Source organism: Daucus carota, chromosome 3 (genome assembly GCF_001625215.2).
Source record: "Daucus carota subsp. sativus chromosome 3, DH1 v3.0, whole genome shotgun sequence".
In the NCBI taxonomy this organism is placed as follows: Eukaryota; Viridiplantae; Streptophyta; class Magnoliopsida; order Apiales; family Apiaceae; genus Daucus; species Daucus carota.
The window spans coordinates 51,940,098-52,081,096 of NC_030383.2; the positions used below are offsets into that span (position 1 = coordinate 51,940,098).

At 34.1% G+C, this 140,999-nt stretch overlaps 16 protein-coding genes across 28 annotated transcripts; 11 read left to right on the top strand and 5 right to left on the bottom strand.

Annotated features, from left to right (window-relative positions):
- The first annotated feature begins 9,907 nt into the window (after positions 1-9,907).
- Positions 9,908-20,349, top strand: LOC108214971 (histone deacetylase 5). Its single transcript, XM_017387253.2, has 14 exons — positions 9,908-10,288; positions 13,426-13,627; positions 13,901-14,047; positions 14,142-14,254; positions 15,292-15,503; positions 16,452-16,516; positions 16,849-17,019; positions 17,213-17,299; positions 17,536-17,665; positions 17,743-17,864; positions 18,474-18,667; positions 18,890-19,019; positions 19,802-19,866; positions 19,950-20,349. Exons 1-14 carry the CDS (start codon positions 10,143-10,145, stop codon positions 20,113-20,115), a joined length of 1,950 nt encoding a protein of 649 aa, XP_017242742.1. The 5' UTR covers positions 9,908-10,142; the 3' UTR covers positions 20,116-20,349.
- A 124-nt stretch (positions 20,350-20,473) lies between these two features.
- LOC135151307 (uncharacterized) lies at positions 20,474-23,156 on the top strand. Of its 2 annotated transcripts, none has more exons than XM_064089332.1 (4): positions 20,474-21,072; positions 21,249-21,436; positions 21,523-22,000; positions 22,449-23,156. In XM_064089332.1, coding segments are annotated over exons 1-4 (1,026 nt in total). In that variant the 5' UTR covers positions 20,474-21,071; the 3' UTR covers positions 22,808-23,156. The 2 variants fall into 2 exon arrangements, with proteins under 2 accessions (XP_063945402.1, XP_063945403.1); XM_064089333.1 differs by having other exon boundaries at positions 21,021-21,118.
- LOC108214972 (uncharacterized) lies at positions 22,844-26,915 on the top strand. The gene is made up of 5 exons (XM_017387254.2): positions 22,844-22,913; positions 23,671-23,735; positions 24,911-25,663; positions 25,753-26,073; positions 26,268-26,915. Exons 3-5 carry the CDS (start codon positions 24,936-24,938, stop codon positions 26,461-26,463), a joined length of 1,245 nt encoding a protein of 414 aa, XP_017242743.1. The 5' UTR covers positions 22,844-22,913; positions 23,671-23,735; positions 24,911-24,935; the 3' UTR covers positions 26,464-26,915.
- On the bottom strand, positions 26,884-28,932 carry LOC108214973 (UDP-arabinopyranose mutase 3). Of its 2 annotated transcripts, none has more exons than XM_064089331.1 (4): positions 28,807-28,932; positions 27,701-27,951; positions 27,449-27,617; positions 26,884-27,373 (listed from the first exon to the last, which is right to left on the bottom strand). In XM_064089331.1, the coding sequence occupies exons 1-4, from the start codon at positions 28,843-28,845 to the stop codon at positions 27,047-27,049; spliced, it is 786 nt and encodes a 261-aa protein (XP_063945401.1). In that variant the 5' UTR covers positions 28,846-28,932; the 3' UTR covers positions 26,884-27,046. The 2 variants fall into 2 exon arrangements, with proteins under 2 accessions (XP_063945401.1, XP_017242744.1); XM_017387255.2 differs by lacking the exon at positions 28,807-28,932 and adding an exon at positions 28,236-28,674.
- Positions 28,933-31,905: 2,973 nt separating this feature from the next.
- On the top strand, positions 31,906-39,281 carry LOC108214619 (ABC transporter B family member 25). The gene is made up of 17 exons (XM_017386717.2): positions 31,906-32,100; positions 32,468-32,539; positions 32,619-32,654; positions 32,749-32,823; positions 32,945-33,069; positions 33,838-33,937; positions 34,076-34,247; positions 34,345-34,463; positions 35,046-35,156; positions 35,249-35,393; positions 36,413-36,545; positions 37,635-37,710; positions 37,831-37,896; positions 38,020-38,127; positions 38,244-38,351; positions 38,430-38,627; positions 38,722-39,281. Exons 1-17 carry the CDS (start codon positions 32,032-32,034, stop codon positions 38,923-38,925), a joined length of 1,917 nt encoding a protein of 638 aa, XP_017242206.1. The 5' UTR covers positions 31,906-32,031; the 3' UTR covers positions 38,926-39,281.
- A 3,713-nt stretch (positions 39,282-42,994) lies between these two features.
- Positions 42,995-50,201, top strand: LOC108211532 (RHOMBOID-like protein 12, mitochondrial). Its single transcript, XM_017383161.2, has 8 exons — positions 42,995-43,459; positions 44,457-44,574; positions 44,684-44,803; positions 46,299-46,406; positions 46,964-47,008; positions 47,127-47,231; positions 47,329-47,370; positions 49,835-50,201. Exons 1-8 carry the CDS (start codon positions 43,155-43,157, stop codon positions 49,925-49,927), a joined length of 936 nt encoding a protein of 311 aa, XP_017238650.1. The 5' UTR covers positions 42,995-43,154; the 3' UTR covers positions 49,928-50,201.
- A 12,974-nt stretch (positions 50,202-63,175) lies between these two features.
- On the top strand, positions 63,176-69,156 carry LOC108211598 (uncharacterized). The gene is made up of 9 exons (XM_017383235.2): positions 63,176-63,577; positions 64,315-64,464; positions 64,636-64,803; positions 65,321-65,473; positions 65,614-65,766; positions 66,224-66,388; positions 66,504-66,638; positions 68,262-68,409; positions 68,888-69,156. The coding sequence occupies exons 1-9, from the start codon at positions 63,394-63,396 to the stop codon at positions 68,892-68,894; spliced, it is 1,263 nt and encodes a 420-aa protein (XP_017238724.1). The 5' UTR covers positions 63,176-63,393; the 3' UTR covers positions 68,895-69,156.
- A 7,979-nt stretch (positions 69,157-77,135) lies between these two features.
- Positions 77,136-81,376, top strand: LOC108211293 (nuclear transport factor 2). 5 transcript variants are annotated; one of them, XM_064089335.1, is made up of 9 exons: positions 77,136-77,364; positions 78,382-78,570; positions 78,657-78,993; positions 79,075-79,322; positions 79,437-79,593; positions 79,828-79,949; positions 80,048-80,113; positions 81,009-81,072; positions 81,159-81,376. In XM_064089335.1, the coding sequence occupies exons 1-9, from the start codon at positions 77,224-77,226 to the stop codon at positions 81,362-81,364; spliced, it is 1,530 nt and encodes a 509-aa protein (XP_063945405.1). In that variant the 5' UTR covers positions 77,136-77,223; the 3' UTR covers positions 81,365-81,376. The 5 variants fall into 5 exon arrangements, with proteins under 5 accessions (XP_063945405.1, XP_063945406.1, XP_017238339.2 ...); XM_064089336.1 differs by having other exon boundaries at positions 77,137-77,364; positions 79,437-79,572; XM_017382850.2 differs by having other exon boundaries at positions 77,143-77,364; positions 78,657-78,960.
- Positions 81,377-81,510: 134 nt separating this feature from the next.
- Positions 81,511-82,209, bottom strand: LOC108211294 (uncharacterized). Its single transcript, XM_017382852.2, has 2 exons — positions 82,068-82,209; positions 81,511-81,960 (listed from the first exon to the last, which is right to left on the bottom strand). The coding sequence occupies exons 1-2, from the start codon at positions 82,140-82,142 to the stop codon at positions 81,580-81,582; spliced, it is 456 nt and encodes a 151-aa protein (XP_017238341.1). The 5' UTR covers positions 82,143-82,209; the 3' UTR covers positions 81,511-81,579.
- Positions 82,210-83,698: 1,489 nt separating this feature from the next.
- On the top strand, positions 83,699-89,649 carry LOC108215101 (glycerophosphodiester phosphodiesterase GDPD6). The gene is made up of 7 exons (XM_017387445.2): positions 83,699-83,840; positions 86,136-86,314; positions 86,612-86,870; positions 87,920-88,029; positions 88,164-88,382; positions 88,844-88,999; positions 89,310-89,649. Exons 1-7 carry the CDS (start codon positions 83,828-83,830, stop codon positions 89,544-89,546), a joined length of 1,173 nt encoding a protein of 390 aa, XP_017242934.1. The 5' UTR covers positions 83,699-83,827; the 3' UTR covers positions 89,547-89,649.
- Positions 83,705-102,625, top strand: LOC108210516 (glycerophosphodiester phosphodiesterase GDPD6). 3 transcript variants are annotated; one of them, XM_064089339.1, is made up of 7 exons: positions 83,705-83,840; positions 98,566-98,744; positions 99,020-99,278; positions 100,750-100,859; positions 100,960-101,178; positions 101,685-101,840; positions 102,157-102,625. In XM_064089339.1, exons 1-7 carry the CDS (start codon positions 83,828-83,830, stop codon positions 102,391-102,393), a joined length of 1,173 nt encoding a protein of 390 aa, XP_063945409.1. In that variant the 5' UTR covers positions 83,705-83,827; the 3' UTR covers positions 102,394-102,625. The 3 variants fall into 3 exon arrangements, with proteins under 3 accessions (XP_063945409.1, XP_017237329.1, XP_017237330.1); XM_017381840.2 differs by lacking the exon at positions 83,705-83,840 and adding an exon at positions 97,410-97,638; XM_017381841.2 differs by lacking the exon at positions 83,705-83,840 and adding an exon at positions 97,660-98,457.
- Positions 89,794-93,251, top strand: LOC108215100 (protein FAR1-RELATED SEQUENCE 5-like). Of its 3 annotated transcripts, XM_017387443.2 has the most exons (6): positions 89,794-90,102; positions 90,218-92,405; positions 92,495-92,579; positions 92,698-92,748; positions 92,833-92,874; positions 92,949-93,251. In XM_017387443.2, exons 2-6 carry the CDS (start codon positions 90,222-90,224, stop codon positions 92,993-92,995), a joined length of 2,409 nt encoding a protein of 802 aa, XP_017242932.1. In that variant the 5' UTR covers positions 89,794-90,102; positions 90,218-90,221; the 3' UTR covers positions 92,996-93,251. The 3 variants fall into 3 exon arrangements, with proteins under 3 accessions (XP_017242932.1, XP_017242931.1, XP_063945404.1); XM_017387442.2 differs by having other exon boundaries at positions 92,698-92,874; XM_064089334.1 differs by having other exon boundaries at positions 89,794-92,405; positions 92,698-92,874.
- A 296-nt stretch (positions 102,626-102,921) lies between the features above and the next one.
- LOC108211604 (replication protein A 70 kDa DNA-binding subunit B) lies at positions 102,922-106,786 on the bottom strand. Its single transcript, XM_017383242.2, has 12 exons — positions 106,456-106,786; positions 105,656-105,802; positions 105,349-105,558; positions 105,040-105,217; positions 104,665-104,935; positions 104,469-104,571; positions 104,269-104,393; positions 104,113-104,191; positions 103,878-104,022; positions 103,583-103,743; positions 103,368-103,488; positions 102,922-103,255 (listed from the first exon to the last, which is right to left on the bottom strand). Exons 1-12 carry the CDS (start codon positions 106,587-106,589, stop codon positions 103,055-103,057), a joined length of 1,875 nt encoding a protein of 624 aa, XP_017238731.1. The 5' UTR covers positions 106,590-106,786; the 3' UTR covers positions 102,922-103,054.
- A 4,436-nt stretch (positions 106,787-111,222) lies between these two features.
- LOC108215211 (uncharacterized) lies at positions 111,223-115,840 on the top strand. Of its 2 annotated transcripts, XM_017387602.2 has the most exons (7): positions 111,226-111,520; positions 112,362-112,419; positions 112,656-112,736; positions 112,851-112,886; positions 113,356-113,595; positions 113,676-113,817; positions 114,995-115,840. In XM_017387602.2, the coding sequence occupies exons 1-7, from the start codon at positions 111,342-111,344 to the stop codon at positions 115,444-115,446; spliced, it is 1,188 nt and encodes a 395-aa protein (XP_017243091.1). In that variant the 5' UTR covers positions 111,226-111,341; the 3' UTR covers positions 115,447-115,840. The 2 variants fall into 2 exon arrangements, with proteins under 2 accessions (XP_017243092.1, XP_017243091.1); XM_017387603.2 differs by lacking the exon at positions 113,356-113,595 and having other exon boundaries at positions 111,223-111,520; positions 113,655-113,817.
- A 901-nt stretch (positions 115,841-116,741) lies between these two features.
- LOC108210910 (acetylajmalan esterase-like) lies at positions 116,742-119,609 on the bottom strand. Of its 2 annotated transcripts, none has more exons than XM_017382367.2 (6): positions 119,480-119,609; positions 118,734-119,049; positions 117,997-118,209; positions 117,761-117,912; positions 117,400-117,673; positions 116,742-117,220 (listed from the first exon to the last, which is right to left on the bottom strand). In XM_017382367.2, exons 2-6 carry the CDS (start codon positions 118,990-118,992, stop codon positions 116,991-116,993), a joined length of 1,128 nt encoding a protein of 375 aa, XP_017237856.1. In that variant the 5' UTR covers positions 118,993-119,049; positions 119,480-119,609; the 3' UTR covers positions 116,742-116,990. The 2 variants fall into 2 exon arrangements, with proteins under 2 accessions (XP_017237856.1, XP_017237858.1); XM_017382369.2 differs by lacking the exon at positions 119,480-119,609 and having other exon boundaries at positions 116,742-116,874; positions 116,977-117,220; positions 118,734-119,067.
- A 790-nt stretch (positions 119,610-120,399) lies between these two features.
- LOC108212663 (acetylajmalan esterase) lies at positions 120,400-124,307 on the bottom strand. Its single transcript, XM_017384385.2, has 5 exons — positions 124,028-124,307; positions 121,757-121,973; positions 121,517-121,667; positions 121,126-121,399; positions 120,400-120,858 (listed from the first exon to the last, which is right to left on the bottom strand). Exons 1-5 carry the CDS (start codon positions 124,293-124,295, stop codon positions 120,620-120,622), a joined length of 1,149 nt encoding a protein of 382 aa, XP_017239874.2. The 5' UTR covers positions 124,296-124,307; the 3' UTR covers positions 120,400-120,619.
- Between the last annotated feature and the right edge of the window lie 16,692 nt (positions 124,308-140,999).

Here is a 140,999-nt window from a genome sequence, read left to right on the forward strand (position 1 = left end):
TACGCACATTACAGTTACAGAGCATTACTCTTCCGCACTTTTCATCTTCACTAAGGTAAAAATCACTGAACATTTGTTCTAAATCACAGCGTCATCTCCGTTGTTTAGTGATTGTTCTGTTTTTCTGAAGCTCAAACTTTCTACAGGCACAAATTTGAGACGAGGCGAGAGCGAATCAAGCAACGAAAGCACAAACAAGCAGAAATTTGTGTCAAATTGTTTATACGGTGTGTTTTCTATGATTTTTCAGTGATTTAACTATATAAATTGTATAGAAAATGTTTCGTAGTGATTGCATGTCAAAATTTCGATGATCCTAGGGTTTCAAATTCAATTAGTTGTTATTGTTAATACTTGTACATAATAACAACTAAACATCATATCTCAACTTCAAACTTTATGCAGGTACAAATTTGAGGCGATGAGAGTGTCAAATCAAGCTATGAAATCAAAAGCCTGCAAAATCTGTGTCAAGTTGTTCATACGGTATATTTCTACACTTTTTTAGTGATTTAACTACATAAACATGTATATAAATGTTTTACAGTGATTTGCTGTTAATGTATCAATGATTCTAGGGTTTTTGATTCAACTAACTGTCATTATTTATGTTTCTCCATAACAACAGTTAGCTCTATTTAAATCATTCTCAAAGCATAAATTAATGGCTAGAACTAGCAGGAGGTATGTTGATTAATGTTTTTAGGATAATTTTTGCTATTTTAGAAATAATTTTGTTATTGCATGTTTATCCTTATAATTTGATTGTTTATAAATTGTGATTTGTAGTTTGTATGCTTCTGATTTGCAGTAGTTATGCTTGTCATTTGTAGTTTATATGCTTTTGATTTGTAGTTGTTATGCTTGTGATTTGTACTAGTTCTGTTCTCTAGTGATTGTAGCCTTGTATTAGACAGATTATTAGTGATTTGTAGTTTTATAGTAATTGTAATCTTCTATTAGAGATAGAGTATATGTGGTAATCTTGTTTTTGTGATTGTACCTAAATCACGAAGTACATTAGTTGTTTCCTCTGTCTAAATAACCAATTGACGTAGATTCTTAATTATCGTTTTAGGCATAGTTGTTTAATTAAAAAATAATATTTTCATATTCTAAAATATTTTAGTTGCTGATGTATGGACTACTTAATAGAGTGATTAAAGTGATTCTTATATAGTGAGTGTTGAAGATGACTTCTAGGGGGTGGCTGATGGCTTGGGGGGGGGGGGGGGGTGATGGTTTCTAGGGGGGGTGATGGCTTTTAGGGGGAGGGGGGTGATGGCTTCTAACTGTTATGTTTTGTTTTCTCTAGATTTTTAATTATCATTTTAGGCATATTAGTTGTTTAATTAAAGAATACTATATGTGCCCATTTATGCTTTATAGTTACGCTTATTGACATAAAGAATGGATAAATATAGTGATTAATGTACTTGATATTGTGGGAAACTTAGTGATTCAACTGATAAAATTAGTGATTAATGCACTAAATATGCTGAAAACTAAAAATATTTTAGTTGCTGATGTATGAACTACTAAATATAATGATTGAACTACTAAATATAGTGATTAAAGTGAGTTATAGTGACTGTAAGATTATTTTAGAGCAGAACATTACATATAAATTACTCAAGGGGTGGCTGATAGCTTCTATGGAGGGGGTGATAACTTCTAAGGGGCGTGATGGCTTCTAGGGGGTGATGAATTCTGAGGGGGGGATGACTTCTTTGGGGGGGGGGGGGGGGGGGTGTTGTTTTGGTAGAATCAAATACTTGCATACTTCAACATGTCAAATTTGACATGTTTGTTTAATTCGTTTTCCGAGAATCTTATCGTAAGATGACTTACGATATATCTTTGTGGAACTGCTTCTTTTGCAATACCAATTTGTTTAAAAACAACATGATATTGTGCCGTGTCTGTTTTGGTTGATTGTAGAGTTATATATTTTAGTGATTCTGATAAGTGTCCTCTGATCCTTTTTTTAACTTGGGCATGAATAATAGTGATTGTAGGCTTATTTTATAGTGATTAATCCACTAAATAAGGTGAAAAAACTTAGTGATTGTAGTCTTGTTTTACACTAATTATAGGCTTTTATTATGGACAGACCATTATTGTCATATAAACTATTAAAATACAGAGTGATTGTATGCCTATGGTGAATTGATTGTAGCCCCTAGGTGCATCATGACATATAGGAATTTAATTTTTATTTTGTGGTTTTTATTGGAGTTGTTTATAGTGCTTCATTATAATTTTGCTAGTGGCAAATCATGTAATAAATAGTTCTACATGTCAAAAATACAGAACATTATTGTCATATATATTACTAAAATACAGACTCGGTGGGATGATGACTTTTAGAGGACGGATGATGACTTCTAGTGGGGGGGGGGGGGGGGGATGTAGTACTTGTTGTTATTTTGTCATTTGTATTCAAATAGTTTTTACTGGAGTTGTTTATAGTTATTGTTTTATTTTTGTTAGTGTCAAATATTGTAATCACATATCTACATATGTCAAATAATGGCATGTATGTTTAATCCCTTTCCGAAATTCATGTTTGCAGGACATAGACCACAGCTTTGAAGAAGCTCCAGAATAAGACAACAAAGTTTTCCCAAAAGTACAAGCACATAACCAATATATCTTGTACAATCAAGTAGTGCTTCAGAGCCTGATGGTCAATTTTGCCATCTAATCTTCACAAACGTCTCAAGAAGAAGATATTGCAGTGACTACTCAACGAAAGGCTGATAACAAGACGACAGTCACATTTGCAAAAAACCTCACCACCACTCTCGATGAAGCCGCCCACAACAACTAATGATTGTTTCACCAACTACTTTTGATGAAATCCACAACGACAATTTGACAAACAATGATTGTTTAAGAACTAGTTAGCTTATTTTTGTGAATGCTTGACAAGCAATGATTGTATGACAAATTATCTTGACAACATTGAATGAAGCAATTATTGGATATGAACTAGTTATTCTATTAGCTTGACGGTTAATGAATTGCTTTTGTCTAAAATTCTCTTTTGTAGAAAATGATAAGTGACACTATTGATTCTGCATCAACATTATAAAAAAAATGATTCTATCTTGACTATATTCAGTTTTTTGTGTTTGTTAATGATATTTTGTGGCTAAAATTTATGTATTCAAACATCATACGTAAACAAATATAAAAAAACAACCACATCATTAATTATTTATATTTCAACCATAACATTCATAACAGAACTTGCTAATACAATGATAATAAAAAAATAAAAATTCAATGTAAAAATAGACAAAATTATTGCTAAAAACAATAACAACTATAACCAGAAATTTAGTGATCACAACTAATTAGTTTAGTGATTAGACATTAACATTTTACTAGTTGGCCTGTATAATTTTAGTGATTACCCAATTTATTTTTTACTATAAACCATCACCATTTCTTATATTGAAATCAATCCCAAACACAAATTAAAAACATACCAATAAACTAAAATAATACCTCCACATTATATATATTTCAAAAGCATAACAAAGTATGACCAATTTTGTCAATTAAAATCAATTTAAAGATATCAACAAGTACTGTGTTCAAACTCTTAAGTACTGTGTACAAACAAACAAAATTAATACAAAAAATAAAAATTAAGCACCACTCTCTTCAATCCGTGCTTTCTTCTTCTTCTTATCACAAGTTCTGGAATCATGAGTTGTTGCACCACATTCTTTGCATTTTCGAAATCTTTTTTCACTTTAGTCACTGTCTTTTCCCTTTCACTTATCAACCTCTTAAAGTAATTACCTTTGTTCATGCAAATATTTGGTGCAAGAATTGTAATATCTCCTGAAGGCTGCTCACCAATCATTGCTGCCATGTGATCCTTATTCGTCAAATTACTACAATTATCATCAAACTCAGAACTGAGCTGAATTACAGTACTATGCACCTGATCAAGCTTGTCCAAATCCATTCCAGCCTTATTAACTACCTGCCGAAAGTCTAACCATATATTTGTCTCTCCTTATTCACTAGCTAGAGGATGGTTATGTACATGAACGAAAGACAATAAAAAATACTTGTTTGAGAACATGTATTTCATAACCAATCTCGCTTTACAACCACACCTTTTCGACACAGTACGCCTTTCTCTATACTCACTGCCATTCATCCTACCAATATTTGGCTCAACGAAACCTTCACAACTACAAACAAAATGCTTGAGTATTATAGTACCATCATCAACTCTCTTTTTAGTTCCCTTCCGAACATCAAACCCTCCTAAACGACCACAAGTCTTGTAAAATAAGAAGGCTTTATCCAAGCTGTCATGAACTTGATTGAGGAATGGTATACACTGTTTTTCACCAACAAACGGTGAATAATATCTCCTGCCACCAGGAGACAGTACATAGCTTGATATTGAATCATCATAATCACTACAAGAAGGATCACAGCTAGCAGTCGAACTACTAACACCAGACGAATCACCACATATAGAACCTGTGATATTGAACATTTAAAAATTTAATCAAATTATCAACTTAAAAACTACAATTATAGAATCATATATTCATTCACAATGAAAGACTACAAATATAATAAAAAAAACTGCTAAACAGCATCATTTGGCAAAGGAAAAAACAGTACAATCACTAAACAACATATACACTACCATCATATCACAAACATTACACACAAGAATAAAAAACTGAATCTACAGGGAAAATACATACTTAACCTCAAAAAAACAAAAATTCACACAAGAGCAGCTAATTTCAACATCAAAACAACATATTTTAACACTAAAAATACTAAACTGAATTGCAATAACAACATTATTAAAAGTGACAATTGCAAATATCAAATTAAACACAAATTTCATATAATCGAGGAACATGAATGCAAAACAGTCACTCTTGCCTTGATAATCACTTATTTTGATAAGATCTCTTGTAATCATCGTGTACAACTTCAATCACCGACTCCGATAAAAACTTCAACACGATAATGAACGCCTCCGGTACGATACTACCTCAAGTGAGCAAAAGAGCAAGCATACGAAAATCTCTCCAGAAGCTCAAAGAGAACGAGATGAAAATCTCAAGACGACAGCAATGATAAAACATGAGAGAGAAAGAGAGATAGTAGAGAGAGAAGCGATTATGCATTAATGACGCGTAATCCATATCTTTTTCTCTTTTTTTTAAAGCAAATAAACGGATGGCTATGATTAAAACTAGCTACACAAATATCAAGGACCCAGATTAGTTCCTAGTTTTTATTTAAAAATTGGTTTGTATTTGAACAAAAGCCTATATATATATATATATATATATATATATATATATATATATATATATATATATACATTTATAAATATTATTTAATACAAGTTGGCGTCACATATATAGAAACCTGCTACACAAATACATATCAACAAAAAAATTAAGAGAAAGATGCGAAATTATCGTAATAGAGTTGATATTACATACAAAATTCTCTTATACAAATATGAATTAACCAAAAGTATTATACATAGCAGAATCTTCAACATCCGACAAACACCAAAATCTTTCAAATGAAAAAAATTCGCTAAGATCTTGAACATAAAACACTACATATAAGACTCGCTAATTTCTCATCTCATCTTTGTCAAAATCATCTTGTAAACTTTTGTTAATATCAAAATATGAATATACTAGAGAGATAAAAAACGAACATACGATTTTATGAAATATGTTTCAAAGATACAAAAAAGATTAACAAAGAGTTGATCGTAATAGATGATGTCACGAACAATATAATAATGCTACTAAATAAGCACGAAGACAAAGCTCAAAATTAAGATCTGACCAAAAGGACCTGAGAAGAGGTTAGTACTGCACGAATAGTTTGTCTTAGAAAATAATATAATTTTATATTTTATTTTTATTTAATTTAAAATTATGATTTATCATTGGTAAATTTTTTTTCATCATTTTAAATATATTAAAAATAAAGTTTTATAAAATAATTAAAAAGATCACGTGCATTGTGTGAGTTATAAACTAGTAATAATAATAATAAGAACACAAATAAAGATTATTATCGAAGTTGTCAATCAATATGAAATCCCTGATTCCTAGAGATTCAATTTGTTCATCATATAATTAAGGAACCTTCTTATGACACTATCAGAGATGTTCTAACTTCGAAAAGCCCAAACCAGACGAGTCGCGTTGACCAGACCAGTTATGAGTTCTAATTTGAATTTTTATTATCATAATACTCATGTATCATCAATTATGTATTTGTTTTTGCAAGATGCATATTTTAATTTTCTTATAAAAATATGGATTCGTAATTTATTTTTAAATTTTTTTTTCTAAACAAATTAAATGTTAAATTTTTATTTTAAAAGAAAATCTCAAAAATAAGTTATAAAATTATAATTTACATAAATATTAAAATATGCATAAAATCTCCGTCCCCAATTATATATTATTATTCATGGCGTTGAGGGAGTAACGAATACATTCACACAAAAGTTATGTCACTGATATTTTGAGGTTTATACTCTTGTACTCATGCTTATGTCGTGGTATATTCAAATAGAATTTCAAAAGATTTTTTCAATCAAATTCAAAGATATTAAACTCTGATTTGGAAAAATTATCACAGTCTTGGATATTTAATTAGAATTTTAAATTATACTCCATCCGTCTCACTGAATTCTTTACATGACGTCCCACTCATATATTTACATTACAAAACTTTCCGAAAATAATAAAATTTTAAAATATAAAAGGGTTTGTCTAATGTGTGCCTATGAACACATGCCAAGCACTGAAATTCATGAATTCGGATGGTTTTGATTGGTGTGGTTGTCGTAAATGTAAGAGAATCCACTATTATTAAAGAGTGTAAGCCAATCAAAATCATCCAAATTTATAAATTTTAGTGCTTAACATGGGCTCATGGGCTCACTACTTTCATCTACTTTTTCAAATATATCCATTTAATATAGATGGGTTCTACTACTTTCTCCGCTTTTCTTTCTATTTCCTATTACTTTATACTACTTTCCACATTTTTCTTAGTCTCCGAGCCCACTCCCAATGTAAAGAATTTATTGGCACGATAAAAAATCTGATGGTATTCATCATGATTTTAAAGTATGTTTTGAAATCCGATAATATGCAATTAGAATCATTTAAAATCTATTAAAATCTGATGGTGCCTCAAATGTTGATGGATTTTTCTGGACTTTATAAAATGATGGATTTTGTAAGATTGTTCTGTGTATTTTAAGATATTTGAAATCCCACCGAAATCCATGAAATTTTAAGCCATTGTGCTTAGAGCATCTCCAACGGCGTTGGCTATAATCGTCGGCTAAATTAAACATGTAAGACATTATGTAAAATTTTCTGAAACTGTAAGACATTGTACTTTAATTGTATTGGTTATATTGGTTGACTATAATTTAAAAATAGAATTTTATTAATATTTTAGTATGTTAAAATAGAATATATCAATTCAATATGCAGGGGCGGAGCCACAGCCAAGGCTGTGGTGGGCTCCAGCCCAGGGAAAAAAAATAATCCCCAAATTTTTATATTACCCAGCCCAAATATTTTAAGGTCAGCCCAGGATAATTTGGCCCAGCCTATATAATTTTTTCTGTAAAACGCTCCGTTAGGATGAAAACTGAAAATGAAAGGTAAAATCGAGCCTTCAACTAGGTTTTCAAGGATAGGAAAAGAAGCAGCAACAAGGTCAATTCAAATTTCTTCTTACAATTTAGGTTTTATAGTTTATAATATATTCAAACTTTTTTCCTCTGTTTTCGTTAGGATATGCTCACTATGTTTTTTATTATTTGACGCTTTAACTTTTGACACGTACTTTTAAATTTTTTGACCAGGTAGTTATGAATATTTTTTTTTTCGAAAACTAGCCTAGGTGAAAAATAATTTCTGGCTCCGCCCTTGTCAATATGATAATAAAATGATGTGCAATCATCCTACAGATTTCTTACAGACTTGTAGAGGTTCGACAAATATAGTCATCCATAGGAGGTTGGCTAAAATTATAGACAACAGATTCACATGGTTGGAGTGTGATTTTTTCAAAATGTTGGCTAAATTTTTTATATTTGGAATGCCAACTCATTTTTTAGCTAAGGGTTTTGCATGGTTGGAGATAAAATTTTCACCAACTCTTGATTTTTTGTGAAGAATCCGATTAAAATCAAATACAATCTATTAAAATCCATTGACTATGTACCACTGGATTTTGTAACAGAATTTAAAATCCTGATTGAATATCACCGGATTTTGTAACATAATTTAAAATTCTACCGAATACCTCAAGATTCTGATATACTTTTTAAAATCTGAATTAAATACCCTCCAATTTCATGAACGAAAAATATCTTTTAAAATCCTTATTAAGTACACTGCTTAAATCATAAATATCAGCTCTCTACGTTTTATCAAAAATCCTCACCAAATCAAAATCAGATAACTATAATCTAGACTATTTAAAATACATTAGAGCATCTCCAACGGCGTTGGCTATAATCGTTGGCTAAATGGGACCTGTAAAACATTATGTAAAATTTGCTGAACCTGTGAGACATTTTGCTTCAATGGTATTGGCTATATTGGTTGGTTATAATTTAAAAATAGTATATTACTAATATTTTAGATTGTTAAAATATAATATATCAGTTCAATATAATAATAAATGATGTGCAATCTTCCTACAGATTTCTTACAGACCTGTAGAGGTTCGTCAAATTTAGCCATCCACAGGAGGTTGGCTAAAATTATAGACAACAGTTGGGTTTGGTTGGAGTTGAGTTTTTCAAGCTGTTGGCTAGAATTTTGTATTTTTACGGGGGTGTATTCGATTGTGATTTTAATGAATTGTTTTTAGTCTATGGATTTTAATGGATTGTATGGAAATTGATTTTGTGCGGATTCTTGATAAAATGTCGCAGAGTTGATGGGATTTAGGTACAATGCTTCAAAATCTCATTGATTTTGATGGGATTTCAAAAAACTTAAAATACACTGAAGAATGCCACAAAATCCATCATTTTATGAAATGAAAAAAGAATCCACCAGCAGTTGAATACCATCAGATTTTAATGGATTTTAAACAATACCAATTGAATACCATCAGATTTTAAAGCATAATTTAAAATCCCAATTGAATACCACCAGATTTTGTAGCATAATTTAAAATCCCAATTGAATACCTCAAAATTTTAATGGATTTCAAACAATTCCAATCGAATACCCTCGAATTTCATGAATGCAAAAAAATACTTTAAAATCCCAATCCAATACATCCCTCTTAGTATGCCAACTCATCTTTTAGCTAAGAGGTTTCAATGGTTGGAGATGCTCTTAGGGGGTGTATTCGATTGAGATTTTAAAGCATTTTTTTTTTCATTTATCAAATCTGTGGGTATTCGATTAAGATTGTTTGAAATCTATTAAAATCATGGGGTATTTAATTAAGATTTTAAATTATGTTACAAAATCTGCTGGTATTCAATTAGGATTTTAAATTATATTTTAAAATCCGAAGGTATTCAATTGAGAATGTTTAAAATCCATTAAAACTTTATGGTATTTAAATGCTGATGGATTTTTTTAGGTTTTATAAAATGATGGATTTTGTGGCAATTTTCTCTGTATCGTAAGTTTTTTGAAATACCACAAAAATCAATGAGATTTTGAAACATTATTCTTAAATACAAAAAAATCTATATCAACTCTGCGACATTTTATCAAGATTCCGCACAAAATCAAAATCACATACAATTTATCAAAATCCATAAACTAAATATCCATTAAAACCTCATGGAATACGCCGTAAAATCCTTCACAAGTACTGACAAAAAAAATCCCGAAGATTTTCTCACAAAAAAGTACTATTCCATAAAAAAGTTACTCCATTACTTTAATTCCCGTCCATAAAAGTAGAAGTAGCTAGTACGGTATAAAAGCAGTGGTTGTGTGTTGGTGAATTCCCCCCACAGTCTTGAAAGTAAACAAGAAGAAGCGGGAGTGGCAGTAGCAGAGCTGCCTTTTCTCTTGTATTTTGAAATTTGAAACTCACCCAATTCTCCCATGGAAAGCGGGTCGGGTCGGCGTCGGGTGGGCTTAGTTTATGATGAGAGGATGTGCAAGCATTTTAACCCCTACTACCATCCTGAGAACCCCTCCAGGATCCGCTCCATTTGGGACAAGCTTCAGTCTGCTGGGATTCATAACAGGTTTCTTTTGTTTTTTGTACTGTGATTTCATAAAGTTTTTATCTTTTTTTTTTTTTTAATTCAAGTTAATATATGTTGGGGATTAAATGAAATGAAGTATTTTAGTGTGCCACGCTTATTTGTAGGACTGTAATGGATGATTTATTTTTTGTATGGGTTATTAGTTGGTATAATTTTCAGTGGAACATGCCAATTATATGTATTTAGAGATCAGATCATTTCTGGTTCTGAACAGTTTATTGTGTGTAAACCACCACAAAGGTTTCCTTATTTGCTGCGTTATATTTCAACCCTATAAACTCCCTCCGTTTTTTATTGGACACATTGTCTTTTGGAACACATTCTTAGAATTTTAGAGTGTCCCGGTAAGTGCCTAGTATCCTAGTGATTTTAGACATTATTTTGGTGTATAAACTCTATCAACATGTCTTATGATCGTGCCTTATTATTAAATAATAATATATTTGAATTACTATTGGAAGAAATGGAAAAGATGGGAGGAGAGAGATATGTTTAATGTGGGAGGTGATTTTTTATTTTTTTGATAAAAATCATTTTGAAAATGTTTAGTGCCTTACTTGTTGGATGTCCTAGTATTTTAAGGCATGGACCTTGTTGGAGCACTTATCTTTTCAAATGCCTTAATTTGAGTTTAGAACATTATTTTAGGACATTGTTAGACTTGCTAGTCTTTTGATCGTATAACAAAAGTTATTGTTTTTAAATAGTTTTCGTGAATAAAATATAGTCAAATTTTTCGTTAGCAAAATAAAAATTTATAAATAACAATTTTGCGAAAAAGATGTAGTCAAACTTTTAGTTAACAAAAATAACAATTTTTACTATATGATCAAAGTACCTAAACATGTGCGTCAAAATTCAAAGCAACCTATAAAACAAAACTGAGGGATTATGTCTTTCAGATGGAGAAAAACAACATAAGTAATGACTTGAGGTTTGTTATATAAGGAATTAGAGGAGGATCCTAACTTGTTTTCTTTTTTAAAATCGAGGACACCATTGGGATTGAGGACTCGATTTTGGTTAGGAGCTCATGCATGTTGGATTGGTCTTATATCCATACATGTGGGTTTTCTTGACATTTTAAAATCTAAAAAATGTAAATAGGGAATACAATAAATATTTTTTATGAAGGGGCGATGTTTGAATAATGAACATAAAGGTCAAGGGTTTAATTCTCAACTACATATATTAATAATTACTAGTATTAGTTCCAATGTTCCAGCAAGTATTAAGTGACAACTACAAAACTAACATAATGGTTACACATTTTTGCTTATTTGGCTCTAATTTTGCATTTGTGTACACCATAAATCTTCATATGATCATTAAAAATAATTTAAAGTACCCAACTCATTTCTTTTAGTGTTAAATTTTTTGCCTTGAGGTTCTTTTAATATATTAGTAATGTGTTTCAAAATTTAAAGATGATAACAAAAGAAGTGTTGTTAAACAAAAGTGAAAGAAGTTCAATCTTTGTCGTTTAGGTAAAACATGTAACACATATAATACAAAATAAATTTCAAGTAATTTTGTTACAAAATAAAAATCTGCGAATCCCATTGGATGTAAACTGCTTTTCTAAATAGAAGGATTAAATATACTTATATTAGTGAATTTTTCTATTATTCTAAGTATGTAGTTTGCCTCAAGCAATATCAATATCATTAATTTCACCACATGCGACTTTTAGTAAAATTTCTATATTGCTTTTTAAACTTTAGCTATATATTATCAATTGAACTTTTCAAACAGATCAAACGCGTTTAGAAAAAAAACAATTACTTTAGTAATTTTGAACGAACGATTCCTTTTTTATTAAGCCAAATGGACCTCAATTCACAAACTATAGAAGCCTTATGTATATTTTGCCTTGAGGTTCTTTTAATTTCTTAGTAATGTGTTTCTAAATTTAAAGACAATAACAGAAGAACTAAAAGAAGTTTTGTTAAACAGAAGTGACAGAAGTTATATCAATGTGTGTTTTTTTTAGGTAAAACATGTAACACATATAATACAAGATGAATTTCAAGTAATATTGTTATAAAATGAAAATCTGTGAATTTCATTGGATGTAAACTGCTTTCCTAAATAGAAGGATGAATATACTTATTTTAGTGAATTGTTCTATTATTCCAAGTATGAAGTTTGCCTCGAGCAATATTAAAATTAACCTCACCACATGTGACTTTTAGTAAATATTCTATATTGTTTTTATAACTTTAGCTATATATTATTAATTGAAACTTTTAAACAGATCAAAAGCTGTTGGAAAAAGAACCAATTGCTTTAGTAACTTTGAACGAACGATTCCTTTTTTATTAAGCCATATGGGCCTAAAGTCACAAACAATAATAGCCTTTTGTATACTTGAGCCTTAATCTAGGATCTACCAAAGTTCATTTGAAATATTCCTATTTACACTATTTCAATTCGTAGATAACTATATGAGAGTTTACTCTAATATTACATCTTAGAAGTAGCTTGTTGTTAGAATAAGTTTAATATTTAGTTTATTTTATTTTCACTTGATAAGTATCAACTTAAGTGAATCATTCAATTGTAAGAAATAGGGTGACTTATCCTGAATTTGTTAAGCTTGTGATTTGTCTCAGACACACAATTTTACATGTAACTTCCTCTATTTCTTTTTCTTTCTCATAAATTTGGCAATAGTGTAATACATATTATCATTTGAAGTATCCAGAAGGATTAAAACTGTTAAAAAAATATATTTTACTATGATAACTCTGAGGCTACAAGATCCTTTGTTTAAGATAAGTCAAATGAGCCCATATCACAAACTGATGAAGCCCAAGGTATACTTAAATTATGATTTTGAAGCTATCAAAGTTTTCCCAAGATATTTCTGTTATAAGTGGTAGATTACTGTTAAAGAGTTTATTCTAGTACTGTAAATTTGAGAATTGTTATATGACCATTTATGTTTTAAGTTCTTAATTTTGTATGGACTGTTCTGACTACCTATCCTATGTGTGTCTTTAATGAATTGAGCCAAGCCTAATGTTTATTTAGAAATTAGATGGTACATTCTCCGCTGTCATTTTAATTTAGCATGGACATTATATGTGATGTTGTTACATATTATTATCCAGATGCGTGATTGTAGATGCAAAAGAAGCAGATGATAAGTACTTGGCTTTGGTTCACTCCGAGAAGCACATTGATTTGATCAAGAATATTAGCTCCAAAAAACTGGCTTCCCAAAGAAACAGGATTGCTACAAGATTTAATTCAATCTATTTTAATGAAGGTTCATCAGAAGCTGCATATCTAGCTGCAGGCTCTGTCATTGAGGTAAACTGGAACAGCTGTGCATACAGTCTCTACATTATTCTTGGTTTCTATTACATTTGCACTATGACATTTTAGCACTTTGGCCACTACACTTTACAATCAAATTAGACGAGCAACAATCATTTCTAATAGTGTTGATCAAGATTTTTTAAATTTGGTTTGCTCCGTTACGTACTTACAAAATTATAATAGGCCCAAACTTCTGCTTAAATACATAGTAGTTTGTTTTGGTTATAATTCTAAATGTGTAATGACAAATCTTTGCTACCTTAGGTTGCTGAAAAAGTTGTCAAGGGTGAATTGAACTCTGCCTTTGCCATAGTTAGACCTCCTGGACATCACGCAGAAGAACATCAGCCTATGGGATTTTGCTTATACAATAATGTGGGAATCACAACAAGGTTCTTGTTGGATACAAAGGTGAGTGATCCTCGTAAGTCATTTTTATGATCAATGTTTATGAATGCAGTAATTTTGTATTTACTCTTTAAGCATGCATGACTATGTGTTGCAGCCGGAGTTGGGAATTAAGAAAATATTGATTGTCGATTGGGATGTTCATCATGGAAACGGGACTCAAAAAATGTTTTGGAAGGATCCTCGAGTGCTATTTTTCTCCGTGCACCGGTACCTTGTTATACATATGTTCTTAATAGTGATTAGTGCTTTATTTATTCCCCACCACTATCTGTTTTTGGTTGAATATCTCTAGCATCAATTTGCATAATTGATGTAGTATTTCTTCTTTATAGTGTGTTACTGTTAAGAACTTAAGAGGTCCTTTGTTGGCCTGCAAGTGTCTAGAGAGAGTATATATTCTGTACTTTGAAATTGGATAATTCAAATGTATCTTGCATGCTCTTGTGATGCAAAGATAACTTATACGATTCTGAATATTTCTTTTATTCTCTCTCAAGTCTCAGCAATAAAAATATGAAATATTCTGATTCCATGTGGTTTAGGCTGTACGGAGAACTATGTTCATCAATTCATCTGTTTTTTATTCTTTCAGATAGAGATCATTCTAATTTTGCAAATTCAGAAACAGTGCTAGAATATCAAGATCATAATCTAATATCATCATATGATAACTATCAAATCATTTGAGCTGTAACTATAATTAGGGATTTTAGTGACACAAAGTGGACTATTTTGTTCGGGTAGGTGTAGTACTTAACTACTTATCTATTGGGGTTAAATTTTTGACCAATTAAATCAAGCTAGATGGAAGAACTACAGAACTTAAACTTTTGTATCTCTAAACAAAATGCTAAGTTCCGTAAAAAACTATATCTGATATATATATATATATATGTATATATATATATATATGTATATATATATATATGTATATATATATATATATATATATATATATATATATATATATATATATATGGAAAGCTCACATTGCAGAATGCAGTTGAAGATGAACGTGACTATAAAAATGCGTTGGAACTGAATATATTTGAAGATTTAACTTAGTTATTGCTTATATTGACCATGTGACAGAATATGTAAGCACGCTCTGATATAGTCATTTATATAAACCTTCCATTCCAAACGTTTTCATTATATATCTATAGATAATCTTAATGAATTATGTTCATTTTTTACATCTAATCCATTTCTCAATTTTTGTTCCATTATATTGTCTATTACAGGCACGAGTTTGGGAACTTCTATCCAGCTGGAGATGATGGCTCTTATATAATGACAGGAGAAGGTCCAGGTGCTGGATTCAATATTAACGTTCCCTGGGAGAATGCTCGGTGTGGGGATGCTGACTATTTGGCAGTTTGGGATCATATACTGATTCCAGTAGCCAAGGAATTTAATCCTGACCTGGTTATAGTCTCTGCAGGATTTGATGCTGGTTAGTTTAGTAAAACTACACTCCGTGTCCAATAAATTATTATTTAATCATTTGTCTTTACATTTGTTAAACAATCTTTATAGTCACTTGTTGGAGATATACTGCCTAAAATTTTACATTACAATACAGTAATGGCTTTTGTAGTTCTATGCTTGTTCGTTAATTGTCAATCATTGTAAATATTAAAAGCTGGATCTTCAGAAGATAATATCAGTTATGTATGTAGTTGGTTATCATGAGTTTGCCAGTTAGATAAGATAATATTAGTTATGTATGTATTTGGTTATCATGTGTTTGCCAGTTAGATATTGCCATATTAGTGTCACTACTCGAGCACCTAAGTTATACCTTCTCTCACAGACCCTGGCACATGACCAACACAACAATAAATTAATGTGTCACGAAAAATAAAACCAAAGCCACACCCAATCTTCTTCATTTGCTGATAGAGGAGATCACCTGGTAAAACAACAAAATTGAATAAGTATTTTAAAGAAATGTTGTCTTTCTCTATGCCTTGATGGTGTAGCTTGACAAGAGGGAGAATAATGCATTGGGAGGGGGAGAGAGAGGGGAGGGAGGGAGAGGCTCCACTAATTATTGTTTGCAACCATTAATTATAAAGAAACATTGTTGTAATGTAAAAAGCATTGTTCTTTAGTCTTATGTTACTGATAATTTTAATTTTTTATATAAGGAACTTGTAACAAAACTATAATTGTTTAGCACAAGTAGTAAGTTCATGCTTTCATTGACAACTTTTTGACCTAGATTTTTAATATGAGTTGGCATGTATCAACATCTTAGACCAATACTTAATTACACTTTAATAAATAGGCCACTAGTTCTGTGCTAGATAGATCTTAAAATTACATTTTCCCTCTTCAACTAGTAATTTTGTCAAGCTTTGCTCCATGTTCTAATTAGTGTATACTATGATTGGTACAGCCATCGATGATCCTCTTGGTGGATGTTGTGTTACACCATCCGGCTTTTCTGTCATGTTGGAAAAGGTCAGCAATAAAGTGGCTTTATGTCTTCTATCTAGTTACATCACTTGTTACACTTAGATACAGTTTAAAATTTTGGGTTCTCTCCTTCCTACTTTCTGAAGTTGTTGGCTTCTTTTTTTCTAAAAAAAATTCCACAATTATGTTAAAGTATTTTAACAAGATCTCTGATAAATGTGCTCAACTTGATATTTCATTCGGTGAGGACATTGTGGATCCATTAACTTTTACTTTTGCTGTATCATCTGTTTTTCTGCCTTTTGGATTTGTCAATCTTTTGATGATATGTATTAATTTACTAATAAGAACAATGTGTGTGAGGATGCTTTATTCAGTTAATGGGATTTGCTGGGGGAAGGATTGTCATGGCACTAGAAGGAGGATACAACCTTAATTCAATAGCAAATTCTGTACTTGCTTGTGTAGAGGTGCTGCTAGAGGAGAAAAATATCACTAGAACTCTCAAGGATTATCCATTCGACTCGACATGGGGAGTGATAAACTTGGTACACTACTATCTCTGTAGTTTTCAGATCTCTGTGATTACATATTGATCATCGTGACTGCTCATAACTATTCTGATAATTCTGACCAAACTAAATCTGGATTGACAAACTAACTTCAAATAAGGGTTTATAATATTGTTCCAATGCATCTGATATGTCTAAATTTTTATATTGAGATCGCAATTGTCTTCAGGTTCGTAAGGAATTATCTCCATACTGGCCAATACTTGCTGAGAAATTGCCTGAAAAATTGAACAGCAGGAAAGCACCTCAAGTTCAGGTATTGTTCTCCATTGTTTCCTACATATTAAGCTATTTACTGGATTAAAATACCCTTAGACACTAATTTGCAGATGCTATTATTAATGTCGTGTTTCTAGACTTTTATTTTGTTATCATTGCCTGATGGAAAAGCCTTATTTCTTTTTGGCATATTTTGCCTTCCATTAAACTGCTACATGCGCTGTCTTGCTCTGAAGTTCACCAGTATGTTTGATAATTTAATTTTTCTGCTAGTTTCAAAGCTCTGACTCCGAAGATGAGTATGATGATGATTTGCGTAGAGTATTGTCGGTGGAAAATGAAAAAGTTGTTGAGGATGTCATTGAACCCCTGCTGAAGCTCAAAGTTAATGAGCAAGTTCTAGGTAACTAAAACAAATTATAATTCATTTACATAGACAATTAATATTTGGTTTCCTTCTGAGTTTTTTATAATTTTCAGATAATTTGAGCTCTGCTCCTCCTCCTTGGAGATCAAAGCTTTCACAGGTTGATGTCTGGTATGCTACATTTGGATCCAACATGAGCATATCAAGGTTCCTCTGCTATATTGAAGGTGGACAGGTAAAGTATTTAAGCTGCACGCTTAAAACTGGTCCTTGACTGGCTTCGGTACTATTCTTTTATGACTTTTGAAAGTAGGTGACACACCTCCTTGAAGCCTCTTTCCTATGCTGTTACTGGTCAAAAGAATCAGCAAACAACTACTGTCATTGCTTTACCAATATAATAGTCTACTGCATCCAATAAAAATTAAGCATGCTCTTAGAAAGCATGCTATAAATTCCCATTTAAAAACTTGTAAAGGTAAGTTAACGTACTCACTTATCCTGCTCGGAGAGCAGGGTGTGAGGGTAGGAGGCACACAACTTGACCCCTATTCAATGCACAAATGGTATCCAGAGACCCACAAGAATACTTCAATTGTATGTGTATCTAGTTCAGTTTATTTTCTATAATTCTGTCAGTAATCTATTAGCAATAATATTGGTTTTGGATTCAGAAGCAGTTATGGCAAATAATTGAATATCAGTTTTGGATTCAGAAGCGGTTATGGCAAATAATTAAGCTTAATAATATTCATTACTTGATTAAATCTAGGGTTCTACAGTCCAACATTTTTTGATTTTATTTTCCGTTTCCATGATCCTCTTGCACATTGCTGAAACATAGACTGAAGGCATGCGAAAGAAATGTTCAGGATCGATGGACACAAGGCACCCAAAAGAAACTGTGTGGAAGACTGTCCCACACCGTTTATTCTTTGGTCATGATTGTACTAGTACTTGGGGCCCTGGAGGAGTTGCTTTTCTACACCCTAGAAGCACTGAAGGCGATGAAACTCATATGTGTTTGTATAAAATTACGTAAGTGATTCATACGACTTTTAGTGTTACTTCCACAATATTATCACACATCTTGGCAAGTATCTACTATCAAAATGTGTAATACATATTTGCTTAAAACTGTATGCTTGAACTATTATCGAAAATGAAATTTTTAGGAATCACGCAGAGTTGTTAGTCTCATTCTATTTTAAGTTGATGTGAACGGTTGGGTTGACTCCAGTGCGTGCAACTTCTTTACAGGCTTGAGCAGTTCAATGATGTTTTGCTTCAAGAGAACACTTCAAGCATTGACACAACTTCCCCTCTATTTGATATAAGTGATTTGCATACAATTACAGACAACCAGTTCTTTCCTGTGGAAGCACTAAAGGTATGCATTAAAAATTTGATGTGTGATGACTGATGAACATCTTGTGTGGTAATTGGTATATTCTATACATACTTCCATAGCAATGAACTAAAGATAGTACTCTACAAACAAAAAATCTTAAATACATAAAAAAGAACTGCATAAGCACAAAAATTTTAATCACTCAACAGAATGACATCTAATCTGAGGTATCAAACTTCCATGTAGTCACCTGAAATCCACAATACCGTGTTTTAACAAAATGCTATGCTAGTTATGTAGCCCAATCATAACCGACATCTCTAATAACAAGGCATTTTTTTATTCTCTCTTTCTCATTTTTACCGTGGGATCATACCCTCATCTGTGCCGCTGCTACCGTGTAGGAAACATATATTGCAATTTCATCTTGTTTGCCAATATTATGGGAAAATCTTAAATGTCCAATTTGCCTGAAGTGGAGAGCATAATTTGTAAAATTTTTATATATTGCTTTGTTGGATCAGTCCATGACACTTGCTGTGAGAGATGGTATTAAGAACAAGTTTACAAAGCAGGGTTGACAAAATTTTGCTTTTTGTGTTTTCCCTTAAAGACGGAGCACCCGCCGTATCACTGTAGATCCCCATCCCTTAGTAACAGTTGCAATGAATTAGATAAGAAAATACATCTTTAAATTATTCCAGTTTAATAAACTGTTAGTGAATGACTTAGTTTGCTACCCAGCGTCTTGTTGCAGTCATACAGTCTATTATTGCAGTCATATTGTCTACTGTGCATAACCATAGATGCTTCATGTGCAGACGGGCTGGTACCATAATGTAGTTTACTTGGGGAAGGAAAAAGATATTCCAATACTTACAATGACGTAAGCACATTACTATTCAACATCATATCATCCACAAGTTATCTATAACTTTAACAGTTGGTAACTCCTTGGTATTTATTTAGGTGCCCTGTTTCTGACATAGAGCTCTTTAAAACTGGGAAGCTTCCACTTTGTGAACCTTGCGAAGAATATGCAAATACATTGGTTAAAGGGCTGACAGAAAGTAAGCGGCTCTCTAAGGAGGAAGCCATTTCTTATATTAAGGAAGCTTCTTCCAAAGCATTGTAAATGCCAGCTTAATTTGATCTGCATGTATTGATGTGCTTACATAGTACCTTGGACCCTGCTTGATTCTGAGGGGGACATGACGGGCATTGTTTACGTCGGACCCTGCTTGATATTAAGCGTATTTCTAGGTTTTCTTGTTTGATTTGTGTGTACAATATGTGTAGTTACTAGTTTAAAGTTGTATGAATGTTTGTTTATGTGATATTAATCGTATTTTTAGATTTTCTTGTTTGATTCGTGTGTACGATATGTATAGTTGCTAGTTTGAAGATGTATGGATGTTTGGTTAACTCGGGACTTGCATGTATTGTTTTAGTGATTATTTGTCAAATGTAATCCAGATTCCTCGTATCTTGCGTTAAGTGCATATATATATAGAGAGACGGGGGCGCTAACGATGAAAGACAAACCACTAAATGGGAATACGAATGAAAGAAATTAGGACTGGACTATATGATATTACCCATTCTCTAAATGTATCACTCACCCGGGACTCACTCCCGACCCCATTCAATCCGCTTCAGGTCTATTCAAATTTTACTAATGTTCCGGATAGGATCCAGAAAGTTCTAGATAAGTTGAATAGTCAATACTTTACCCTCACCCGTCCACTAGGGCTCACTTAGGCTTTGTCGGGCTCACTTAGGCCTTGTCGAGATGGGGTCAAAGTCCGCCTTGGATCCATTTTCGGCACCTATAAACCTATTTATATTTTTAAAAATAATAATTGACATTTAAATATGTATTTAATAGTTTGTAACATACTCTGTATATATTTTCCGGATAAAGATAAATTATGAATTTAAAATACAGAGTATACCACCCATTTTACATTGAACAGGGGGCCCACTTGAAGGCTTAAATGACAAAAGTACTTCTGAATTCAAAAAAGAAAAATTTGTTTAGCAGCAAAAACATTTGGTTGTTACTTTTTCGGCCGACTTGAGCATCTGACAAGTAAGTTGCAGTTTTTGTTTGGGGGGTTTTGAACGGGTTAACCAGGGTACTTATTCTTGATCATTCATCTAATTTACCAATTCATTCATAACTTCTTTTTGATTTAGAATTCACATTGTATGTCAAATTTGTTTGTTTACCAGAATCAGTTTGCTGATTTGTTCTTTCTTGTGCAGTGTCCCCAACTACTAATGTTTCCAAAAGGAGAAGAATTGATAAACAGAATGCTGGTTTTGAGGATCCTCACACAGTCGAGGCCCGGAAAGCTTCTGCTGAGCTTAACAAGGCGTCCACTTCATATGTAGATGTCACTTCTTTTCATACAGATGAAGCTTCTGAAATGCTGCTTAGTTCAGCAGCTAAGGTCTTTTTCGCAATTAATTGTGGCAGTAAGTGAGTAAGGTGTGTTTCTTTCGCTTGTGTAATACCCGCTTTTAACTTGTTTTGCAGCTTGTAGCTCGTACCAAAGGTCTCCAGGAAAAGAATTCACAAGATGCAGCCGAATCTAGTGCCAAAATAACAAAGTTGACTCGAGACCTGGAAGAAGCCCAAAAAAAGTTGAAGTTGGAAATGATAAATTGTGAGAGAGCCGAGAGATTAGTTGAACAAGCAAGACAAGAGAAGTACATGCAGCGGTTAAAATCCAGTCGTGAAAAAGCATGCTTGAAAAGGAAAATTTTGGAATTAGAGACGGAACTTCAACACCAGGAAGATAGGTTTAACAATGCTCTTTTAGATGCAGAGGTTAATGGTTACAATAAGTGTGTCAACAAGGCAAAAGAGAAGGGCTTAAGATATAAGAAACTTTTGCTGGATCCCATGCATGACCCTACGGACAATCAGCAAGAAAATATGCTACTACCCCCTCCAGCTAAAAATTGTAGGGACTTGGATAATGTCCCCGACTCCACTAACACCATCCCAACTGGTAATGACGCCTCTCCTGCTATGTTTTGCAATAGCCTTTGACCCTCGAGGCATCTTGCACCTGCCATTCTTGTCTTGAATACTTTCTTGGGCTATTTTTTGAGGTGGCGTGCCATATATTTTATTACTAATATAATTAATACGTGAAAGCTTGCTATTGTTGATGCTCTTTGTTATGTGCACTTCTGACTTGATAACCAGATTAGTAGTTCTAAGATGTGCAATTGTGCATTAACAGTTTCCAAGTTAGTATTTAGCAGAAAAACTGTTTTGCAAGCAGAAATATTATTGTATCTGATCCGTTTCTTCACCTTAAACTCCCTTTGGTCCTCTTGTTTCTCCCACTTGATACTCTGGTCTAGTCCGAGTCTTCTTGATATTTTTTGCTGTCTTTTGACATGTACTCTGCTGACTGCTCCACACGTAACACTTATTTTCTTTGTTTGCAGTTCTATCTAAAGAAAAAGCTCTGTTCGACCCAGCAGGCCCAATGTTCTACAGTTCAATTATTGAAGTGTTGGCAAAAAAGAATTTGGAGGGTCAGGTTGGCAGCATGGTCAGCAAGAAGGGTGACACTGGTACCCAAAAGCCTCCTTCAAGTTCCTTGAACATCAGCGAAAATCATAAGCAGTTGAAAAATGGCAACACTGAGCTTGAGAGGATAAAGGATGCTGCTTTTATTTTAGGCTACAACAAATGTGCTGAATCCATACGCAAAAGCAAAGTTTATGACCCCTCTAAGCACAGCATAAAAGACTTTGTTGCATCTGAAGTTGTTCGGCTTGAGATTTCTACATCCTCAAGTTAAAACAATGGGCACAAACAGGTCAAATAAGATATCAAATTAGCAGCCACTGATATACTGCTCTGAATTTACTTGCTAAGGGCAATTTTTGGGGCAGCATAATGCTCAGGTGCACATCATAAAACCCAATCTTATTTACCGCTCTCAACCGAGTTGCCATGGCCCATGGGCAATTTTTGTTGATGGCACATGAATGATTAGTTTGTACATTATCAAACTCCAGATGATTTAGTCCTCTCATTGAAGGGCAATGTTGTTGATGTATGTACATTAATAGTCAGCGAATACATTGTCAAATTTAGAGCTTTGTTGTGATTAACTATGGTGGCCCCCTATGTCCCCTTTTACATGACCATTTTTGACTTTTGACATATTTTCGCCAATTTTGATGTATCACTATGTTAACTCTGTTAAATTAAAAAGGTAAAAGAGACTTAAGATAATACATTTTAATTAATTTTTATGTCCATTTGTCCCTTTTAATTTAAATAATAATATATTAAAAATGATCAGAAAGGTTCATAATACAGAGTTGAAACATGTTAGGAGATGTATTGTGCAATCATCAAAAATATAACTAATAAAATGCAATTGGTCCTTACTAAAGAGATCTTAGATTTTTTTTTTTTTGAAAAGAGGTGAAATTAAGGTGAAGAAGACGACACAGAATCATAGTTTAAATCATGAAATCATTAGTTTGTATTTAGTTACAGGTGTTTATTTTAAGAAATATTAAGCTCCTAAATCCTAGCCAAACCTCCCACCCTCTTTCCACTCTCTCTTCTCTCAATCCTGTCTCACATTTTTTTCCCTCTGTAATCTTTTTCTCTCTCTGAAAATTGAATTTCTTCTCTGCCGCTTCTCAGATATTTATCAGCAGATTCAGGGGAGGGCGGGGATGAGACTGCTGGTTGGCTTTCCAACCAATCAGGTAACCTTTTTTCCTTATGTATACATTTATTTCTTCATCTCATCAGCATATATAATTTACCATTTCTTTATGGACTTGCCTTGTTTGTATATTTTGAGGATATTTTGATGATTGAGACCCTCTTTAGCGTGTTTGCATGTTAAGGTTTAAGTACCAGGATGTTTGATATGCCCTTAAACCCCCTTGCTGTAAGGAATGTCTGTACCAGAAACCGCAGTTTGGGACGTACACAATTTTAAGTAGATCAACTTTAGATGCCTACAGTTGAATAGGAAAGGATATGACATTATTAAATTTCCATGCCTAAAACAAAATTGGTTAGAGTATCATGCCTTCTCGACGTGGGACTTTGGTTGACACTATGCAATGCCATTGCCCCGTTATTGAGACTAAAAGCTTAGACAAAAGTCCATTTGAAAATTGAAAATTTTGTATTTTTGTCCACAGAACAGTTAGAGTCTGATTACAATAAGGCCTAACTTAATATACCTAAACTCAACCAAACGGCGCATGGAAGCTTAAATTGGGAATGGAAGTTTCACTTGTTATCATGCTTATTAAGTCAACAAGTCGAGCCTCGGCGCCCGGATGCCTTGGAATCGACTGGTCGACAAGTCGCCCGACTAGTCGAAATAAGTCGTCAAGTCGTGATATATATATAGTAAAGATTATATAATATAGATAAAAACACATCATTTAATATTTCAAATAGGAAAGAGACAATAAGTTCAAATACCAAAAGTTAAGCATCCCTAAGCAAATAAAAACATAATAGATGAGTAAAATAAACTAATCAAGCATGAAATCTTCATCTCCCTCTTGAGTATTCTTCAAGGATTGATCGGGAGGTACACCATAGTCATCTTCCACATCTTCATCATCATTAGGAGTATGGTCTTCATCTTCCCCCCATCCATCATCATCATCATCATCATCATGTAGTGTTGAACTAGTGCTATGTCGAGTGTAGGTACGCACATCACACGTCGTTATGCATAAAACATGTGCATAAGCTTTGGACTCTAATCACAAAGTTATGTTAAGATGTCGGAATGTAGTACAGTTCCACTAGGATTTTGAATTTCTTTTAGAAGAATGGCTTGTTATTTGCGCAACTATTTCAGCATTTGAGCATATGATTGAACTGTAAGCTGCTGTTGCACAAACTTGTGTAGCAACAGATTTTCCAGGTGATTTGACATGGGAACTTCGAGTAATGAATCAGACCATGCATCTTCCCCTAAGGTATCGGAGCATGAGACAAGAACAAATGGTGATTTGGAAGAGAGTTCTCCAATAGCTGCTGCTAATGAACTCAATTCAGTCACCTCAAGCAAAAACTTAGATACCTCATCATCTTCCTTATCTCATTCTCCTTTACCTGACTCTCCAGTTGAACATCCTCACAACACCACTACACCATCTCAAACTGAAGTGGAAGGCAATGATAATTTAGACTCTAACTTGGACACTGGATATGAACATGAAATACCAACTGCTGAGTCGCCAGCATCAACTCCTGATGATGAAATGCTACTCTTTACTTTAGACTCTGGAGATGACAAAGAGAACCATGAAATATATAACGCTTATGTGGCATTATCTACCCTGTCCCCGGAATTAACTGATTCTACACTTGAGTTGGGTTCAAATGCCCCGACAACATCACCACCCACACAAGTGATGGAGAGGCCATCAGGATCCAAATACAGAATACCATCTTCTGTATTTGCTAGAAGCATGTCTAACACTCCAGACTGGAGTTGTGCTTCTAATGAATCACTGTTTAGCATTCGGATGGGTAATATGAGTTTCAGAACAGATGATTTCTGGAAATCTGGAGAGATAGGCCTTAAATCTGCAGAGCTGGAAATGATCAAAAACGGTGATTCATTTATGCTAAGATCTGAGGAGCTTGGATTTAGCAGGTTTTATTAATAGCTTTATGCAGCTTTCTCATTCTCTTCCTTTTAGTTTCATGCACATATTCTTTCATTAAAACTATCTTTATCAACAGAGAACTTGAAATGCAATCCGGAGATCTTGGAATTGCAAATGGGGGGTTGGGAACGGGAACCAGCCATCTAGAATTAATACCTGGAGAGCCGGTCACAACTACAGAACCTTTTATGTCTAGTCAGATGTTTAGTTACTCTCAGACCCCTAATATGGCAACAAGTAACTCCGGAAAAACTGCTGAGTTAGGTGTTGCTATTGAGACCATGAAGGAAGTCATCAGGGAGGCTGCAGATCACAGAAGTAAAAATTCTATATCTGATGGATCAGTTGCGGGTACAACTAATAATAGATCAAGTACAGAATCTTTCGCCTTTTCATCGTAAGTTTCAGCATACTTTGCCATTTCACCATTATGTATCTGTAAATGTGTCTTTCCGCCTATATCTGTATCATTCAGCTTATCATATGCTTCACTTGATACATTGAGTAACTATCGTCTTTCTCATTTTTTCTTCTAATTATGAGTGTGATAAAAAACTGATAATAATTTTTTCTTATTTTCTCTGAATGAAGTGGAGCAGATAATTCATTAAGAGGAGGCATTACAGTAAAGTCAGACAGAGGATCATCACCGGCTCCAACACAATCTACATCTCAACCAAAAAAAGAGCAGGAGCCAAAGAGCCCGGCAGCAGCTCTACAAACAGCTAAAACTGGTTGGTTTTCATGGATGTCATGCTATTGGTGTCGCCCATATTGTTGCTTGTAACTGTCCCCCACTTCCAACTGGTTGCATCCTTCATGATCGAAATGATGATTCCAACTACTGCAATCTGCTCATCGCGAAGTTTTAAGCACCAGAAATGGTACAAATCGAGTTGTTCGATTAAAAGAAACAAGAGAACTTCATCATCTGTTATACACTGCCCTGGGAATGGGACGTTCACATATGCATATGCAGTATGTTTACCCCCAAGAGTCGATGGAAGGACTGATGAGAACCCCTCAACAGAAATGCTTTGTTCAGCAAACAATGAACCTAGAGATTGATTAATCTTCATAGTTTAGTATCTAGTGCATAGGTTATGCAGCATGACTTGTTGCCAATGGAAAGCCAGCTTTATGTAGAGACTTGGCACATTGTTGCCTTTCATTTTTGACAATACAATTATAAGTTAGGATACAAAAATTAGTCAATCAAAATGATTTCTTTTTTAAATTATGATAATAGTAACATTGCATAACAAAAGAAAATATACAAGGATGTTAAATTGTTGCATAACAGGAGTGGTTGGATCAAGAAATATGATTCATGTCATATAATTATTGAAATAAAATGCTAACACCCTCTCTTAATTCAAATGACCTGCTTCTCCTTTAGATGGGTTAAGCTCATCCCAAGCTTGGATCCATGTTATCATAGCATCTGCTAGCTTGTTGAAGTATTCATCTACTTTCCCCAGCTTTGCTCTGACTTGCTTGGATAGTTCAAGATAGCATTTTTTAACTGTGGTGCATTCCTTTGGTAGTGTAACAGCCTGGAAAAAGGGGATCAGCTCTTCTTGCCAGTATATGCCTTTGTACTCCTTTTTTAAGTTGGCGAAAGGGCTGCTCGCTTTGGTGTGCCAGACGTAGGGAAGACCTGTTTTCACCCCATAACCTAAATGGTCGCATATCACCTGCAGAAGAATCAATTTAGTCTAGTTAAACAAGACAGAAGCCAAGCATAGGGAAGTCCACCAGACAATGTATACCTTGGTGCACCAGCCAGCCCACATGTCATCGTAGCGGCCAATTGGTTGGCCATCACCCATGAGTCCCAGGTACATTGCAGGTCCAATCAACTCACGGTTAAATCCAAGATTCATCCCACACATCGGAAACAGAGTTCCCTTTGGAACAGTCATCACTGCATCAACAAACCTGAAGAATGGAGATGTGGACTGCATGAATTGAAGAAAAATATGTCAAGTGTAAACTAATACTAATACAAGTGTGATATGTACCTATTGTTCCTCTCCAGAGGCTTGACTAGCTGAGTGGGGGCATCATAATCGGGGATGTTGAGCCAGAGACCATGAGAAACTGCAGTAGGGACACCCTCCCGGAGACTGAAGGGGTATCCACGGACGAAATCAGTACCATCTCTGTAAGGATCATACAGAGTATTGAACAAAAACGGAGTTGATGGCGATAGCAGGTTCTGTATATGCTGCTCAACTGCATTCATCTCCTTGCCAGATGGATCTTTGGCAACCTATAAATATAAAACACTTCAGCCAACACCAGAGTCTCCTGTTCAACTTAAGAGCAGACCAAAATCTTCCAATTTACTAGATGCATTTGCATTAACATTACTAATCGAAACACACAAGTTAGAATGATGAATTAGTTACTGCAATGTATCAATGTTCCACAAGAATTAGTACAACTCAAATCAAATCAAACTCACATCTTCTTAACTAAAACTCAAAAATCAACACTTCCAACTATAAATCATACACAAATTAACAAACAGTAGTAGTCAATGAAACAACTCACAAAACAATCATCATCAATGGTGTACACATATTTCTTCTTGGAAACCATAAATCCAAAGCACCTACAAGCAGAATCTTTAAAAGAGATACAAGAAGCTTTAGGACCCAAAATTCTATTGATGTCATCGCGATTATACAACTCATAATCAAACCCTTCTGGCACTTTAATGGTTTTTGAAGGATCACCATCTTGAACAATGATCAAATGGTAGTGCTGGAAAAAAGGCCTCCACTTTTCCAAGAAATCAAGATTTCTAACTGTGGCTATCACTATATCCAACTCATCTTTCAAGATTGGAGTAACAGAAGAAGACCCTGCCATTGAATTCAAACTTGTTCAAGTTTTACAAATGATTCAATTGGGGAGTTTATAAACACTACTCCCTCTAGTTCTTTTTACTTTCTCATTTGAGATGTTGGAACTGTTCACGACATGAGACATATTACTAATTTACGCATAATTTATAAGACCAAATATAGTTATGAGTGATCTTGTTAGATTACTAAGTGCGTGTTGGCAAACGTGATAAAGGCAAACGGGAAAAGTATTAAAGAGACGGAGGGAGTAGTACTGAATACACAGGCAGCTGACAGCTGGCAGCTTGGCACATCTATCTCACTACCAATCTTGCATAGTGTAGTTCATCATCTCACCATAGACAACTGTACTCTTTAGTTATTGTCTCATTCCCCACAAGTATCTATGCACAACTATTGCCAGAGTATGAGGCTTCAAGCCAATCACATCTATGCATGCAGTATTTTCAATTATATTGCTGTCACACTTTTTTGTTTCTTATTTCAGATATGTCCATTTTCATGTAAGGAATAAAATCTTGCAACATTATTGTTTTCACCGAATGAATTTTTTATATTTTAATTATTTTTAAACTACTTTGTTTATAAAACTTCCGGCTGCCTTGCATTCCTAGCAGGGGCTCCCTTCCTTTTCCAGGTACTTTGGACAAAATGCTGTTTTGACCCTGTCTGGATGGAACACATATAAACTTCCCATGCAAAGTCCTCAGAACGGTTGAAAGTGTTTGACCTATTCATTTGGATAAAGACGAACAGAATTGTTTTTTTGCATGTTTCACAAATTTATTTATAATTTGGCGGACTTAAATGAAGGTCGAAGATGGTTTAAATTGTTTAAAAAATGAATTTTAATTTCTCTTTTGAATTTTATGTTGAAGTTCTATAATTATTTATTGGAAAGAAATAGGTTTGTTTATTTGAATTTTTTAATAAAATAATAATTAATATATATAATCAATATTAAAAAAAAATTGTGAACTTTTTGTACGTCATATGCCTACTTCTAAACCTTCCCGGTGGTGTTTTGAAACCTTCCCAGTGGTGTTGGTAGATGGTAAGTTAATACAATTAGGGGTGTTTGGTTCACGGGTATGTCCATTCTAAACTCATATTTGGTGTTTGGTTGAAAAAAATAAAATCTCAAACTCATACCTTAAACCTCCAAGTATGAGTTTTTGATACCCAAGAAGCTAGGGAGGTGGGTATGAGTTGGAGGTATAAGATGCATTCATTTTTGATTTTCTTTTGTCTTTATTTAGGTAATGAAATACTAATGTTTGATACAAAATTAATTCAATAATGCAAAAATATATAACAATATTAATTTTATTAATATTTTTAATTAATAAAAATTAAAAACTTATTTTTTATAAAAATTGTATATATTGATTTCAGCACTCAACCAAACACGTGATATCAGATATATACCTTAAACTCATACCAGCTTAACCCGATTCCTCATTCCAACCCCATATCTAGAAAGTTCCATTTAAGGTTTCAATTTTCAGGGCAAACGGATATCCAACCTAGAAAGTTAAGACAACTATTTTTTTGGAGGCTACAGATCCAGAATATCTGAAAGAATAATATCAATACGGTACTTTGTGATGTGCCTTCTCAACAAGAGGACCAACGTCCCAAGTGTAAAGTCAGAATATTGGTTTAAATAATTTGATTGGCAGTGATAAATACAAGAGAATTACGATATTATTATTTGTTCAATTTAGGTGTTTGAAGTTATTAGATTAGGTGCTTGAAATAGTCAAATTAGGTGTTTTTATTTATCCAATCAGTCATATCTTTTACAAATAAAATTCTTGTAGGCAAAATGATTATAAATAACATTAGTATTGTTTTTTCTTAAATTTCCCCGAAGAATAGCATTCTCACACTCGCAAACCGGTGATTTCATTGAGTTAGGCAGACTTAACACTTCGCTTAAAATATTTTAAAGACTATTATTTCTAACTTACATTAACAATTATTGTAATGATTAAACAATCAAAGACATGTTTTCACCGCAGTACAACAAGGACCCAAATCTAATACCACAATAAACCATCTATCATTTGCATTGTCGGACAACAACTAAATCAGCAACATCCATTCACGTGTAAGAACATGTCCGCATCTTGCATGGGCTACGGTGGTGCTAGTTTAGAAGAATACTATATTAATGGACAAAATGGTGGAAAAAAAAAACATATTTTTAAATCCTATCAATTGATGATCAATTTTATTAAGTTCAAGATTCCGTATCTCAAAAAGATCTTCTGATGAGTTCAAGATTCATTATCTTAAGAAACTCTTTGAAAGAATATTGATAGTGAAATAAGTCCATATCGATCAACCCACCGAAAATTTATCATATCTATAATCTTTTTGAATATAAGGCATACCACTAACACACGTACAGAAATAAAAGAATGGTGTGCAATATATGAACAAAGCAAATAACAAAACATACGACATACAAACAAAATGAAAAAGCGTATCGTTCTAATAATATTTTTAAGTAATAGTATGTAATATAAGAGTGAGAGAAAATAGCGAGGGGAATATTGGTCATTTTATCATTCATATATTCATTTGATTTACGCGTATGATTTTTATATAAAATTTAAGTGTCAGTTATAATTAAAACCAAAAACTTAGAATGGGAAAAGTCATAGTCCTAACCAATATCAAAGGACATCTATATAAATATATTGAGTTAAATTCTATGGAGTACATAAAAACATTGGAGTATTGGGGTACAAATCATAATTTTTAATTTAATCATAAATAATATCTCTGATTATCCAAATTTATATATAATTTATCATTTATAAGTAGTATTAAACATAATTATCAATTAATCATTAATATCTTTCAACTTTAACAAACATTAAGATTATTGTTCTGTTTATAAGTTATATTGCAGAACATAATGTCCTAAGATTTATAAAAGTAATTGTTCTTTCTTTTGATTAAATGTTTATGTTGTAGAACATAATCTGCAGGTTATCGGATGTTTATAAATATTGTAGGAAAAAAAAATTAGGATCTAAATGACTAGATTATATTATATGAATATTGTACTCCAATACTCCAATATTTTTTGTACTTCATAGAACTTGACTTTAAATATATTACTTATAACAAAGATTATCTTTTAAAATCATTATAATTTGTGTCGGTAATTTTTGATATTTCAGATTCACGTAGCGAGGTCCTGAGTTCAAAATTAAAATGCAGTAGGAAATAAAATAATTTGAGAGCGATGGTTTCCAATAACAAATAGGGCTGCCTGCCACCATAGTCCACGGAGACCCCATAATATAATACTACCAAATATACGTGTTATATGTAGCTGATGACACAAGCTCTTTTGGACTTGCCCATAAAAAAATCTTGAAAAAAATCACAACTTTTCTCAGGTCAATATATCCCAATAAAGACTCAACCATCTTTCCCATTTTCAGGAAAAAAATCAAGAAATGGATGGCCATCATCATGGTGGTGGTGGTGGCTATGGAAGTAGCAGAGTTCCTCTTTTACATGGAGGGGTAATTTTCTTTATGTTTTTCTCATTATTTGCATTTGGGTTCTCTCAGATTATGCCTCCTATTCTTGTTTAGACTTTATGGTAGTTTAGGATGTCTCATGTTTAGTTCATGGGTAATCACTTAGTTGAAATATTCTTGTCCTACTTTTCTCTGTAATTACAAACTGTTTATGTGATTATCTATAAAGCATAGGGAATTGTTGATTATAAAGATGCAGATGCACAGTTGCTTATCCGAAAATACTAATATTATTGTACCCATTTTGGGTGTTTGTATTTAGTAATCATGTAGTGTATTCATGCATATCTTAATTGCTATAGTTATGTAGTCATGGCCTGTGATTTACATGATTTTCGGCTTTACTTAGGGGGGTGGAAAGAGAAACTATGAAGCTCAAAATGGGCAGGCTACTGACCTTGAACATGGAGATGCTGTTCCGGTAATTGTGTAATCTTGTAGTTTTGTGTATGGGTTGGGATTTATGTTTTTGGTGCTCACTTCATTACTAAATATTGCAGGCTGCCAATGTGAGCTTTTTGAGAATACTGTCACTGGTTAGTTAAAATGTTGGACTATGTTTTCAATTTTTATTTTATTACTGGCACAATCGTATAATTGTCAAGTTGTGACCATCTACTTTCTTTGCAGGCAAAGCCGGAGGCAAAAAACCTAGTTATTGGTACCGTCGCACTGCTGATTGCATCCACAACTGGCTTATTAATAGTTTGTTTTCTCACTCACACTTGATCATCTATTTATCTGCACCTGCTCTTCTGCTTGACTGGCAGAAAACTGTAAGTTCGAGATACTGAGTTTTAATGACCTTATATTGTTCTCAATGCAGCCAAAGTTTGGTGGGAAGATAATTGACATCGTGTCTGGTGATATCCAAACACCTGAGCAGCAAACTGAAGCATGGAATGAAGTCAAGAGCACTATATTTGAAATATTTTTGGTTGTCATTGTTGGGTATGACTCTTAGTTAAGTTGAATTTTAGGAAACCACATATCGTATATCATAGGAATTTATATACTTAAACACCATACCTTCACTCCGGTTCGATACCAATACTTTAAAAGCGTGGCTTACTTTAGCTTCTAGAACCATCTATTTATAAATAGATTTCAAGTATTTTCAACATTCTGTATCTTTATCAAGGCTGTGTTCAGTCCATTCTAAGCCTGAAAACTATGTTCTGACATGTGTCTATGTCATATTATTGTGATTCAGTATTTGGATACTAGGAAGCAGGAATGCTTGGGTTACCCGTAACCCAGCGTATCCTCGTGGCAGATTCTTGTACACTCGAATCCCCTTATGTGACACAGGTGACACAGGTTTACTTGTAAAATCCCGTGTTTCACAAATTACTCTAAAACGGAGTTGCATTTATAGGAACCCAAAAGCCAAGTACTAACATTACTTAGCAAAGTAACTAACCCTAATTCTTGGTGTTTTAGATGACTAATTTGTGCATATCATTCAATTTGCATAGGAACTTGGTTCTTTTTACTAGATTTTTGTCATACATAACATCGGATGACATTCATATTGTTTATGAAGATGACTTATTCCACTGCACCCCATATTATCATATTTTTGGAATCAGTGTGTTCCTGTACTGTGCACCCACACCTCGCACCGTATGCTTGCTTCTTAGTGATTATTGTACAAGTAAAATATTACATGATTAACCTTCCTGTTATCTTGAGACCTCCAACTTTTGGTCCTTGTAGTTCAATTTGCGCAGCACTTCGAGCATGGTTGTTTTCTTCTTCCAGCGAAAGGGTTGTTGCCAGGTTGCGGAAGAATCTGTTTGGTCACCTCGTGAGCCAGGTAAATATTAGCTGTCTCTGTTAATATTCCAGATCCTATATACCATTTGTTTTAAAGGTAGACATATCTTGTTAGTAAATAAAAATTCTTTCGTACATTAAGATTTGAAAACTCATTCCACAATTTATAACGTTGCAGGAGATAGCATTTTATGATGTTACAAGAACAGGAGAACTTCTAAGTAGGCTATCTGAAGATACTCAGATCATAAAAAATGCTGCCACGACCAATCTTTCTGAGGCCCTCAGAAACCTCTCTACTGCAGCAATCGGGCTCGCCTTTATGTTTTCAACGTCTTGGAAATTAACATGTAATTTTATCTTTTTGATAGTTGTGCAGCCTTAAGCAATTAGTTTTATCCACAAATTTGCAGCCTAACCCCAAGGTTTTACCATTCTTTTGTTTAGTGCTTGCTCTACTTGTTGTCCCGGTCATCTCTGTCGGAGTACGTCAATTTGGCCGATATCTTCGTGAGCTTTCCCACAAGACTCAAGCTGCAGCTGCAGTAGCTGCTTCAATTGCTGAGGTTTGTCAGTGCCTGATTCTCATCGGGCCCAAATCTTTAAACTAGAATTACTGGTCATGCGTTGAAAAATTGTGTTCTTGCTCGATGTTTCCCTGGAAGTTAGTTTAAAGAAATAGCAAAAGTACTTTCTAACATTATTTACAATGCATGTGTGTGCGTGTACGTTTATAGTTTCTATGTGCTACTTTATTTCATGTTAGGAGATTATAAAGCCAACTGCTTATTTTTTTGTTTATATAAATCTCATTTAATTGCCAATGGAAGATGCATGTTTGATTGGCAAATCTTTTAACATTCCAAGTTGTAATGAATTTGTTTATGGGAAATATATAAATGACTGTCAATTTTTGGAAATATAGGTATATGAAACTAATTATCAAATAAAAACTCAGTCCAATGATGTACTTGACATATGTCTTGGAGATGCCAGGTCAACTGTTGTAGGGACTAAAATTACAGAATTTATTTACATAATATTACCCTTCACAGTATTAATTATGGACTTGAGTTTCTTAGAAGGCCTCTTTAGTGAATAGATAGTTCTCACCATTACTGATACTTGTCCAAAAAATATTTAATTAGGAAACTTTCGGCGCCATACGCACAGTGAGATCTTTTGCCCAGGAAAGTTACGAGACGTCACGTTATTCAGAGAAAGTCAATGAGACCTTGAAGCTTGGACTTCAACAAGCTGTAAGTCCCCTAATTTTTTTTCTAGTAACATATGCACATTAAAGGCCCGCAGCTGCAATAAAGAACCAATTGTGCTATTTGTTGTGCTGCAGAAAGTAGTCGGTTGTTTTTCTGGCGGTATGAACGCAGCTTCAACATTATCAGTTATTGTAGTAGTGATATATGGAGCTAAATTGACGATTTCTGGTTCTATGACCTCGGGTTCTCTTACATCCTTCATTCTCTACAGCCTCACTGGTAATTTAACCCTATATTTCTTTTAAATGTTTTTCTAAACTAAATTATTGAAGTGAATAATATAATCTTGTATGGAAATAATATTTGGCTTAAAAACTTGAGTCACCGCGATCAATTAATTTATAGTTTGTTTTTGAACAAGTTAGCAGGGAAGTAAATATGATGTAAAGAGTGTCGGGAAATAATAATTATACTCCAGTAATCCATTAAGAAACACAAACTAGTCTTGACTGGGTTCACAACTATGAAAATAGCTTCATACAAGACTGTTGAATAATATATGATCCTAGTAATGCCTCCCTCTAACACCTTAAGGTTGTAGATGAGTTGATTACTTAACACACAAAACCTGCTGGTTGCATCTTTTTATGTCATCATAATATCAAGAAGAGAAACTCCTAAGATATCTGGTGACAGTACCAGTCCATTTTGGTGGGAGCTCTATACTGATGCAGGTAACAGCGCAATGATATTTATGGTGCATAGCAGTTCATTGTTGTTGCAAACTATTTATGCTAATGTACATTTTATAAGCTTCTCATAAGTCAAATATGGAATTTTTTTGCTGTTTATATCAATTCTCCCAGTATAACGTTAACGTCCAAGCCCCTTATTCACCAGTATTGAAATGATTGTATAAACATAACAACTAGAAGTTGTAATACTATTACTCTCCTACCAACCACATGCTGCAATATCTCTCCAGCGAAATACAGATCAGCCATGGATCTCATATGCAGGCATCCGATACAATAAAGAATCCTGCCAAAAGCTGACCCTTACCCCATTTGGATCCTAGTAACTAATCATAAGGTTTGTTGAGTGATGATATTCTGCTTCATCAAGAGAATTAAATCTCAACAGGACTTACACCGCTACTGTCAATAATCAAACCATGCAACATAGGATATAATATATTTTTTCTTATTGCCATTATGTCATAGTACTTGCCAGAAAAGGAATCAAATTTGTTAGTTTGTCATGCAGTACTCACATTTTATCAACCATTGAATTTGCAGTTGGATCAGCTGTGTCAGGGCTGTCAGGGTTATATACCGTTGTGATGAAAGCTGCTGGAGCAAGCAGGAGAGTTTTTCAGCTTCTGGATCGTGTTTCATCCATGCCAAAATCAGGAAACAAGTGTCCACTTGGGTTAGTTTTGCAAAGTGTCAGCTCTTATTTGGTTTGAACTATCTTGGGTACAATGCAAGAAAGTTGAAATATATTAGAGGCTGCCCTTTTATGTACACTAATATTCTTAATATTTTAGGGATTATTTTACAAGTTTGGAAGTGGCGGTGATAATGATATTGCTGCCCTCTTTTGTCAGAAGGATCTGTTTTACAGATTGTTTTTTAGCAAAAGTAAGGGTATCATGATTTTCATGAGTCTACCCTGAAATTTAAAACACAAGCATGATTGCCTAAACCATTTTAGGAATGGTCTCTACTCTCACTCACTCAATGCTAGGGCTGAACAAAAATTCGAATTGAACCGAAACTGAAAACGGTAAAAACCAATGAATACTGAACCGACCCGAAACCGAAAATCAAAGTTTCGAAATGATCCAAATGGTTGCTTTTCCGGTAATAGGTTAAAAATGAACCAAAAAAACCCGAACCGAACTGATCATTAAAATACATAAATTTATTTAAAATTTAGAATTAATCTACATTTCTATATGTTTATATTTTCAAGTTATTTAGTCAATAAATTCAGATGTCTAGTATAGGTTATTATGTTTTCTGCTTACTATAAGCCTGTTGGCTTGTTTTAGCATGTAAATAGTCTTCCTCTGTCTGAGCTATCTATCTACTGTACTTGTTACATAGCCCTAAACCAAAACAATGCAAACATAGATGCAAACACAGACCATAACAAGGAGAACTCTTGTTAGGCAGAATCAGGATTCAATCTTCACACAAGGATCTAACTACTGCACTAAACCACTAAAACAAGACTCAGACTTTAAACCAGGACCCCACTGCTGAGTGTTTCCACGTGTAGACTTTAGTAAATGCCACTCAGCCACTGAAGATTTGAAATTTATTCTGTCTGGTGCAAAAATTAAGTGTTTCCACATGTTTTCTAAGTCTATTGGCTGTTGTGTAAAATATACAAGCTTTATTGTTGCAGATTCTCTAACAGTGCCTTAAGTATTGTTTATCTTACAAAACGAGATAGAGTTGAATAAAATACAAAAGAGTATCTAAAGGCGTTCATGTAATTATTTCAATATAGTGATGAAGATGCGGAGGTCGATCTGGATGATGTCTGGTTTGCTTATCCTTCCCGTCCTAATGACATGGTGCTCAAGGTAGAAAATTTCTTTCATTAGTTCTTTTCGTAGTTTTCTTTGAGTAATGCTGATTTAAATGAAAATTGTACTACCCCTTTATTTAGATAGACTGTATAAATGTATTGTTGTAAATTTCAGGGCATAACACTTAAACTGCAACCTGGGTCAAAGGTTGCGCTGGTTGGCCCAAGTGGTGGTGGAAAGGTAATGCATCCTTGACCCCCAATATTTACTGAAAGTTAACGTGTCCTCGTGCCTTGTATAATATGCTATATTAGTGTATGTTTATAAGTACACCGTACTCTCTGCCTATCCTTTTTCTGGCAGACAACAATAGCAAACTTGATTGAGAGGTTTTATGACCCTCTCAAAGGAAAGATTTTGCTTAATGGAGTCCCTCTTGTAGATATATCACATGAACATCTACACAGAAAGGTACCTTGTGTTATAGTTCTCTTATGACCAGCTAAACTTCATTTATGTTCTTAAAACTAAGCAGCCTCTCGGGGCTTAAACTTTTAGTAGCTGACCAAGTATTGTTCAAATTTTAGATCAGTATAGTTAGCCAAGAACCGGTGCTTTTCAACTGCTCCATTCATGATAATATTGCTTATGGGTTCGATGGCAAAGCAAGCAGTGTTGACGTGGAAAATGCAGCTGTAAGCTTTACAAAAATCAGATCTTCACTCAGCACTGTTCCAAGGAAATAACTAATTATTGTTTTCTTTGAATTGCAGAAAATGGCAAATGCCCATGAATTTGTATCAAAATTCCCAGAAGGATACCAGACTTTTGTTGGAGAACGTGGTGTAAGGCTTTCAGGAGGTCAGAAACAAAGAGTAGCCATCGCAAGAGCTCTATTGATGAACCCCAGAATTCTCCTGTTAGATGAGGCCACCAGTGCTCTCGATGCTGAAAGTGAATACCTAGTTCAGGTACACTTTCTCTATTGCAACATATTATCTCAAACACGACTTATTCCCTCCCCCACAAACTTCTGAGGTTTCTTTCTCCGATTTTGTATTGTAGGATGCCATGGACTCTCTGATGAATGGGAGGACTGTTCTAGTCATTGCGCATAGGCTTTCAACAGTCAAAACTGCAAATACTGTGGCAGTTATATCTGATGGCCAGATAGTTGAGAGGGGAACACATGACGAGCTTCTTGACAAGAATGGTATTTACACTTCGCTAGTCAAGAGACAACTACAAGGGCCAAAAACAGAAGTTTAGTTATTGATTAGAGGTGGTGACACGCAGACTGAGGTATTCGAGTCTTATCAGGGAAAAATTAGTTTTCTCCTGCTTTATCAACGGTCCTTAAAAATTCTGTTTCAGTTCATGTTTCACACGCTTTCTGCACATACCATATGCTAGCTTGGAGAATAACAATAGTTTCGACATTTGCAATTAAATTTAGTCCTATGCTGATGTAACTTGTAAATGAATACCATGTTGAAGCTCCCTTTTTTTTAAGCGTACTTGTAATTTCTGCAGCCAGGTGAGTGTAAACCAGTAATCACTGTGTTACATGTCATCTAACGTCGGATAAACCATTTTATAAACTATTTTAGCTCCGGTTCAAATTAGTTGGTACAAGAGCGGGATCTTCTCTCATTCTCAAACCGTATTACAAGTGTCTACTCTCAAAATTTTCCAATCTATTTCCTGATGTGTACCTTTCTATTTACGCAATTTATGGGGATGTTTGGCCGGACTTAAAAGCTCGGCTTCTGGATTTATAAGTAAAAAGTACTTGTTCGTTGTTCGTACTGTTTGTATAAAAAGTTAAGTAAGTATTTATATGATGTTGTGACTGCCAACTTTTGTTTCATGATTTCTAATTTTTTCTCAAACACTTTATTAATTTGCTTCTCGCTTTTTGCTTCTACTTCACTTCTTTATTTTGCTAACTTCTTTATTTTAAACAAGAACCATTCATAGTCCCTCGTCTTTACCTCCACTCGGCCTCATAGTCTCTCGTCTTGAGCTTTCTGTACCTTCACTCTTCTCCTGGCCTTATCTTTCACACCTTCTACCTTAGTCCACTGGACCATAACTCCATAATCCCTCGTCTTGGGTTTCTGTACCTCCATTCTTCTCTTGGCCTTATCCTTCGCGCTTCCCCTCTTCTCCTGGGCTTATCCTTCACAGCTTCTACCTTAGTCCACTGGACCATAGCTCCATAATCCCTTGTCTTGGGCTTCTGTACCTCCACTCTTCTCTTAGCCTTGTCCTTGGCGCTTCCCCTTGTCTCTTGGGCTTATCTTTCACAGCTTCTACATTGGTCAACTAGACCATAGTCTAGCATTTGTTCCCTCAGAATGTTGTGTATCTTGGTCAACTAGACATTTGTTCCGTCGTCGGAATGTTGTGTATCTAAGTATCTTTAGATATACATGACTCTGACTTCACTGCTTACTTCGTCCTTTGCCTTTATATTACTACTTTGTTCTGTGATTTGTTTGTGTTTTTATTTAAAAAAAATGTAAAATAATACTATAAAATAAACAACATAAAAATCTTGGGAAACTGAGTAATGGTTGACAAGAATGCCAAAAGGGCGTGATTTTTGTGAAAATCTTTGCCAGGTAATTTTTGAATATCTAGTTAAAAATTGGTGAAAAACTGTTTGATAAATTTAAAAGCAGATTTTCTGAACAGCAGCGTTTAGTTGAAAAGCTCTTTTAGAAAAAGCAGGTCCTCCCATGCTTTTGGAAAAAGTTGTTTTCAGTTTTTGCAAGAAACTGTTACAAATTTCACTATCATATCTCACCGAAAAAATTATTTTGTTTATATTATAACTCAAAATAAGCAAATATCAAAAATATTACCAAATAGTTATCTGATTTTCACAACAACACTTTTTTCACTAGTACTTTTTCTGACCACATAGCAATTTAATAGTACTTCCAAACATACCCTTAGTCTCTAGATTTTTTCAGTTTTTCCTCGGAAATTAACGCGACCACTTACCATACTTGATTGTTTAGTTTTAATAAATAATATAAATATTCTATATCACATCAAAATTTACATAAAGTATAAATAAAATTTACATAATACTATATTTATATGGGCTTTTTTTTATACATAACCAAGTTTAAAAGAATTTTTTCGAAAATACTACCACCTTTTAAAACAAATTGCAAAAATACTATATCCCTAAAAATATTTCCAAAAATACGGTGGTTGCATATGAAACCACAATTCCTGATTTCAAGTTTCAGTTTTCAAATGTCATTTTCGACCAGTCTTTTGGAATATTCCAAAAATCTGGTCGAAAATGACATTTGAAAACTGGAACTTGAAATCAGGAATTGCAGTTGCATTTATGTTTGCATATGCAACTACCGTATTTTTGGAAATATTTTCAAAAAGATAAGATTTTAGAGAAGGTAGTATTTTTGCAAATAAGATTGAAAAAATAGTATACAAGGTAAATTCTCTATTTATATTTATGTAATTATTATTATGATATATTGCCTTGAAAATGCTTATGAAATATCCAATAAAATAAAAAAACACTAAATTATTAATTTGTAATTGTTTGAATATCTTGGATGTCGCAGACTAAAACATACTCGTATAGGGGTTTGTTAAGAATTCTGTTAAAATTGTCGTGATTTCTGGAAAAATGTTTATAGAAAAACTGTTTTTTAGAAATGATATAATTGTTTGATAATTATTTTTGTATTTGTATATCTTAGATTATAATATAAGAAAATAATATTTTTGATGAAGTTTTATTATGAAATCTACCACAATTTATTACAACTCATGGTACTTTGACTGAAAACAACTTTTGAATTAAAAACGAAATATTAAAAAATTATTTTTAAATTTATTAAATAATTTTTCACTTTACTATGTCAGTATGCAACAAGCATGAGAAACAATATTTGATTTGAAATAATAATAGAGTAAGGTGTATTTTGTGTACTCGTACTTTACTCAAGATACTACTTGCAGTACTGTAATTCTAAATCGAGCACTTGCAATATCAATTTTTGTATTTCATTATATTTTGTTGGATTCCGTTAATTTGGATTAACTCCGTTAATAATTTAGAGAGTAAAGTACATTTTGTGTGCTCGCACTTTACTGTAAATTTTGAACTAGAGTAAAGTGCTCGCACTTTACTCTTTAAATTATTAACGGAGTTAACCAAAATTAACGGAATAAAACAAAGTGTAATGAAATACAAAAATTGATATTGCAAGTAGGGGTGAGCAAAAAACCGATTTGAAACCGAAACCGAACCGAAACCGGGAAAAACCGGAGAAAACCGATCCGAATATAACCGATCCGAAACCGAAACCGAAAAATTAAAAACCGAACCGATCTAAATGGTTTGGTTCCGGTTATACCTCCCAACCGAACCGATAAAAACCGAACCGAACCGGTTATTAAAATTTTTAATAATAAATAATAGATAATATATGTAATATATAATAAATATATAATCTATATCATGTTTAAAATCAATGAATTTATTATAATATTTAAAGGAAACAGTCTGTGTTAATATTTCATGCTCAGTGAATATTTGATGCTCACTGCTAGTGTGCCACTTCCATACTGTATTTTCTGTTTTCTGCTATTACCACATTTTCTCAATCTTCCTAAACTTTCTGCCAAAAAACCACCTCAACATGGAGATGTCTAGGCAATGGAGTTCTTCTTCTTTTTAATCAGTAGAAGCAATTTCATTAACCACATGAAAAGTAACAAAAGATCACAGAACCCTGCAAAGACTAGAGATTACAATAAAACAACTGCTTGCCCAAACACAACACTGCTAACAACAGACCCACTTGGACGCCTAATAATATGCCAGACCAACTACGTAGCTAGACATGGTATTCTAATCTTTATAATATATGGTATTATGCTTGAAATGAAATAATGTTATTTTTGTTGAACTCCATATTAATTATTATGTCTAGATTAAGCGCATCAATTTGTCTCGTTCATGTATTATTATTTTTTTATATTTGTCGGTTTTATAACCGAAACCGAACCGATTGTAACCGAACCGAGGTTTTTAAACCGAAACCGAACCCGAACCGGCGGTTCCGGTTTTCGATTTTAAAAACCGAAGATATATGGTTGCGGTTCCGGTTTTATCCCGAAACCGAGCCGAACCGGCCATGCTCTCCCCTAATTGCAAGTGCTCGATTTTGAACTATAATATTACAAATGATGTCTTGAGCAAAGCAGGAGTACACAAAATACACTTTATTCTTGATAATAATGAAACATCCTCAGTATATATTGGTCTCCATTTCACCCAACCAGTACAATCATTTTATAACAAATTTTGTACCAAATTTGTCATCACGCTGGTTCTGTGTTGTACCTCGCTTAACATAAACCCTCAAAACTCACAATTCTTGAATCTTGATCATACATACATACACCCAGCTTTTTAAAACCCTAAAATCCCAGACTGAATCGAAATGCAGAGATTGTTGTGTATGAGATTGCTGGCAAAGAAGAAACCCAGCACTAATCTCCCATGCTACACATCAAAAGCAAACCCAATTCACCCACAAAATGCTATGGTGTCTCATTTCTCCACTACAAATTCAGGCTTCAACTTTTATGGGCTTCTTGCAAACCAGTTTTCGCGAAAATCAAGTGCCCTTTTCAAAGCTCCAGCTGAAGGGCTTGTTCATTTCAAGAGGGTTTTTTCAAGAAGTTACTTTTTGCAGAAAAAATCTGGCCTCAATGTATCATCTTTCAAGTTCTTTAGCCAGGGCAGGTAATGTTGTACTAAGTTGTGAAATTTCAATTTTTTGTTTAATGGCTTAACTTACTTATTTCTCTTTATAAGGAAGATCGTAAATGTTTGTGAAATTCTCATTGTTGTAATTATTAGTCCCGCATTGACAAATTAAATGATAAATAGAAAAAGATTGATATATTCTTACATAGAACAGGGTACAGGTAGATTTTGTCAGAGTAAAATTTCTATTAAAAAGTTGCCTTTTGTCCTTGAAAGTTTGCAATAAATCTTAATGATCTATACATTAATTCCTGGTTCCTTCACAAATGCGTTATGCAAGATGAGGTTTTGTTTGACGCACATATCCAATTGTTTGTGGTGATTCTACTCTAATAATTTGAGTATTTTTGTATAGCATTGCTGCTTATTAACTATACAAAAGGGGAAGGTATCATAAATGTAGGCGAGGTTAGTCCAGCGGTTAGGTCTTTGCTTCATTAGGCGGGTTATATGTTTAACTTTATACATTGCTTATCTTTTTTATGTACATACATTTATATATTTTTAATAAATAAAATTACAATGATTATATCATATATGTATTTATAATCGTGTATAACTCTGAGAAGAAAACTGTTGAAATACTAATATGAAAGCTGCAGAGCACAATAGCATATGCTTCTATGCTCTTTAGACTGTAATTGATAAGGTTTTTAGAGCTGTTTTCCTAGCAAAAGTATGGGATGGACAGGGCCAGGAACGTGTTAGGCCGGGTTTTTCCCAGAATTAGGTGTCACCTAGTTGTCTAATAGCTACCTAAGGACACCCTAGGCGTCGCTCCCCATAAAAATCTAGGTGTGTCGGACGCCCACCTGTTTTCTGTCATGTTTCCGCGTAGACAATGACTAGACGACAGCTTATAACTATGCAAGGGATTGTCGTTTGCTGTATAAGATTTTTACGAATGTCAACTCATACTTAAATGAATGTTCTTATATGTCTAATACCAGACGACCCACATTTGCATTCTCAGGAGATGGATTCAAAGGCTTGATTCTGATCATGTGGTTGTTGGCTTGATAGCAGCTAATGTAGTTGTATTTCTTCTGTGGCGGTCTGCTGATCCTCGATTCATGGCGAATAACTTCATGGTGAGTTCGGGGTATATTGCTGTTTTTTCTCTATATTCTATATTTGAGAGTTTTATTTTTGATCTGAACTTCTTTCATCTTTTGTACTTATTGGATGTCTGCTAAGCAGATTTCTTTGGACAATTTTAAAAGTGGACGGGTCCACACGATGATAACTTCTGCATTCAGTCATATGGATGCTGGACATATAATTTCAAACATGATTGGTTTGTACTTCTTTGGGAATAGTGTAAGCTCATATCTAAGATTTTATTCAGTTTCAAGGCTCTGTTATTTACTGTGGTTCGATTCTTACTGCATTTTCTCTTTACTTATTACAGTAGGCTATCATAGGATAATAGGATACCCAATCTACAGGAGCCACTCACTGAGCTGAGAAGGGTGTGGCATGGTTGTCACGTCATTAAGTCGAGTCGATGGTCCTCCGGCTAGGCGACGAGTCGATAAATTTTATTATAATATAAAATAATATGATTAATAATTTTATACACACTAATATGTTAAATAAAACCAAGTTTCGACTCCCTCGGGAGACGCTTGACACGCTTGGCCTTAGTAGTTGAGTCTGGGTTTACCCGGTTATGGGCGGGGGCAGTCCATAACCTGAGGTTTGAAATCCCGCATTAATGTGGGTTACTTCCCCGTAAAAGAAAATATGTGTTAAATAATTTTAAATTATAAGATTATGACATATCTAAAGCTTGTAGATTACATTTTCAGGATTTGAAAAATGAACTGCGAACTATGAAGATAAAACAGATGTACAACTAATTCAAGTGAATACCGAACTAGTCAGCTAGAGGTGAACAATCAAGAATATGATTATTTTATTTTTAAACATAACTGGAGATGAGCATTAATGCAAATGGAGTCACTAATATCGTTGTCATTCACTGATTCAAGTTCTTGATGCAGCAGTACTATCATGTTGAAAAACTGGTAAATATAAAAGCACACAACTGGACAGTCTAGACAGATGCTAGTCCACATAACTAGAAAACGGAGCAGAAAATCGGATAGAAACAGATGCTAGAAGAAATAAAATCAAAAATTAAAACATGTGCAAGAAAAATCTTGTAGAATGCGGGAAAAAGAGTGTAGTATTTCATAAAAAATAGTGCAGTTGATTAGTCAGGTCAACTTGTCGACCGAGCGACTCGACTAGTCCCGCTCAGTCGCCTAGTTGCCCACTTATCTCACATTCAGCAAGTCGATGTAATTACTTGATGCCCAACCACTGCTAGTCGACCTACTCAACACCAATGGGGAGTGGGCCTTTGTGATATCCGGAGTCTACATAAAAGGGCAGTCTCTAAATGTACAAACATGGCACTGGGGATGTCAGGCTGTTCCTTTATCAGTTATTAACATCTTTTCCAATAACACAACATCCTCAATCTGGAAAGACATATGTTTCGGGAATCCGAATTCTGTTGTGGTCATTTTCTCTTTGAGCAGTTTTATGGCCTACAACAATTAAACAAAAAACACATATAGGTTGCCAGTGTGATGTTGTTTTATTGCTAAAAAACAGGAGCGGTAAATAACAGCACTGCGAGCATCACAATTGTCAGTGAAACAAGGATAAGCAACAACTCTGGACTGATATCATCACCTTATTTAAAAGAAAGGCGAATTCAAGATACCATGCATTCAGTGAATAATAAAATGGTATTAGAGTTACCTTCATTGGTTTAATGTGGATATGAATTTAAACTGGCCAGATTGGAAGCGCTTTTGGACCAGAATTTCTTCTGAAGCTGTATCTTGCGGGGGCACTTGCTGGCTCAGTTTTCTACTTGGTTTACCATGCCTTTTTAATCCCATCAAAGGTACTATATCTCCATGTATCTGTATTCTGTAAACTTGCTTAACTAGAAAAAGCTGGAGCTTGAAAATTTGTATGCTACTGTATCACATAAAATTAACAGGGAAGATGGCTGAGCTTTTTTTTTTTTTTTTTGGTTGACGTTTTACTGATTTACGGTTATTTAATTAATAGTGAAACAATGGAAAGTCATTAATAGTTATAATCATATAATCATGAGAACATCATCTCTGCATATATGACATCAAGGTAGAGTTACTAATGGTGATTTTGTAATAGTTGTAATTATACTCTTTATATATACTGTACTACCAATAATTGTGTAGTTCTTATATCTGGTAGGGTTTGTAATGATGCTTTGATGCAAGTGCACTAGTGCAGTAATATTATTAAGTGAATATGGGTTTCTAAATTACTCAATTCAAGGTTTCTATGTATCGTATATGATATAAAGGGAAAGGTTGAACTGCCAATCACAAGAAGTTTTTCTGAGTGCTCCTTCTGTAAGTACTTTTTAATTTGTCTTGTATTGATATTCCAAGTCTGTTTTCACTCTTACAGAGTAATCAGGTGTCGGGCAGGAGTCCTTCAAGTATTCCAGGATTGGTAAGTACACATTACTGTTTAATTGACTTGATCAATCATTGATAGACATATATAAAAGATTGTTGTATCTGTTCTATATTTTTTTGCCTCTTAGATTAATTTCGATTGCATCTTGTAGGGGGCAAGTGGAGCTGTGAATGCTATCATGCTACTCGATATATTCTTAAACCCAAAAAAGACTATATTTTTTGAAATGATCATACCAGTTCCTGCAATCCTAGTAGTAAGCGGGCTTTCATTTTGCCATGTTTGGAGAAATTTAATAGGTCTTTAAGGCTAGGTACTTATATAGATCTAATTGGTGTTTGTTGATGATTCAGGGAATATTTCTAATCGGAAAGGACATGTTGAGGATCATAGAGGTATAGTTTCTTTTGAATCTATTGTCATATATGCTAAATATTGTAATGTGTACCTATAATGCACTACTTACACAATTTATGTGTTGATTAATTTTAGGGCTTTTTTCAAAGATACCCAAGTTGCAAATTTTTGCAAATTGCCCTCAGTTTTATGTATGGGTGCTTTTTAAAATTTCTGGCTTCTGTTCTAGAAAATACAGGCCAAACGTTTTATGTTACCCAGACTTGATGGACGTGTTATGTAAGGGTAACTATTTCGGGTAATAGATTGGGTTGTCTTACCCGGTCCAATTTTTGGGTCAACGCGAATCCGACCCGAACGGGAATGGGTTGAAAATTTCAAACTGAACCCAACCTATTCAGTACCCGATTAACCCGAACATGACACGTTTTGACCTGAAATTTATTAAAAATAATTAATTTGATTATAAAAATTATATTTTATTATAATATATTATATATAAATAATAATTTAATGAGATTATATGTGAATAAATATATTTTTAATAATATATATCATAAATATATTTAATGTTGTAATATAGATATATATATAATTAACATAATATATTATATATATATATATATATATATATATATATATATATATATATATATATAGGCCAACATTCAAAAGAGGGACTCCTTATATGGAGTTACATAGTGCGCCACTATAACTCATCAATTTTTTTATAAATTCTGTTATAGAATACATATAAAACGTGATTCTAATATAAAATACTATAAAATAAATCTATTTTAAGTAATTTAACACTTAAAATTTGATTAAAAAAAGTATATTTTCGAAACTGATTCTACAACAGAATAATTCTGGATGATTATTATTCTGTTATAGAATCATTTTGAGATATTGCATAATTTTAGATGATCTTTGGAATAAAAAAATTGTATAACTTCGTTTTCGGTTTAATAATCAAAATTTGCAATTATATTTCATAAAAAATATAATAGAATATATATTATGTATATATTTATAATGGTGTGCTACGTAACTCCATATAAGAGGGTATGCTATGGAGTGCTACCCATATATATATATAAATATTTCGGGTCGGGTTCGGGTATATTGGATCAACCCGAACCGGAACCGAGTTTTTGGAGTAAAAAATTACTCGACCTGAACCCGACCCGAAATATTAAATCCCCGACCAAAATTCTTATTTTTTAGAGTCGGGTTTGTGTCGGGAGTCGGGTCGTGTCGGATTTTGCCACCCCTAGTGTTATTCAAAAAGTTCATGCATGTTTTTGGCCTGAAATATAATCCAGTGTCCATATAATGTTTCATTAAAGTGTGCAATAGGGGTACCTAAGTTGCAACAAAGTGTTCGGAGAACATAATTCAAAACTTATAAAGGGTGTATATACAACAGAGCTGCCTTCTAGCTCTAGTCAGTTGAGGGAATATTAAAGTGGGCACGTGAAACAATTTTTAATATCACCCTTTACGTTTGCAAACTGCGAATTCATAGAGTAGATGGTTAATAAATAGCAACGCTCTTATACATGTATTGTGTACCACTTGTAATCTTTCACTTACATTATACCATCCACTGATATTCTCCAATATCTAATGTACCTGTTCTTTCTCTATCTAAATCAATTAAACCATTTAATTAGATTACCCTTTTTATAAATTAATTAAACCATTTAGATTAATTCGCTTAGAGTGCTTGATAAATGTTATATACTTGCTTACATCCTTAAAGGGTTTAAATTGTCTTGTCACAAGTTATTAGCTACAGAACAATATCTTTTGTTCGGAGTTGGCTGGAGGTCATGGACAGATTTGTTTGATTGATTCCATTGTGCCAAAGCTTAACCCCCCCCCCCCCCCCCCCTCTCTATCCTCCTATATTTAATGCAGTTCTTTCCTTTTTTTTTTTTTTAATATTAATTCAACCATTTTATTAGATTAACTCGCTAAGAGTGCTTGATAAGAGTTTCATATCTGCTTAATCCTTTGGCATTAAATCGCTTTCTCACACATAATTGGCTAGCACAACAATATATGTTCGGAGTTGGCTGGAGGTCATCAGCGGATTTGTTTGATTGATTCTGGTGTCCCGAAGTTTAATATTGTCTTCTGGTCAACCTGAACGAGTTGGCCGGAGGTCATTAACAGATTTGTTTGATTGAGTCTGTTGTCCTGAAGTTTAATATCGTCTTCTGGTCAACCTCAATGCCCATATAAGCCCCCCCCCCCCCCCCCCCCCTCCCCCCCCCCCCCCCTCCTTCCAATTTTTGTGTAGGCCTAATGCCCATACTAAGTTACTATATCATGAATGTTCACTTGTGTGATCTATTAATTTTATTTTTTATTCTAAAATTTACAAGACGAAGCATAAAATATTTAAATTCACATCATGTATCCACTTGACCACAATGTCAACCGGTGTTTCCTTTATGACAAGATGTGTGATGGAAGCCTCTTTTTTTTGTGCAGGGTGATTCACGAGTTTCTGGATCAGCACATTTGGGCGGGGCTGCAGTTGCTGCCTTGGCATGGGCACGCTATAGGAGAGGTCGTTTTTACTGAGTATCATGGAGGTTATAGTTCTGACAAATGTAGGTGTTACCGTAAGAATTCCTTCTCTGGTTTCATGGATGGGGATTCATATCCTAAAGCTTAGCCATAGGGGCACTAGTTGGTATACAATGATTCGCAAATGGTTCCATTAAGAACCCGTTATAAATATTAGTTATGAGTAGCTTATGACTCGTTGCTTTAAATTATCTTTTATAAACTTATTATTTATTGTAATTATAATTATGTCTTTTAATCCGATTACATCATCATCATCTTACTTATATACACTATCTTTGTGTAGATATAAAATTTTCTATTTATTGACATTTGATTCTATTTTAAAATTTGTTTTTTTGTAAGAATTCTCAAATTATATTTTATGATAATTATATTAGAAGTCTAATAGGTAAATGTTATGTATATCGCTAGTTGGGGCTAATAGTGGTAGTTGTCTAATTAATTGTTTACAAATTAATATAGAAGTTTAATAAAGAGCTTTTAATTTAAAACTAATTTGTTATCAAATTATGTTGATAATATCTTGAGTTTAGGTCATTTTACAGTATTATGCTATATGAAATAATGAATATTTGTTAACAGATGTTCTAATATGTGTTTATGAGCACACACTAACAATTTTTTGGATAGGTGGCAGATTTTATTGGCTCTTATTTAAATGATAATGGTGGTCCTTGTATGTACAAAAATTCTCATCAATCAAAATATCTCAACTAACTAAAAAGTATTTGTTAGTAAGTGTCCTAGAAGGACTAAAAAAGTATTCGTTAGAGTGTGCCCTCGAAAAACACTTGTTATGATGGTAGTAGTGTGTGAATTTTTTATCAAGAGATTTTGCATTTGTCATGATAGTATTGTCACCACTTTCTTCTTCATCTTTATCACAAACTTGTGAAGGTACATGGCTTTAATTGGATTTTGTATTAACAGGGATGTGGCTAATAATATTAATATGAACTCAATATATTTGAATTCTAAAATATGATAGGAATTTTATAGAGTTGATTCATGAATTAAATTGTTTAAGTTTTAAAAATTGAAATGAATAGTTCTCTATCGATAGTATAGTCGTTACATTACAAAATCCTAACCTTAATCAATACGAAAGTCGTTTCATATTATTAATTAAAAAAACGTTATGTGATAATGATCAAAGTCTGGTATTTTAACAATCAAAGACTTCTGATGTTTAACAAAAAGACGGTTTTACTTTTTAATTAAGGTATAAATGTGCAGTCTTCTCTTCACAGCGAAGCACCCAGGACCCAAAAAGGTGATTGTGAATTGTGAAGACAACTCACATACTTATATGTTTTCAAAACTAACCATAGTTCTAGAGCAAGCAGTAGTGTGTTTGTATGAGTATAAGTATCATGGCACTTGCCAATTTTAAATCTGAGCAATGCAAATCACTTGGCGCCAATCAACATTTCTGTTAGCCTGTACGATCACACTTAACACCTAGCGTCACACGACGCCTAAAGAGTATCTTGTGCATGCACCTGACGCCTACACTCATTATATGCATAGAGAGTGAGGCGTCATGTGCTTTAACTTAAACAATTTTACACTTGATATACACCCGACGCTTCTATTACCATGCTTAACCAGTTGGTATTTTAGAGTTTATCTATGATGTAGCTGTAGTTGAGGTCATTTGCAAACCTCTTTATGTCACCTGACGTCACAAGGGAGTAAAGTGTATGCATTGTACATAAACGCCACTTCATGCCTTAAAAATTAACAACTATCTTCATCTGATGTCACTAATACATAGTCGATAGGTATATATGGCGCCACCTTCATTCATTTAACCATAGTAGTATCACTTGACGCCTCTCTATAGTATAATACAAATTATAGATGTGTCACCTCCACTTAGTCATTCTTTTCATATTTATCACTTGGCGCCTAATACATAGTATACATAAGTGAGGCGTCACTTGAGTTTTCTTAGTCATATTTATTCACTTGGCGCCCACAACTACATATAAAATGAATTTCCTTGGCATCACTTTCTGATTTGACTTTATTTGAAAGTTGTTGAGCCCTAGAAATAAACGGAAGGCTTGGCTTCACTCTGAAACAGTTTACTTCAGTTGACTTGATCAATTGTTCGTTTAATAAGTACAACGAACAACTTTTTACTTGTTGATGTTTAGTGCACTGGTTTGGTTCACAAACGACTAATATTGAACTCGAACTTCTACCCTCTTTGTCAGCTTAATTTGATATGTCTATTCCAAGTTTGTAATGCTTCAAATGTTAATTATAAATAATTAACTAAGAGAAACTAAACCTTCTGTAACTTCAAATAAATCAAAAATACTTCTGCAACCCTGAGAGTCTTCTAACATTATTTTTCACTAAGACCGAGGTCCGCCATTCTGTGATCTCTAGTAGACTTTAGAATTCCTTGATATTCAGATCCTTCATTTATGTCTGATTATTAAAACTTTACGATTCCATTCAGTGTTGACTTCATAAATGAATAGGCATTTATATATCTTGCTTTCATCAATAATTACAAAGAATCATTGCAAGTGCACCGAAAACTTTTCGAATACTTAGACAATATCTTCATTGCTTCCACAATCTTGAACACTTCAATATTTATTCTTCACGGAGACCTGAACATATTAATGAACTTCTTATAGTGAACTTATTCTTTTAAGTTTGTAGATGGCTTCTTTATCCTTTGTCTTCATATCTTCTGATTTCAGTACGATTGTGGTATCATTTACCTGTCTTGTTCTAATGTTGAGTTATCATCCATATGTAACAGATATGATTGTCTTTGCATTTAAATTTACATATGGATAGAAACGAATGTTTTTAAATTAATAAGTATAATTCAAAAATAAGACCTTAACATATAAGATAAAAAAACGGATAAAACATTAAAAGTTAACTCTTGTAGATATGCATAATATAAAAGTAGTCAAATTTTTGAAAAAGTATTCTACTACTTCCTAATAAATAGGAAAATGTTTTGAATTAAAATATGAGCTTGATGATATTCAAAAACGTGATTTTTAAATGAATTAATATAAAAAGAATCATAATCCTAGTCTACAACTGACGGAAGAAATTTGTGTAAAGGTCGTATTCTAGAATTGCTCTATTTTAGTACTCCCTCCATTTCAAAATAACTGTCCCGTTTCTAAAAAAAATTTGTTTCAAAATATCTGTCCTATTTACATTTTCAAAGCAGTTTTATAGATAAATTTCCAAATACACCACTGAACATTATTCCCAATATTGACTCTATTTTCAAGATTGACTTGGAGTAATTACTCTACCTAGAAAAATGAAGAGCTGCACCAGTAATACACCCGCCACTACGCAATATATATGAGTATATATATATTCTATGCAAGTAATCCTACAGACTACATTAGCTTGATATTACTTATACGAGTACTATTCTGTTTTTGATTAAAAATGAATAAGTTTGACTTGAACGAGCCACCACCTGAAGAAGACGAGTTAGGTGTTCAAGAAAATCAACCTCCAGAAGCACATGGTGTAGGTCTCCGGGAAGGGTCAAATGTTGAAATTGATCTTAATGAGTTGCCTAAGCCTGATGGCATCTGGGAAGTTCTCATTTTTTTTTGCTGGATTATACTTTCCAAGTGTTTTGAAATATCTATACTAAGAAAAAGTTCAAGTTGTTTTGGTAGAAGAAAGGAGTTTTTTGTATTCATGTAGTCATAAAGATTAATTTGGAATTTGAATTATGCAATGGATATATAATTTTGATTTAATGATAGAACTATTATCTTTGCAGATTGAATATAGATTTAAGCCTTTTAATTTGCTTTCTTTTACTTATTTTGTTTTTTTTAGATAGTCCGTAACAAATGTTAAACATCACTAGTTAAGTTTACATGAGCCACGTTCTCAGGGAGCTTCGACTACTCAGGCAATATTGATATGAAATCAGATACTTTCTCAATGTTTTCTCTTTTATTGTCCTTTTATAGAGGTTGCTTCAAGAGACATGTTCCACAATGGTTGAGACAACCATAGCCATGAATGAACAAAATAATTCTTTCTTCTACACCAATTTGTACTTGTTTTCCTCTAATTTTTGATGCCAGAGGTAACAATACACGATCATGTAGTAGAACTCAAATAACCATCACTAGTTACTAGGTCTTGTGTTCTTTAGTCTGTATGCATCCTGCTCACTTGCACTAAGTATAAAATCAGACCCGAAGCATAAAACTCTTTCCTACTACATGAAGTGACTTTGTAATTACCTTCTAAACACATGTATTATAAAAAGGAGCAATCTGGATATAAGTAATTCTACACAAGCAAACTGTTCATTCATAAGAGAATGATAAGTCAGCACCTCTGTTGTCGAACACAAGGACAAACAGAAGCAAATGGTTCCACTATAAAGAAAATCCATGCAACTAAATAATCCATTTTCATTCAAAATTAACGTAAACACAAGTACAAATCCATAGCTTCTTTTACAAGATTTGTATTACTATTCCCTAAATATGGTACCACTCTAATTATCTCAAACATCATCACATGTGTCGAGCCATTTCATCACATCTTTGACCAAATTTGCATCGCATTCTACTTGACGAGGCAACCTACCATTTATTTCCAAAGAATTCTTGTTCATGTGCTGTATCTTGTAGTCATTTGCGCCTCTAACTTTCATAATTTCGACCATACATTGCTGCAAAGTTATAAAAATTCTGTTGGAGAGATTGGATGGAAACATGTCATATGATTTTTCAACAGCTGCAATTAACTGATCAATTGTTCTTGGAGCCTCTTTGTGCTGCAAGGATTGAATTGCTCTGAAAAATCCCAGATCCAAAACGTTTAAGTCAGGAGAATAGGGGGCTAACAAAACAAATGGACATTTAAACCATGTTGCAACACGGCTAAGCGAAATTCCTCCAGGATCTATATGTGTTCGTGCATTGTCTTGCTGAATGTATACTGCAATGTTTCGATCAGCATCTGGCCACTTCTATAAAATAGCACGAAGAACTTTGGTAATTAAAAATGATCTAGATGCGTCCTTTCCAACTAAAGTCATCGCCTTTGTTTCCAGAGTTCCCGCGGCTCTATTCACGCTGCTCCTCTTAGCAGGTTCCTTCGTGATAAATGGAAAAATGCCAAGTTTCCCATAAAATGTCTCGTTACCCTCCGAGTCAAACCTTGGCCGCGCTATAGCTGCTAAAAACATAACCTTCATTAAAATTTTTTTGCTTTTACAGCTCCTTACTGGATCGGACTCATCCGGTAGTAAATAATATCTCTCACATTTCTTAGAGATATAGAACCATTTTTCATCGATGTGTACTATATTGTACATGTCCATAAATAAAAGCGAAATCGTTCTTTCATATTGGACTCCTTTAAAAATGGTTTCACGGTGTTGGAGTTTTTTCGTATCTCACCAGAATGAACGTTGTGACACAAGTTTGATGTATAGATTTTTAAAGCACGTGATAGAGTTCGAAGACAGGTTCTTTGAGTGAGGGGAACTTTTTGAAATTCCTCTTGATTGACTACAAATTTTTTACGCCGGCATTTGTTTTTTTGATGACGAACATCAACAACACCATCGACCATATTTTTTGACGTCTTCCATAAGCGTGAAATGGTACGTCTTGATACAGAAAATCTCTTTGAAATGTCATTTAGTGTCCCCCTTTGAGGCCTTCCAATGATTTTTCTACACTGCAAAGCTAAGTATATTGCTTGGCGTTCCTCATTTGACAGTGTCTTGAATTTTTTGGTCATACGAACATGTTCAGATTCACTTTCTTCACCTATCACAAATGGAACATATACAAAGAGTAAGATATAGATTTTACTCCTTAGTAGTATCATGGAAAAAGTAATGCATTTCAATATAAATTACTGTCAGTTAGTGGATTTTGGTTCAAATCGATATTTCGAACAATATTCTCTTGATCATGTGATACAAAACTTCTTTGTCCAGGTCATTTTCCAAATCTGTGAAGGCATAATATCAAAATAAAATTAGTAAAAAGCCTAAGAATACAGTACTCCTGTATGTTTAAAACAAGACGTAGTAACCTGTATCAAGATGAAGTAGTCTACCATCTATCGATCCTTCTTCATTTGCTGGACTCCCTTGTGATCTTGGTGAAGCATTCAAATCAAAATAATCTGATCTTGGTGTAGAATTCAAATCAAAATGTTCTGATCTTAGTGAAGCAATCAAATCTATATAATTTGCACGACTCATGGTATATGTTTCCTGGAATTTTCTGGAATTTTTTTGTATCCATAGTTCAATATATAGGCAAAAATAAATTGGCGAGATATGAAAATTTTAAACTTACTGCTGTTCATTCTAGATAAACAGTTTAAATTACTTTTTAAAATTTTTAGAGGGAGACTTTGTTTCAAGAAAGTGTAAAATGAATTTTAATGATCACGGTAGAAGTATGGAGAAAGAAAAAAGAAGACGAGATATATGATAGGAGTATTGAATTTTGGAGTACTAGTTAATGAAAGTAAAATCATCCCACCAAATCGTCGAGTGATATTAGCTGTAACATACTTTTACTTAAACTCAATGACTATAATTAATAAAGGTATGTATGGAAATTTCTTATTAGTGTTTAAACATCTTAATATGCGTAATTTTGGTCAAACGGGACAGTTATTTTGAAACGGAGGGAGTAGATTGTTATATCATATCAACTTATTGGTTACTCCCTCCGTGCCGCTGGTTTCTTTACATACGAGCTGGGCACGGAGGACAAGGCAGACATATAATAAACTTTAATAATTACTTAAAGATAGAAAGGGCATGTGCTTAACTTTTGCAGGGAACAATAACATTTGGCTCCAGTAAGTTTTTCTCAAAAAATTCGCATACTATGAAAGGCCAAAGCGGAAACCTTTACAAGTACAGAACAACTTTATACAAAACCCTCTTTTCAAAAAGTACTTTTATCAAAAGGTTAAAAAATGGCATCTTTCATGTTTTCAGATTCCAGAGAAGATCCTTCCATAGAAGAAGAGACTACTTCAGTTGATACTTTAGTTCCATCTTCTATTATAGGCACAGCAACAGGAAAAAGATTGGCAAACTTTGAAAAAAAATCAGATTGTGTAGGATCTATCAATAAACTACAGCAAATAGCAGCTAAAGAAGGGAATGATCAACATAATTGCCTCCAAATATGCAGTGACCAGAGTGAAAATATCCAGCAAACGGAAAGTAGTTCTACAATGATCAATACAAAATGACAAATGCATTTCTAGTTTCAAATTATCCAGCAAACGGAAAGTAGTTCTAAAATTATAAAAATTTAGGTATTACAATAAGGCAAATGCATTTCTAGTTTCAAATATAAAACAAAAAATCTATTTATACATATTTACAAAACTGAATTTTTTATCAATATTATTTATATAAAGGATGGAGATCCCTGACAAGTGATTGTTGGCAACAAATTATCTATGCTCTTTTATAGCGGAAGGAAAAAAAATTCGGGATGTCTAAATCATGGATATGCAACGTTGTCCACTACATTCACATCAAAAGCAGATATTATTTATTTCAGCGATGACTGCAAAAAGATTATTGTATAGAATGATTGTTAGGAATCTAGACCTGTATATAAACATAGAACGTATAACATTACATTAGATTTTTAAGGGGTTAAATGACGTTTTGGTTACTCAACTGACCAGAAACTTGCAATTGGATCATCCAATTCAAAAAGTTTTCAGTCACATCATTGTACTCTTAAAAGTTTTTATTCAGCACCAACGGCCTTTCTCTTCTCATTGATGTTTCAAGAAAAATAATCTCTTAAGAAACGAAGCCAGCCGATCCGTCCCAAAAATTTTCATAGATATGGTTACTTCCCCTTTCTCACAAACCAACAGCCCCCTCTTTTCCTTCTCCTTTGTATTCAAGCAAACCACACTTTTTTTGTTATTGTAAGCCAGATCTCTCTTCTCGCTCTTAAACAATCTTCTCGCTCTCCAACAAAACGAGAAATTTAGTTTTGGTTCGAGATTCAATTTGTCGGAATTTGGGGAGTACGGTGATTAGATGATGTTTCTATATGATTATTGATGTTATAACATGTTTTTCTTTAACCTTTTATTATTTGATGAATGTTTGTTGTGTGTATTTACGCCACAATTGAGGTATGCTATGTTAAACGTTTGAAGATTTACCATTTATATTGATTTTGCTGGGTTATGTGTTTACAAGTGTTAGATGTAGACGTGAATATTGATAGTATTAAACTCATGTATCTTCTGCTACTTGTTATTTTTTCAATCATTCTGTTATGAGATGTTCAAGACGAGCATTGTAGTTGTTTTGATTAGTGTTATAGTCAAATTTGGAGTCTATATTGTATTGTTTCTTGTGCAATGTTTACACCTTAAGAACATTGTTTGATTTGGTTAATTTATGATTGATTTTGTAATCACTTGTTTGTTTCTTTTTTTATCAAATTTGTCCAATAAAATGAATGAATATTTTTTAGTCAAATGTTGATTCATTGGGATAGCTCGTGCGTGTTTCTTAATTCTAACTTGAATTATTTTTATTCATTTGTAGTTAATCAAAAGTTTCAAATTCTTAAGTTCTGTTTTGGAGATTAAATCGTCTTTATAATATATGAACAATTTATTTATTCAATTTTAATTCACTAATTTAGTTTTACCGTCTTTGTAATATATGAATATTTTATTTATGCATTTTTAATTGCTACATTTAAATTCATTAATTTTGTTTGACCGTAATAAATTGATATTATGGTGAGATATTACATGAAGTAGTGATTGAATCCTTTAAATTGAATTGATTGATGTCATAAATATTTTTTTAAATGATTTAAATGTTAATTGTGCCTTAATTGAGGCGAATTGTACCATTCATGGGTGGCCATAAATGATGGCGTATATTTTGGCTTGTAAGAAGCAATCAAATATTTTTTAATTATTTTAGTGTCTAACCAAAGATCCTTCTTTGGTTAGACTTTATTTTATTTTTCAACTACAGAAATATGGACACGTACTTCTAAAAATACTTTATTTATTGGATATATTATCCTTTATAATTTTTTATTTTTTATTTATATAATTTTGTATATGAACTTATGTTCTCCTTTTTTCGTGTATTTTTTACAGGATCCTTGGAAGGTGTTAAAAGGGTATTTTCCTATCAAACATTAAAATATTATTATCTAAGCGTCCGGAGATATCTTTGCATGTCTTTCAGTTAGATGATAATCTTTTTTGAATGAATGAAATCCCTTGTAGCGGCTTATTGTATCTCGAGATACAACTCATCTACGAGTATGTAGACCCTGACAAAAAAAAAAGTTTTCATTCAGCTCACTGACCGTTACATTCCGTTAAAAATTTGACGGAAAGTTGACTAAGCTTTGGTGACTTGGCTTGAATAAATCCACCATGGCATGTATAGTCAACTGAAGTGCTATTTTAGTCACTCAACTATCTGAGAACTTTCATTTTGGTCATTAAACTGAAGAAACTTTCATTCAGGTCACTAGCGATTACATTTGTTAAAAAATAAATAGGAACCGGCCAAAGACCTATCCTACAATAATATCAAGGGCACCCCTACAACACCTCTTTACAACAAATAGACACATTATCATCAATGGTTTAACTCACAAAAATTTCATTGTTATTAATTTATTGTCATTTTATATATCTTTAAGTAATTGTTGAAAAGTCCATCAATAATTTGAAAATAGCCTAAAGATATATAAAATGACAAGAGATTAAAGAGGATTAAGTTTATTGTGTGTGGAACCATTAATGTTATATGCATATATTTCTTGCATTTGTTTATAAGTTTCAGAATTTTTAATAGAGAAATTGGTGTGTAAGAAAGCTTTTCGTTCGTTTTTTTTTCTTCAAATTTTGACAGATATAATGATCAGTGACCTGAATGAAAGTTTCTTGAGTTTGATACCAGATTGCAAGTTTGTAGTCAGTTGACTGACCAAAACGTTGTTTCAGCTGACTGTATATGCCATGGTGGATTTATTAAAGTCAACTCAGCAAACTTAGTCAGATTTCTGTCCAATTTTTAACGGAATGTAACGAACTGTGACCTGAATGAAAATTTTTAGGAGTGGAATGATGTTACTGAAAGTTTTTTTGAGTTGGATGATGCAATTGCAAGTTTTCAGTCAGTTGAGTGACCAAAATTCCATTTAACCCGATTTTTAGGTATATCTATCACGTGTTCGAAAATAAAGTAAAATAAAACATGTAGATGTAGGAGTCATCCTAGATGTAATTGCTATGTTATTATTGTTAAAAATATTTGTTACTTTTCAAATAAAATAATAAAAAATATGGGAAAAAATGAAAAAGATATATATTTGTGCTTGAACATACAATAAAAGATGCATATTTAACATGTAGATGCTGGAGGTATCGGTTATTCTATTTGTAACTGCTATATATAATAATAATAATAATAATAATAATAATAATAATAATAATAATAATAATAATAATAATAATAATAATTATAATTATAATTATAATAATAATAATAATAATAATTGTTATTATTATTATTATTATTATCAAAAAGAGAATATTATATTTTAAAAAATTTAATGAAAAATGCTGAGAAAAATGATAAAGTAAGGCATTTATGATTATTTCCACATCCAATTCACATATAACATGAAACAATAAACTCCCGATTGGATATGATTCAATAAATTTGATTAATTATTACATTATTTTTTTCAAATAGTTATAATCATATAAGTATATACACTGAACAAAGCACATAAACAAAAAAAAAGTGAGACAAGGAAAAAAGATGCAGAAGTACAAAGGCATAGAAGATTCTTTAGGATAGAAGATCAAGCTTTTAAAGCCAACAATTGACACTCTTAGATGTCTCCAATCCAAGCTGGAGATAAAAAACAAGGAAGAAGTTATGTTGAGCCCTCCTAAAATAGATCAACATCAATCATGATAAGGAAGGAAAAATGAAGAAAAGACACAAAGAGGAAGAACAATGAAACAAAAAGAAAGACATTAAACTAGCTCAGTAAAGAGGAGCCCTTCACTCTATAGTATTTTTTGAACTTATCCTCATTTCAAGTTGTTTAAGCTTCATGTATTTCAATATTATAGCTTAATACAATCTGATTTGTGTTGTCTCATGTTGTAAATTCTTAGAATACAAACATGATCAATAAAATCAGGAGGGATATCAACCCATTCCCTTAGACATGCGTATAATGCGTAGCTAATACATGTGCCATACTATTCGCGGACCTACGAACGATCACAATTTTCAAATAATCAAAGTGCTTACATAATTCAACACAATCTGACACAATGGTATGAAAATAACTAGCTCCTTGTTCTCCTTTGCATGCATCAACAAGGGACTTTGAATCTGATATGAATATAAAATGGTCAAGAGTTACCTCCTTGGCCCTGGACAAAGTTGCTTTCAAACTTAAAGCCTCAACCTCCCTGACCTACCATGCTCCCACAACTTGCCCACATCTAGCTCGAACAAACTGACCTGTTAAATTTTGAATAACAGCACCGATACAAAACATCCATCACACCGAAGCGCAGCATCCACATTGATCTTAGTCCAACCTTCGGGTGCCTTTTTCAATTTCAACGCTCTAGTATCCGCCTGCTGCATCATTCCGAACACTAGCTTCATGAGCCCTACTTCAATCTGCCAACAAATTTAAAGCCGCGGCCTTTACTCCAAATGAAGAACCATTTGCCCGATCCCAGACCCATTTATTTCGATGATTCCATAAACTCCAACAGACCATACCAATTAAAGCACGCTGGTCTCGATTAACAACATGAAAGACCCGAACGAACACGTCCATATATGATTCATTCTACATTCTCAACACACAATTTTGCAGCCCAATCATTCCACATAGTCTTAGCAAACCCACACTCAAACAGATTGTGCAGGTCAGCTTCCCCCTCATTATGACACCAGGGACATTTGTTTCGATGCCAAAGTAGTCAGAGTTTTAAAAAATTAGATACTTTATAAATTAGCAGTTGATTAGACAAGTTGATCAACAGATATAGTTTTGATCAATAAATAGCTGTGTAGTTAGGATGATAAATTGTAAATATTCTAAGTCATGTAAATCACAAAAGTGAATTGAAGATCAATTGTTTTGCCAAAATTATCAAAGAATGAAAACAAGGCTCATCAACTGTTATCCAAACACATCAAGTGAAAAAAAAAGAAGCTATCAATGGCTACTCAAATGACTTATCAATGGCTAACTTATATTTTATGTGTTTTAAAGGAAAATATTATTAATAAAAAATTATAGATGAAAAATACGGAGAAAAATGAAAAAACAATGCATTGTGATTATTCCTCCATCCAGCTTACATATAACTTTATATGAATCGATAAACTCCTGATTGGATATTACATTTTTTTTTTCAAATACTTACAATCAGATAAATATATGCACTAAGGGCTCATTTGTTTGTTGCTTGTTGAAGCTGAATGGCAGTAGAATCTGACCGCCTCATCAGTTAAGTTCATTTGGATTAATACTAGTTCCAACTTAACGATTCAAATACTGCTGACTGAATCCTGCCAAAAACTTGGCTGAAACGCTAAGAAGTGGATTCATGTGCTCACTGGTGAAATATGATTTCATGGCTCTATATATTATGATCCACTGCTTATAATAATTAGTGCTGTTTTAAAATTAAAATGACATGCGATAAATTTGTATTATATTTGTTTATTACATAATCGTGTAATTGATATATTTAATCTATATTATATTAATATTTTTTAGTACATAATAATTAATTTTAGTTTTATTCATAAAAGTAAAATTAAAAGAATCGCATAATATTTTGATAATGACCAAGATTGATAAATTACAATCAATAATAATGATATATAATAGTAATATATTAGATTTTAGCAAAGATGAAATATAAAATAATATTATTCAGACATTACATAATTTCTTTAACAAATAATATTAATCATTCAGATTATTCAGATATTTTTTATTCAGATATATGCCAAATGACTCCTAAACAAAACACATAAGCAAAAGAAAGTGAAATAAGGAAAACAGATACAAAAGTACCAAGGCAGCACCATGATGGAGCCCACAAAAATTGGGCCCAGAAACGGTAAACATATTTTCCAAAATACCCTCATAAAATTTTCTCCCCATTAGAAGTCCCGGAGGAGCTGCAACACTTGAGTCTCAGTCACTTGCATGAACTCTCATCCTCGAATAGATTATAATCATCATACATATACCTATAAATACATATCGCTGAAAACCCAAATCTCAGATATATCTCTTTTTCGGTTTTTTATTTTATCCATCTATTCGCTCTTTGTGTTCTCTTTGCAGAAAGTTTGAATCTTTTTGTGAAAAATGAGGTGGGAAAAGCTTGAAGCTCAGAGTACTAATGGGGGTTTGGTGGGTCCCACGAGTTCTGGGCCAGGGAAGAGGTGGGGTCATTCGTGTAACTCCATTAGAGGTGGGAGATTTTTGTATGTGTTTGGAGGTTATGGGAAGGATAATTGCAGGACTAATCAAATTCACATCTTTGATACTGGTGGGTTTTGCTAACCAATTTCTTCAATTCTTGTGTTGTACATTGTATTTATTATGTTGATTGTGTGTATAGTTTTCCAACTTTTGTGTTTTCACTTCTCTAGCCTTTGTTGCTTTGATTTTTTGTGTTTAGGGCTGGCTAATTCAGTGCAGTATTTATTTAGAGGGTTTAATTTTTTGGATTTTATATTGTTTTTTTCAATTGTATAGGGTTAAATGCATATGCTTTATGTGGGTTAGGGCAAAAAATGATTGTAATCCAACTATTCTTTGATTTTATTTATTTTGAGCTGGTCTCGTTTCTGATTTAGCAAGAGTAATGCTAGTTGTGGATGTGTTCTAGATTCTAATTGTTAGATAATGGAACACAAATAGGCATCTCAAAGTTGCATTAATTGTTCAATTTTGCCCAAAAGATTGGTTATGGACTGGAGCTATGCCCTTATATACATGTAGGTTTAGAATTAATTTTCTGCGTTTCCCAATATGGTGTGATTTTATTTGGCAGTATTATTTACGTGTTCAAGTGAAAAATTCACACCAGTTGTGGATTTGTACTAAATTATGGAACACATAAAGGCATCTCAAAGTTGCAACTAAACAAGATTTGTTTGTGTTTTTTGATCTTAAATATACAAGCAAAATTGAGGTTATTTGTCATGGTCTTATGCTATTTATGTAGCGCTTTTAGGTAGTATTGAAATTTAATATACTTTCCTTTTCCATTAATTTAATCAGCTACCAGAATGTGGAGTGAGCCTGCTGTATATGGTGAACAACCTGTGCCAAGGGATAGTCACAGTTGTACAACGGTAGAAGATAATTTGTTCATTTTTGGGGGCACAGATGGAGCAAACCCTCTTAAGGATTTGCATATATTTTACACCTGTGAGTTTCCTATTATATTGCTGGTACAGATTTGCATTTGTTGATATTTCTTAATAATACATTATTTTATGTTCTTTAGGTTAGAAATGAACATTTGTTTGACAAGTTATACATATCACTATTGTCTTATAGTAATTGTTTTTTCTTCTTGTTTCGGAATAAATATTACAGCATCGAACAGATGGAGTTCTCCACGTATAAGAGGTGAGGGACCAATGGCAAGGGAAGGACACACGGCTGTGCTTGTTGGTAAACGAATTTTCATTTATGGTGGATGCAGCAAGTCCTCAAACAGTTCCCATGAGGAATATTTTAATGATTTATACATACTGAACACAGGTGAGCTACATGCATTCCAGTGAAAAGTAGTTGCCTCAGTTTCTCATAAATCAGTTTATTGTTGTTACATTGATGATGATCATTACTTGTGTAACATTAATCAGCACATATAATCCACCTTCATAAGTCGCAATCTACACCTACATTACAGTGCAATCTGAAAACTTATATCTGTGTAAGCTGACCTATACTTTGTTCTTGTGCACATATACTCTACCGTCATAAGTCGCAATCTTCAGCTACATTAAAGTGCAATCTCACAACTTATATCTGTGTAAGCTGAGCTACAATTTGTTCTTGTGTTTGGCTTGCGTAACCAGTCTGCTTCACATATGAATTCATTTCAGTCCCTTCCTATAGTTCTGGTGCACTGAAATTCAAGTTTTAGTAGATCTATATTAACAAGCTTGTCATTGATGTAATATATAATTTTAATCTAAAACTGAATCTTTTTTCAGCTTAGTTTTTGGTTCAGACAATTGACTACAAGAATAACTTGATGTTTAAATTATCTCAGAAACATTTGTTTGGAAGCATGCTGAAACATCTGGCGCCCCACCATCTAAACGTGACAGCCATACTTGTTCAGTTTGGAGAAACAAATTAATTGTGCTTGGTGGCCTTGATTTAGATGGATTCTATCAGTCTGATGTCCATATTCTTGACACAGGTATGTGGTCCTATATATTTTCAGTGGGCATGTATGATGGGACAGACATTTTGAATAAAATTTTGTTATCTTCTTAAAACATATAATCTGGTTTATTCTTTAGGATGATTATGATAAGTTGTCTTCTTCAATTTTTATAGATTCCCTTACATGGGAGAAATTGAACACTTCAGGCCAGCTGCTGCCACCTCGAGCTGGACATACTGCTGTTGTTTTGGGAAAAAACTTGTTTGTTTTTGGAGGTTTCTGGGATGAGCAGAACGTATTTGATGACATACATATGCTCGATGTTGGTATGGAGAAAAATATTAATATGCTTTCGGATTTTTGTCCATGTTTATAGCCATTTATGCCTTTCTCCCTTTAGTCTTGTAATTCAAAACTTTTTTCTCTCAGATTCATAATATGCATAATTGAACAGAAAGCATGCCATTAATGTTCACACTACAAATGTTACATAATTATTACTTTTTCAGTTTTCCCGATGATTTCAGAATAAAGTGGTTTTTCGTGGCATATATGGCCGCATTATTTTTTGTGATATAAATTACATTTAGGAGGGATTTTCATTGAAGGCTTGGAGTTGAGCCGACATGCCTTTATGTTAGTTGATAATCACATAAATGTAGCATCTGCGATTCCTAATTACTTTACAAATGTGTATCTTGTTCCTGAACTTATTAGTCTGTTTTTTAATTTAGTGACATCCCTCTGAAGTAAATTCGAACCTACTTCCCACTCATATTGCAGAAACAGGATGTTGGACTAAAGTGACGGCTACAGGTGAGGGGCCATCAGCGAGATTTTCTATGGCTGGTGATAGCTTGGACCCACGGAATAGAGGTGTTCTTGTCTTTATAGGTGGCTGCAGTAAGAATTTAGAAGCACTGGATGACATGTACTATCTAAACACAGGTTTAAGTCATCCTTTTAGTCTTACAAAACTTTCTTGTTTATTGCATGTTATTATATAAAAGCTCTCTAAGTATGTCGATTTTTGTATCTGATAGTATAAATTGTTCAATACTAGGAATCTTGACAGAGCCTGATCGGGACGAGCGAAGGATAGAGAAGTTATCTTTGAGGAAAAAACTAAAACAGAAGTGCCAAGAACAACATACTGCTTCCCCAGTGTATGGCAGAGCTGAGACCGATTACCAACTAGGTAAGGACTGTCATTGCTCGTAGCATGAACTCATGTTGTGAAGTTCTTTTTAATTACTATGACTGCTTTATTGGAATTCTGAATTTCTGTAGATATGTATGCTTAACTCCTTAAAATTCTTTTAAAATGTCATTCTCTATTTTAGGTTTAATTGTTGGTAACTAATATCGTATAGAAGTTGTAAAGAAAAACATAGACTAGAGCTATTCTTTAGTTGACGAAGAGTTATTATGATTGTTGACACTGTCAGTGGAAAATATGTTTATTGCTCATGTTCTAAATAAGAACTACAAACTAAACAAGCTTATCAACTTTTAGGTGACTAAAAAGGTTCTTATACCCGGGAAGACTTAATTCTAAACTAACACTACTATCTTTACCTTTTTTTTTTATCCTTTGGTTGTATACTAGCTGAAACTAACCCTGATTGATCCTGATCCAAAAGTTAATATGAAGGGAAGCAAGGGTGTTACATTGAAAGAGGGACAAGAAAGGTGTTTTCTTGTGGGTTATCAATTAAATCCTAGGAGCTAGTCGGCAGGTTCCTAGGAAAATCCTAGGCAGGCCAGGGTGTCGTGTAATACGCCTTTTTTGAAGAATTAAATAATTTATATATATACCCCATATTTTTTTTTGAGCTGGATGGGGGTTGTTATGTATCTACCAAGGAGAGAATCTTTTAGAGTTGCTTATCCAACCTTTAATCTCTCCAGAATCGTTATTTAAAATCATAAAATGTAAAGAAATTTAGAGGGTTTTTTTAGTGAAAATAAAGATTCAGAAATCAGAAGAGTCTACTGATATAGTAATTTATTCTAATACAGTAATATATATTACGCTTGTAATATTACCCAGATCTAGGTTGTGCTCACAGCTTCATCAATAATAATTAGTTTTCCGTTTTCTTGATAGACTGGTGTCTCTTTATATATGACATAATGAGTTACATTAGTTAGCATTAGCTTTGAATCTAATGACCAAAAATACCATTGCTGGCCAACAGAATCTGGGGAGTGAAGAACTTCAGTTATATAGGAGGTGAAAATAATTCTTCTGACTTCTGAGAAATAGGAGTGGAAGAAACTCATTAAGAAAAGCTTCTTTCCATTGGACAATATATTAATACTATTGACTCTATTTTCTTAATACAAGCCCCCATGCCCCACTGGAGGCTAGAGCCCTTCCTTGAACTCTTGCTACCAAGAGGAGGTGGGTATCTTTTAGGGTAAACCTTGCAGATTATTGACTCTGTTGGTAAGTATTAAAAGCCAAATATGTTCTGAGTAATTGGCGACTGAGTGTATTTCCGTTAACCCGAACAACTCATCGCCACGCAACCGCTACGCACCAGCAAACTGACCATTCTTATATGAAGATGCTTATGTAAATAGAAGCAAAAACTTGTATTGCCTGATCTAGGTCATGCTTGCTACTCCATTTTTGAGTTTCCTTCTTCCTTGGGACGAGTAAATTTCCCTTCAAAAATTGAGCAGTCTCTCTTTCCATGTGTCATGTATTAGTTTCTAAATACCAGCTATTGCGGTAGATATTACTATGTGTTTGGTTAAATTAGACTTGTTAGCATACTACTTTTGAATTTGAAACCCAAGGAAACATTTGCAGGCCGGCAAAATTCTTCAGGAAGAATTATGTTTCAAGCTAGGGTTGCTTCGAGCTCACCTTGTAGCTGTACAATTGAGACCGTAATTGATGGTAAACGTCTTTCTGGAGTGATATTCCCCACAAAGACAGGTGGTGATGATCATGCCAGGTCAGTATATTTCGCTTTTTCTTATCCCGTAGTTGAGAACAGAACATATAAATGGCTTGTTGATGGGCAATACAGAGCTACCTTTGTGATAGATATATAATTTGAATATTGGGAAAATGTCATTTATCCTGAAAATCTGCAATGTTTATATGTATTCAAAATTGACAATATTTAGTCATTATAGAATTAGAAAAAGATTTTGATTAAAGTGTGGAACCGGCACAGAGCAGTTGATATGAAAACATATTTGTTTTTAATAGTTGTGTAGATGTTATTTTCTTGCTTTCACTTTCATAATATCACAATTATGACCACCTTGCAATATGCATATATAAATGGATGCCCCGGAATTTAATGACTAAAGTTTGTTTCCATAAATAGCTAGTTTATTTTGAGACTAACCTAAAAATGGTATTGTATTTTAATTTTATAAAATAAAAGTTGTTTAACTCTTGCTTTGTTCTTGTTTTGTTTATAGACGATAGAGCCTCTGCTGCACACAAACATAGTGGTTTGATACAAAGATCACCTGGTGCAATCAATTTGTTCTCGAAAGGCGAGATATTTTATTGGGGATGTAGGCTCTATCTTAAGTCAGTCGTGACAAGTTTGTATAGTTTTGCAGAGTTTTTTTTTGTTCTATTGGATTCCCTTTCAGTTTTAGTTGACAGTAGAACAGTGATTAGTATTGTTCATTTAACACACCTCTTTCATTGCTAATTCAGCAGAGTTGCTGCTTTTTTCTTATTACTGTATTTATACAAGCTCGTCAGAATATCTGTTGAAGTGATGGAGGCTAGTGTTTGACTCTATTTAAATTTAAACAGTTTTCGAAATACAAATGCGATTATTAAAATTTAAACAGTTTTCCAGAAAATAAAAGTGAGTTTCAGAAAATAAATATTGCTTGAGACTGTGATGCAAGGAGCCAACACCTCTGTAGATAATATTCGAAAATATTTTTTTAAATACAATTTCGAAGTACGGAAGTTATTGGGTTTTTGGAAAATAAGTTGATGTAAGTAATGACTTTGTAAGTAGATTGCCAGGTTATTATGTGAACGGATTCATTGTACTTGTACATCAATGTTATCATTTTATTGCAATTTATGGGTGTAAAAGAATTTTGGCAATTTATGGGTGTAAAAGAATTTTGGCAATAAGTGTTTTGTTCGATCTCCTCTGATATATTCTTCCTTTAAGTTGTTTAATACATGCCGAGTTATCTTTGAATAAAACTGTAGGACTGTCTGAAATACTTGATAATCCACATGATTTTCGAATATGTTGAATGATAGACCTCAGCCAAATATACTCCCTGCTTGTTTCATGAATTGCTAGTAGCTCTGCGTGGTTTGATGAAGTTGCAGTCATAGTCATATCTCACAATTTCGTTTCTCTCATTTCGTTTTTGTACAAATACCCATCTATTCCCGACTGCGGGTCCAAATACAGTTCTTTTGCGCAAGGATTGCAATTCTCCATGGATTGCAATTTTCCATTTTTGCCAATCATCTCTTTTTGTCGACATTCTTCCACACTTTGTGGTTCAGGATCAAAGTTCATAATAATATCAAATGCCACGGAAAAAGCATAAACATCATTAATTTCAATACTCTCACAATCCAAAAATTTCTCATTATGTACATAATTCATTAAGATCTCATAATTATCAAGTACCTTTTGGTTTTATAAAGCATTTTCCACTTCTGCATGTGCCACTTTTGGGGCAATTTCTTCTTCAGGAGGTTTTTTTACAACCACTTCAGGAGCTTGAACCTCCTCAGGGGGCAATATCAATTCTGAGGCATTTTTAGAAACTTTTGCCACTTCTGGGGCAATTCTAATCAATTTCTCTTTTCGTGGTATAATATCTTTTGCACCAATAGGTCTACCACGCTTTTGGTGTGGCTTTGAATCCCCAATCAGTTCTTCTGAAATTACCAGAGATCTCAATCATGGCCGGAGTATTAACAGCAAGAAAATATGATTTCACAATATTTTTAGGATCATTAAAAGCAATAATTTATGCAAAATTTTATCTCCCCCTAATGTAGATAACATAAATTCATAAAAATGACAATTAGCATACTAAGCAGTAAAAACATCACCAGTTAATGGTTCCAGATGCCTTATAACAGACGGAGAATCAAAACCAACATATATACCAATTCTTTTTTGAGGTCTCATTTTAGTTCTTTCTGGTGGTGATAAAAGAACATACACAACACAACCAAAAACTTCTAAATAAGAGATATTAGGTACTTGGCCAAGAACCAATTCTTGAGGGGATTGCTTATGGTAAGCAGGTCTTATCCTAATTATATTTGCAGCATGAAGTATTGCATGACCCAAAACAGATATAGGTAACTTTCCTCTTAAGAGGAAGGGGCAGGCAATAAGTTGAAGTCTTTTAATTAAGGGTTCTCCTAAACCATTTTGTGTATATACGTGCGCTACCGGGTATTCGACTGAAATTACTACTTACATGCAATAATCATTAAAAGTTGAAGATGTAAATTCAGCAGCATTATCTAGTCGGATTGACTTAATGGGATAATCAGTAAATTGAGCTCGTACTTTAATTATTTGGGCAAGTAATTTGTCAAAGGCTGTATTCCGGGTTATAAGTAGGCATGCATGAGACCATCGAGTTGACGCATCAATTAAAACCATAAAGTACCTAAATGGGTCATAAGATGGGTAAATAGGACCACGAATGTAATCTTGAATTCTTTCTAAGAATTTTGTGAACTCAGTTTGAAGCTTAACTGAGAATGATCAGATAATCAGGTTTCCTAAAGAACATGCTGAACAAGGAAGTTCATCTCTGGATATAAATTTTTGATTTTTAAGAAGATGTCCAGTAGAATTCTCGATAATACAGGGCATCATAGATATTCCTAAATGACCAAGCCTTTCATGCCAATGAGAAAGTAAGTTTGGGTCTGTAACTTTGGGGATGTTGACACTATGAGATTCAGTAACTCCTATTCTTGTAACAGATAATCCTGATGAAACCGAGTGAAATTTTTCTAAGACTTTTTTATTGTCAATGATGTTTGAGGTCATGAGAAGATATTCTTTTTCATTCTCATTGGTAGTTTCAACGTGACATCCGTTAAGGCGAATATCTTTAAAATTCAGTAGATTTCTAGTTGACTTGCTAGAGTATTGAGCATCTTGTATATGTATGGGTGTCTTATTTGGTAGAATAAAACTAGCTTTCCTAAAATCCTCTATTATATTTAATGTACCCGATACCGTCCAGACATGTGATTTGGTTTTAGTTAACTGTGAGAAGTATTTCTGATTTTGTAATATAGTGTGTGTGGTTGCGCAATCAACAATGCATATTTCTTCCATCTCTATATATAAATGAAAAAAAAATTATTAAAAACACACCAAGTACATAGAACAGCATGAAACAAAAACATAAAATGAGTACATAACGGAACTAATTAAAGTAAGACAATACATATAAGATCTAGTCGTCTAAACCATAATAAAGATTAACATCAGTGTCTATTTCATTTGAGACCTTATTGACTGGTTCATTAACTATATTATAATTAGTCAAGTTGGTTTCTATTCTCTTTCCGTTATTTCTTTTAGATGACTCGTAGAGATCAACAAGATGTTTGGGTGTGCGACAAGTACGTTGCCAATGCCCCTCAAATCCGCACCTGTGATAGATGCCTCAGTTCTCTCCTCCCTAGGGTGCCTTTCATTTATTTGGAATTTCACGTTGCCATCTCTGGTGACTAGAGTTGTAACCATCACGTTGCCACTTCAGGTGGCCAGAATGATATTGATTGTGGAACTGACCACAAAAATTTCCACATTTACGGTTCCGTCCATAACCTTATCCTCCTTTATGCCCTTTCCCACGTTCATGCTTCAAGAATGACGCTTTTATTTACTTCAGATAGCTAGGCAGAGCCTGTGGGACGTATCAGATGATTTTTCAATAGCAACTCATTATTCTTTTCAGCCACAAGAAGGAGAGATATCAGCTCACCATATTTTTGAAAATTCCGCTCCCTATAGTGTTGGGGTGAAAGGTTGAAAGGGTCTTTTTAATCATTTAAGCATCAATAATTATTTCACCAGACAAAATTAATTTTGAACATATCTTGCAAAGAGCATAATTATATTTAGTTACATATTTGAAATCTTGTAACCTAAAATTAATCCAGTCATATCGTGCAGATGGCAAGTGAACAAGTTTCTGGTGATCAAATCTATCCTTGAGATTATTCCGAATGGTGAATGAATATTTGATAATGAGGTATTCAGATTTTAGGTCTTCGTGGATGTGATGTCTAAGAAAGATGATTGCTTTTGCATTTAGTTCTACAGTTGGAAGTTTTTCTGGGTCAATAGTGTCTTTTAAGCCTTTAGCACTAAGGTGTAATTCCGCATCAAGAACCCAAGACAAATAATTATTTCCAGAAACATCCAAGGAAATGAACTCTAATTCTGCAAGATTTGTCATTCTGAATTTTAAATACAACACAAATTGTGTCACATAATAAAATTTATAAATAAACAATGAATATTATATCCTTTCAAAATGAATCTTTAATTTAAACAATAATATAAATAAATTTAAAAGCTATAATAATCACAGGGATGTTGATAATAACATTTACAGAAATATAATAGATATAGTTAGAATGTACCTTTTCGTTGAAATGAAACCCGAATAAAATCTTGTACTCCTTTATCGAAATAAAACTTGCGCAGAGACTCGTGTTGATAACGTGTTACAAATTCTATATTAAACACCAATTATGACTATTAATATTAAATATAACTAGTATGATATAGAAACTGTCAAGCGAAAGTATTATTATTCCTTATATTTCTCCGTACAAGTGCAACTCAATAGGTTATGCAGTATGTCCAATTTATTGGACAATATTTACCACGTAACGAATGTGAATATATTTATTCCATTCCGTGTTTTACAGCTAATAAACTGATAAGCCTGTATTGGTAATGCAAGATTGAGTTGGATAGGTCATGTATCATCTAGATAATATTGGCAATCATCCTCATCAATTAATTGCTTTCACAACAAGTTGTTTAATGGAAACTGTTTTTCATTTTTAAATCAAAAAAATAAATATTTTTTTAGTATTTTTTTTCTTAAATGCTTATATATTTTGGACGGAAATGCTACATCATTTTAACGAAATTTTTTACTCACAAAGACACAACAATTTCATATTTCATGTTGAATAACTATAATAGTTAAAGTAAGAATAAGTACAAGTAGAAAATGTAAACAGGTAATAAAATGTGTCACATAACCTTATTAATAGCATAAAATGTTGTACTTAATTTTTTTTCAATGTTATTTTATTAAATCAATTTCTTAAAATAATATCAAGGGATATTTTCTATTCTACACTAGTGAATTTTTTTTTTGTCACAAGATACTTTCACGTATAATGAATTGTATCAAAATACAATAGCAGTTGCCAGGAGTTCCTTTCGTTCAAGAAAGTTTATCATCTAACCCTCGGACATGCAGAGATGACCGGGGACACTTAGACAATAAAGCTTTAATGTTCGATAAGAAAACACCCATAGGATGTCCCGCTATCATTCTTTCTTCCACTCGCGTATCCTGAAAAAATAAAATACAAATAGAAGAACATAATAAGTTCACACAGACGATAGAATAATAATAAAACTATCGAAAAACGAAAGAGGAAAGCCAACAAACTCATTCAAAAAGATATGAATATAAAAGAATAAGGAAAGTAAAATAAAAACTAATGTGAAACAAATCATAAAAAAATCTACACCTCTTTACCAAAGAGATAGTGAAATCTCTTTGGTTAGACACCTTATAAAATTTAAATCCCAACAGAATATAACTGACTGTTAATATCAATAAATATTTTAAATATAAATAGAAAAATATAACTGAAAATTGAAACCATAACTAAGATATATCTACTCAAATATAAAACAAAAACTTGGCAAACATGTAAATCATGATTACTATAGCTAATTATAATTATCAGTACTATACAAATTTGGTATACACCAATCAACAAATCAACCATTAATGGTGCAATAATACCTCATTAAGGCACAATAAAGCCATCATATATGCCCCCATGAATTATGGAATTCAGGTACAATAATCAGCAATAAATATTCTATCAATTAATTATATAATTAAAACACAAGAATTCAAATTTCAGCATGTAGAAGAACGTCAAATACCAAAGACAAACAAATTTAAAAATAGTCAACTTGTCATTTAAAAAGTAACTAAAATTAAGGCCTACACTTACTACTATTTAAAACAAACAATATCCAAAATTACAAAACTAAAACGAAATCATGCAATAAAATTAAAAGATCAGAATAATCTACGCGCACTAATTGAGTCACCGCTACACCATCTCCACCGCCACCGCCCAAAAACCGTAAACATTCGTCAAGAACACTAACGAGAAACTAAGAATCAAAAAGAAAGAAACAGAACAAATAAGATCTAACTAATCATGTAATATAAGATTGATACCACAAATTCAATCTCCTCAAATTCTGTTAAAAAATATATTAAAAAAAAAGACAAAATAGGATACAAAACAACCCATAACATAAAAGATTCAAGCACACAATTATACCTCTCTCAAAAAACACACACAATTATACCTAATCATGAAAAAAATGAATTATATCTAATCATGAAAAAAATGAAATATAAACAGCATCACAATAATATATATTGTAAATCAAAAAATGATCCTATGATCATAATCATGTAATTTTATGTAATTAAAAAATAAAGGCTGCCAATTAATCTTTGTTGTTTACTAAAGGCCAGATGAAAAAGGGCATCAGTTTGACATTGGGTCCAATTATGAGAGAAATCAACAGGGCATGCTCTTCGAATAAGGTTGAAATAAGGGCAATCAGTAAATAAGTGCATGATAGATTTTTCGGCCATTACACAGGAGACAACCATCAGGTGTCTGCATTTGAAAGTTAATCATTTTGTCCCGAGTAAGTAGTCTATCTTTCAGGGCTATCCAAAGAATAAAAAGAAACGGAAAAAAGAAATCGGGGCTTTCCACCGGTGAAAATCGATGGAAGCCCCCTCAAAAATCTTTAATGGAGGGACTGACTTCTTAAAAAATATTATCACTAGGGTTACTAGATTGACATTTTTTGGGTTTCAAGTTCGTTGTCATGTGCGTCGTTTGGTGGTAGTAGAGGTGAATGTGGGTCGGGTTGGCCGGGTTTTGAGGAAAAACATGATCCAAATCGCTTAATTCAGTTTATTAATATTCTAACTCATCAACCTAAAAATAAATTTTTGACCCAATCCTATTATTAATATATTGGGTCGGGTTGACTTGAGTTAAAACCATTTCATGGTTCGATTTCGGAATAAGAATATAAAATTAAAATCTAACATTAACTTGTGAATAATGAAATTTTAACATAAATTTTGAAATTGAAATTATTTTTGATAGGAGAACATGATCATGTGAAGGCCGGAATAATGAAAACAACAAATGATTGAATATAAAGTTTCAAACAAGGATGAATTGTAAAAAGAGTATATAAATGTTCAAAAGATTATCAATCGACTATTATTTTAATGATCATACTCCACAACATACCATTTTTATGATTTAAGCAACAAAGTTCATGTATAAAAAGACAAGTCCATGCAAAATCATTTTGAGTATACAACTACCATAAGTTCTTTATTTGACATAACTCTCTAGTTATGTATTTAACTTTAGTTGGAACTCATATTTATAAAATGGTTAATTATTAGTTTGAAAACTTGCTTCGTTTCGATATATCAAGTGGATCACCAATAAATTTTTAGTCTTATTTACAGCACTCATTTCAAATTAAATTACATCTTGATAAATTTTTGTGAAGTCAAGTCAAAATAAACGTTTTTTGTTAAATTATGTGACATGAATTTGATTGGGGTTTGACATAAACACTACACAAGGTAATTTGATGATAAATATTAAAGAAAAACTGAAAAATAAATCTGAAAAATTTACACAATTGCAACTAGAGGTTGAATTCAGTTGAAAAATGAAGACGGGTATATGTTTGATTAGAAAAAATGAAGTAGTAAGAGATGGGATATATTTATTCAGAAAAAGTTTAATAGTTAACTATTTATATTTATAATTTTTAAAACTAATAGAATGTAACTTTATTATAAATTAGTAATGCAAACGAGACCAAAAATTTGTCACTGCGACCTAATTGATAATTTACTCTTTATAAAATATTTGTGTATATTAATTTTAAAATTTTATATATTACTATGGCTCTGTTTATGAATTAGCAGTTAACGGTTAGCTGTTAGCGGATTGAATTAGATGTTTTGACTAACTGATTTAAATAGATATTTTGACTAGCAGGTTGAATTAGCAGTTTCTCGTAAACTTTGATAAGTAGCTGATTTAATAGCTTTTTCTGACACAAATAGAAACCTCTAACCCAAAAAATTTCTCGAAGTAGCTTTTTCAGAATTAGCTTTTTAAATCCAAACCTATTTCAATCCACTAACTACCAAACACTAACATTAACGGATTCTAGTGGTCAAATATCTGAAACACCTCACACATCTAGTTTTGTTCAAAACCACTAATTTTCAAACAAAGTCTGTATAATTTATATAATATAACGGGTTGGATTGGTCGAGTGGAATAAGGGTTAAATTTGTTAAACCTCGACCCTGCCCAACATGTTGGGGTTGGGTTAATCGGCTTATGAGTCGGGTCGGGTCGGTTTTGATGGGTATTTATGTTTTGGTTCAACCCTGAACGAGAGTACGTACCAGTTACCACTACAGTCTACACACACTATTATTACTCTGGTAAACTTGACACCATTTTTACTGCTCTGTCGTTTCATCTTCCCTCAAATATACCTCCGTCTGTTTATGTACGCGTAATAAATTTTATGCCTGTGAATGCATGGTTCTACAAGTCTTGATTATTTCATTTACATGCATTTTACAAGTGTTTAGTGGCCACATATGAGAAGAAATTAAAGTTTTTGGGTTGAGTAGTTGATATTGGTGTATGATAACCTAGTTATAGGTGTTAATCCCCTGTTTTTTCAGATGGGTGAGCTTCGTTTTAGATTATTGACTGTGATGAAGTGGGTCACCTTGATATTTTATATTTTTGAGTCAAGTTAAAACCCTAGTTTTGAAATGGGTGATTTTCTTGGTTTTGGGTTTTGCACTTGTGCTACAGATAAATTTTTAGGTCTCAACAATGTATTTTAGCCTCTATAAATTTCGGCCCCAGGTGTATTCATTAATGTTCTGATTGGTTGGGTATTTCTACAGTGGCCTTATGAGTTTCACTTGAAATGTGTAGAGGTATTTAGCTGGAATGCAAATTATTTTGGTATATAAATTTTAAACGGCTAATTTGTTTTGTTGTGAGCGGGTTTTGTAGTATTGTGATGGTGATTTGTATAAGTTTATGGGAGGATTGTTGTTTTGGAATTTAGATGGTTTGTTGAGTTGTGGACGAAACCGTCTTGTAGTGGAACATGAATTTATGTAAACAAAGACAAAGGGATCGATTTTATGTTTGATTTTTTCTTTTAGGTTTTGATAATCTTTTGTTGATAAAACACACCAACGGTAGAATGGTTCCAAAATAGGTAAATTTTTTCCCAACAGAATTTGAATGTTGAGAAGAAGCTAGCTTTATTATATTGAGTTATAGATGAGCGAAACTTTTTATACTGCTGATAGTTCTTGTTGCTTTTGATGGGTATGGAATTAACTTCTATAATTTGCTTGCTTAAATTTACAATTGAATTACTAATGTTTGAGTTATTAGTGTGCTCAATGCTGAAATGGTTTGTGTTCCCTTATTTCTTATTTGTTGTGAGCCTGTGGATTTGCCATCTTCCGATTATTTGACTATATATATCATGCAGATGACGGTGCCGACAGAAAATCCTCCTGCTGTGTTTCCTGGTGCTCAATATGTTGGCAAGGCTTTTGTGGACCAGTATTTCTATGTTCTTAGCATCTCTCCAGAGTCTCTTTATAAATTTTATCATGATTCAAGTCTTTTAAGCCGACCTAATATGCATGGAAGTATGATATCCGTGACTACCTTGAAAGTAGGTGCATTGTTTTCATAATCACTACAATTGATCTGACTCTGTTAGTTTATATGTGAAAGAATGTCTTGGTTACTTTGGATCAGGATATCGATGAGAAAATTCAGTCAGTGGATTGTAAGAACTCTAAGCCAGAAATTGATACAGTAGATGCTCAAGATTCTTATCAAGCAGGCGTAATCGTTGTAGTAACTGGTTCTGCGATTGGGGCGGACAATGTGAAAAGGAGATTTGTTCAAACATTCTTTTTAGCTCCACAAGAGAAGGGCTACTTTGTACAGAATGATATTTTAAGGTATGTTGAGGAAAGTGGGCAGTTGGAGCTGAACTATAAACCTGTTGATAGTGATGGTGACTGTGTTCCACCAGCAACCCTGACTTCTGTTTCAGGTTTTTGGTCAATTGAATGTCAAACCTTTCATAGTATGATTTCATATATTTGTTTTTTGTTGAAAATTAAAAAACGAATTTCAGTCCTTAGGCTATGTTTGTTTTTGGTTTTAGATACCACTCATGTATCACCCAGTCATGCATGCGATCCTTTAAATACTTTTGAGACTGAAGATGCTGAAGTTTTTGAAGCTTCGGGAAATGGAGAAATTTGTAGCCCTCTAGATGATGAGAGACATTCGGTCATGATAGGTAATATTGTGAATGAAGAACGAATTCAGTCCAGTCAGAATGGTACATTGGAATCCATCAGCTCAGATCCCACTGTAGTTCAGCAAGAGAATAGGTCTTATGCTTCAATCGTAAGTACTTACCCGCTGGATATATATATATTTCTTTATTTTAACCTTACCTTCAAGTTTTATTCTTTTTTCCTATACATGTTACATATACGTTTGAGTTCAATTTGGCTGAAGGTATCAAAGCCTGCCGCAAATCCAGCTAGTAATATGAGGTGGGCTCCTATTATACCTAGTCCAAATACACTTGGTTCTAAGAAGCCTTCTCCTGAACCAGCTGCATCAGTTCCAACTAGTGATAGTGGCCTTGAAGGTAGCAATCCTCAGGATAATGGTAAATCATTTAGATTGTTACTTGAGATACACGTAAAGTTTGTTGGGTTGCCTTTAAAGTTGATTTTTTATGAATCTCTACTTGGACTATTGTGTGTACTACACGTTAATACAGAGTTTTAAAGAAAGGCAAAGATTAGCTGATGTGAGAGGTCCCGTTGATGTGTATTGCAAATTAATAAATATATATTTCTAATAAATATGTCTCCTCAAACATGGATTTCTTTACATGTAGTTGAAGGCCACTCTGTATACATACGAAATTTGCCTTCAAATGCAACTGTTGCACATGTAACTGAAGAATTTTCGAAGTTTGGCCCTGTAAAACATGGTGGTGTACAAATCAAAATTCACAGGGTGAATTTTCAAAACTTTTGGTGTATTAAAATAATTCAGGTCTTGCTGTTTAATTGCTTATATATGGTTATCTGTTCTGTTTTGTAAATTAATTCCAGCAACATGGATACCATTACGGCTTTGTGGAATTTGAATCACCAGACTCTGTGCAGAATGCAATAAAGGTACAAAGCTCAATAATGATACTTCTATTCAGAGTCTAAACTTTAAATGTTAGTATCTGATGCTATGTAGTAGTGGTGACCTAATGGCTAAAACATACTAGAGACAGATTTTCTATGGAATGTGAACAGAAGACCTCAAATATAATGAACATATTAATTCTGTGTGTATCTTTAGATTTTTGTCATGTATTATCCATTTATCCGGGTGCTTTCTATTTCTAACTGAACAACAGCGGCAGTTGTCCATACACATTGCTCACATCTCCTTGATAGCATTATTATTTTTCTCTTCTATGGATATAACGGTTACCCACTGCAGTATATGTTTTAGGAAGATGGTAAAATGGATATATGGCTTACTGTGGCAACTAAATATTAACATTTACTCTCCTATTAGAACTGCTTTCGCCACCTTCTCATGACCACTACAAACAGAAACAATTCTTTCTGATATCAGTACCATCACAAGGTTCTTAAGGGCCCATCACCACAAATTTGATCCATATCAAATCATATGGAGTAGATTAATATAATTTAAATTGAGGGGAGGCTCGCAGTGACAAATGGGTTGCCTTAAGTCAAGCGCAAATCTTTTTTGGGGCTGGAGATTGTACATCGAAGAGAGCATCAAAAGACAGTACTTTATTGGTTTCAGATTGTAGGACAAGTTTCCATTTCTGTAATTACTACCATAACTCTCTATCATTTCTCCTCTGTATTCATCTAGATTATACTTATTGTGTTATTTTCTGTTCAATCTCTTAGTACCTGCTTGACTAACACAGATTGCAAAAGTGCATGTTTTCGTTTCCATTTTCAGTGTGCATATTTTGCGTGAATCATTTCTGCATCATTTCACCGAATTGTTGAACAATCTTTTTCTGATTAATATTAGGATTCACCGATCGTATTTGGAAGACGTCATGTCATTGTGGAGGAAAAGCAATCAACTTTTAGAGGCTAGTATATTGCTCATATTTTTCTTTTTTGAACATACCAGTAGATAATTGATATTGTTAACAGAGTTATATTACATTTTTCACAGTTGGGAGCAGTGGAAATACTGATAGGAATACTTTAAGAAGGGGTGAATTTCAGGACAGTTTTCGGGGACGTAATTACTCTGAGGGCGGGGGTTATGGCAGAAGCGAGTTCAGGAGCAACCACAATTTCTCAAGCCGGCCAACGATTAATGGTGGACGCAACACCAAGTATCGCTATCAACGTGTTGAGCCGGTTGGAGGTGAATAAATTGGGCTGTGTAATGATTCTGTCTTTCTATGAAAGAAAAAACTGCTTTTGGGAATCTGGGATTGTAATTAGAATATATAGAGTATAGACTAATGTGTCCTTTGAATCTTTTTCGAGCTTCTTAATGCATTCTGGAAAATATAATCTGCTGAAAGATAGTTTATAAGCGTAGACTCGTACAAAATGTAATTTGCAGAACATCTTTACCCCTACATTCAGTTTGATTTCTGCAAATTAGATACAAAATTTGAAGCTGCAAAAGCAGCAGATCCCCCGAGTGTACAGAGCAGTGCGACAGCCACTTGCAACCCCGTTTCCCAGGGGTAATCCTCCGGCACTAAGTAGGCACAGAGAGGGCCTACAAATAGCAATCCAAGGCTCAGGTTTAAGAGTGCTGATGGGGTTCTTGGATCAGTTGCTGCAGAAAGGACTCCAAGCTCTTCAGCTTTAGAAAGGAGGCCAAGTTTCTCTATCGACGAAAGGGATAGTCCAAATTCCTCTGCTGCCGAAAGTAATCCAGCTTTCTCCGCTTTCGTTAGAAGTTTGAGTTGCTGTACTCTTGTTAAAAGCTTGATTGATGATGATGATGTTGTGGCCTCAAGTATGAAAAAGGTCAAAATGTCAATGCAACAAACAAGGCAAACAGAAACTACTAAAGATGATAAAATTACACTACATAGATGATTGTTATGGAGATACTGACCTTTTTGGGGGCAACAGTTTTAGTAACTGAAGGAAGGGGCTTCTGGGCAGCCATGGATTGAAGTAGAAGAGGCATCTTTGTTTGTGAGTGAACTTAACTAACAAGGTGATATGCAGCAGCTAACAACTAGTGAGTGATAAAGTGATTAGGATTGAAAATATTGTTGGCTGAGCAGTTGTCCACAATTCAGAATATGAGTGGCTAAGAGGGAGGACAGCTTTCTTCTGGCTCTCTCTCATGCCGTGCTAAAAAAAAGCGTATTAAGCAGATCGCAAAACTAAATTTGGATTAAAAGTGTTTTAATTTTGTATTAAGCGGGGGCTTAGATATTTTTGAAAATTAAATAATTATTAAGTGGTTAAAATGATATTGATGCTAATTTTTTAATTTTAAAATATCTTTCTAAGTATATATAATTATATTAAAAAATTAAGAAAATATTTATTAAGAATATTATAAATTTAAATTCTTATCACAATATAATTTTATATATAATTATATTAATATTATAATTAAATATTAAATATACCCAATTTAAAATTTCATGAAAAGAAATAATATTAAAAAAATGAGTATATTCGAATTTTATATGATAAGATGGGGATAAAAAATATGTATAATAAGTGCTAACGAGAAAAAGTGATCAACAATAATAATCATATGAACTTGTTTATCGGAAGAACAACGTTGCTAAGAGCACGGGACGGAAAGTGCACTTTTAGAGCATGAGGATGATGCTCTTAAACTAACGACCTCGAGTTTAATGACCTTGGATATCATCAACATAACCATCCGACATGCAAAATTATCGGGAAATTAAGATTATAAAATTTTAATTTCAGAAAAGAAAACCGATCTTCTACGAAGCACCTTGAAAGTATAAACAAAAGAAACAGAAAAAATATAAGTCGATATATATAATTGATTATACATACATACACACATACATACATACATATATTTAAAAAATAAAGGATAATATATCCAATAATTAATAATTATTAAAATTATGTGTATATTATTCAAGAAGTGAAAAGAAAATTAAATAAAATCTCAACCAAAAGTGGATCTTCAGTGAGACACTAAATAAAAAGATAATATACAAAAAATATAATATAACAATTATTAACAAGAAAATTATACATAATTGTAGCCGCAAATTGGCACATAAATGGTCAAACTATTCTTGCACTCGTGATAACTCATAATTGATAACTCATAAGTGAGACAATTAACCTCTTAATTAAAACACAATCAACAAAACAATAAAATAATGCACTGAATTAAAACACAATTAACACTCTCAATTAAAGCACAATTAACGCACGCTTTTTCTGGAACTGACTCACGAATCCCATTTTGATCCCGAACAGTCGCCGTCGCCTTCATCCTCTTTGGCCGCCACCTCTGTTGTGTTGATATAAGGCCCAACTGAAAATGATGGCCGAAGAAATCGGTCCCGCTGGCGTTTGGAACCCTGCCTTGACTTGGATCTTACTCCTACTTGTATTGTACTGTACTATTAAAAACAGGACAATTAATGACAACATCATCAAGAAAATATCGCAAACAAATGGGTGATATTTTGTGAAGTATCTGGACTATAATCAATGACAAAAGCATCAAGAAATAGAATATTCTCGGCATGCTCTGTTAATAAAGCCCTTTAGCCCATTCCAAATGGGTACTATACACACGCATCATCAAATGTACATATAACCTGCGTGTCAAGGTTAAGAAGAAGAAGAAGAGTCAACACTATGGTTTCATCTGGTAAGCATTCCCAACTCAACCCCTCTTTCTTATTTTCCTAATCTTCTCGTGTATACGAGTGGTTTTAAAAGGATTTCTTTTGGAACTAAGCTCAGGCAAAACTCGATTCCGCTGTGTTTTTTTATCCTCCTGCATCTGAAGTTGGTAATTCGTTTATTATGTGATAGTATTTATATTGTTTTTAGTGTGCCAGGTCCAAGTTTTAAGCCATGTTTAGTAGTTAGTGTATTGAAATAACGGGTTGAATTCGATAAGCTAGTTTTGAAAATTCTAATTGCATGAGTTTTTTAATTAGAGGATTGTCATTTATATACTTAATATACAAATATCTAATTCAACATATATTTACCAAACAGTTTTATTTTTTTTATTGAAAATAAGTAATTCAATTGAGTTTGCTAGTCGAAACTACTAATGCAATCAAATCAGTTAGTCAAAGTAGCTAATTTAATTCGCCAACAGTCTAATTGCCTAATTGCCGAACAAGGACCTGGACAAGTAAAGACTTAGCAATATATTGCTTAATTATTGTAATTTTATGTTTTCCATGAAAATTTCAATTTTTGCGTATATGGATAGGGAGAATGTGTACAACTTGCAAAAGTCATATATGGGCTAACATTTTGGGATGCCTAATATAAAAAAGGTGGACAAGTAGCGGCAAGATAAATTTATGATTAGAGGGTACAAGGGCTGGTAACAGAGTCACAGACCAATATGATGTGTCTGTCTCGATGTGTTGTAGACTAGATTTTTTTTTAACTTTGATACAAAATGCCATTATGAATAAGAGAGCATGATTCTCGATATGTGATATTAGAAAGTTTACTTACTGTCCATAATATATACACACACAAACCACTTGGCGATGCTCTAGCGGGCCCGGGGTGGATTGAGTGGCGACAAAAGTGGGCCTTAGGTGCGTGATGATATAGATAGATGTAGATATAGATATGTAATTGTGATGGGAAGATGTGCGTGATGGTGGTAAGTAGTCGTTAATTATGGTAAGTTATGGTGATAAGCAGCGGTGGCTATTAGTGATGTTAGGCGATGGTGGCAAGCAGTGTTATTAAAGCCAAAAAGTGCGCGAAACGCTAGAGGTCTCTTATAGCCTAAATGCGAAGTGTGGGCTTTTTGAAGAAATGCATTATATTAATTAATTAATTTTTATATATATTTTTATAGATTAACATAACTGAACATGCTAGTTAGTAGTTACGGGCTATAAACCCAAAAGAAAAAACTAGACCCTTAGTACTCAAAAATTTTAAGAAAGAAATTAAGAAGTGGAATAGTGGATAAAATTTATATTTCAGCATCAACATATTTTTTCGCTATTTTATAGGTTTTTGAGCTTTAGGCTTCAGCAAAAAGCACGCTTTTTGCATGGCTTTTGTATTTACTCTGCGCTTAATAGGCGCGCTTCGCTCCGCTTTCGTAAGCTGCACTTAAAGGTGCTTTTGATAACCATGGTGTCAAGTCATAAAATGTGGTGGTAATGGTAATAGTAGGTCCATTATTGTAGTATAAGTGAAGATTATGATCATATATGTTGTGTATATATATGTATATATAAATATATACATGTGTGTGTGTGCGTGTGTATATATTTGAGAGATATGTTATATATATATGGTCTGTGTACATTTTACCCTTCCCAGACTCTGTTTTAAGCGGGTTATATTAGGTATTTTTAGTTTGGTTTGGATTTGTGAATGTATAAATGAATGATTTCTGTACAAACTAAAAAGCAATCTTTGATCAATTCTTAATCACTATTTTTAACTATGGAAATCATTTATTTAGCAAAAAAAATGAATGATTTCTGTAGTTAAAAATAGTGATTAAGAATTGATCAAAGATTGCTTTTAAGTTTGTAGACTAATTGGTTTCTATTGCAGTAAGACTCTTTATTATATGTATTAGTAGATTTTAAGAATTAGTAAACAACGTGATTTTGAACATAAAGTGAAACTAAAACTATAATCGCATGTATCAAAAATGCAATTTCAGCTTAATACAATGGTGTATCTTTTAAAACTGATGGTTTAGAATTCTTTTGAAATAATTATTAAGGCATCTGGTACTGATCGTTTATGATTCTTTTGAACTAATTTATTAAGGCATTGGTTCCTACTTCCATTGTCTGTTTTGCTGCTTTTGTAGTTGAGTGACAATACCAGGTAATTGGGGTTGTTTGATTTGATTAACTGTTTGCATAGCTAGCATTTTTCATGCATTTTATTGCTTATACTCGGGGATTTGATTTATTAGCAAATTTTTTTGATGCAGGTGTTGCCCCTTTAATTTTTCTGCTACTCGTTCTTGGGTGTTCTGCACGACCTCTTTATCCACTCCCTAGCAGAAGGAATGATAAAACTAAACAGCCCCTTCAAACTTTCCGTCCATATAATGTAGCACATCGTGGTTCTAATGGGGAAATTCCTGAAGAAACTGCTGCTGCATATATGGTACGTCCTTATGCATTCACATTTGAAAATTCATCAACAATTCCTTAAAGCTTTATATTAAGAGTTTTTCATAGCATCTAGTTCAGTTTGAGATATATCATATCACAAGTAACAAATAGTTTACTTAATTTGCTCGACTTTCTACAAAGAGGATCAGAATAAGAAAGATAACAAGTAGCTATACTACAGGCTTCCTAATTCATAATTTTAATGTCTTGTTACTTTAAATAGAGGCAGAAAATAAATTGTACTGGACCATGCTCCATCCAGTTTTAATAAGGTTTTTAACTCTTCCAGAGGGCTATTGAAGAGGGTACAGACTTCATAGAAACAGATATTCTTGCATCCAAAGATGGTGCACTTATATGCTTCCATGATGTAATTCTTGATAATACGACTGATATAGCCGAACACAAAAAGTTTGCAACACGAAAGAGGACGTATGATGTACAAGGGGTCAATAAAACCGGCTATTTTACTGTTGATTTTACTCTTGATGAACTGAAATCATTAAGGGTGAAGCAGAGGCAATGGTTCCGGGACCAACAATATAATGGTCAGTTTCTCGGATGTATTAATCATTTTTTGTTATCTCTTTTCAGCGAGCACATGTTTTGCAATTTGTCTACTTGCAAGATGCACTCTGCCACCATTCACTATTTCAATTTGCACTCTTGCACACCATTTACTTCATGTGCCAAGCATACAAATTAGTAAGATATTGGAATGAAAAAGAGATTCTAACTTCTGGTGATGCTGATCCTTTTAGTGTCCTATTTTTATTAATAATTGGTGAAAACGGGCTGTGTTTACATGCAGAAGTGAAAGTAGGTTTTCAAGTAAGACATGCTAGATTAGGTTACGCTTTTTTTTTGGGTCTGATATTTAGGTTACTTTTACACACACACACACACACATATATCCGGAAATATTGTAGAAATAGAAGTAGAAACACTTGAAAAGAGTCGGTATTGTTCATATCATGATTTTCGGACTTCACTGTTAGCATATTACAAAGTAAGAAGTAAAACACGGAATATATGTAATACTCACAGGACAGTATGTCTCTTGTTGAGGCCTTAAAATTCAAAAAAATGAATACCTTTAGTTAGATAAGATTATTTTCTTCTGTAAAGGGCTTGGTTGTCGATTTACTTCAGAAATTGAGGTATAATAACTCCAAGAGATAATCGGTAGTCAATATGGCATGCCCCTCTGGTCTGTGGAACATTTTTAGAAATTAACTAGAATCTACGCAGCAAGTGATGCGTATAAAACATAATCCAAAGATTCTCAACTCATCACAATATAAGTTATTAATTATAAAATGTGTTTATAGCTCTATGTATAAATATATTATATCCTCACAATGCATCTTACAACATCCGTTGTAGAGTACTTTAAATAAGTTAGGAAACAGAAAAAAAGGTTGATTTATTATAGCAAAGCGGATCATAGTCAATGTTGCAAAAACGATAAACTTTTGTGCCTTCTAATTACACTCTTATTTATTGAGGATCATGTTGATGATAAGTTATGCCTTTAAGTGCTTGAAAAAAATAATATCACTTCAGTAACATTTTGATTTTTCTATATGCTCTGCAGGAAAATTTTCCATCATTACTTTCGAAGAGTTTATCTCAATTGCACTGGATGCACCTAGAGTAGTGGGAATATATCCAGAAATTAAAAGTCCGGTCCTGATCAACCAGCATGTGGGTAACATAAGTCTTTGTGGGCACATTAGGAGTATTAGATGTAAAATGGCTGCTTAATATGAAGAATTGAGTAGCTGTATTGCAGATAATATATATATTTTTCTGTACTGAATTTATGTTTCATATAACAGGTAAAATGGCCAGGTGGTAAGAAATTTGAAGACAAATTTGTTGAGACACTTGTGAAGTATGGATACAGAGGTTCCTATCTGTCAAAGCAATGGTTAAAACAACCTGCATTTATCCAGTCCTTCGCCCCCACATCACTTATTTATATATCAAACCAGACCGACTTGCCTAAAATTTTCTTAATTGATGATGTAGATGTTCCGTGTCAAGACACTAATCAGGTTTGTGATTTTTCTTTGCGCATAAGAAAATATAGAGAAACTGAAAATTTATTGGTAGTTTTAGCCTCAAGTATTAGGATTCTGTTGTTCTTGATGGCATTTCCCACTAAAAAAACAAGTGTCTGCTGTGAACTTTATTTAAATTATCTGCAAGTGTCAACAAGTACAATTGAGTTTCATAATGTCAAAATCAATATGACAATATTATCTCAGAACCCTTTTCAGATTTTAAAACATTATGTTCTGTCTTCTATATGTATTGAGCATTTACTTTCCAAAAGTACATTTATAAGTAGTTTGGTTTAATACATTGCATCTAAGACTTTTACTCTTTTTTACTCTAATGCTGCCTGCGTATTTGCATGTCTAGTGGTCACTGGTCTGTTTTTATAATTTGATAATATCTCTAGTTTCTACCACGACAACTTATGACTTTAAAGTAAAATGTTTTTTGTTCGCAGACATTTGCAGAAATCACTTCAGATGGTTACCTTGACTTTATAAAAGAATACGTAGTGGGGATTGGACCTGGGAAGGATACGCTGGTTTCTGTATCAAATAATTATCTGCAAACACCTAACGACCTTGTTGCCAGAGCACATGCTCATGACTTGCAGGTGTGTTGCTCAAACTAATTCATTCTGACTACTTTTAGTAAGCTGACCGGAAAAGCAATCTCTCTTTGATTTCATAATACTGCAACTGTGAACCTGATCATCATCTGTGCTGTTTTTTGATTATCATCACAAGATAAAAATTGGGAGTCAAAGAATATTTACATACTTGTAATCATAAACATGGGTTCTAAATTCTACTTGTAATAATATTGCAGCTGTCAACCTGATCATCATCTATGCTCTGTTATTGTTTGCAATGTTAAAACCTACGTAGGTTCTAAATTCTTTTTGTGTCTTTCAATTGTTACAGGTGCACCCATACACCTTTCGGAATGAAAATCAGTTTTTACATTATAACTACAGTCAAGACCCGTATCTCGAATATGATTACTGGATAAACGAAGTGGGAGTTGATGGACTCTTTACCGACTTCACTGGTAGTCTCCACAGATACCAAGAATGGACCTCTCCTTCCATCTCTGATGATGATGCATCTACCTTATTGCATAAGATTGCATCAATGGTCTCAAAGTATCATAAGACATAAGATATTCAATAGACAATTATACTCAGTTTCTAGCGCAACCACAAACTATGCGCATTCATTTATCTTTTTTGGTAATTATTAAAAGCTACTCTTTCTTATTTAATTCTATACATTTCTTTTCAACTGCTCAACATGGATTTCAATGCTCCTATAAAATATTAAGAAAATTTTAAAAATAAATTACACTTTACAGGAGCATTAAAGTCCGTGTCATGTCCCCATCCCGATGTATACTGAGATGTATACTGAGGGAGTAGAAGTTAGAGTTTCTACTCTACTAGTCTACTGTCGTTTTCAATGGACCTTTGTACCTCAAGGGTTTTTGGGTAATATAGTACTTATTAAACCAATGAGTGATAAAGTGATTAGGATTGAATATACAATAAATCTTGGGCTACATCCTTATGCACTACTAAAACACTACCCCTTTTTTAGGAGTAGTCCATTTTTTATTACTTTTCTAATTTAATTAAGAAAAAAAATCAGAATCCTGTATATTCCCTCTTGTATCCCATCACAGCTTCCATCCACCGCTCCACTCTTCTTCCGCGATCAGGTATTTCATCAGTTACTACCATTCCTTTCAATCAGTAATACAATTACATATACATAGAATATACATACACAAATTTCATAATTTTTATTAATCATTAGTCATATATTATACACAGATTAATGGATCCCCAGTTTGAAAACCAGTCCATGGAACTAGAGGAGAACGAGGAAGAAGATACAGAGCAGTTAAAGGCCCAAGAGGAAAATAATGAAGAGGAAACAAGTAAAAAACTCTCACCCCCTGAGGTAAACACAATTTTTGATTCTGAAACTGAGGTGTATGAATACTATAGACAATATGGTATACAAAATGGATTTGGGATTATGATAAGAAATACTAGAAAAATCGAAGGAGTTAATACATATATGACTGTTGCATGTCACCGATATGGTGAGCCAAATCAAAAGGCACCGGATAGCTTAAAGCCAAAACCTGTTGTGAAAACAAATTGTAAAGCTAGACTTTGTGCAAAAAGAATGGATGAGGATGATAAATGGCGTGTGACTCAATTTGATAATGAACACAATCACAATTTGAGTCCAAGCAAGGCATATAGATTTCGTTGTAACAGAAAATTAACAAATCATGCAAAGAGAAGTCTTAATTTGTTTGATGAAGCTGGTATTCCCATGAACAAGAGTTACAATGCTCTTGTGGTTGAACATGGAGGTCATGAAAATATGACTTTTAGCAAAAAAGATTGTGAAAATTATATGAGGACAATAAGAAGGTTGAGGTTGGCTGAGGGTGATGCAGTTGCTCTCCAAAATTATTTTAATAAAGCCCAATCAATAGATTCCAAGTTTTATTATTCAATGGATCTTGATGATGAAAATAGGATAAAAAATCTATTTTGGGCTGATGCACGATGTAGAGCGGCATATAAAGAGTTCGGAGATGTAGTAACTTTTGATACTACATACCTGACTAACAAATATGATATGCCGTTCGCGCCTTTTGTAGGAGTTAATCATCATGGCCAGTCAATTTTACTTGGTTGTGGTTTAATTTCAAATGAAGACACACCAACATTTATATGGTTGTTTGAAACTTGGCTCACTTGTATGTCTGGTTATCCTCCTAATGCTATAATAACAGATCAAGATAGAGCAATGCAAAATGCAATTGAGAAAGTGTTTCCTAATGCACGCCACCGGTGGTGTTTATGGCACATAATGAAAAAAATTCCTGAAAAGTTAAAAGGGTACAAAGAGTATGATTCAATAAAGTTTGAACTACAGAATATTGTTTATGATTCCATTGAGGTTGATACTTTTGAATTAGGATGGAGTTCTATGATTTCAAATTATAATTTGAAAGATAATGACTGGCTCAATAGGTTGTATGATGGAAGACATAAATGGGTCCCTTGTTTTGTGAAAGATTGTTTTTGGGCAGGAATGTCAACTACACAAAGAAGTGAAAGTATGAATGCTTTTTTTGATGGATATGTCAATGCTAAAACATCCTTAAGGGAATTTGTGGGAAAATATGATAATGCTTTGAAAGATAAGGTGGAAAAAGAAGTTCACGCCGATACTCGCTCATTGAGTACTACTATCCCTTGTGTCACACCTCATGTTATAGAGAAGCAATTTCAGGAGAATTATACTAATGATAAGTTTAAAGAGTTTCAAAAAGAGATGATAAATCTCATGTATTGTGAATGCATGATGTTAGATTCTGATGAGGTCATCTTTAATTATCAAGTGGAGGAGATACAATATGTGGGTGATTCTCAAATGCGGAGAACTATTAAATACAATGTTTGCTTCATTAAAGAGGTTGGAGATGAATATGATGTCAAATGTGGATGCCGTCTTTTTGAGTTTCGTGGAATAATTTGTAGGCATATTATCAAGGTGCTTCTTTTTAAGCAAAATGTTTTTACAATGTCAAGTAAATACATTTTAAGAAGATGGAGGAAGAATGTAAAAAGAATTCATAGTCGAACTAAAGTGACATATAGTACATGGAAAGATTCTGAAGAGAAGCGTATGTATGATATGGTTTGTGATGCTTTTTATAGAATTGTTGACTTGGCGACTCAAAAGATAGAGAGGTGCAACAGCTTGGTTGATACATTCAAAAAATTGGAGTTGGAATGGGATAATAATGATGAATGTATTTCAAAGAAAATATCTGTAGATAAGCAGACTAGTAAGAGTGAAGGTAAAAAGTCAAAAAATTCTGATTCGAGTTTAAGTATTCATTCACCGATTAAGAAAAGGTGCAAAGGTCGTCCACCAACTAGGAGAAAGCAGTCAAAGGTTGATACAGTTGTTAAGTGTCTGAAGAAAAAGGTAAGATACTATCATGCTTTAATTTTCTAAATATGTATTCTTCTGTTATAAATTGATTTCTGCTTATTATAAATATTTGTGTTTTGTAGTCCAAAAAGGGTGGGAAAAAGAATTGCATACAGTCGGATCTGAATGATTTAAGTGAAGAGCTTTTAACTTTTTTGCCAGAGGATGGTTTGTTCTCTACTATATCGTTAATATGGAATTGTTGTATTTGTTTCACCAGGTGTTAAATGTTGGGAGAACTAACCTCTGTAATTTGAATTCCTGATCTGCATTATATATTTACTAGGGCCAAATCACTTGACAAATTTGAGGCAGCAGACACCTGATGATGCTAGTGGTAATGGCAATATAGCTTTAATCCAAGAAGTCAATGATAATAATGTTTTGAAAGTTGTTGCCGGACTGACTTTTGAATCTGCAGTAGATAGCAGAACAACAAGACCACTTGTCTCCGCACTATCTGGTAGTATCTAGCTTAATTTCAAGCAGGTTTCTTCAAGTTTCTTGAGTTTAACTTAAACTTTCCTCTCTGTGCAGTACCAGAGGAGGCTACAAATATCACATCCACCACCAACACCAGTTAGGTGTGGCGTCTTGTTCGAGGCAGTAGTTATTTTAGGCAGTAGTTGAGAACTTGAATTTCATAGTAGATATTAGTCTATTGCATATCAGAGCAAACATTAGTTGTTTTAGTTAATTGATTCTCACAAGTGTTATTCAAAACCAGGAGTTGGTATGTACTTTAATTAGTGATTGTCCAAGAGATGATATTGATAGTTGTTGCACATCAGATGCCTTATCATTTATCAGATGCTGATATGCTTTAGCCCTCTCAACTTCTTTCTTTTTGTTCATAATGGTGGCTGTGTTTTTATAATTCTTGTTCCCTTTAACTCATCATACTTGGTACTATCTTGCTTGATCATTGAATATGCCATTTCCGATTGCTTATTGGATTACAATATCATATGGTGATTTCGTCGAAGTTTTTATGTTAGTAATGCTGTCTGGGGACTTGTCCATAAAGATGGTGAAGATTTTGGCTAGTTGGTGGTGCAATTCTTTAAAGCTTTAATATGGTTTTGCCTTGATACTGTCTTTGCTTGTGAAGGGGAAAAAAAGTCTACAGGTTTTGGCTTCAATTTGGTGGATTTTGTTCTTAATTTCTTGCAATTACAGCTATGAACACAAGCATTTTTCATCCTGGAAGCAAGAGCAGGGCCAGTGAAATTCTTTCTTCTCATATGTGCTTTCAGAAGTACCACTTCTTTTATTTTCCCAAATATAAAAACAAACTAACCCCTAAAAAAATAGAGTAACAATAGTAGTTAGCAATAACAATTTGAATTATTTTTTTTAAAATGATGAATACAAAATTTATGGTTATATAGTAATAATATACAAAGAAATACAAAAATAGTAATAAAAGAAATTTTTCTAACTAGAGAAATTTTATGTTAAAATTATATTTAATTAAGAATAATATTTAAAAAGATGTAATACATAACAATTACAGAGAAATTAAATTTATGTTGAATCATAAATTAATATTATGAGAAAAAATGAAACAAAAATTTAATAGTTGGTATTATTTAATTGAATAAATTTCAATAAATTTATTTAGTATAAGTTTTTACAATAAATCTATATTTGAATATTTCAATAAATTTATATTTGAATAAATTTTAAATAAATGAATATTAAAAGTACGTTTAAAACTGATCCATTTTTCAATTTTAAGGACTTAGAAAAAAAAAATTGAAGTCTAAGCAACGTTTTACACAACCAGCAGAATAGTACTGTTGGGCCACGTCAACTCCTAAAAAAGGGGTAGTGTTTTAGTAGTGCATAAGGATGTAACCCAAGATTTATTGTTGAATATATAGTTAGTTGAGATACCTCAAGGGTTTTTGAATTTTAAAATATTTTTTTCTTATAATATATATAATTATTTAAAGAATTAAAAAAATATTTTTTTTAAAAATTATAAATTTTAATATTATTACAACATAATTTTATTTTGAAATAATTTAATATTATAATTAAATATTTAAATATATCCGATTTTAAATATCCACTTGATGGTTTGAGCGAACGATTTGCGCTTTGTAAACTTATTTGTTCGCGTTCATGCTATCACAACAAGATGTTACCGAGGCTAAAGATGGAGCAGGGCGTTAGAGCAAATAATATAAAATAATTAGTGCTAGTATGTCTTAAAGATTTAGGTAATCAATTTTTAGTGTCAACTCCAATAGTAATCTCTATATTTCTCCTAAGATTATTTTAATAATAAATTTGAGAGAGAAGGGGAAAAGGAGAGAATAGACAAAGAAAGAAGAAGATGGATGATTATTTTATTCATAAATATTAAATAGGTAATGACTAAGGGTTACTTATAAATAGGTAATGGCTAGGAGAATTAAGGTTGTGCTAGTGATTTAGGGTAACACTAGGATAGTGTTGGAGTGCATTTTTTTGACACATTACCTAAATATGAGTTTAGGACATCATATAGCTAATCTATTGGACTTGCTCTTATGACTTTAAGTGCATTTACGTATGTATATAGCATTCCCATTCAACAAAATAACCAAAAGCTACGCTTTATTCAAAAAAAAAAAAAAAACCAAAAGCTACGCTATGCTCATATTCCTTCCTTCAACTTGATCTTGCCATTTTCCTTTCTTCAACTTGATCTTGCCCTTTTTTCCTAGTTGGGAAATGGGAATGCTCCCAAAACATCATAAATTAAAATTTTGTAAAATCTACCACTATAGCACATAATTTTCTTTTTTGAAGTAAATTATAACACATAATTAATTTTAGATCATATGATTATGGGGTGCTAAATATCTTTGCATTAGGCATGTAATGATTATACATTTAATATACTTCTCATGATTAAATTTGTATCATATAGCATACCAATTTCAACACAGCACCCCCACTGATTTTAGAATAATATATATAGTATACTGAATAATATTTATATATGTATTTTTATCTATGTAAAATTATCGTTGAAAATGTAAATAAATTATAACGGTGTTAAGGGCGATCGGATAGTTAGAGCATCTCCAATCATGAAAAACCCTCAGCTAAAAACTGAGTTGGCATACCAAAAACAATAATAAAAAAAAAGTCAATATCTTTGAAAAATGACACTTCAATCATATCAACCCCTTGTTTATAATTATAAGAAAATTCTAAGTAACCAAAAACTGTTCACAAACGTTTTTCTTAGATCCAATTAGTAATGTATGATTGGTTTCCCTCACACTAATAATAATTGGACCCCTGTATGCATATCAATCACTCAATTAAAAATAGTCATATGTCTGCCAAGTCATTTGGGAAAAAGTTTTGGGAACAAATTTTGGGTGACATTGCATTTCCCTAATTATAACCAACCTCCTAGTTATATTTGTCGATCCACTACAGGTGTGTAAGAAATCTTTCGGAAGATTACACATTACTTATTACCATATTAAAGTGATATATTCTATTTATAACAATTTAAAATATTAATAACATACTATTTTTAAATTATAACCAGCCAATATCATCAAATCAAAATGTCTTACAAGTTCAGCAAATTTTACATAATGTCCTACAAGTCCAATTTAGCTAACTATCATAGCTAACTCTATTGGAGATGCTCTTAGTAAGGATATACATTTGGTTGTTATTCATATGTTGAACCTGTATTCTTGTCCTCACCAACTTAATAATCAATAACTATAATGTTGTGTTTGTCAAGATGAATGGAGTGGAATGGATTGAGTGAAACTAAAAGTAAATAATGAGTTGTGTTTGTCAAGATGAATGGAGTGGAATGGATTGAGTGAAACTAAAAGTAAATAATGAAGGGCCGAAGGGGACTTGAAAGAAAATGAGGTCTCAGAAAGAAAATGAGTCGAGACAAATTTTGTATGATGAGATTTAGATAAAAAAAAAATATGCATGATAAATATTAACAGGAGAAAGCGGTTAACAATAAATGTGGGAATTTTCTTGAATGTAGAAGAATGTTACAGAGAATATGGAATGAAAAGTGATGGATATTTTAGCTGATCCTGTATTTGATCAATGAGAGAAAGAAAGAGAGTGTTCTCTAGCATTACGAGCAAAAATCAAGTTAGTGATACAAGAGGCCTATATACCCAATTTATAAGAGTTTAAGCTACCAAATAATTCCGAGAAAAAAATAATCTAGATGGGCTAACTTTTGTTCCAGTTTATTAGGCCCCATGTCTGTTGGATCATGCAAGCCACTGTCAAGAAATCTATAACTCGCGTGCCCCAAAACCAAATGATTAGCTGACATGGAGCGAGTTAAAGAATGAATATCGGTCTAGTAAGTGGAGATAGACACCTCTAGAAAGCGGAGATAGAAATCTAAAGAGAGCGGAGGTAGATATCTCAAAATATATAATCATGTCGCTTGAGCTGGGACTGACCATGAGTTTTCGTGTCTTGATCATTATCTAATACTGTGAGAATACCCAAGATATAGGGAGTAGTCTTAGAGAGAGCCCACAAGGGATTTAATGTAAAAAGTTGGTGATACTCAATTGATATCATCTTCTTCGAGCAGAAAGATGAGGCTTAAAAGCCTTGCTGAAGAATGAGCTCAAGGAGGTGACCCTAAGCTTACGACCCCGAGTGTAATAACCCAGCTGTAGCGATCCCAGAAGTCATCACCATACTTATAGCGACACCACCCTTAGAAGAGGCCCGGAGCATTGATAATCTTCTAAGATAGTGAGACATACTTGTGGGTAACCCAACAGAATGATGAAGTAATTTGTTTATCTTATTCTTTAAAAAGAGATTATTTTTGGATAGTAAATAAATATATAATTTATCGCATAAATAATTATTTATTTTTATAAACAATAAACATGAAACACATTTTTAACCTATACTTTTTAAAAAATATAATTTTTTACCAGTCCATATCTATATCTCACCTATGTATACAAGCGACAAAATCTGAGCATCTAAAGGGAAATGGGTGATACTTACTGAAGTATCTCTTGTATTTTAAACAGGACTAATCGACGACAGAGAGCATCAAGAAATAGAATATTCTCGGCATGATCTGTTAATAAAGCCCTTTAGCCCATTCCAAATGGGTATTATACACACGCATCATCAAATGTACATATAACCTGCGTGTCAAGGTAAGAAGAAGAAGAGTCAAACACTATGGTTTCATCTAGTAAGCATTTCCAACTCAACCCCTCTTTCTTATTTTCCTAATCTTCTTGTGTATTATTCATATCTTCACTTGTTGATCAGAGCACAAATACTTACCATCTGTTTGTTTCTTCTTTAGTTTTTTTTTAATTATTATTATCTCTAATTGTACTGGTATACTGGTGATTTTAAAAGGATTTCTTTTGGAACTAAGCTCAGGCAAAACTGACTCCCCTGTGTTTGTTTACCCTCCTACATTTGAAGTTGGTGATTCGTTTATTATTTGATAATATTTATATTGTTTGTAGTGTGAGGTCAAAGTTTTAAGCCCTGTTTCGAAGTTACATGAAAAATTAGGGGGCCAAATTAAAGGGTAGACAGGATTGGAACATTGTTTAGTAGTTAGTGCATTGAAATAGCGGGTTGAATTCGATAAGCTAATTTTGAAATTCTGATTGTATGAGATTTTTATGTAAGTAGTCGTTAAATATAGTTGTAGGAGGTCCATGATGGTAGTAAGTGATGAGTGAATGTGTATGATGGTGTTAAGTAGTTGTTAATTGTGGTAAGTTATGGTGGCAAACAATAGTGGATATTAATGATGGTAGGCGATGGTGGCAAGCAGTGTTATTTAAGTAAAAAAGCGCGCGGAGCACAAAGGGTCTTTTATAGCTTAAGCGCTAAGCGTGGGCTTTTTTATAAGAAAGCACACTATAATTATTTATTAAGGCATCAGTTCCTGGCACTGATGGTTTAGGATTCTTTTGAACTAATTTATGAAGGCATCGGTTCCTGCATCCATTGTCTGTTTTGCTGCTTATGTAGTCGAGTGACATGCCAGGTAATTGGGGTTGTTTGATTTGATTAACTGTTTGCATAGCTAGCATTTTTCATGCATTTTATTGCTTATATTCAGGGACTTGATTTTTTAGCAAATGTTTTGATGCAGGTGTTGCCCCTTTTATTTTTCTGCTACTCGTTCTTGGGTGTTCTGCACGACCTCTTTATCCACTCCCTAGCAGAAGGAATGATAAAACTAAACAGCCCCTTCAAACTTTCCGTCCATATAATGTAGCACATCGTGGTTCTAATGGGGAAATTCCTGAAGAAACTGCTGCTGCATATATGGTACGTCCTTATGCATTCACATTTGCAAATTCATCAACAATTCCTTTAAGCTTTATATTAAGAGTTTTTCATAGCATTTAGTTCATTTTGAGATATATTAAATCACAAGTATCAGAAGCTTCCAGTTTTGGTGTTTGGATCAAATAGTTTACTTAATTTGCTTGGGCTTCCTAATTCATAATTTTAATGTCTTGATACTTTAAATAGAGGCAGAAAATAAAATTTTCTAGACCATGCTCCGTTTCCAGTTTTAACAAGCTTTTTAACACTTCCAGAGGGCTATTGAAGAGGGTACAGACTTCATAGAAACAGATATTCTTGCATCCAAAGATGGTGCGCTTATATGCTTCCATGATGTAATTCTTGATGATACGACCGATATAGCCGAACACAAAAAGTTTGCATCACGAAAGAGGACGTATGATGTACAAGGGCTCAATACCACCGGCTATTTTACTGTTGATTTTACTCTTGATGAACTGAAATCATTAAGGGTGAAGCAGAGGTTCTCGTTCCGGGACCAACAATATAATGGTCAGTTTCTCGGATGTATTAATCATTTTATGTTCTCTCTTTTCTGCGAGCGCAAGTTTTGCAATGTGTCTACTTGCAAGATGCATTCTGCCATCATTCACTATTTTAATTTGCACTCTTGCACACCATTACTCCATGTACCAAGCATACAAATCAGTAAGATGTTGGAATGAAAAGGGGCTTCTAACTTCTGGTGATGCCGATCCTTTGTGTCTTAATTGGTGAAAACGGGCTGTGGTTTACATGCAGAAGTGAAAGTAGGTTTTCAAGTAAGACATGCTAGATTAGGTTACTTTTTTTTTTTGGCCTGATTTTTGGTTACTTTTAGACACACACACATATAGTCTCGTGGAGAACCATTTGGTTCCACTTTAAAATCTCATTAATAATTTTAAAATTAATCGTACTTATTACTTATGCATAAATTTAGATTATAATGTAGAATACTAATCATATATAACATGCACAAACAATTACACATACAATCTAAGTAAAAAAATGATTTTAAAATTTGGTTCTAGTTTCTACTGCAGAACCACTTTGGATAAAACTGGTTCAATGGTAGAACCAGTTTGTATGTTATGATTAATTTTCAACGTATTTTGAAGGAAAAATGATAAACGTTATTTTTTGATTTACTAATTATATAGTGGATGAATAATGAGTGTGATACATGAATTTTATGTGTATATATAGGTGTTCTCTACTAGACTCTATGTAAGGTGGTTCTCTATAGAGTGTGACTCACACACACACACACACACACACACATATCCGGAAATATTGTGGAAATAGAAGTAGATACATTTGAAAAGAGTCGGTTTTATTCATATCATGATTTAGGACTTTACTGTTAGCATATTACAAAGTAAGAAGCAAAACACAGAATATATGTAATACTCACAGGACAGTATGTCTCATTGAGGCCTTAAAATTCGAAAAAATGAATACCTTTAGTTAGATGAGATTATTTTCTTCCCTAAAGGGCTTGGTTGCAAATGTAGTTCAGAAATTGAGGTATAATAACTCGAAGAGATAAACCAATAGTCAATATGGCATGCCCCTCTGGTCTCTGGAACATTTTTATAAATTAACTAAAAGCTACAGCAGCAAGTGATGCGTATAAAACATAATCCAAAGATTCTAAACTCATCAAAATATAAGTTCTTAATTATAAAATATGTACATAGCTCTATTTATAAATATATTATATCCTCACCACGCATCTTACAACGTCCGTTTTAGAGTACTTTAAATAAGTTAGGAAACAGAAAAAAAGGTTGATTTATAATAGCAAAGCAGATCATAGTCAATGTTGCAAAAATGATAAACTCTTGTACCTTCTAATCCTAGTCTCTCCATTTATTGAGGATCATGTGTTTCAGTTAATGATAAGTTATGCCCTTTCAAGTGCTTGAAAAAAATAATATCACTTTCAGTAAACATTTTGATTTTCCTTTATGCTCTGCAGGAAAATTTTCTATCATTACTTTCGAAGAGTTTATCTCAATTGCACTGGATGCACCTAGAATAGTGGGAATATATCCAGAAATTAAAAATCCGGTCCTGATCAACCAGCATGTGGGTAACATAAGTCTTTGTGTGCACATTAGGAGTATAGAGTAGCTGTATTGCAGGTAATATATCTTTTTCTGTACTGAATTTATGTTGCATATAACAGGTAAAATGGCCAGGTGGTAAGAAATTTGAAGACAAATTTGTTGAGACACTTGTGAAGTATGGATACAAAGGTTCATATCTGTCAAAGCACTGGTTAAAACAACCTGCATTTATCCAGTCCTTTGCCCCCACATCACTTATTTATATATCAAACCAGACCGATTTGCCTAAAATTTTCTTAATTGATGATGTGAATGTTCCGTGTCAAGACACTAATCAGGTTTGTGATTTTTCTTTGCGCATAAGAAAATATAGAGAAATTGAAAATTTATTGGTAGTTTTAGCCTCAAGTATTAGGATTCTGTTGTTCTTGATGGCATTTTCCACTAAAAAAACAAGTATCTGCTGTGAACTTTATTTAAATTATCTGCAAGTGTCAACAAGTACAATTGAGTTTCATAATGTCAAAATCAATATGACAATATTGTCTCAGAACCCTTCACAGATTTTAAAAACATTATGTTCTGTCTTCTATATATTTTGAGCATATACTTACCAAAAGTAAATTTATAGGTAGTTTGGCTTATTTAGATTTAGTAGTCAAGGTTTTGAAATTGCTGGCATCCAGAAAATAATAGATTTCATCTAAGAGTTTTACTGTTTTTGACTCAAATGCTGCTTATTTGCATGTCTAGTGGTCACTGGTCTGTTTTTATAATTGGATAATATTTCTAGTTTCTACCACAACAATTTATGACTTTAAAGTAAAATGTTTTTCGTTTACAGACATTTGCAGAAATCACTTCAGATGGTTACCTTGACTTTATAAAAGAATACGTAGTGGGGATCGGACCTTGGAAGGATACGCTGGTTCCTGTATCAAATAATTATCTGCAAACACCTAACGACCTTGTTGCCAGAGCACATGCTCATGACTTGCAGGTGTGTTGCTCAAACTAATTCATTCTGACTACTTTTAGTAGGCTGACCAGAAGAGCAATATCTCTTTGATTTAATAATATTGCAACTGTCAACCTGATCATCATTTATGCTGTCTTTTGATTATGCCTTCATCACAAGATATAAATTGGGAGTCAAAGAATTTATACATACTTGTAATAATAAACTTAAGTTTTAAATTCTACTTGTAATAATATTGCAGCTGTCAACCTGATCGTCATCTATGCTCTATTATTGTTTGCAATGTTAAAACCTACGTAGGTTCTAAATTCTTTTTGTGTCTTTTCAATTGTTACAGGTGCACCCATACACCTTTCGGAATGAAAATCTGTTCTTACATTACAACTACAGTCAAGACCCATATCTCGAATATGATTTCTGGATAAACGAAGTAGGAGTTGATGGACTCTTTACCGACTTCACTGGTAGCCTCCACAGATACCAGGAATGGACCTCTCCTTCCATCTCTGATGATGATGCATCTACCTTATTGCATAAGATTGCATCAATGGTCTCAAAGTATCGTAAGACATAAGATATTCTATAAACAATTACACTCAGTTTCTAGCGCAACCACAAACTATGCGCCATTTTTTTTGGGTAGTTATTAAAAGCCAGAAGTTAGAGTTCCTACTCTGCTGCCATTTTTAATGGACCTTTGTACCTAAAGGGTTTTTGGGTAAAAGGGATAATTGTATAATGATGTTCCGAGCCTCAGATTGAACTCTGCTGTTGTGTGGTTTTAACCTGCATTCGGTTTTCCAAGATGTTCTGATTTACATTGTTCATATAGTTATTTATTGCTCTAAATTAAATTTGGGTCGGAAGATGGAGGAGAATTGTTAAGTTACATATATAAAATAAAGCCAAAGGAATTGTAAAAGTTGTTGTAACCATCACGTTGTCACTTCAGGTGGCCAGAATCCCTAACTTAAATAATGGCCGACTTCAAATTGGAAACCTTGCTGATGAAGTGATAAAAACGACTGCAGACAATTTATACCATAATAAATAAAAATAACAATGTAAGAAAACGGATATGGATTTTAAAGAAAAGCTTAAATTCAGCAAAAACTTGCAAATAAACCAATCATTCTGATCCATACAAAAACTTAACCAGTTTAAGAAACATCATTCCTAACTTCACATACTTTCATAAATAATATAAAGCTTCTAAGAATACTTCCATAAACACATTATTGAGAAGCTTTCATTTTAGTGATCTCTTCCAGCAAAAATCTGGACTCAGCTGCGTAATCAACAGGAGCAACAGTTCTTACAGTTATCCTTTGTCGCTTCTCATTGTTGTATTCCTGCGGGACAACGCTTACTCGGAATAGATGAGGCACCCATGTGGCTTCTTTCAATTTCATTTGATAAGTACTCCCATCTCCATCCTATAGCAACATACAAATCAATGTTAACTTATTCTGTTGTCACAATGTAGCTATTTATTACGAGAAACCAAGAATTGAAAGTCATCCATCTGGATAATGTACATAGTTATACCTGTGATCTTAACTTGTCAAGCTCATCTGCAGAGCAGCCAATTACATTCTCAGCTTGATCATTGAAGAAAGACAGCAAAGCTTCACCACTTGCATCAGCAACTTTGGCAACCATTATATATCTGAACCAAAAAGAAGTTTAGAACTTAGCAATTGCAGAAACAGAGGTGCAATGTATTAGTGGAGCGCAAAAATTATGGAAGAGTTATGTTGAACCTCAAGTTGCATGAATCATCATTTTTCTGGCATCCTTCACACCAAAATCCAGATCCAATAGCTTCAGTAACTTTCTTGTTGCATGTCTTGCAAGCTCGATACCACATTGACTGATCTGGCTTGATAAAACTTATGTAACCCTTGGTACTGAAAAACACAGGCTGCAACACAGTTTACACATTAAAACTTTAGACAAATATTTTGATACTATTAAGTTGAGAAGAAGTCAAAGGTTAACTTTTGACAGATTAACGAGTTTAGGAGTTTCATCTCTCAACATTTATTGCTCCATTACCTTATCCTCACCCAAGGATGGGTTAGATGTTATGTAAGAAACAGATACTCTATCAGTATACATAGATCGACCTCCGCTCTTGGAAGAGGGGCTTAACCCAGTGCCGACAGAAGCCATTGAACTATCTTTGCCTTCAGAATCATACCTATCAGGGATACAATATAAATTTTAGTAACTACTATAGAAATTAAAAACAAATTTAATAACAATCATCATTTGTAGTGTAGCAACTAACCAGGACTTCAATTTTCTAGATTCAGGTGTCTCTGGATTCACCACGATAACAGTTCTACTCAATGCAGACAATGATACTCCTGAACACAAACAAAATGTTAAATGTTTTTCATGCTATACTGGTGTAAAATATTGCGGCAATTCAAACTTTAATGACCTTGGAAGTCCCCAACTTTTAGGGATTTAAGTGCAACTATAGGAGATTGATCAGCAATATCCAACAGATCTTGTCCAACAGTAGTAGCAAGATCGTTCCACAATGACACCACTACAGTCTTCTTACTGCAGATATAGCATGCGTTAATGTAAATGACAACTAAGAGGCAACAACATAAGTAAACTTAAAAACAATCTCACCTCTCATCTGCAATAGTTATGTCGCGCTTGGGGATGGTTTCATTGTTGCTTTTTCTGCGAATACTCATGGTGGGGGATACACTTTGCACCACACCAATAACATCTGCAATTAATAATAGTACTAAGTAGTGTTGATTTCATGAAAAGTAAATCAACTTAACTAACTGCATAAAAGAGTTAAAAAGTATATTCTTACCGACAAGCTCAGAATTATTGACATATGGTCCCAACTGATCAATAGGAACAAAATTAAATTTTGTTTCAGGAATGAAAGTTCCTTCATCAATTGCCTCCTCCACTACTGAATTTTCATTCAAAGTCATCTCATAATCATTTGGTACAGTCTTGAACTGCTTGTTAGCAACTCTTAGAGTTCCCTTTGATATGTAATAGGCCTTCCCAAGTTGAAATCTGTCGTAGAACTTCTTTGCAGCCTCATTGAACATTGTTGCTTGAATTTGTGTACCCTGCATAAAGCACACTCGTGGTCCTTATGCTTCTAGAATATAATAAATTCTGAAAAAAGAAAAATATACAGATAAAAACATAATTGTGAGAACATGTTTCTTACATCTTCGTCTGTCAACTCTACGTTGAAAACACAGCCTTCCCCTCTGGCATTCTTATAGTTGCGCATGTTTCCTTTGTTTGTAAGCCGAACCTTTATGGTCCAGTTTCCTTGATATGGATTCAAAGAAACAAGTGGATGAACTCTTCGGGTCATTGCCATTCGTGCAGAAGGGGCCATGCTAACAATTATAATAAGAAGACATTAGTTCCAAAAGAAACACATATCGTAAACACAAGCTATAAAAAATGTTAGCTTCTTGGCCTCAATAATCACAGTTGATTAAATTAGAAACCTAATTGTGTTACTTACTTTCCAGTTTGTTCATGAACAATTTGTGCAGCTGATTTCGCAAACATTTCTTGCTTTGGCTTTAAAACAATGCCAAGACCTTGTACATTATTGACCTCCACATCCTGTTTGGGCTTCAACAGAATTCCTGTTTCTTCAGATTTCACCACATCAACAATTTCTGCTTCAAGCGGAGGAGACACAACCTCACACTTTGTTACAATCAGGTATCTAAGCAGCAGAGAGATTACATCATAATTCAATTAGAGGATGTCAAGAACTCAAAACAATACTTTGTAAGTTAATAAGCTTTACTAAAAATTCTCACTTTTTGTTCTTAAGAGGAATGTCATTAAGAGTATAATCAAGAATACGTATAAGCCCCAAGTTCTGAATGTTCCCGGAGTTGACTTCATTTGACAAGCTAGATGGGAACATTCCATCAAGCTTCATTTTCCCGTCATTGGCTACAAACCTGCAACAATTAAAATACAGTTTCAGTCACAAAATCCAGGACTGCATTTATATATTGGACAAATTGAGCAGCATCGAGCATCAATCTAGTTCTAACAAATCATTTATTCCATCATCGATACAAAGTTCATATTTACTAGCATTGCAAGAATGCCTTTGTTATTTCATTTCAAAGGAAGTAAAATCAATATAAATATATAATGATTCTACGAATTAAGAGACAAGCAAGCAAAAAAAAAACGCCTCTAAAGTGAACATTTTCCTAATGACAACTAATCCTATTGTTAACATCAACAGACCCTAATCCCTTCACATTTGCACAATATCTAATAAAACCCTAATTTTTAAACCTCGATTTGAAAAAACAGTTTCACATTTCTGATAACTTTCCTAACGCTTTCAGAAAGAAAATGGAAGTAGAAAAATCATTACAATCACATAAACCCAAAACCCACCACAGCAAACCAATTTTTTATTGAATTAAAATTAAGTTTGGTAAATAAAAGCCTGTAATTAGTTGCATACAGAGTAGATCTAGGGTTTTAAAAATCAATTAAACCCATCAAACACAATACACCTCAAGGGGAGGGGGGAGAGAGAGAGAGGGAGGGAGGGGGAGAGGGAGGGAGGGAGAGAGACAGAGAGAGAGAGTACCTGAAGCGGCTATTGCCAGTAAGTTTAAGATCAAGAACTTGAACAACAATATCCGGGTAATCAGAAGAAGATGAATCAGGAGATGGGTTTGCCATAATCACTGAGATTGCATCCGGGCTCACTGTTTTCACCATCTTCTTTCTCTAAAACTCCCACAATTTCAACCCTCTCTTCTCTCTCTAAAATACCCACCGTTTTCACTCACTTTCTCTCTCTGCAAATATACACCGGAAACAAAGAGCGCAGCTCTTGCATATATGGGGCTGTTACATATGTAAGCATTGGCGGGGCGTGTTGAATTCGAGGTTTCAACTTATTAACGCGGGAACAAATTGTATCACTTTGGCGCCACACTTCAAAGTATATTGTAACGTAAAACTATAATTTCTTTTGCACAAAATATATTTCGTTACCTTTTTTGCGGAAGCCAATATAATTTCCCAATTAATGAATACCTGATTTTGGGGGAGAGTCCGATGCAGATCAGTGTAGTTTTAGGATAAAATCTTAACTGAAATCGTAAATATTCGTTTTTAAAATTGAAAATTGAAATTGTAACCGAACCGCTAGATCGATTTCGATTTCATGAACTCTCTGTTTGGTTTCAATCAGTTCAGTTTCGGTTTTAAAACCGCAAAATAAAAAATAAGAAACATATTTTCAATTGAAAGAGCAGAGAATTTATGTTGATTCAATAAATCCTTTAAATTTAATAATGAATCACATCATTATATTATCGATTTTAAACAAAATCAGATAATAATGAAATTCATATAATCAGTTCGATTTTTAAATTTTCGATGTAGGTTTTACTTTGGTAATAATTGTAAACTGAATTTTTCAGTTTGTAAACAAGTATCAGATTCTTTTTTATTTTATAACTAACAAACACTGATTGTTATATGAATATCAGATAGAAAATAATTATTTTTATTTTTAATAATTTAGTTACCAATATTTTAATTATATAACCGTTACAGCTTTAAGTTTTAGACAAATGTATTCATTTTTTGCATTTATCCAAATTATTATACATTAATAAAATTTATAAAATATTAAGTATTACTATTAGTAAAATGTTTGTATAATAGTTCCTTCTTAAATTTTGTATTAAAATCTTAGATATTTTAATACTAAATATATTTTATCAGTATTTTGAATTTAGAATTTTTTTTTATCATTTGTAGTATAAAGGGGCATAGAAATATCTTTTGTTTGAAAATTTATATTCGGCATTTACATTTTATAAAAGATAAGTAATTTATAATTTAAAACAAGAGTGACATTTATAAATTAAATATTTAAGATCCTGAATATAATATTTAGATTTTTAGTTTATTTAAAAGTAGTGAGTGTATCCATGTATAAGAAATTGTTTTATAGTTGAAAATTGAAATGCGAGTGTTTACAATTATTAATGACACCAACTAATTAATAAAAAAAAAATAGTATTTTGGTTACCATGGACAATGTGTTGATCAAAGCACCAAATTAAACAACATGTCACATTTATAATATTATAATATAAATTCTCAGATAAAAATAATTACACCGTAGATTAATGATCTATGAATGTATTATCTAGTATAATTTTGTGTAAATAATTTAAGAAATAAATATGAATATGCTATTACAAATGCAAGCAATTGATGTGACATGTAATTAATTAAATTTTTTTTTCTTAATACTCTAAGATATATATATATATATAAATATATATTAAAAAAATTCTAATTTTCAATATTATTTTGAAGATCAGGGGCATATACACTGCGTATGATATATTTTGCCAATTATAAAAAACAATTTTAACCGTTTATTGGTTGATGAAAATCATGATCATAACAAACATGGTAACAAATAATTAATTATCTTTTTTTTTTAAAGTGACATTATTATAATAATTTATTATCTATATATGGATGGAATAAAATCTAATGAGGAAAAAATGACGAAAATAACATAGCAATCAATGTGTCTCGTTACTATTAGTTGTTATACGTATTATTTGATTTCCATAGTAACGCATCAATAATCTCCCACGATCATATGCATAAGGCTTCTTGAAAAGTATTGTAGATGTTCATGCACTATTCGCCGAGGCTGAAAGGCGCATCCCTTGTAGAGATAGTCAAGCGCAGTGGCGGACCCAGAAAATTATTTTAGTGGGTTCCTAATATAAATGTTAAAATAAAAAAATGCAATAATAATTATAAATAGTATGAAATACATTAATATTAGAAATATTTTACACTTTCTGTCAAAAAAAATAAATATATTCTACACTTTAAAATTGTTTCCTATAGTGCTTTCATCAAGAGTTCAAGTGGGTTTTTAAAGATTCACCAGGAGTTCGAAAGAAGTTAATTATTTAAAACCCTACCGAGAGGATCAAAGGAACAGAGCACGAGCAGCACAGACAGTAAATTCTATTATTATTTTTAAACGTGGTAAACTACTACTACTACAGCTTTTTATTTTGTATTGTTTATTGGGTTGTGTAATTTTTTTTGGGCTTCTTTATATTAGAGGGTTCCTCGTTAATATGACACTGAATTCCAAAAGTAAATTCACTATAGTATATCCCTTAAGCCCAGGCCCAAGTGGGTTCCTGGGCACCCAGTCACCTATATGTGCGTCCGCCCGTGGTCAAGCGTCATATTACCTTTTAGACATGCAATAGTTTTAGAGAATCAAAATAATAAAGAGGTTTAATATTACTTAGAGGCGCGCCCGGTCAGGAAAATGCGCGATCCTTAATAACTCACTAAGCAAGCACGCTCTATTTGAATAACTCACTCTTTGCGGCTTTCTCTTCCGATCTCATATGACTAGGCCCTTAGGATGCACTTCTCACAAAACTTGTAGCATTTGGTCCCGCAATTTGCTTCTAGCAAAATTGTGTGGAGTGTTTTTGAGAGTATCGTTTGTAGGGAGGGACTTATATCAATACCAATTTCAAATCTTTTATCTCTTACAATTCAGGATTGTGGAGAAGAATTTGGTGGTGTGTGGTTATCAACTAATTAATATAAATAATAAATAAACTATATAATAAATATGAGAGAAAACAACCCAAGAATTAGAGTTCTTCAATGGCTATCATGAATGTCTAATTTATGTCTCTTGTTTGCTAAAAACAATCATTCTAATATTTATAAAATCATCTCCCAAGGTAGATTATAATGCCTACAATTATCTCCTAAAAGCCACTCTAATTAATGGTTAATCAAAGTACAATTGTAAACTATTAAGAACCAAAGATTTTAAGTCTCACAATTCTCGTATCAATCTCCCGATCTAATACTCAAATTGTGTCCATCATATCATGTACTAGAATCATAACTATTTTCCCGATTTGTTATAACGAGATTCAATTACAAGGCAGCTACTCCTGTAATTGTATAAAGAGCTCAATGATAGATTAACAAATCAAGAGAAAACATAATCCAACTGCAAGTATTTCAATATTGATTTTCAAGAGTCGCGCCCGTGGAGTGCGCGCCGTCTCTTGATGCATCACGTCTCAACCAAAGCACAAAGACTCTTTATATCAAGGGCTGAGCCCTCCTTAGATCATGGAATGAAGATCACCCTTTCTATAGGGGAGGGCTTCTCCATCAGAGGATGCGCCCTCAAGGGTGCCCCCTTTCATCAGAGGATACTCCCTCAAGGGACACCCCCTCTCTGCGCAGGTGACCCTTATTAACCATGCACGACAAGTACATCCATTAGAGGGTAGCGTCATTTCACATAAGCCGAGCCCTTCGAAGGACGAGCCCTTTTATATATGTCGAACCCGTACATGTTAGTGCTAGCCTTTTGAAGGTTCATTACTGAGAGAAATGGTGATCTCGTCTTGAAGGTATGGACGTACCCCTTTAGCATAAGGGCTAGCCTCTACTAAGATCTAATTTTATAGAAAGTGCTTCTCCACTAGGATCAGATATATTCTTTCCCCTAATACTACACTTGTGGGTCCATTAATAATGACCCTTTTCACATATATTCATATTCAGATTTTGGGTATAACAGTATTTTAAGATGAAAAAAATGATAAGTTTATTATGTTACTTTCTTCTCATGTTTTGGATTAAAATTTGAATTTTAGAAATTTATTAAAGAAAGAAGTCCAGAAAATAACTTTAGAAGCTGTCTTTTTCCCCAACTTAAATTACGCCAACGGAGCTGAGTATTGTTGGATAAATTTGTAAACGTGCAAGTCAAATACCAGAATAGTGGAATGTTATACCGTAATAAGATCATTAAAATATGTTACACGCATTTTGATGATCTTATCAAATATATATTCATGTAATTTTTTTTTATTTTTTTTTGAATAAATATCTAATTTTTATCAAATAATTTTCTAAAATAATTTACAAAATAATATTTTATAAGTGGATTAAAGTGCGTTCCCGTCCCGGTCTTCCTGTATATACTCTGCTCGGAGGATAGGAGTAACAAATACTCCCTTTGTCCCTTTGGGATATAAACGTTTGTATTCGACGTAAAGACAAAAAAAAATGTATAAAATAATGTAAATAATTAGAAAGAGAAAGAAAAGTATGTAAAGTGGCGAGAATCATTAATATTTAAGTGATAGATCATAGATTTGAAAAAGTGGATGAAAATAGTGGGTGGATGAGATTTATTATAAAAATTTATTATTTTGAGAATGTAATGAAACGTATGGAATTGAACTTTACAGGGAGGGACCTAACACCTGGTTTGAAAAAGAAAAGAAATGTAGCAAGTGACGTAAAAAGATAGGACTCTGGCTAGCCGCCAGCCATGACTCTGTGTCCCTGCCACCTAGTCCAAATCGCCAAGAGCTTAAAACACAACACTCTTGAGTCTTGTAATACTATTGTTAGCATCGAAAGATGTGGGGATTTGGTGGGAAACATTACTGGGGAAGAAGAGACAGAGGAGAACAAGTAGAAGGTGTCATTGTGATATTTGCGTGGATGTCTAGTGAACGCAAGCATGTTCAAAGATTTGTTCAACTCTTCGCTTCTCTTGGCTGGAACTCACTTGTTTGTCACTCCCAATTCCTCAACATGTATGTCTTTCTCCCTCTTTTAATGTTTATTGGGCACTAGTAATTGGTGGTTGTCGAGAACCGGTCCATCTAAAACTTTAAGGTGTTAGAAGAAGGTCCTAATTGGATTTTATACTATATTTCAACAGTTGTTTCTGGGCTGAAGCGAAAGATGTATAGTTTTGTAGATACCAATAGGATTTTTGTAAAGGGGGTTGTTCAGTGGAACCTAGGTTTTGTTATATGATTCATGTAATATTTTTGCTGATAGCAGAAATGTACTCATCTTTTGAAATTTCAGTTCCAGAATTTGGATAATTGTTTTCGATCAAATTACAGAATCTTCTCAAGTCAAATGTCAAAATGTGTTCAAGTGTTGGGAGATTTAATGAACCTAGCTTCGTATAATCACCCAGGAGACAGAACTTAATTCACAGTTTTCTTAGTTGATTATGCCGATTCTGCAAGTGTATGAAAAGATTGACAATCTCACTTTCTTGCGTTGGTTTGTACTATGTGGTTGTATTTATCAAATGTGAATTCTAATGAGCAGTTTGAAAACATTTGTTGCATCAGGTGCAGTCTTTGTTCTATTATGAATGCAACTGCTTTAGACTTTAGAATCGGATAACCTGTTTCTCCAGGTTCAGTTTAGACTTAAGATGATTTTAGACATTCATACATGGTTGCTTATGTTTATTTAATCTAGAGCTTTGAAAACTCATGGGTGAGTATCTACTATGCTCACTTTAATTTAGATGAATGAGTTATCTATTATAATCCTTGATTTGGTTCCTCGGATCTTCATTGCTATGGCGCAGTTTAGATGTCTTGAGTCTTGACATAGTAGCGCCATATGCAGGTTCTTTCCGGAGAAGGGAGCATCGTTGGCATCAGAAATTCTTTATGAGCTTAGTGAGGTAGCTTTAAACATATCACCTTCTTTGTGAGGATGTCACTTCTGTAGTACAGGTTTTACTTGCCTGAATAAATTCTTGGAAACTCTCTTTTGAGTCATATATATGATTTCCCTACGGAATTGGTCAGGATTCTAGTTTACTGGAATCAATTTATAATTCTACAATTTGGACTGTCTAGATTTATTAAATCAGTAACCAGCTAAAATCTATACGATTTTGTTGTGTTGTGCGTGAAGGAGTTAAAAGTAAGGCCATGCCCTGTGGTATTTGCCTCATTTTCTGGTGGACCCAAAGCATGCATGTGTAAAGTTCTTCAGGTACTTTCTTGCAGTGGTTTAGACAACCTTCAATCTATTGATATCAGAGGATCTTAAAATGTCTTGAGTTTTCTTTAGTCGATTTAACCTTATTATGCTTAAATACGTTTGTAGATAATTGAGGAGAATTATGCAGAACAATCCGATCAGGTAAGCCTTCTTTCTTTTTCCTTAATTAATTCGCAATTCTGAACACAGATTTGGACTCACAGCTTTCTTACTCAAACCTTACTCTACTAACAGCAAGACAACTTACTCAAAGCAGCGGTCCCTTCAAGTGTTTCTGCATCAATTACCTGGATTTTTAGCTTATAGAGTTGATCTTTTAGAGCATAATTTACTTTTTAAATAAACGAGTGGCCTATTTCTTAGCTTAAAATGTCGATCTTGTAAAGTAAAATTTACTTTCTGAAATAAACGATTAATCTCTAGGACAAAACAAAACCTGGGATTTTAAATTTCAGAAAAATTAGAACTGCAGTGGCCAGTGTGAGAAAAACATGCATTTCTCGCTACTAAATTGCTTTGATTAAATCAGGCGAAGGATTATAAGTAAAGCTTAGGCTCTTTTGATATAATAAAGTTAGAATGAGCTCGTTGTTTCTTCTATTATTTGTAGGATAAATATCAACTGGTCAGAGATTGCATTTCTGGGCAAATTTTTGATTCGACTCCAGTAGATTTTACCACTGATCTGGGTGCTAATTTCGTTCTTCATCCTACTATTCTAAAAAGATCACACCCTCCTCGTATGGTATCTTGGATTGTGCATAGACTAAAATATATAGGAGATACGTATCTCCTTTACCAATTGGAATCACTGCGTGCTGAGTATTGGCAAATCCTATACTCCACACTTGTAAGTATATATCAGTTTGAAACTACTCAAAGTTGTTGCTACCTCTTCTTCCTTTGTAGCTGAAAATTACACTCGTGCAGCAAATGGGGGCACCATATCTTATTTTGTGCTCAGAAGATGATGATCTTGCTCCTTTTCATACTATATGTAATTTTGCTCAAAGATTAAAAGACCTCGGGGGTGATGTTAAACTGGTGAAGTGGAGTAACTCTTCTCATGTAGGTAGGCTTCTAACTGTTTTTTTTTTCTATGTAACTTTATTACTCAGCAGTGTTTTACTTTATAAAAACTGTCTAGGTTAATTCTTCGTGGCACTCTGTTGAGATGACAATCTAGCTGCTACTACTGAATACATTGAATGAAGTTTTATGTGTGAAATCTTTTGGAGATGACAATATCTTTAAACAGAGAATCCTCTTTAATTGAAGTTATATACTTGCTTCATATTATACTACTAAGTTCTTAAGTTTATTTGCCCAAATTTCCGACCTCATCGTTCCTGGCTTCATCCTCTGGTCTTGCTCTCAGGTTCTAACTAATTAGTATGTGATTAGACTTTAAAATTTCAACATATAGAAATATAACCCCAATAATTTTGAAACATCTGTGTCCTATGTTAGCTCCTGACCAGCTGTTTCCATGAAATCCTGTCTTTGGTTTTACCACTGCATCCAGGGAAATAGTTTAGAGCTTTGATGAAAGGCTTCGTAGAGTGAAATCTTTTATTTCATAAAAGTGTGGTGCAGGAGGTTTAGGCTGTCTAGGAAAGGCAGATTCGTTTCCAGGTAAGCAGTTCTTAGCGTGAGAACTGAAACCCTCAAGATAAAAAAATATCTTAAAATGTGAAGATAAAGAGAAAATTGACCATAATGTGTTTGGTTGGGGTGAATGGAATGGAATGAGGGAAAATAAAAGGAAACAATAGAGGGTAAAAGGGAGGACTTGAAAAAGTGGATGCAAATTTTGTATGATGAGATTTGGGTAGAAAAGAGGTATGATAAGGAATGGAGCATTCCTTCATAAAGTGGAGGGTTTGAGTTCTAGTTAAGGGTGATAGGAATGGAATGGTGTTCGGAATGAAAATATTCAACATTTAGCTAAATTATAGTTCAGATTTCATTCCCTCCATTTTCATTCGCCCCAACCAAACACAACATAAGAGTATAATTTTAGGTTCCTGATTCCAGTGGGGACTGTCACACAGATGTCATTCTTGACTGGATCCCCAACTCTGAGAATTTCTTTACTGATGCAATGTAATTGATGCCTGGATTTACTATTCTAAGTTGTAAAATTATTGATGTCATGTCTACTTAAAGGTATTATTCATCTGATAATAATGCGATATGCTATCCTTTTGCCTTTGAATGTTATTATGGAATGAACTAATGTCATTCAGGTCATTATAAGCATTACCCAGTTGACTATAAGGCAGCTGTGACCGAGCTGCTTGGAAAGGCTGCTGTACTATATTCTAAAAGGATACGACGAATCGACAAGGAAAAGATAGTGCTTGATGGAAAAGAGGATGATGTTGCACCGTCACCAGGCCACCTGGAGAATGCAGCAATGAGCTCGAGTCAGACCATTCATAGGAGAGTTGCTCTTGAATTGAATGACCACTTATTTGTGCCAATCTCTTCTCAGTGTCATGGGGATGAAGCTATTGATTCTGTTCATGATGAATATAAAGAATCTTATGTCCCTATTACTAAGCCACCGGTCATCAAAGCTCATGGAATTCTTGGTCAGGCTCTCTTTGGCTTGTGTGTCCCAGAGGATGTTGATGACTGGCATATAAAACCATCATTATTCTTAGAAAAAAAAGGCATTCGACGTTCAAAGCTCTGATAGTATTCACCTTTCAATTCCGTTTATTGCATTTGACGTTCAAACCTATGATATTGTTGGTTACATATCTCTAAGAAGCTTTGAAACTGCATACTGACAGAGTGAAGGTTATATAATCTGGATCCAGAATATACGGGTTAATGTGAGGTGTCATCATGGCATTGTGGTTTCGGCTGAATGCACAGGCTTCCTATTCAAATTTTCTGCTGCTGCTGCTGCTGAGGGGTCTCTCTGATCTGGAGTTATAAGTTTTAACTAGTTGTACTTTTCTTTTTTGCTTCTTGTAATTTGATGGTATGATAACATGAAGTATAAATCTGTGCTCTTGGAGAAAGTGGTGACTAACTCACTATGTCCAGAAAGAAAAACAGCAATAGAAATCTGTATTCTATAATTATACATCTTTTGATCGCTGTACTTTACTATAAAAGTACAAATTCTCTAAACTATTGACATATAACACAGTCAATTACTCGCAAGGTTTAAATCACAAGTATTTCAAAAAACTTGTTATGTATAAGTACTCAAATGTCAGAACTACTCTTATTTGATGCCTAAAACTATAACCAGATAATTCAAATATCAATCATTAGAGAGTAAATTCTCCAGTATTATCTTAGGCAGCCAGATTATAACTGGCGCTAATGCAGTCCAAGTTCAAAATGTCTAAGACAACGCTCCCTGGAAAAAATATAATCTAGCAGCAATGTAATTGTACAAATTTCGTCAATTTCTAAAACAAGAAATTGGAAAACAAGATCAGCTTGCGAACATATAAGACTACTGCAGATTACCAAGATCATACATCAAAAATGAAGACCAGAGTGCATACAAAAATACAAATGATACGAGACACTCAACCAGATTACCAATACAAAATTTCAATCCAGTATTATGTAGTAATTAGCAAATACATAACATTGGAATAGTACATACCTTATTTATATCAAGATAAATCTGCAGAGATCATAAACCACTCTGTTTCTCCGTGACTTTCAATCTATTCCTAACTCCCCCCTGAAGTTTCTTGGGTGTCCGTTTTATCTTGTATTCTTCTTGACTCGTCCAGATGATTCTTCTAACAAATGCACACTTCCATGGATTGTGGACTTGAGCGACTCCTCTTTTCATCAATACTCTGCCACTAAAAAATGGTTGATATTTACAATTTACAAGATCTTACGTGATTTAATTATCAAAACAAATTGTAATTTGAAATCTTTATAAATAATTTGAAGTAGCTATTTACAGATAATTTGTGAGATGAACCCAGCCAAACATACAACTTGTAACCATAATAATCAAGGCTCAAAAGAAGCTTATATTCCAAATTTCCAACACTTTGGTAAATAGCATGTTCCATATTCGAAAGTTCAAGTCCTTGTCAAGAAGAACCCCTTGTTATTTTCCAGAAATTACATCAAAAACCTGTAACAAATAGGTTTCAAATGGTTCATTTTCTATCATAGATCCCTACAACATATTTTACAACATGATAAACATATGGTATCGCATAAGATATTAACATACTGTATCGTTTTATCCTAATAATCTGTAATTTGAAGACCACAATTAAGCTTAGGTAGAATATCTGCAACGAGCCACTTGGATAGTATACTGTTTGCCGTTTCTGTCAAATGAACTCCATCCCAGCTGATATATTGATCTGGATAGGAACAAACTTGAACATCTGAGCTGCCACAACCTTTATCCGTGAAACTAGAACTACCAATATTTCCACAACAGCCTTTCAACACAGACGTTGCATTAATTCCTGCAAATTATATTGATTACTCACTTAAACTAGCCTGTAACAAGAGATATCTGAAAATATGCTTAAGTTAACATATTATTATGTCCGTACGACATCTGAGTTGCGCAACTGGATTGTCTATTTACTAGTGTTCGTCTTGTGCACAGTGAGTTCATATATGCAATCTATACTAAGATTACCTAGACGTGGAGCATTAATCAGGAGCGTTTTAAAAGCATTGTAGTAATCCGCATACACAATTGTTGTGGCGGGATTCTCTTCTTGCAATGTGGTTATTGCTTTTTGTAGATACTCGTTGTGAAATTCTGCAAAATCATTGAGCTCTTTCAAACATTGATGTTCATCATAAGCTGATTCGTCATTACTTTTGAACATATCTAGGGACACTGGAAAGCAGCCGATTGGAAAGTTTCCTGGGACAATTACTCGGGCGGCCCCAAGACCAACAACTCTCTGAAATTTGATATAAAACAATAACTTCAGGAAAACAAGGTCACTGAACAAGACACTGACGGAAACATCTTAAAGCAAACAACTTACTCTCACTGCACTCTTAATGATCTCAACAACTTCAGGCACCATATTTACTGCCTCCTTAGTGGTTTTGCCTTGTGCCAATGCAAAGTTGTAGTCGTTACCTCCAATTTCCCCAACCATAAACAGGGCATTTTTTAGACTTCCAGGTCTGCAGTCTGTGAAACACCAATTTTCAGTAAGATATATAAAAATGCCAATTCACTATAAATTTGATTTCTAGCGTAATCTTGAGTACCAACCTAAGTCTGCGTTGCAATGTGAATCAAAATAAGCAGACATCCATTCGAGTTGAATGCTAAGGGAACTCTTGGTACCAGATACCATAATGTTTTTCTCTGCCAAGGTATCTGCTGACAATGCAGTAGAACCACCAACCGCAAAGTTTACGCCATGGGTAAAATCTGCCTTGCCTTTCAAATACGGATTTAGCAATGGTATGCCAGCTGCTAATGCTGTTTGATAATTAACAAGAGCGTATACTAGGTGTTACTTTGGGGATGCTAAAAAACACATAAAAATTGAGAAATTTCGCCCATCAAGGCATATTGCGTAGGATATGAATTAAAGAAAATAAACTCGACAGGAATCAAGAAACCTTCTAAAGGTTTTTAAGCCAACATTACTATAATATTGCTCCTTTTTGAAATCGCAACCTGAGATGATACATTGATATCTAGAAATTGCATTTCCTATCAAATTAGATAGATCTATGGAGAGGTTGACTACAGTGTAAGATCTGTAGCACAAAATAAAATGAAAAGAGGTGTTTAGTGTTGGGAATTAAGATAGCAAATCACAATTCACAACAATGGGCACTTACATATATGATTAACAAGAACAGACAAGACCAAATAACGAAACAAAACACGAAGACCAAAACAAGATATAAATCAGAGACCGTAATTATGACTCAAACTTTCCATTTTCTAAAATTTAGAAATGAGTAAACATGAATAAAGAAAATGGAAAGTTCCACCTATGTAATCGATGATTAGTAGTCCATCAGAACAACGGCCAGTTGGTCCCATAGGATTACTCTCGCCATAGGGAAGCCTGGAGCATGCATCTGATGGATTCTCTATCATCCGGTTTCCGGTGTCAGAAACAGAATCTCCAAGCTGATATATCTTATCAATCTCACAACTCTTTAGTATATTAGAACACATTGTAGGTCGAGAATTGAGATACAAGAAACTGATTACTGAGAGCTGAAAGACCACTCTGGTTGAAGCCATTTTCCTCAGAAATAAAACAATAAAAAACAAGGACAATAAATGAGCACTCCAAGTAAACTATGTGGGTGTTTGGCTAAGCTTCTTGGAAGAGCTTCTTGGCTTCTTTTACCACTTTAAGCAGCTTCTATTTTTTACAGAGTGTTTGACAAAAATAAGCCGAGGTGCTTTTTTTGGGTTTTTTAAGTCAGAAGCTGGAAGTAAGGATTGCTAGCTTTTTTTTAGCTTTTTCAGTATATGCATTTTATTATGAAGTTTTAAAAATTTTAATATGTAACAAACTTTATTTATTAATAAACTTTTTATTTATTTTAATAATTTGAATTTTTTTAAAATTTATAAATTTAAATTACCACACTCTCAATTGACTTATAAACAAAAGTTATCCAAATACTTTTAATAACTTATAAGTCAAGTTCACTTATCACTTTTAATCCACTTCTTTACTTTAAGCAATAAGTCACTTCTTTTAAGTTAAGCCAAACGGCCCCTATATATATTCAGCTGTCCCACCTAGTTATTTTTTCTTCATTCTTCTTCCTCAGGTAACCATCTTACCTACTTTGATGATAGCACTTGTATATTTAGTACAAATATTGTGGGGGAGATGTCCCCTGTTTCTTTAACTTAACTGGCTAATGTTGTTGCTTTCCATGCGAGTCTATTTGTTGGGCCTTAAAAGTCCGGTTTTAAAAGCCATTTTCGACTTTAAGTTCAAAAATGTTTATTTACGTAATAAGTCAAAAGTCAACCTTTCATACGTAATACCTCGATGCCAATCTGACTTAAAACTTTTATAGTTAAATAATTTCTTTTTACTTTTTTTATAAAAATTATTCATAAGACATAACCCATAAATCACTTTTATTATTATTATTATTTATTATTATTATTATATTTTTAATAACTCACATGTCATTAAATCATGTTAAGTCATAAATACATGGGGTGTTTGGCCAAAGCTTAAAAGTCTGTCCTTTGGATTTATAAGTTAGAAGCATTTATTCGTAACGTCCTACCGTTTGTATAAAAAGTTAAGAAGTACTAAAAGAAGTGAATAATACTAGCTTTTGTTGCATGACTTCTGCTTCTTTTCCAAAAATTTTAATGACTCATAAGTTTTGTTTCTAAATTCTCCAAATCATTAGCTCAGCCTAACAGACTCACGTCAATTTAAAAGATAACTAAAGTAAATTTGATTGTTCTCCTGTTACAAAAAAACACAAAGGTCATTTAAGCATTAATTTGTTCTTGTTTTTTCTTTTGCGTTCAAGCTGCAAGAATAGTTGCATTTTCAAGTTCTGGTGTCCAGAAACAACATTCAGAGGCATGTTAATGGACTATGCTAAATTTCCAGTCCACATATCAGTGACGCGAGAGTGTAGTAATGACACTATATGGCTAATAACTGAAGAATATACTGTCTTTTGTAGGCAACCAGAAAAAAGTGTGCCGAGTTTAAGTAAGACAGAACAGAGTGAAATATTATGTAAGAAATGACACCTTGCGCCAAAGATAAAGCCGCTGGTTCACCAGAAGGACTAGTCTCTATGCCCATCGCCGTACTTTAACCTTGATTTGGCATAAGATGTATCATATGATTTGAATATAATTTGCTAGATGTTTTATCCTAATGATCTACAACTTGAAGAGCACACTTAAGCTTTGGTGTTATATCTGCTAGAAGCCACTTGGATAGAACACTGTAAGCTTTTCTTGTCAAGTGAATTCCATCCCAACTGATATATCGATCAGGATATAAACAAACTTGAGCATTTAAGCTTCCACAACCTCCAGATGTCGGGGAACTTTCACTGTCAATGCCACCATTTCCGCAACACGGTTCTAGTGCAGATTTTGCATCTATACCTATCATAAACATATCAAATATAAGCATATTAGTGTACATTATGATTTGGGCATATAACAGAAACACGCAGACATGTGAACTACATTTTCACCTTTATGACCTCTCTTTACAACCAAAAATATTGTAATTACTTAAGTAACTAGCCTACAGAAAAATATGCTTGTTTGAGATATTATTTTGTGTGTGACGTTATCTACTAAAAATATATAAACGATGACTTTCTTGTGCATAATGAGTTATCAAATTCATTTTACAGTAAGAGTTACCTAGATATGGAGCATTATACAGAAGCCAATTAAAGGCATTGTAATAATCTCCATACACAATTGTAGTGCCAGGATTCTCTTCTTGCAATGTGATTATTGCTTGCTGCAGATACTGGTTGTGAAATGCTGCAAGATCATTGAAATCTTTCAAACATCGATGTTCGTCATAGGCTGATTTGCTATCACTTTTAAACATTATCAGGGTCATTGGAAAACAACCAATTGGAAAATTTCCTGGAACAATTATACGGGAAGCCCCAAGATCAATGACTCTCTGGATTAAGACAAACCAGGACATGAAAAGAAAACGAAAATTAAAGCGAGCATGTAGACACTGCAATCAATTAGATAGACGAAAATATCAAAAACCTTGTTGGACTAGAGAACTTACTCTAACCGCATCTCTAATGATTTCAACAACTTCAGGAACCAGTGTTTTTGCTTCTTCAATAGATTTGCCTTGTGCTAATGCAAAATTATAATCATTACCTCCTGTTTCTCCGACCATAAATAGAGCATGTTTAAAATTTCCAGGACACAGTCTGCGAAAAGTATGCACCAATTTTTATGTTAAGTTATATGCAAATTACAGTTCAAGAAAAGCAAGATCGATAATTTAGTTCTTGAGTACCTATTTATGTGTGTGTTGCATTGTGAAGCAAAAAAGGTGGACATCCAGTCAAGTTGAATGCCAAGGGTACTACTGGTACCCAATAGCATAATGTCTTTCTCTGCCAGAGCATATTCTGACAAAGCTGTGGAACCACCAACCGCAAAGTTTACGCCATGGGTAAAGTTTGCATTGCCTTTTAAATAGGGATTGAGAAATGGTATACCAGCTGCTAGAGCTGTTTGAAAATGAATGAAATTGTAATTTAGCCTCCTCCATCCTCGGGACCAACAAGGGTTATGCGTTTGCTTTAGAGATTGTTATAAGGCTATGAAAAGATTGACTAATTGATGTTTTATGCAGCAAGTCATGTGTACAAAACTGAAATAAACATAGTATGGCCATAAAAACTGCATGCAATCAAGAATCTTGCTACAAATTTCTTAGCCAATGACAGCACTAAACGGTATCTAGAAATCGTTTCATTGTCCTATTGCATTGCTTTATTATTCATTACTTCCATAGTATTCGCTAATCTAGGAGTAAATAGAACAGGGAAACAATTTAGGAACAAATGAAGCCATGTTTGTTTAAAAGGATTATAATCTCTAACTACATTATTTAGGATTGTTATCTCATGGAATTGTATTGCAATTACTTTTTTGATTCATTTCAATGGAATTATAATACCTTCTCTCACAAGGCACTCTAATCCAATAAAAACAGACTAAAACAATGATAATGATATAAATTTATGGGATTATCTAAAATTATGATAAATATGGTGACAATAGGGAATATAATCTCTTCAACAAACACTCTGTTCTTTACAAGCTAGCAAATTAAAAGAAAAGAGTATTCGCTAAAGGAGATGATTTCAACTGGAATTTTAATTGATTTTATATAGTTTATGGATTTTAATGCATTGTATCTGATTTTAATTTTATGCGGATTTTGGATAAAATGTCATAGACTTGGTGAAAGTCTTTAAAATCTTAATTTTAATTGAATACCCTCGGATTTCATAAATGAAAAAAAAAAAAATCTTTTAAAATCTCAATTGAATATACTCATCGAGTAAATGGAAGAGAGAAACATTTTAGAATGAAATGGAATGAGGCTGCTGTCTTATTTCAATTATGGCGAATCATTAACAAAGCAGACTCTTTATGGATTGAGTGGTTATATAGATATGAGCTCCGAAGCAAAGGGTTTTGGACAATGAAAATCCCTTCGAAATGCTCATGGTCTTGGCGTCGAATTTTAAACAGTAGAGCTAAGGCTCTGAGATTTATTTCGTACACCCCGGGTGAGTCTTCAAGCTTTCTGTTTTGGCACGATCCCTGGATTAATCACACACCTCTTATCAGCACTTTTGGTACTTCTTTGATGTTGGCTCTACATTCGCATAGTATGGCTCCTGTTAGTAGTTTGCAGGCAAATGGAACTTGGGTGTTTGGGGTCAGAAATTACCGCTTGATTAGAGAGCTTCGAGGGTTGTGTGCAAATATTCACGTCGGGAGAATTGACAAGATTATCTGGAATGGTGCAGGTAGCCAAGGAGAGCCTATTAAGATCTCGCTCATTTATAATAATATCTCAATGCATCCTCCCCAGCCTCCTTGGTACCAATTTGTTTGGAGCAAATTTCAAATTCCTAAATTTGCTTTCACCTCCTGGCTAATATTAAAAGAGCGTATGTTGACTAAAGATCGTATGGAAAAGCTTGGCATGGTAACCAGTCAACAATGTATTCTGTGTTTGAACTCTAATGAAACTCATGCGCATTTGTTTTGCGACTGCATATTTACAAGAATTGTGTTGACTGCTTGCCCTGCTGCTCTGTGCTCTACTTGGGGTGACTACTGTTCTGGTAGATTCACTGTCAATAGCCTAGATAAAACTCGTACTGCTGTGGTGAACCTTTTTATCTCGGCTGTGTTTTATTTTATTTGGAGAGAAAGAAATTTACGTATCCACAATCCTGGAAAATTCCACTCGGCAACTGACACTATTCACATGATTCAAGAGGCTGTGCGTAGCAAGTTACACACTTCTGTAGGATTTCAGAAGAAGGCTTTACAGGACCCCTCATTAATTAGTTTTATATTTTAATCATTTATGCCCAAGTGATTCTTGTTTCTGGGAGCTAGTTTTAGTTTGTATGTCTAGGTGTTTCCTTTGCGGGGTATGCCCTTGCTATGTGTAATCCTTTGTGTTTTTATATCCAATTTAATTTAGCAAAAACAAAAAAAAAAGAAATGGTATATTAAAGATGGAAGTAAGTGTTACCAAAGTGGTCAATCATGAGCATTCCATCGGAGCAACGGCCAGTTGGTCCCCGAGGGAAATTCTGACCATAAGGAAGGCTGCCGCATGCATCCAGGGGATCCTCCACGATACGATTTCCAGTGTCTGAAAGAGAGTCTCCAAGCTGATATATCTTATCAATCTTACAATTTGTTAATATAGCAAAACAGATTGCAGGCCGAGCATGGAGGTACAACAAGAAGCAGAGTATGAGCTGCAGCTGAAACAAGACTCGGGTGGAGGAGGACATTCTCTCACAGACACTCAAAGTACAATCCAAGCTCCACATTTTATCAAACTATTAAATGAGTATTTAAATATACTGATGGACTTGGTTTCTGTCCCTTTCTCTCTCTCTCCAGAATGGGAGAGCCGTTCCTGTGTTTATGTATATGTGTGTATGGAGTTTCATTCTTCTCCCCCTTTCTCTCTCTTCTTTCTTTCCCTTTTATACTCCCTCTCCTCCTGAGTCATCTTTTCCTCTTTCCCTCTCTTTGAGACACCTTGGCTATTCTATTACTAGAGTAGGTGATTAATATAGATAATTACAACAGGCAGATAGGTGAGCTGGAAGGGAAGGATGGGTGTTATTTTGGGAGGATGACACGTGTCGTCTTGCTACGCTACAGTGTTTTTGTGTGGGACCCAGCGGGGGCAAGGTGGGATTAGCTTAAGGGTTGTAGGGATAGCCTACGGTCCTTGCATTGCTTCTGGTCCTTGCAGGAATGTAGTCTTAAGAGGTGCGTTGACAGGTGTTCTTACGAATGGAAGACATGTGTCTTCGTCGGGGGCTAAGCAGGCATGGTAGGGATCGCAGGGCAGGCTGGGTTTCAAGGGGAGATAGTCTCAGACCCTAAGGTCCTCTGGCAAGGGTCGATTTTTGAGTCTATCATTTGCCCTCGTGGTGGGGGAGCCTTCTTTAGGAGGCTTCGGTTGTGTTGTCTCAGTATTGCTTGAAGACCAGTCTTACCCAGTTGGGATGAATAAGACCAGGGTACTTCTTTTGGCCCAAAAGTGGGCATTGAAAGGGGATAGTGACAAGGATGAATGCCTTAGCGACATTGAGTAGGGGAGAAAGGCACTATCTCTGAGGGGGCGGAAGCCTCGGTTCAGGGCTCGGATGTTGGGGAGAGGGATCTCTTAGGAGAACAAGGATGGAGGCTCCGGAAGGAAGCACCAAGGGGCTTCAGCGGGCTGGTCCCTTGGCCTTTTCGGAGAAGAAAGTCTTTATAGTTCCGTACAAGGAAGAGGTGATGGAGGTCATTCCTAGCGGGGACGTAACTATGTTGCAAGGAGGGCTTCAGCTGCATTTTCGGCGAAAGGTTTGACATGGCGATTGCCGGATCTTCCCAAGCTGGGGTATAGGAGACGAAGAGGGCTGAAGGAGCGAGGTGGGTGAAGGAGTTGAAAGGGGTTTTAACGAGTAAGTCTGGGGAGCTCGATGCTGAGAAGAACAAAGTGATGGGGTTGGAAGAGAAACTACATTCTCCAGAGAAGGCTCTCGAAGAGGAGGTAAAAAATACATCTCTTCTGTGTTTGGATATCGAGAAGTTGCAAAAGGTGTGCAAGAAACTTTAGAAAAGAAGGAGAAGGATGTGGTTATCACGTACAAGGATGTTGTTGAGAAATACCAAAAGTCGAAAGAGTTCGAAGAGTTGGTGAATTTGAAGGCTGGGTATCACCATGAAGGTTTTAATGACTGCATCACTTTTGTTGGGGTGGGGAATGCGGTGGATCCAGTCGTCCATAACTATTTTAACTTTTTGTTTTATGAGTTCGTGATGGTGTATCAACTATTTTGACTATTTTGTTTTATGACTTTGTCCCATACGGTTTGTGTAACCATTTTATTAGGATGTTTTTATATTTAAACTGATTTTGTTGATCTTATTGAAATCATGTTGAACTAGTGGAATTGTCATACTGTCCTCGATGGAAGGAGTAATATTTAAGTTACTTTTGTATAATCAAGGAGTTGTAGTGGAGGTAATCTATGCATGTTAGGTATTTGGGTAAGGCCTGGGGGCTGTAGTGAACCTTAGAGCCGTAGTGATTGGCCGTTGGATTAGAGCTGTAGGGTTGTCTGGGTTGCGGTGAACCTTAGAGCCGTAGCGAAGGTGGGCTACGTATGTTGGTTGTTTGGTCAAACCCGTAAGGTTGTGTGATCATTCTTTTCTTTTCTTTCCTTCTAGACACCTTGGCTCCTCTATAACTAGAGTAGGTGACCAGGATAAATAAGTGGAACAGGCAGGCAGGTGAGTCAGAGAGTGGGAGACAGGTGTTGCCTTGCTAGCCCACTGTGTAATATTATGGGGCCCAGTTTGGGGTTTCCGTTGGGAAATGATGCGGCCCCTATGATGCTTACGGTCAGGAGGGACCCTACGAGGCTTACGGTCAGGAAGGATCCTACGGGGCTTACGATCCTTACAAGTAGGTAGCCTCAAGAGGCGTGTCTTTCTTACGGCTTGGCTATGGGATTGATATTTGGTCTATCATTTTGCCCTCGTAGTGAGGGGGCCTTCTTTAGGAGGGCCCTTCGTGTTTTTCCTTTCGGTGGATCTTCTTGGGGGGGGGGGGGGACGGGAAGATCTTGTTGGTGAAGGTTGTTGATAAGCATCCTTTTGTTTTAGTAGCGTGGGAGACGAATCGGAAGGGGATAGTTCGGAAAGTGGGAGCATTTTGGTGGGGTTTGATGGAGAGGGGGACACGTCAGGCGATGAAGTCTCTATAGGTAAACTAGTTCGTGGTAAGTTGCCAGTTGTTAGTGAAAAGCGAAAGGTGGAGGAAATTGTAAGGGGTAAAGGAAAGGGAAAATCAGAAAAGTTGGAGAAGGATGCAGTTATCACATACAAGGACGCTGTGGAAAACTTTCAGAAATTTGAAGAGTTTGAGGAGCTAGTGGACCTGAAGGCCGAAGAGGTTTTCAGTGATTCCTTTGTCGTGTGTTGGTGGTTGAAACTGTTTTGTTTTGTTTAATATTTACTGCCTGGACAATTTATGTGTTTATCCTGCATTTTGGGGGACAAGTTGATCACTTGTATTTTGATTTCTGTTTTTTGTATCGAAGATGATTTATGCTGGGATATTTTCGAATGCAGATGTTAGATGTTCTATTTAAGAAATATTATGTGAGACTTATGCTTCAAAATTATTCTTTCGTCATATCATATCTTGTTTGTTTCCTGGAAATGAAAAATGTGCCTAGGTTAAAAGTCAAACCCTTGTGGCCTTCTTTAATCTCATCATGTTTGTTTCTAAAAATAAAAGTGATCTTGTAATTGTGTCCATTCTTTGAGCTTGAAATGACTGTCGTGTTTTCAAGGCCGTAGATGGGGCTTGATTAGCGTGTTTTCGTAGGCTTCTTGCAATAGTTAACCCTGTAGTGATTTAATGTCGTGACGATTTAGTGTGCCGTGGAATAAAAAATGGAGCCGCGTGTTTAATAATGTGTCGGGCCCTTCGAAAACTGGAGTAATCTTTGAGGTTACTCCATGGGTGATGTCTGTTAGGGCGATATGGTCTAGTGATTGAAATAAGCGTTAGAATGAGGGAGTCGTAGGGCCGTAGCATTGGTAGGCTACATATGCTGGCCGGGTGGTGAACTGCATATACGAACATCGCGAAGAATATCCCCGTTTTGGGTTTGCAGATAAAAGACAGTACTCTGCCTGATCGCATCTGTGTTAAGTTCGATAGTTGTGTATCAAACTAAGAAAGTTTATGCTAAATTTTATGGAAAGTCTGGACAGTGAGAAGCTGAACATATGCAGATGTTTAATACTGAGCTTCAACTATTTTGGGGTTTGTTTTTATTACTTTGTAAATAGTTACTTATTTCTTGTGTTCGGGAGGAAGGGTTATCACCTTTTGATTGCAAAAATTTGAATACATACTCGCTTGGCGATGCAAAGAGATTTTTAGTTATTATTTAGTTGTATAGCTGACAGATTTCCAACTTCAAAAAATCTTATACTTTAAATAAGAGAGCCGTAGGGTCGTAGCGATGGTAGGCTACGTATGGTGGCCGGGTGGTGAAGTAGCCAGATCCACAGTCGTAAGGGAGCTGTGGATGTGGGGTATCCATTGTAGGGCCGTAGCGATGGTAGGCTACGTACGTTGGCCGGGTGGTGAAGTAGCCAGATCCACAGTCGCAAGGGAGCTGTGGATGTGGGGTATCCACTGTAGGGCCGTAGCGATGGTAGGCTACGTACGTTGGCCGGGTGGTGAAGTAGCCAGATCCACAGTCCCACGGGAGCTGTGGATGTGGGCTATCCACTGTAGGGCCGTAGCGATGGTAGGCTACGTACGTTGGCCGGGTGGTGAAGTAGCCAGATCCACAGTCGCAGGGGAGCTGTGGATGTGGGCTATCCACTGTAGGGCCGTAGCGATGGTAGGCTACGTACGTTGGTCGGGTGGTGAAGTAGCCAGATCCACAGTCGCAGGGGAGCTGTGGATGTGGGCTATCCACTGTAGGGCCGTAGCGATGGTAGGCTACGTACGTTGGCCGGGTGGTGAAGTAGCCAGATCCACAGTCGCAGGGGAGCTGTGGATGTGGGCTATCCACTGTAGGGCCGTAGCGATGGTAGGCTACGTATGTTGGCCGATTTGGGGGGGGGGGGTTGTAATACAGCAACAGTAGGTGAATGCCGGCGTCTGTGATTGGGCGACCAGGATCTCCTTCTGTGCCTGCGTTGGGAGCTACGACGATCATAGGGGGTTCTCCAAAGACGGGTTTTGGAGCTCGTCGAGCTGCGAGATTTCGAGGAGGAGCGAACTGGTCTATGGAAGCTCCTTTCTTCTGTCTCAAAAGAGGGAGATAGTGGACAATCATGTGAGGAAGATGTGGGGAATCGGGTAGTTTGAGATCCTGATGCTTCAGAAGGTATATACGGTGGGTGGTACATGCCATAGTAATTGGCGGCCATCTGGGCGGCCAAGTTGTCCATCTGTTCTTGAAGGTATTTCTGCTGGGCTTCGTATTGGTAGTAATAGTTGTAATCGTAATTCTGTGGTTAGTTGACTTTTCACTCATGGTTAGGATTAGATTAGGGTTCTTTCTTTTCTGGTCGTTGTTTTTTAGCTGTTGGTGGTAAGTTATCACGGGTTTTGTTCTTCATTCCCCGGCGGCGCCGCCAATTTGATGGACTTGGTTTCTGTCCCTTTCTCTCTCTCTCCAGAATGGGAGAGCCGTTCCTGTGTTTATGTATATGTGTGTATGGAGTTTCATTCTTCTCCCCCTTTCTCTCTCTTCTTTCTTTCCCTTTTATACTCCCTCTCCTCCTGAGTCATCTTTTCCTCTTTCCCTCTCTTTGAGACACCTTGGCTATTCTATTACTAGAGTAGGTGATTAATATAGATAATTACAACAGGCAGATAGGTGAGCTGGAAGGGAAGGATGGGTGTTATTTTGGGAGGATGACACGTGTCGTCTTGCTACGCTACAGTGTTTTTGTGTGGGACCCAGCGGGGGCAAGGTGGGATTAGCTTAAGGGTTGTAGGGATAGCCTACGGTCCTTGCATTGCTTCTGGTCCTTGCAGGAATGTAGTCTTAAGAGGTGCGTTGACAGGTGTTCCTACGGATGGAAGACATGTGTCTTCATCGGGGGCTAAGCAGGCATGGTAGGGATCGCAGGGTAGGCTGGGTTTCAAGGGGAGATAGTCTCAGACCCTAAGGTCCTCTGGCAAGGGTCGATTTTTGAGTCTATCATATACTAACTGCAAGGTTGGTGAAGTCAAACCTACTCATAATTCAAAGAATTTGTTGTTTTTCCAAGTAATAATGCAAGATGCTATTCAGTGGCATTTGTCAAGTGCCTTCACTCTTGGTTTAGTTTTGTAAAATATCTATGCTCACTCAACAGTCGACACTATGCGGTATAACATGTGTTCCTTTTTTATCTTTTAGAGTCTGGGATGATAACGGGTTGAGTCGGGTCGGGTTTCTTGAGATCCAGACTCAATTCATTATATTTCCGTTCGGGTTGGCTTCGGTTCCGGATATGAAAGATGAATATCCACATTTGATTTGTAGGGTATTTTCGAGTTCGGGTTCGGATTCAGGTCAAATTCGGATACCTAAAAAATAAAATTAAATAAAAATCAAAAATAATATATCTATAAAAAAAAGTGATGATTGATTTTTTAAATTTAGAAATTAAAAAGGGTTTTACATGTTTTATTTAGTACGATAAACACGTGAAACATGTTAATTTATTGTATACAATCATTTAACTTATCATTTACATTTTATTATTTTTAGATTTTTTAATGCATAATAATTGAGAAAAATAAAATTCTGATGAAATGAATATAAATTCTGTATTGCGCATATAAAATTAAGTAAACTGTTAATATTCATACCTAATAATTGATAATATTTCAATATATATATACTTTACATTAACATATAACACATATATATATCGGGTCTTTATCGGGTCTCGGGTTCAGATCATGTTTAACTCGGGTTTCGGGTTTCGGATCGGGTCTCGGTTCGAAATACCTGAGATCCAGATTTAGATTCAAACTTTTCCGGATTTAAAAATAAGATCCAGATCCAAAAAAATTGGGTTCGGGTGGATCCAATCGCGTCGGAACAGGTCGGGTATTCATCGGGTCGGGTAAAACTGCCAATCCCTGTTTATAACTACTTGAAGAACACAAAAACAGCACAAGTTCAACTGCTTGAATTTTATGGATTTAATATGGATTTCGTAAAATTAAGCGTGGAGATTGGTTCTTTTTTTTACATCATACATTATTAATCTCTCCGTCCCAAAATAATGATCATTTTGATTTTTGCACGTAATTTGAGGTGTTCAAAATATATTTTTGTATATTTCAATTTTTTTTCTTGAATAAAACTTTAACATATATATTTATGTTAAGGGAATGAAAATTAAAATATTAATGTGTAAAAATATATTTTTTAGTACTTAAACTACGTGCACAAAGTCAAATCGACTGCTATTTTGAAATCGATTTTTCTATGGTGTGCCCATGGCCGCACAATAAGCACCAACTCCAATGAGTTTTGTTCATTTTTATTGGTCATCTAATCATAAATAAGGATGACCTTCTGCATTTACACCAAGTCCACCAATTAAAATCCATCAAACTCATCAAATTTAGTGTATAATGTGTGTTCATAGGCACAAACCAGAAAGACCCGAATGAAATATAGGGAATATGGATTTGCTTACTGCACAAACAGTTTAATTGTGGGACTAAAATTGGAAATCATATCATTGATGACGATATTTTTGTAATCAGTATCTTGCCCATGCATCTGACCAAGGACAATGTATGCATTTATATTTCTTTAGTTTCTGAACTCCTTTTTTTAAGCAAATAGTTTTTGAACTCCCGAATCAAACTATTAGACACAAAACTAATTAGAACCGGTCCATGAAATTTGGCACATATAGCAACGAATTTATAAGTCATTTTTTGGGCGGGGTAAGTGTATTAGAGGTATTGGTTCAATGACCTGGTATTATGAAATATTCAAGACCACCGGCCTATCAGCAACTTTATGAAGTCGAAGAAAGATATACACACCCCTCTACAAAGATGCAGTGATGTTGTTGTTCAAAAGAACTATAGTACATATTTCTCTTAACGTAAACACATTTTATTTATAATTCAAACAACTCACCCAGTCCCCACCAAGAGTAACGCGCATTATAAACGATCACAAATTAGCCTAAACACTAAATATATTCTATTCAAAATTCAAAGTCACCTGATCCCTACGAGGATCAACATGTTCTTATAAACAATCACAAATTAGCCCAAACACCAATGCCCGTGCTTTATACGGGCTTTTACGCTAGTTTCTTATAATAAGTTGAAATACGAGGATCAACATGTTCTTATAAACAATCACAAATTAGCCCAAACACCAATGCCCGTGCTTTATACGGGCTTTTACGCTAGTTTCTTATAATAAGTTGAAATGACTCAAACCCCGTTTGATACTATTGTTGTAAATAACAAGAACAACATACAAAAAATCTTCGTTAAAAAAAACTTATAAAAAATCTATATAATCCTAATTCCTACATACAAAGGATGTGCCAAATGACCTACCGTGCCCTTCCCTTGATTTTTTTGTAGTATATTTTGTGGTAATTGCATTAAGTATTGTCCAACATATTGTTTATCAATGACTAAAGAATATGAACTTTCTACCCGGGGTGTTCTACGTAATTAAACAAGCAACTTGGATCATCCGGTAGAAAACAGATATTGCCCATTTCAAAATACAACTGCTTCGTGCATGCATTACCGGAGGATCCGAACTTGAGCGGGCGATCCATCAGTTTTTTTGAATTTGTTGGTCGGTTATGTCAAACCATACTTTCAGGGGTCATTTCCTCCATTGATTTTAAATTTCCGGAGACCTGTGACGCCGCTTTCTTCTGTGACTCCGCTTTCTTTTCATTCCGATCGACACTCATATTAGTAGCATTGGATAGTGGTTAGTTTGCTTCTTCTCTGATATGTTTCAGAATGTGACAATGACGGTCGTCACTTTTTATATTTTGATTATGAGTTCTAACTAGTTGATGTGACATATTTATGAGCAGGTCGTAAGTGCATCCCGTTGGGTGTGGTTTCTCCTTCGTCCGTCGAGACTGGTCAGCATAACTGCATATTACTGATATGTTCTCGGTACAACATATTGATTGAATATTTTTGGGTGTTGTAAGCACCACGAAGACGATCTTCATAGTACGATCTTTCTCCCTCACATGACATGCAGACATCTGCTAATGAGCCATCTGCGACGCGTGAAAATGTGGATCCGTAGAGGAACCAGCACAGAGCATGAGTTTGGTACATAATCGTTTTTATTGTCGTCACGTATTGCTCTCAATCATAGAATGTTTACATCTTTATAGCATATATCAAAAATTGGAACAGGTTCACGTTTTGAAACTCCAACTCTTGCTAACAAGACTTGCCAGATCTCTCCCACTCTACCCAAGCTTCAGGTAAAAATATCAGTTTTGTGGTACATGCATTTTGTCGGTTGTCATGTTCACTTTCAACGAAGTGACAAACTAAGTCCATTAAGAGTGATATTGGTACATAATCGTTTATATCTTCGTCGCATATTGTTCTCAAACAATATGTTTGATTATTTGTAGCATATAACAAGACTGATCAACTTTCACCACTCCACCCAAGGTTCAGGTATAATTATTCGTTCTACGGTTTCCGCATTTTCTCAATTATCGTGTTCACTTTCAACGGAATGTTGAAACTCATACTATTACTGCTTAACATTGCTTAAATGAAATGTGCTTTTTCGTGAGTTGCAAGCGGACACCGAGGTGCACCACACACATGGCTTTCAAACAGGACATTTCCTCACTTTAACATTCTTTACATATGACTATGATGTTAGGTTCTGGAATTACACATGGTACACCAAGCAGAGCCAGTAATCAGAGTGATCCTTCAAGCAACCAGCTCAAACACATGGTATTCGTTAGAGTCCGTAGTGAATGTTGCTTGTCGTGCCTTTATTGTCTCACTTATCATAAATTTTCTACATGAGAGGGCGGGGAACACGGTTCAAATCAGACACGTCATTATGTCTAAAATTTACGTGTTAATTATCAAATGGATCACTTATTCCAGCCCAATGTATCATCTGCATCACTGTGAAATTTTTGGTCTCGCTTAAATCACTCAACAAACTAATGATTGCATTCCGTTAAATCAAATCAAAAAAACTAATGGGAGCAGCTGAGGTGGAAAAGTAACGTCTACTTCTGCTGACTGTATATTCCACTTCCTTCGCCAGTAAAAATAAGTGTTTGTAGTGTATTCGGGGTTTTAGACCTATACGTGAATTAAAAGCTTAATACTACTTTCTAGCTTTATTAATGTAAAATCATTTGTCACGTTTTTTATATTTGATTTATTTATTTTCTAGTTTTATTGATATAAAATCTTTTGTCACATTTTTTTTATAGTTGATTTATTTACTTTCTAGTTCTATTAATATAAAATCTTTTGTCACATTTTTTTGTATTTGATTTATTTACTTTCTAGTTTTATTAATATGAAATATATTGTCACATTTTTTTGTATTTGATTTATTTACTTTCGAGTTTACTGGAATTGAAAGAATTAAGAGCTGCAAAATTTAAATAAAATTTAAAAACAAACATAAATACTTAAGTTTCAAAAGAACAAGCAAACGAGTAATGTTAAACATCATGGTTCCCCAGACCAAACATAAACATGAACATAATTGTTCTAAAAGAAAACTGAAATCAGTGAACATCCACTGCAAAAGAGCAAACACAGTTGTGGCTTCTACCGACTAGACATTGTCTTCATTGTCGACATCGAGGACCAGTGCAGTATCAGGTGTATTTTTGAACTTGAATTGATGCTTTGTTTGAAGCCTGACACTCCTCCTTGGTTGCTGCGATGGTTGATCACCTTGCTTAAAATCTTCATCCTCTTCTAAATCCTCTTCATCTTCAAATATATTAGCTTCTTTTTGCCGGACAGGACTTGTAGGAATTTCCTCTTCTGGACTAATAACTGGAGGCCATCTGACATAACTTGGAATAGGGGTATACCTCAGGAATTCGTTATACATGGGTCCTCTTAGTTGTTCCCTAAAGTTAGCTTTTTTTCCTCCCGCTCGAACCATTGTTTCACCTGCACTGGCCTGTGATTGCTGTGAGGCTTGAACAGTTCCGTGTGATGGTTGTGAGCTTTGAAGATTAAGATAAGGCCTTCTTGTTTTGACTTTAGGCTGCACCACAACTTTTTCCTTGCCTTTACCAGCAACATACTATGTTTCTTGACATTTAGGTTGTGAGCATACTTCTGGCTCTTTGATAAGGATTTCCTTCTCCTTTCTCCTTACTGGTAGTTTTGGCCTCTTAACTGGTTGATTTTTTTTGAAGTTTTGGTTGGTAGTACTTTTGTCACCTCTGCGGTGGTACCGCTCTCTTTAACATTGCTTGCATTTTCAGGTGCACTTTATTCAACAGTAGGTGCATTATTCGGTGCACCTTCTTCGACATTATGTGCATTTATCAGAGGGCATCTGGTACACCTATGTCCTGGCTGCCTACAAAGGCTGCAATGTTGTTTCTTTCTTGATGGCGCTCTCTGAATTTTTGGTTGGCTGTTCTACTTCTGTTTCCACCTTCCCACTCTTCTCTTCTTCTTTGTTTCTTGCGTCTTCTTCTTAATTTTTGTGGTATGTATAACATCCGGGCCAAGCCCCAATAAAATTCATACATGCCAATATATCAAATAAACAGTTTGAATAATTACTTAAATAAACAGAATTAAAAGCTTAATTAATGGTAGAAGCGCTGCTGTATCATCCCCGGCCTCTTCATCTTCACTATTCTTGCCCTCCTCTGCATCCATCAGCCACTCATCCTCCTGCTGTTGTTGAGCGAGGTAATCATCCACATCAATCACCATAAAGCCTCCACCAATGAACCCGAGCCCCATATCCAAGTGCCAGAGCTCACTAACCCTACCAAAATCCCTGTATACTCAAACTGCTCTTGTCTTGGTTGTAGCTCCATCTTCAGCAAGATGCCTAGCCATGCGATTCTTGCTTTCCACCGCTGTCCTCCTGCGCAACAACAGATTCGGGTCTGAGAGTCTCTGGTTCAACTGCTGGATGACGTTGGAGTGCCTGTGGTCCATAAACCAACGCCAGTCAGTCCATTCACGAAGAGCATCTACAGACTCAGTTTCCAACTCCACCGCATTCTCCCTGAATTTGTGAGCCAGTTGCAGACCTAGCAGGAGAGCCCAGAGCTCATTAGCACGCTGGTTAATGTGCCCCAATGTTCTAGTGATCATCGTCAGTATATGGCCCTCTTCATCTCTGATCACTACGCCCACCCCCGTAGTGTTGCCGTTGGGAAGGGGGGATCGTAAAACACTGCGTGCACATTCACCTTACAAAACCCTAGCGAGGGGAAAACCCATCCAGCTTCCGTTTGATTTGAAATTTCTGAGAAAATAAGATGAGTGTGGGAGAAGTCTTTGAGATTGTATATAAATCCCAGTTGTAATGATGAGATGCAGCCCTTTGAATTTCCCCAAGCACTTGGTTGGAAGAAAGTATCGATTCATTGGCTTGGATACTCCACATATTCCTTGGAAAAATGCGGAGTAATAATAACCTGGCTTGCATGAGATAGTAAGGCTAGAACTGATATATTTGATGTGTTAGATGCCTGTAACATAGCCTCCAAAATGATTACTTTTGCATGAATAACGAGGACCCCTGATTAAATTAAATAAAATTATTAGAAGTAGCTCTTAAATGACTTTAACACCATGCATGCAGGGTTGAGTTTCTCTTCATTCCTTGGGCTACCAGCTCGTGGGCTGAACTCAAATTATCTCTAGGCGTGTAAATTAACTTGCAATTTGGGCTTGAGACCAAGTTGATCCAGTCAACATTTTCTGATAAGTTCATTATGCCAGCTCTTTGGTTTTGAAACTCTTCAACTAATGACATGCCCAGATATATGCCAAAAAAAGATTTAGGCATCTTATAATGTATTTTTGGCTTTATTACTGTTTGAGAAGCAGTACGGTGCTTTGCTAGATTACTAATTGAATTTGAATTTTGCTTTTACTTATGTAGCATTTTGAGATTACTGACTAACACAAATTTTTTTGGATTGTTATGCAGTTTGATATCGTAACAAGGTGTATAGTTTTTTTTCTTTCAACAGAAGTAACATCCCAAATTCAAGGGAATGGATGATGACCTTCACTGACTGGGACGTTTTGTGGCAACCGATTTGTCTTAACTCCTTTCGATGGTAGGCACTAGTTAAATAAGTCTAATCCAGGAGATGTTATCTGGTATGTGTAAAAGAAAATTTTCTATATTAACTATTTGAAGCACGTGTAATTAATACTAATAGTTTGCTACAATTGCATATTATTTCAAATTGATTATGATGCGGGTATACCAATGTATTATAGAGGCAGGGTAGCCAAGTTTTTATTACTTCGGCTGCTATTGGGTTTGTATTTTCCCAAAACATCATGACTTGCACTGTTAATCTTCTGCGATTCAGGACATAGAGACATATTCAACTAATATAAATATTAGTTTAAGTGGTTTGAAAAAAAATAATATAACTGATATTACATAATTTTATATTTGTTTGATTAACACCCACCTCATATTCAACAAACTACTCTCTTTTATTGATTGAGAAACAACGAATAACATAAGCATGGACAATTAAGGAGAACATATGAAATCAGCGTTGACAAGGTCTCACCTTATACGCATGGAAAGAGCAGTATTGAATTAGAAAGTAAAGAAATTTTAACTATTGTAATGTTTTCCTTGCTCCTATTCATTAGAGGTAGAACCTAACTTACACAAAAGTAGTATAAGGAGATGGTTCTTTTTTCTTTTGTGAAATGTCATACACAACCTTTATTTATGACCAAACAATTATTTAATTTGAAATTAGTACTTTAGGAATATGTTAGATGGCAGACTTACAAATGTTCCTTTGTCAAGTGTTGTTTTGTCAACCAACTGGTAAAAGGACCCTGACTAGTTGTCGTTATCTATATTCAAATTAGATACATTCAAATTAGAGAAAGACATGAATATGATAATTAAGAATGTGCTCTTTAGAAGTAGTGAGGTTGTTTCATGAATAAATTATAAAACTCTGATTTTTCCTGAAATACCGTTAATTTTCAAATCCAAAATTCTATGAGTTAAAACTGAATTGATTTTTTATGCTTGTTAAATGTTTCGATGTTAGGTATTATAGGGTTAAGACTTTGACGGCTAAATGTTTAATTACCTCATCGAAGCTGTATCAGTATTTACAATCAGTATCATAAAAGTCTGCTAAAATTAAGCTACTTGGTCCTATCTACACAATAGTGGAATTTTGTTTTAAAACAAAATGCTTATTGCTGTTATTATATAACCCACAAAGTAAGTGAGAGAACTGGGTATATCAGAAGTGGAAACATACAAGCTTCAATCGGTAGAAATTTGCACAACTGCATCTCTTCTAAGAGTTTTCAAAATATAGTTATGTATAACATACTGAGTTGTTTCCCCCCTTTTCAGAATCACAATGACTTCATATGACCAATTGTCTTCGCTTGATGCAACGAGAACTAACTGGAGTGTCAAGATGCTCGTCACGAGGATGTGGCCATCTATATCAACAAAAGAAGGTAGACATAATTTTAAAGGATACAATCTGTTACTACTGGACGAAGATGTAAGTTTTTCAACTATTAAGAATAAACAATTTATGGACCGTATACAAGACTTTTTGATTACATGTTCTGTATAAGATGCCGGATTTATATAATTGTACAATTATTCATGTTATTTGCTATCACTTTAAAGTTTTTTTATACAGATTAGGTGAAACCATGAATGAGACTAAAACTGGTATGTAAAAATTTATTCATGAAAATAAAATTCTTGATTAATAAGTCAGCCCTTTTGGATATGAAATCATAATTTTATAAACATCAAATGTGCAAATGTGCATGGTTTGATCAGGAAAACAGTTTTTTAGAATATATTATTTCATGAACCGACTCTATTTAAAATTTATACCAGTTTTTTGGGTCATAACAAATACTCCCTCCGTCCCCTTTTACATGTCCCTTTTGAAAATTTTTTTTGTCCCAAATTACTTGTCCACTTCCCTTTTCAAAGCAACTTTTTGTATGTTTTTTCAAAATGTAACAACTTCCAATGTTTGACTAGCATATATATATACACAACTCTATCTAATTCATTACATTTATTAGGGATATGTATGAAAACAAGATATCCACCTAACATTTTCTTAAGATGCGTTTTTTTTGCAAAAGGGACAAGTAAAAAGGGACGGAGGGAGTAGATTGTTGAACGTGTATATTTTTTAAGAACTGTCATGTGCATGCATTTGTTTATGCTGATTATTGGACTACATTGAGCAAAAAAAATTGAAATCAAGGAAGGATGCCTTTATGCAATTACCAATTTTTATGCAAAAGATGTTTTTGGTTTTTTTAGGCCGGTCTCTACCAAAAAATTGATAAATTATTCATTTCTCTACAATGGTGGTAAAAATTGATGACGACAACATGATACCTGTGCACAAGTTTGAATTTGTTGATTTTGGTGATTTGCTCAAACTAGCAAAATCTTATCCAAATACGGATCCCCCTGAATTCTCAACAGGTTAGCCACACGGTCTTCTACATAAAGAGCCTTTCACCACACTATTATTACAAATCTATTTAATTGGCAATTTATCTCTTTCATGCAAAACAAATGTCATTGGAGTTATTGAGAACTACAAAGATGTTCAGGAGATCATTATAGTTAATGGACCGACAAATATCGTTAAATTGAGAATAATAGATGGAAGGAAGTGTAGTTTCGAATCTACTAACCATTGTGTAGTTAATGAACAATTGTTCTAGGGTTATTTCATTTCATGTGGCTATAACTATGCAGGTATTCGATTACCGTCGCTATCTAGGGTGATCTAGCATTGACTGCACAAGAGGAAGAGAAAAAGGAAAAGGCAGGCGACACAACTATCATCGTGATTCTTACCAGTACCAAACTTAAAATATACAAGAGTTAGAATACTATTCCCTACAACATTTGAACAATAAATTTTTATTTATGCCTTTAATATTAACATACTAATGCATCATTTAACCACAAATTTTAATTTATATATTGTGCAAATCAACACAATGCCATCATCTACAATATATATTAATCTCGATATTGATTCTGTGATTGCGACGCGTTAGAAGTAATCCAGTTTAGTCTTATTTATTAGTTGATAGTGATAGCACATGTATGCACAAATTGATTATGATGCGTAACTAACTCGGACAAATAATAGGCTTATTGATGAAGGATACACGCCTGGTGAGGCAGACACACAGATGGCCACTCAGAGAGTTGTGTAGCAAAGTGTGGAAACAATGACACCGAAGAACCTAAGTGAAAAGATTACAGAGGAGTATATTAAGGTTCATGAACTCGATCCAATAATTGACTAAACTTTGCTTATGAAGGAGTAGGCGTTAAATTTGTTAGATTTACCACCATTTATGTAAAATTTATGTTTGATCTTACAGAAAGAACTTTACCCTGTTGTCAAGGTTATAAGTGTAGAAGAAAATGGCTGGTGGTGCAATAGTTGTGCAGGATGTGAGAAAGAAGTGTAGAAACAGGATGATAAGCTCTTTTAACATTGCATTCCCGTCGCAGAGAAAAGGTGACCTAACCTAACAAAGTAGGTAAATTTTCTGTCTTTTAATTTTCTCTGAATTAAAATTGAATTTTTTTTGTCTTTGGATATTTGATTTAGGTATAGGTTAAGATTCCTATCAAGGACTGCACGGAGGCATATAACTTTGTTTTGATGGACCGAGGAGTGAAGGGGATGCTTGGTGTTACAACACAAAAATGATTTCAGACAAGTTTAGGGTAAGTTTCTTAAATGTGGATCAGTTTTGTGTTTAGTTTTCCATCACATGTGAGTAGTTGACTATGCATTTACAAATAAATCACAGAATCAAACAACAAATATTTTTCCTCTAGAGATTAATGCTTTAACAGGAAAAGCCCTGAAGCTTAGGATTCTTATTCACGAAGATAATGTCAAGGTGAATAGCAGATTGTATTTTGCTACTGATGTATGTGATGCATCGGCTTCTTCCCTAACAATCTGTTCCGAATCAGGCACCTCTAGTACAACTTTCGCAAATGGTGATGTAAGATTCATGCATATTGCCTTCGCAGGCATTTAAATTGTGTTTTGCGAAATTTATTGTTGATAGCATGCCATACCAAACATGCTCAGGATATATGTGAACAAATGAAATTAAATAGAAAAATAATTTCCTTTAACTTTTATGGCTTTGT

Bases quoted from the DNA above. Each gene is read 5' to 3' on its own strand.
- LOC108214971 (XM_017387253.2), top strand. From the start codon at position 10,143: ATGGAAAGCGGGTCGGGTCGGCGTCGGGTGGGCTTAGTTTATGATGAG. The intron at 13,628-13,900 runs GTAAACTGGAAC...TTGCTACCTTAG, and splicing joins CTGCAGGCTCTGTCATTGAG to GTTGCTGAAAAAGTTGTCAA. The intron at 18,668-18,889 runs GTAAGTGATTCA...ACTTCTTTACAG, and splicing joins ATGTGTTTGTATAAAATTAC to GCTTGAGCAGTTCAATGATG.
- LOC135151307 (XM_064089332.1), top strand. The intron at 21,437-21,522 runs GTCTTTTTCGCA...CTTGTTTTGCAG, and splicing joins TGCTTAGTTCAGCAGCTAAG to CTTGTAGCTCGTACCAAAGG. The intron at 22,001-22,448 runs GTAATGACGCCT...CTTTGTTTGCAG, and splicing joins CACTAACACCATCCCAACTG to TTCTATCTAAAGAAAAAGCT.
- LOC108214972 (XM_017387254.2), top strand. From the start codon at position 24,936: ATGGGAACTTCGAGTAATGAATCAGACCATGCATCTTCCCCTAAGGTA. The intron at 25,664-25,752 runs GTTTTATTAATA...CTTTATCAACAG, and splicing joins GAGGAGCTTGGATTTAGCAG to AGAACTTGAAATGCAATCCG. The intron at 26,074-26,267 runs GTAAGTTTCAGC...CTCTGAATGAAG, and splicing joins GAATCTTTCGCCTTTTCATC to TGGAGCAGATAATTCATTAA.
- LOC108214973 (XM_017387255.2), bottom strand. From the start codon at position 28,556: ATGGCAGGGTCTTCTTCTGTTACTCCAATCTTGAAAGATGAGTTGGAT. The intron at 27,952-28,235 runs GTGAGTTGTTTC...TTATATTTATAG, and splicing joins CCATTGATGATGATTGTTTT to GTTGCCAAAGATCCATCTGG. The intron at 27,618-27,700 runs GTACATATCACA...TCCATTCTTCAG, and splicing joins CCTCTGGAGAGGAACAATAG to GTTTGTTGATGCAGTGATGA.
- LOC108214619 (XM_017386717.2), top strand. From the start codon at position 32,032: ATGGATGGCCATCATCATGGTGGTGGTGGTGGCTATGGAAGTAGCAGA. The intron at 32,824-32,944 runs GTTTGTTTTCTC...TTCTCAATGCAG, and splicing joins CCACAACTGGCTTATTAATA to CCAAAGTTTGGTGGGAAGAT. The intron at 33,938-34,075 runs GTAAATATTAGC...ATAACGTTGCAG, and splicing joins TTGGTCACCTCGTGAGCCAG to GAGATAGCATTTTATGATGT.
- LOC108211532 (XM_017383161.2), top strand. From the start codon at position 43,155: ATGCAGAGATTGTTGTGTATGAGATTGCTGGCAAAGAAGAAACCCAGC. The intron at 47,009-47,126 runs GTAAGTACACAT...TGCATCTTGTAG, and splicing joins CTTCAAGTATTCCAGGATTG to GGGGCAAGTGGAGCTGTGAA. The intron at 47,371-49,834 runs GTATAGTTTCTT...TTTTTTGTGCAG, and splicing joins ACATGTTGAGGATCATAGAG to GGTGATTCACGAGTTTCTGG.
- LOC108211598 (XM_017383235.2), top strand. From the start codon at position 63,394: ATGAGGTGGGAAAAGCTTGAAGCTCAGAGTACTAATGGGGGTTTGGTG. The intron at 64,804-65,320 runs GTGAGCTACATG...AAATTATCTCAG, and splicing joins TTTATACATACTGAACACAG to AAACATTTGTTTGGAAGCAT. The intron at 65,474-65,613 runs GTATGTGGTCCT...CAATTTTTATAG, and splicing joins TGTCCATATTCTTGACACAG to ATTCCCTTACATGGGAGAAA.
- LOC108211293 (XM_064089335.1), top strand. From the start codon at position 77,224: ATGTTTTGGTTCAACCCTGAACGAGAGTACGTACCAGTTACCACTACA. The intron at 78,994-79,074 runs GTATGATTTCAT...TTTTGGTTTTAG, and splicing joins TGAATGTCAAACCTTTCATA to ATACCACTCATGTATCACCC. The intron at 79,594-79,827 runs GTAAATCATTTA...CTTTACATGTAG, and splicing joins TAGCAATCCTCAGGATAATG to TTGAAGGCCACTCTGTATAC.
- LOC108211294 (XM_017382852.2), bottom strand. From the start codon at position 82,142: ATGCCTCTTCTACTTCAATCCATGGCTGCCCAGAAGCCCCTTCCTTCA. The intron at 81,961-82,067 runs GTCAGTATCTCC...TTCATACTTGAG, and splicing joins AAACTGTTGCCCCCAAAAAG to GCCACAACATCATCATCATC.
- LOC108210516 (XM_064089339.1), top strand. The intron at 101,179-101,684 runs GTTTGTGATTTT...TTTCGTTTACAG, and splicing joins CGTGTCAAGACACTAATCAG to ACATTTGCAGAAATCACTTC. The intron at 101,841-102,156 runs GTGTGTTGCTCA...CAATTGTTACAG, and splicing joins CACATGCTCATGACTTGCAG to GTGCACCCATACACCTTTCG.
- LOC108215101 (XM_017387445.2), top strand. The intron at 86,315-86,611 runs GTACGTCCTTAT...TAACTCTTCCAG, and splicing joins AAACTGCTGCTGCATATATG to AGGGCTATTGAAGAGGGTAC. The intron at 88,383-88,843 runs GTTTGTGATTTT...TTTTGTTCGCAG, and splicing joins CGTGTCAAGACACTAATCAG to ACATTTGCAGAAATCACTTC.
- LOC108215100 (XM_064089334.1), top strand. From the start codon at position 90,222: ATGGATCCCCAGTTTGAAAACCAGTCCATGGAACTAGAGGAGAACGAG. The intron at 92,580-92,697 runs GTTTGTTCTCTA...TATATTTACTAG, and splicing joins AACTTTTTTGCCAGAGGATG to GGCCAAATCACTTGACAAAT. The intron at 92,875-92,948 runs GTAGTATCTAGC...CTCTCTGTGCAG, and splicing joins ACTTGTCTCCGCACTATCTG to TACCAGAGGAGGCTACAAAT.
- LOC108211604 (XM_017383242.2), bottom strand. From the start codon at position 106,589: ATGGTGAAAACAGTGAGCCCGGATGCAATCTCAGTGATTATGGCAAAC. The intron at 104,394-104,468 runs GTGAGATTGTTT...CTATATCTGCAG, and splicing joins ATAACTATTGCAGATGAGAG to TAAGAAGACTGTAGTGGTGT. The intron at 104,192-104,268 runs GTCATTAAAGTT...GTTTGTGTTCAG, and splicing joins AAAAGTTGGGGACTTCCAAG to GAGTATCATTGTCTGCATTG.
- LOC108215211 (XM_017387602.2), top strand. From the start codon at position 111,342: ATGTGGGGATTTGGTGGGAAACATTACTGGGGAAGAAGAGACAGAGGA. The intron at 111,521-112,361 runs GTATGTCTTTCT...CGCCATATGCAG, and splicing joins CACTCCCAATTCCTCAACAT to GTTCTTTCCGGAGAAGGGAG. The intron at 113,818-114,994 runs GTAGGCTTCTAA...AATGTCATTCAG, and splicing joins GAGTAACTCTTCTCATGTAG to GTCATTATAAGCATTACCCA.
- LOC108210910 (XM_017382367.2), bottom strand. From the start codon at position 118,992: ATGGCTTCAACCAGAGTGGTCTTTCAGCTCTCAGTAATCAGTTTCTTG. The intron at 118,210-118,733 runs GTGGAACTTTCC...ATTATCAAACAG, and splicing joins ACTAATCATCGATTACATAG to CATTAGCAGCTGGCATACCA. The intron at 117,674-117,760 runs GTAAGTTGTTTG...ATCAAATTTCAG, and splicing joins TCATTAAGAGTGCAGTGAGA to AGAGTTGTTGGTCTTGGGGC.
- LOC108212663 (XM_017384385.2), bottom strand. From the start codon at position 124,295: ATGTCCTCCTCCACCCGAGTCTTGTTTCAGCTGCAGCTCATACTCTGC. The intron at 121,668-121,756 runs GTACTCAAGAAC...TACTTTTCGCAG, and splicing joins TGCAACACACACATAAATAG to ACTGTGTCCTGGAAATTTTA. The intron at 120,859-121,125 runs GTAACTCTTACT...TGTTTATGATAG, and splicing joins GTATAATGCTCCATATCTAG to GTATAGATGCAAAATCTGCA.